This window comes from Podarcis pityusensis, assembly GCF_964106645.2.
Source record: "Podarcis pityusensis genome assembly, chromosome: 2".
Lineage (NCBI taxonomy): Eukaryota > Metazoa > Chordata > Lepidosauria > Squamata > Lacertidae > Podarcis > Podarcis pityusensis.
Window position 1 is genome coordinate 57,373,094 of NC_138029.1, and position 114,466 is coordinate 57,487,559.

General features: G+C 41.9%; 2 protein-coding genes and 2 long non-coding RNA genes across 37 annotated transcripts; 2 read left to right on the top strand and 2 right to left on the bottom strand.

The window, feature by feature from the left end:
* Positions 1-288: 288 nt before the first annotated feature.
* On the top strand, positions 289-76,948 carry ACSL6 (acyl-CoA synthetase long chain family member 6). 12 transcript variants are annotated; one of them, XM_080997146.1, is made up of 22 exons: positions 3,545-3,646; positions 5,633-5,782; positions 41,891-42,111; positions 44,492-44,606; positions 45,536-45,600; positions 47,237-47,338; positions 47,435-47,534; positions 49,084-49,262; positions 49,856-49,888; positions 51,272-51,323; positions 55,329-55,402; positions 58,316-58,393; positions 60,469-60,603; positions 62,700-62,834; positions 64,939-65,034; positions 66,427-66,499; positions 67,622-67,710; positions 69,391-69,507; positions 70,511-70,654; positions 71,431-71,532; positions 73,902-73,973; positions 76,108-76,948. In XM_080997146.1, the coding sequence occupies exons 3-22, from the start codon at positions 41,917-41,919 to the stop codon at positions 76,246-76,248; spliced, it is 2,097 nt and encodes a 698-aa protein (XP_080853272.1). In that variant the 5' UTR covers positions 3,545-3,646; positions 5,633-5,782; positions 41,891-41,916; the 3' UTR covers positions 76,249-76,948. The 12 variants fall into 12 exon arrangements, with proteins under 12 accessions (XP_080853266.1, XP_080853271.1, XP_080853262.1 ...); XM_080997140.1 differs by lacking the exons at positions 3,545-3,646; positions 5,633-5,782 and adding an exon at positions 289-511 and having other exon boundaries at positions 58,316-58,534; XM_080997145.1 differs by lacking the exons at positions 3,545-3,646; positions 5,633-5,782 and adding an exon at positions 291-511.
* On the bottom strand, positions 15,818-21,459 carry LOC308472421. 7 transcript variants are annotated; one of them, XR_013983492.1, is made up of 4 exons: positions 21,400-21,459; positions 19,973-20,229; positions 19,152-19,266; positions 15,818-16,446 (listed from the first exon to the last, which is right to left on the bottom strand). It is a non-coding gene; the product is annotated as an uncharacterized lncRNA (long non-coding RNA). The 7 variants fall into 7 exon arrangements; XR_013983493.1 differs by having other exon boundaries at positions 19,152-19,409; XR_013983494.1 differs by having other exon boundaries at positions 19,973-20,075; positions 21,400-21,453.
* LOC308472408 lies at positions 67,717-95,972 on the bottom strand. Of its 17 annotated transcripts, none has more exons than XR_013983441.1 (4): positions 77,151-86,890; positions 76,347-76,533; positions 74,271-74,371; positions 67,717-69,426 (listed from the first exon to the last, which is right to left on the bottom strand). It is a non-coding gene; the product is annotated as an uncharacterized lncRNA (long non-coding RNA). The 17 variants fall into 17 exon arrangements; XR_013983442.1 differs by lacking the exon at positions 74,271-74,371 and having other exon boundaries at positions 67,717-68,000; positions 69,358-69,426; positions 77,151-86,889; XR_013983443.1 differs by lacking the exon at positions 74,271-74,371 and having other exon boundaries at positions 67,717-68,058; positions 69,358-69,426; positions 77,151-86,889.
* Positions 90,224-107,124, top strand: MEIKIN (meiotic kinetochore factor; the record flags this gene model as incomplete). The annotated part of the gene is made up of 13 exons (XM_080997248.1): positions 90,224-90,407; positions 94,298-94,388; positions 94,812-94,890; positions 95,885-95,945; positions 97,497-97,637; positions 98,443-98,559; positions 99,193-99,229; positions 100,126-100,181; positions 100,944-101,038; positions 102,730-102,876; positions 105,023-105,148; positions 106,340-106,463; positions 107,081-107,124. The coding sequence occupies 13 exons, from the start codon at positions 90,224-90,226 to the stop codon at positions 107,104-107,106; spliced, it is 1,284 nt and encodes a 427-aa protein (XP_080853374.1). The 3' UTR covers positions 107,107-107,124.
* Between the last annotated feature and the right edge of the window lie 7,342 nt (positions 107,125-114,466).

Here is a 114,466-nt window from a genome sequence, read left to right on the forward strand (position 1 = left end):
ACTACCGGCGCCTTCTTGGGCCTCCCGCTGCCTGCCTCCTGCGCCTCAGCCGGACTCCCCAAAGGGGGCGGCGGGCAAAGGCGAGGACGGGGGAGAGAAATGAGGGCCGAGAGCTGAGCGTCGAGGTCTGCCGCCTTGTACGCATGCACCGCGGCGGCAGCACGCGCGAGCCTGGCATCCTCTTAGCGCCGCCAAGCCGGGACGCGGCCTCACCTTCTCCGAGAGGAGCCGGTGCAAAGAAGGGCGGCGGGCGCGCGGCTAAAAATAACCTCCTCTGCTGCTGCTACTGCTGCGGGCGGGCGGGCGGGCTTGCGCCTGGGAGCAGCGAGAGCCAGCCAGTCCCCGTCGCCGCTGCCTCTACTGCTGCTGCTCCCTCAGTCACTGCAGTGAGTTTGCTGCAGTCCCCCCCTCAAGCTGCGCTCTCGCTTCAGGCCGCCCATGCTGCAGCCGGCTCCAGCAGGCATGCTCACCTTCTTCCTAGTGTCTGGTGGCTCCATCTGGCTCTTCGTGGGTAAGTCAGCCTCGGCGCTCGCTCGCTCGCTCCCCTCCCCGCCATCCCGCGCCTTCGCCTTCCTACGGTTTCTCTCTCTCCCCCCTCCCCACCTATCACGGGCGCCGCTTCCCATGCCCCTCGCCGCCAGGGAAAACGGAACAAAAGCGGAAAGAGACGGAGGGTGTGCGCGGGGAGGCTCCTTTTTGGAAATGACCTCAATCCAACCCTGCACACCTCTCCCGGCCTCCATGGAAGCCGCTCGTCTGCGCGTCCCGCTGCTGCTTTGAGCTGCTTCTCTCGGATCTCCTGGACATGAGCGCCGTCGTTGGGATGTGTTTTCCCCCAGACCCTCCGGAAGGACCAGGGCAGGAGAAGAGGAAGGCTGCGAGGGATGCTGCTGCCTTTGATGTCATCCTTCTGCGGTATTGGGCCCTATTGTGTGGAGGAATTTGGAAAGCTCAGCAATGCTGGGCGAGCCTGAAAAAAAGGGAAGAGATTACATAAGTTATCTGCTGTGATTTCGCTGCCTGCACCGGGGTCAAGATGCTCTCTTTTAAGGGTATAGGATGATGCATATGGGTGTGTGTATGGGTGCAAAAAGGAATCTGCCGTTGTGTGTGGCTGCTGCATGCAGTATTAATGATGGGTCAATGTTTTAAAGATGATGGGATCAGACAAAGAGGATTAGCGGGACCCCGGAATAGCTGCGATCCTCTTCAGCGCCTGACAGATTCAGTTTTAAATGGTGTAATCTGCTGCAATGATTTGAAATAGAACACTCTGGAGGTGAGGGAGAAGGGCAGCATTTAGGAATCTGTAACTCCTTGTCATTTGTAGGTGATGGATTGAGATCAACTTCTTTTTGGTGCAGAGATCTTTGCTGTGTCGAGTGGGTGTTGCTGCTGTGAAGGGAGAACCGTAGTTCACATGGGCTGAATTTTCTGGTGCTAAAATAAATGCATGGGAATTAATGCTAGGCTCCTGCCTCCCCTCCATCCGTGTAGGAGGCAACTCCCCTTTACAGCACTGAGGACACTCTGTTTCTCTCCAGGGCATGCAAAGCCACAGAAAGGCACTTAGATGTGCCAATATTTCCTCTTGTTGGCCTAAGTTGGGGTGTGGGAGGCATCATCCAAATGGCTAGCAAATTCTTTTCAGCATAGTGGAAATCTAGTGGCGCTATAATAATATTGTAGGATGGGGGAAGGAGGAAAAAAAGATTTTGTTGCCACGTCTCATGTCTTAAAAAATATAAATTTAGGAACTCATGCCAGCAATTGTTTGAAGACTTGCTTTTTTATTCTCAATATGTATGAAACACTTTGCATGTGCTCAGAGGCTTATTTCTTTGCTGTTACTCTACACATTGCCATGCCCCCCCCGCAGCCTTGCTGGTGAAATCTATGGCTTGAAGCCATGACAACAGAGTCCTCTTGCAGAGGTGGGGGGAAAGGACCAATATGTATGAACTGTTGAGGTTGAGGCAACAGAAGGCAAAATTCGCTCATTTAGCAGCTCCAGCCGAGAGAGTCCCTGCCCCAGCCTATGCACCAGCTGGACCAGAGCTCTTTCACTTTGTCTGCTTGTACTGGTCATGTCAGCTGGCTGCAGAAGCAAAGGCTTGAGCGTGGGGCCTAATGCCAATGGGGTAAGGCAGGATAGCTTTAAGAAGGAGAAGAGTATTTCAAATGAATCTTGTTGCTGTTTTATGTAGCATTTCTCAGGGAATAAAGCATTCGTTCCCTCTTTAACTCTCATAACATCTCATAATGCTCCGGGAAGTCTTATTCTGTAATCTTACATGGGTGGGGCTAACAGTGATACCCTTAGCGGTTGAAGCACTTTGCATGTGCTCAGAGGCATATTTCCTTGCTGTTGCTTTACTGCTTACATTACATCTGATCCCGCACAATGGGTGACACTTGAGATATATGGCTGGGAATGTGATCTCTGCTTCGTGGCCATGTGATGAGGCGACAGCACAGCAAGGAGATAAATTACAACCTCCAGATCAACTAATTATTGCAAGGCCTGGGGGCTGTTTCTGTGATAAGTTAATGCTGGTACCCCAAAGAATTCTGCTTCTATTCATTGCAAGCAAACACTAAAAGATCTAAAACTGGTACTTGGAAGCTAAATGTTTGCCCAGTCATACTATGCCATATTCTCTTTTGGGAAAGCCTAGCCAGGCCTCTGAGTCATGCAGGCATGGAATCAATAATTGATCATTTGTAGTTAAGTATAGAGCTGCCCTTAGGGCCCCACCCCTTTTATATAAACTTTTTCTTTTAGTGTACATGCTGAGGCCCTGAAATGTAATGGAATTGTTGTTTTTAAAAATGTGTGCTGCATCTGCCAATGACCTATCCTTTAACATTATCTCTTCTAGTTTTAGGTGCTTAGTCCTAGGTGGTTAGAATTTATTGTGTCTTGTTTTGAGGGGATGGGTTTGGGGACTCCCCTGAATAATTTTTTTTTGGGGGGGAGAGCTCATGGGGGCAGAAGAGGAAACAGAAGTGCAACTGTGCCAACAGAACTCTGCTTTGAATACAAGCCTAAGAGTTTTAATAATTTCTGTATTTATTAAACTTCTATACTGCCCTCTGTCCTGAAGATCTAGGGAGGTTTACAGACACCCCAACACACAATTAAAATGATGATATTATCAAACCCACCAACTTAAAATGACATACAGCATCAGATATATTACTCCCATAGCTGTGCTGTTTGTTTTAAAATGGAAAGGCAGGGCAAAATTGCTTTTTATTGGAGCAACTCTGATGAAAAGTTACACGGCTCAGGTACGTCCAACAAGGCTGCATGTTGAAACATTCAAAAGGAATGTTGAAAGGCTTAGTTAAACTGTGAAATTTTCTGGCCACTGGTTTGGATGGCTTTAAAAGAAGATTAGACAAATTAATGTAAAAGCTACTAGCTGTGATGGCTATGATCTGCCTCTACATTGCTGGGAATTGCAAGTGGTGACATCCTCAGTCACAAAGAGCTGTAGCCAAGGAGAGAGAGTGTAACAATGAGCCATAGATGATGCACTAAGCCAAGCCTTGCTTTAGCTCAGGGTAGCACAGGAGTAAAAAGTGTGGGGAAGAGCAAAGCAGCTGTGAGCCTCTCTCCAGAAGCCCACAAATGGTGCTGGTAAGCCAAAGTTTGAGGTTGTATAAACCATGTCATAACCATGTTTTCAACACCCACCCCAGGAACAGCCCAAGTTTTGGAAAACAGCTAATACCAATGTACCAAAATAGCCAGTGTAGTGTCCTCTATATGTTGTTGGACTACAGCTCCCACCAACCCTAACCATTAGCCATGCTGGCTGGGGCTGATGGGAGATGAAGTCCAACCAGTAGCAGTAGGTGGGGCTGCATTGCTGCTGTTGGTTACCAAGAGGGGGAAGAGGCAAGTGAGCAGGGAGTTCAGGTTCTGTGTTGGGAGCATTGGATTGGCTCCGGTGCTGCACCAACACTGTACTGCACTCCTCACTGTCCGCCCTCTTGACAACCGGCAGTCTTACGCAGTGTTGGGAAGCCAGGCCAGCAGTACAGCCCCATCTGCATCCTCATGCTGGCTGTTTCTGAGTCCAAAGGTTAGGAAACTACTAGATGTTTTGAATGAGCAGCTCGTTGTTTATTGTAAACCATCATTCTGCTCACAAATATGGCAAAGCTGCTTATAATTCCTCAGTGGTGAAGGGAAAGCACTGCAGATGGTGAGCGTTTCTCTCATCTTTCCTATTATTTTATAAATTCCAGCCCCAGAAAACAGATTGTTTGAAAGAACCTGGTTTAAATGAAGCCCAAGAGTTTAGCCAGTACTACTAACTTGGTTGGACTTTTATAGTATGTGAAACCGGGGGTGGAGATGCTGCAGGATTAATTGATGCAATCCTTTATCACAGGGGCAGGGAACCTTTGGATTTACAGATGTTATTAGACTACAGTTGCCATCAGCCCAGACCAGCACAGACAGTGCTCAGGGGTGATGAGAACTGTAGTCCAACAACATCTGATGGGACACAAATTCCCCAACCCTGCTCTAAGACTTGGAGCATGTTCACATTCCCACCTTATGGCACAGTGAAGCTGTTTTCTATGCATTTCACAGCTCCCCCCCCATCTGTTCACATAAGCATGGTTTCAATTCAGTTGTTTGTGTATGCACCAGGGAATGCTGAGGACACAGATGTTGTTACCCTAAGCAGAGGTGTTCACACCTTGGCTGGAGTCTAAGGACTCCAGGCAGTATGATGCTTGTTTGACATAGAACAGTAGTAGCTCACAAGAAAGTACAGGATACTTAAGCATTTTGGACAAGGTCATGTAAATCCAGCACTGGAAGCAAAGCCAGTGCATAGTAAATGGGAATGTGAACACAGCCTAAGTTTTATTGGTTTCTTCTCCCTCCCTTCTCCTTTTATCATATAGCTTTAGTTCTGTTAAATGCTCCAAGGTTGAAGAACTAAATGCCCTTGAAAAGGATGATACAGTTTCAGTGTTCCTCTACAGCTGCTATAATGAAAGGGAAGCTTAAACTGGAGATTTGTAGTATTCATGTCACACATATTTGTTAACATGGGTGAACTAATTAAAAACATTGGCAAAGGTTAAGCACTGATCCATGCTTATACTGCAGTCCTATAGCTTACCAGAGAACACTGCCTTCACCCATGGCACTCCTGCTGTTTTTTTGTTATTTAATAAATTTTTGTTCACTGAATAATCAAGATACAGGCGATATAGAGCTTTATAGCTCAATTCTTGAATTAGCTGTGAAAGAGATGTGAAGCAGTTCAGATGTTTCAACTGGTGTAATATGACCATGCTAACCCATCTCTGTTAACAGTTGGGCAGCAGCCGTCTGCACTAGCTGACGTTTCTATGTGGACATCTCTGCATAAAACACATCACAGTAATCTGATCTAGAAGTAACTGAAGCATGAATGACAGAAGCCAGTCTCTGTCTTCCAGCAGTGTCCGCAGTGGGTGTCTCAACAGAAACTAATCAAAGGCATTATAGGTCACAGGGATTCTGGGTGTAATGTCAAGTACAGAAGTTTGCCTAAGCTTCAAAGTGAATCTTTAGGAACAGTACGATTCTAACCAAAGCAATTTAACCTGCCCACAGGTGTCTCACTCCCCAAATGTTGCCAACTCTGTCTAATCTGGATTGACTGTGTTCACTTTCATCCAGTCCATCACTGATCCTAGATGCTAATTCAGGGCACCACGGTCTTTGTGGGAGTTGCTAGAAGGGTGAGATAAAGGTGTGGGGCAGGTAAGGACCTGTAAGGTAAGGACAATTGGGAGCTTGCTGATTAGACAGTGATCCCCACAGGGATTGGCAACACTAAGAGGTTCCCCACTGGTAACTCCCTAGTAGAGTTGAGAAGGCTCATTGTCCACAAGCTCCTTTGAAGATGAGCTTTCATTGGCAATCTGCCTTCATATAGCCATGCTCTCTCTGCTTGCAGCAGGTGTGGTTTGGATGCAAACCGTGGGTGCAAATGGACTTCAAATGTCCTCACAGTGACCACAATTATAGTAAGACCCTTTTGAAGTCTGACAGGTGGCCAGGTCTGCGTACCTGTCAGTCATGTGATATCCTTATGACATGTGATTGACAGCCACCCACCAAAGTGGATTTGAGGCTGTTTCTCTCTTGTGCCACAAACCCACTTCTGAACAAAAAGGAGATATTTAAATGTTTGCAGTAAGGAAAGCGATGGGGAAATGCACTGGTAAGTGTGGGATAACAATTGACTTGATGCAACATCATTTAACCCTCTGCAAACAAATGAAAATGAATGCTTCTGAAGGCAACCCTGTTTAAGGAAGTTTTAAATGTTTGATGTTTTATTGTGTTTTTAATATTCTGTTGGGAGCTGCCCAGAGTGGCTGGGGAAATCCAGCCAGATGGGCGGGGTATAAATAATATATTTTATTATTTTTATTATTATTACTATTACTTGCCAGAAGGAAGAGGAACAAGGTGGTGGTGCAAACACACCAGAAGGAGCTCTGCTGATGCCTTTGCACTGCACCAACCTCCCTGCTGCCTCCTCCGCTCCCTCCCAGTAAGCAACTGTGATCCATTTGCTGGGAAGCTGGTGTAGCTGCTCCACCCCACCCAGCAAGCCACTTCTAATTGGGTCGCTTATTAGTTTAATGCTGTATATGTTTTAACTGATTACATCAGATATGGTAAGCTGCCTTGGGGGAAATATAGCATTTTGAAAGGTGGCTCAGAAATTTCTTAAATAAATAAGAAACTCCAGGGGACCTTTCTCACTGCAATTCTAAAAGCTACAACCATTTCAAAATTTGAAATCAGCCTTTCTGTCTCTTTATTCAAATAAATATTTATATGCTAATATATGGATAGTATAAAAAGTAATAATGTCCACTGTGTGGTAATCATTGATGATCCCAATAGTTTCTCATTCACATATGAATAACAGGAATCTTCTGTATTTCTGATAATAGCTTAAAGTTGGACTTTGATTATCCTTTCTTTCCACTAGGGGGAAGTGCGTTCTGCAACTTGGATTGGTGCAAGCTCTCTTGAGTTTTCCACAGTAATCTTTTGCAGACTTTACCCAACTGCCCCATCAGTTTCCCTAGACACTGGTTGACGGACCCGGCCCAGCTGAGCAGGTTCCTAATACTGAGTTTTAATTAAAAAGCAGCTACAGGGATTAATCGCCAAAAAAGTTTTCGTAGCACCACAGTCCCTTAGTTGGAGTCTTAAGCTATTGCCATAATTATTATTTGCCCCCTGTTTCTTATTGTTCTCATTATTAACTTGTGATGTACATTGAGATTCTCAAGGAAGATTGGGATTAAAGTATAATAACAACAACAGTATTAGTAATAATCATAGTAACGCCTTCAAATCCTTGTTATGGGCAGGACAACTTTTATTATTGTCTCTCTCCTCTCTCCAAACACATATGAACAGGGACGCACACAAAAAGTATTTGCATAAGTTGAGCTGCTAAAGCCTAAAACTGTTTTTGTTGAATTAGTAAACATTCATGTTTTTAGATGCCCTTTATAAGAAATTACAATTGGAACAGTGTTTTTGTGTGTTTTGGTAAAAGGTTTACAGAGAATATTGTTCCTTACATGACTCAGTGTCCTCTTTATAAGGATCTTTGTGAAAAGTATTTGTTTGAATTTAGTTCTACAACATTCTTTCTTAAAGCTATTGCATTTATATGGTTTTTGATGTTGAGAATGAAAACTATGTTACTTAGCGTGTTTCCTTTTGGGCGGGCCAGGAAATTAAGAGCCAGATTTGTTGCTTCAAGTCTGAATGCTCCTTTTGTTTTTGTTATGGCTTACAGCTAAACAATAAGCTTGTTACTACTTCTTACTTGAGAGTAAGTCTCAGTGAATTCTGTGGGACTTACTTCTTCTGAAGGATGTATAGGACAGCACTGTTAATGGCTTACTACTTGGTCTACAATGACAGGATGTTACTGGAACCTCCACACCTGGTACTGCTGTGGATTTTATTTATTTAATAGTTTTTATATCATCTTTCAGAATACATTTCTGAAGCAGCATATATGATATAAAACTACTACCATTAAAATATATAATAAAAGAAATAAAAATGATAAATGCAAAGTAAAAAAAAAATCAACAGTAGAGGAGTGGAAAAAAGGAGTGTTAGCAGATTCAGGTTTTGAAAGCACAACAGAAAAAAAATTCTGATGGTTGTGCAAAGGGAGCAAAACATTGTTAGCCCCTGCTACACACCCACACCCACCTAGAAAACATCAGAAAGAGAACCCATTGAAAATTCATTTTAAGCCAGTGTCGGCGGGGGTGGGTGGATGACTGCTCCGAAAATACATGGGCATCAATTAGTGGTTCTGGCAACATGAGGCCTGAGGATTGTGTCAAAACGGCACATTATATTTTCTATTAGTGGTGTTACTGCCAGAAACAATGAGGTGTCAAGGGATGGCTGGTTTGGGAGCTGTAGATAGAGGGCAGGATTTAATAGGATTTTGTGCTCATTGTGGTGGTGCTTAGTAGTGCTAACATCCTGAGGAGATAATCTTGAAGTTGTGAAGGAAATATCTCCCAAGGTTTCCAGCTAACAGACAAGCAACAAGCCCAAATTCATATTTTTCCAGATACCAAAATTTCCCTATTAAGAAGGTTATTTGGAAGACCAAATGCAAAGTGTGCTTCTGCTTAACACACACACACACACACACACCCTATCCCTAACATGAATTTATATTCATAATGCCAGGGATTCCTTATAAAGGGTATTTTAATATAGTACTCAGTGATGCAGTCATCAGAATTAAGTGTGGGTAAAGTCCCACCTCAGTTCTGTGGGATTTGGGGAGCATGTGTCTTTGGCTCTACAGCAAAAGAAGGCAGGTGGTTTAGTAGTTTGGATTGTGGCCACTTCCCTCCTCATCTGAAATAAAACATTCCTTTAAAACCAGATCTGTGCATGTTCAGGGGTACTGTATACCTTGATATGATTGGAGGCGACACCATTTGGTGTTCTGTTTTGGGCAACAGGAACATAGGACACTCCCTTTAATTCATCCGGTTCAGTATTGCCTGCACTGACTGGAAGCAGCTATCCAAGGTTTCAGACTCCTTCTCCAGACTCCTTCTTCATAGACAGCTTCATGTGTGTGGGACTCATGGAAATACATTTTCTAAACCACATGCTTGCCCTTCTCTCTCTGCGCCCTCCCCCCCCACCCCAAGCTAGGCTTGAATAATGAAAATAGAGGCCCAGCTTAGGAGACAGATGGCAAAACTGAATTAACTGAATATCCACGGAAAGAGTAACTGATTTGAACTCATGCCAAAGGCAAGGAATTCAACTATGTTGCAGTGGAATGGGAACAACATACATTATATCACTGTGTTGTTGCTTCAGCCACAAAACAGGTGGAATTTGCTGCTGCAAGTTCCCTTGTATGCACATTCCTGAGTGGCTATGCAAAGTTTGTGATTAAATTTAATTGAATTTCAACAGTAATATAATGCAGAACAGAAGTGAAAGTTGCTGACTTTCAATGCATTCACATTTTTACTGTTTGAGTTGGTTTAAATTAATCTGAGTCCAGAATGAGGTAGGTTAGGCTGAGACACAGTGAATGGCCCGGGAGTCACCCAGTGAGCTTCACGGCCAAGTGAGGATTTGAACCCTGGTCTCCCAGGTGCTAGTCTGACTTGCTCTTGTTACGTAAAGCATGATGTTGGAGAGTGGTTTTATGTAGTGACAAAGTTTGCATCTTTTAAGATGAAATGTAGGGTGGTACATATTAGCATTCTCTATCTTGTATGCAAACACATACACCCACAAAAAAGCAAGTAGTAAGCCAGCCATTAATCTATTTCTACAGCAGAAGTTTAGAATAAAGCTGATTACTTTTAAGTTCCTGGCTGGCGTCTGGTTCCATGATGACGGCATCTCCACCAGCACCTTGAGAGATCTAACAATAATAGTTGTTGCTGTTGCGAGACTGAAGCTACAAGAGCCAACCATTGCTTGCAATCTGCACCTGCTCTTGTTTCAACAGCACTGCTGAATTTGTGCTGATCATGCCAAAACCCAGAAAAAACTTAAAAAGCACCTTCTATTACTGTCAGTATAAGGGATGGCAGGGTCGCTTGAGGTTAGGGGCTCACACTTCTCTTCGTAGCATTTGGGATGTTTTGTTCCTCCACTTATTTAAAAGAGGAGGCTTTGTGGAAATTTCTTGTTACACAGGTCTCCAGTTCACTGGTCTGTTGACCTCCAGATATGCACACTGCTATGGTTTTCCTCATTGTAGATGTCTTTTACACATGCAGGACTGTACAGTGGTACCTCAGGTTACATACGCTTCAGGTTACAGACTCTGCTAACCCAGAAGTATTACCTCGGGTTAAGAACTTTGCTTCAGGATGAGAACAGAAATCGTGCCCCGGCGGCACAGCAGCAGCAGGAGGAGGCCCCATTAGCTAAAGTGGTGCTTCAGTTTAAGAACAGTTTCAGGTTAAGAACAGACCTCCAGAACGAATTAAATTCTTAACCCACAGTACCACTGTACACACTAACGTTGATGATTTGGGGGACAGTATGAAAATGTGTAATATTGTTTTTCCTACGCTCAGTAGGCAACATATTTCCTTAGTGTGAGGCTACCACTGGGTTGTCTAGCCCTATGTAATAAGAGACAAAACTTCCACAAAATGCACCCTTGCCACAAAGCACCTTGAAAACAAATATGCTTGCTAAAGAGGCATGTTCAGATGATCAAGTATTTTTGCCACACTGGATTTAGGCCCAAGTATTTAAAAGACCTTGTTTAGCCTCCTGTATGGATTTGCAACATTTTTGAGTAATTCCTTCCATTGCTGAAACCCAATAAGTCATGTTCGTTCCCTCCCTCCTTTCTCTTCTCTTGTGTGGGCCAGTAGGTTCTGCTTGACACTGCTTGATGCACTATGTTCCTTCACAAAGAACACAGTAAGGCAGGCAAATACAATCCAACTCAGTTTGCTTTTCTGAGAGCTGATCTTTATCATATATTCTCTAGACCAGGGCCTCCCAAGCTTTCCATGGTATATGGAATATATAGATTTTTTTAGATTTGCCTTGAGACAGACTTTAAACCTCTTTTGTTGACCACCAGCATTATGCTTTCCATTTTTAAGTTTGGAATAGAGTAGTTGCTTTGGAAGATGATAATCAAAGTCCATGTCATGGACTTTGAAGATACTCAAACTCAGAATGCAAGGGAGAAATGTGCTAAGAGGAAGGCACGCTTGGCAAATCCATACTGTGATCAACTCCCGCCCAGGAACCAATGTCCCCACAGTGGAATGACATGTGGGTCCAGAATTGGCCACTTGTTAAAACCATGTTTATGGAAGACAATCTTACTCATCTACAAGTTATCACCAAAGAAGAAGAAGAAGATAGCACCCTGAACACAAATCTGGTTTCAGGGCAGTTTACAAAACTAGTTTACTAGATTAGTAGTAAACTAGTAAAACAGTTTTTTTTAGTAGACTCTGTCTTTCCAAAATTATTTTGCAGATTTCAGGTTATCTAGGTGTTTGTTTTAATGTATGTCTAGGTAGGAAACATAAATTATTTGCTGCATTTGTGAAGGCATTTAGTTTCATAATTGGCCTTCCTAGTATACTTGTTGACAAAACAGAGGCGAAAGAAGATCTTGTTACAACCTTGAAACAAACACACACACATTCTCTCTCTCTCTCTCTCTCTCTCTCTCTCTCTCTCTCTCTCACACACACACACACACACACACTTAAAACTATGAACCTCCGGATTGAGTGAACGAAAATAACCTCTTCGCTGCACTTGAGTGTAATGCTTAAGCCCTAATTTTATTTTCTTCTGAAAGGATTTTTTGTTGTCCATTGACAGCAGCTTTATTCTGGCAGGATTTTTTCAGCCAACTATCTGAATAATAATAATGTTTAAAAAAATCCTTTCAGTTCACAGGCTGCTGAGGGTGGTGTGATACTGTGATCTGCCAACACCGATTCAGGCTTGTGTTTCATTCAGAGAAGCTATTTGCATATCCTCTGTTCCCCCTGTTTGCTCAAACACGTCTGAAAAAGCAAAGTTCTCAGCCATTGAGGTTGAAGAATGAGCCGTCTGGTAACTTAGCTGAGCTTTAATACTTCCCATACTTGTTACTTGTTTTACCATAGAGGGGAGTTCTGAGGTATCAGTTAAATTCATAACAACTCTCAAGAAATTATTTTCCAAAAGGAGAAAGAAAAGCAGCATTCAACAGATGGGAAAAGAGAGGGATGTACCTCTGTCAAGTCTAAAGGCCAGCTAATTGGCAATCCATTTGCACAAACTAAAAATTTGTAAAAAAAATAATACTGTTTGTACCATATTAGAATTAGTCTGCAAAGTGAAAATGATTGTTGGTTCTAGGGTCAGGATGGATCAACAAAAGGAAATGCTTTTTCACACAATGCAGAATAAACGTATGGAATTCCCTACCATAGCATGTGGTGGTTTTAGACAAATTTGTGGATAAAGCTATGACCATGAACAGTTAAGTAGAATCTCCATGCTTAGCGTAATATTCCACTGACATAGAGGTGCACCCAATGTTTTCCTGTGAACATTTTAGGCACAAAAAGGTGGTAGGGAGGAGTCCAATTCATTTCCTGAAATACCCTCCAAAGGTTTCATGCAACCAATCAGATTTGACTGTGTGATGACATCACTGAGGGCAAACAAAGCCAATTCAGAGTGAGAGCAGTACTTCCTGAATGTGTCTTGTTTCTTATTCAAGAAATTGAATGCAAAATTGGAAATGTTTTTGAATCTTGAGCAGATTTCAGGTGAATCTTGTGAATATTCATTTCATTGATGGACTGCCCCGTCCAGGTGTTTTCTTGGTCAGTTGCAGTATGAACATAACTACTTGTTATTAACATAGAGGGGGGATAGGTTTTACTGGCTCTGTGTATAGTGTTGGGGGCTTTTTTTAGGTGAGCCCCGCCTCCATCAAGATTCTCCTCCACCTCTTTTTGTGCCGTGTAGCATTCTTTTGTGTGGTTTTTGTATGCCTGATCAGACAAATCATAGAATTTTATTGCTGGAAGGGAACCAAAGGATCATCTAGTCCAGGTCAACCTAATAATACTGGCCCACATGACTGCTCTATCTCAACATCTTGCAGCACCCAGCAGAGCCACAGAAAGAAGCCCCTGAATCTGGTGCTGCGTGGTTATATGCCGGGGCAGCTGATGATAGAACTGAGCTGTTCAAAGACTCATGGAATAAGCTTCTTCCCCTTCAAAACATTTAATTTGCATATGAGGCTGCTATTATCTGATTCCAAGCCTGTTTGTGCTGTCTGTAGGGTCAATGTAGTTCTTTAGGGACCCTGACATATTTCATGGTGGGCTGGAATACTGTTGTGATTGTTCACCTTTAGCCATGCCTTTTTGATACTATTTCTCCCTTGATTTGCTTCCATTTGAGCTCTGTTTCCCCTCCCCCTTGTTTCATTCAAAGGATTATGCACATCTTTTCTCCTTCATTGAGTGATCTCAGCTGCACACGTACAGAAATACTGGTGTGCATGCCCCAAATGGCAAAAGAGTCATGGGTGGGACAAAAACACATGGCCCAGGTACATTCTGGAAAGCAGCAGAATAGCAATGGATGGCTCATTTGCTATGTAAGGCCCTGAATCTGGAAGCACCCTGTGTGTCTGTCAAGTGGTGCAAGTAAACAGTAAGGGGTCAGAATATAAACAGTGGTGCACAATACTTGTTGCCTTGCAAGCCAAGTATGGTAAAGGTAAAGGACCCCTGACAATTAAGTCCAGTCATGAACAACTCGGGGGATGCGGCTCTCATCTCGCTTTACTGGCTGAGGGAGCTGACGTTTGTCCGCACAGTTTTTCTGGGTCATGTGGCCAGCATGACTAAGCTGCTTCTGGTGAAACCAGAGCAGCGCACAGAAACACCGTTTACCTTCCCACCAGAGTGGTACCTATTTATCTACTTGCACTTTGATGTGCTTTTGAACTGCTAGGTTGGCAGGAGCTGGGACCGAGCAACAGGAACTCACCCCGTCGCGGGGATCCGATCAGCAAGCCGTAGGTTCAGTGATTTAGACCAAAGGACCACCTGCGTCCTTTTGCAAGCCAAGTATATGATGTCAATTCAGGTGTACCAATTCAGATGGACCAGGCTTCCGGTAAACAGATTCCTTTTGTAATATAATTTTACAACATGAAAAATGAAGTATTGTTCAGAGATGTATACTCAGCAATTGCAATTGCTTTGCCAACAGATTTTACAGTACTTAACAGTACTATAAGGGGCTATCAGCAGAGGCAGTTGTAACTCTATGTGCTAATTTATGTGTTTTTTACACTGGGAAGACATATTAGAGTATGAGCACTAAACTCCAATTCACATTCAGCCAGTAATCTATTTTTAAAACACTGTTTTTGATAGAAGTTGTTACCCTCTTGATATCACATTTTCATATTGTTCCTAACACTAGTGTTATCATATCCAAGCACCTCTGCTGTTAGTGTTGCCGCCTTTTTCCTGTGACTTTTACATTGCCTTTCTTTATTATTTATGTCCCATACCATGAGTGGGAATGCTTTCAGTGCAGCTGACAGCTGGTACCCCCCCCCAAAAAAAAATCAATGGAAAAGAATAATAACCAATTCTATATATAAAAAATTAGTTTAAAATAGTTCCAGTACTTACTTTTGCAGACTGGGATAAGGATATCCATTTTAAAAATGTGATAGAGAAAGTCTTCAGCAGGCGCTGACAAGACAATAGAGGGAGGCATGAAGGGTGGGTGCCACCACACTAAGGCTCCATTCAGACATGGTGCAGAACAGATCTCCTGATAAGATGGTGTCTGCAAGAGGGCCCTATCCTGCAGAACACAGTGAGCTCAATGCAAAACTAAACTAAATGCATAAAGGTAAATTGACCCAAACCTTTTGTAATAAGGAGGTAAGAAAAATGGTTGTAATGACTACTTTGTTTATAGATTACAAATATTTACTAAGTATATTTTTTAAAAGAGAAGAAAAATTTCTCACCTTTTCTACTCCATGCAAAGAAAAGCTTCACCGCCTTTGCCTGTGAAGTTACTGTTAAAGGTCCAGAAGCAGGTCTTATTGGCTACCCTAGAGAGCCATTTTGGTGTAGTGGCTACAATGTCAGACTAGGAATGGAGAGACCAAGCGTTCAAATCCCACCCCCCCACCGGTAGCCATAAAGCTCACTGGGTGACCTTGGGCTACTGACCTTCCAGGGTTTGTCCAGCAAAACAACCAGCAATTTTCATTTGCCCCTGGGGTGGAGGGCTGGGTACACCTGATCTGAATGATGGCTTACTTACTGTGACAGTGACAGACAGTGACTTACTGTGGATGAGCAGCCTGGTAGGGCATGCCGCTCAAGTAGCCCTTGCCGTGCTCCTACCTTTGTCAAACAGTTTCTAAAAGCAGCTACTGAAAGCTAGGACTAAATTTAAAGTGCTGAAGCTAACCCATCAAATAAAATATAAATTCTTCCTTCCTTATTCAGCTCCACTGGTTACCATTAATAGCCTAATGAATGCATTTTATTTCTCTCACGTCCTAGCTGCTTTGCATCTGTGTTCTCTTCCTGCTGCAATTACCTTCTATTTGCATTTTTTTTGTTTTTGTTTTGCTGGTAATAGCTGTCCTGTTATCTCATCCGGTTATTTCATGCAGTGAGTAAGGAAGTATGAGAAATGCTTAAATCAGAACAAGCCTTTCAAGCCTCACCAACCTTTAGAATTCTTTGAGTGCTACATACATATGTAGATAGGGGTGATCTGCTAGCCATTACAGTATATAGTTGGACTTCCAAATGGCTTTCAGCAAAGTTCCTTCCCAGCTGCTGAGTAAACTTAGCAGCCAGGTGCTTTTATGGATTTGGAACTGGTTAAATAACTGGTAGCAAATGATTTCCATAATGGAGTAAAGAAGGCAGTGGAGTCCCCCAAAGAGCTGGACTAGGACTGGTGGTCTTTTAACGTTCACGAATAACCTGGAGTCAGGGATGAGAACCAAATTAGCTAAGTTTAAGGTTACATCAATATGAAGAGCTCCAGAAGGATCTCACAATACTGGCCTTGCTTACATGTCACAGTAAGTCGTGAACATGCAGATGATTCCCTCTTTGCTTCTCCCCAGCAGTCAAAACAAGCCACAATCCTTAGTGCTTGGTGTTAAGTGGGAACTGTGGATTGTAGAGAACCCAAGGTTTGGCTTTGGCTTTCCAGTTGTGGTTTGTTTGAGCAGTTTGTTGACCAGGTGCTGCTGACTGTTGATGGGCGACTTCAAGACTTCTCTGTACAGTTCCTAGTCTTGGACTGGACAGCCCTCTAACAGGGGACACCTTCGAAGAGACAATAGTTTTCTGAGAGCCCCTCCAAACAGAGGATTGTAAAGTGTGATGCATGGCCACTCTGAGCAGGAGCATAGGAGCCAAAGAAGAACCTGGCTGGATCAGGCCAAACAGGTCCAACATCCTGTTCTCACAGTGGTCAACCAGATGCTCATGGGAAGTTGGCAAGCAAGACCTGAGTGCAATGGCAGTCTGCTGTTGTATGGCATTAACTGGCCCAATGCGTGAATGAGCAAGACAAAATATGTGCAATTCAACATAAGGAATTGCAAAACTATGGCAAAAGGAAGAGAAAAGACCATTCTATTATATTTACACTAGTGGAGTTTAAACTGGTTGTGAGTATGCAGAAAGAGAGCTATTTCTTACATCGGGGATGGGGATATCGCTGTTGTACCAGATCCTTATAACCCCAGCCTCATGTAGGCCAAGTTTGAAAGGCAGGAGGCTGCCTACCTGTCAATCACCTGACATCACAATGGGATTGGTTGACCACAGTTTGAAATTGAACCACATAAGGAAAATCACAGCACTCTGTAAGCTCTGACAATCAGCTGATCATTGGTAGCCGAAAGTCCCTTTTTAGCCCAGCTGCATCTTTACCTGCCCCATACCTGGCATAGAGAACAGGTCAGGTAGGGAGAGCTAGTGGGCATAACTAGGCCCATGGACTGGAAGTCCCCCCATCTGTTCCATCTGAAAATGTTATTGTATGTTTGTATCACAGTCAGTGTGAATCTATGGGCTGCTTTCTTTGTACAGTGGTATCTCGGGTTAAGTACTTAATTCGTTCTGGAGGTCTGTACTTAACCTGAAACTGTTCTTAACTGAAGAACCACTTTAGCTAATGGGGCCTCCTGCTTCAGCGTATGTAACCTGAAGCGTATGTAACCCGAGGTACCACTGTACTGCATTTCTGTCTTTAACAACAGTCTGTTACTCAGAAGAAAACCCTAAATTTCTGGCTGGATAGTTTATATATATACAGTGGTACCTCGGGTTACATACGCTTCAGGTTACAGACTCTGCTAACCCAGAAATAGTACCTCGGGTTAAGAACTTTGCTTCAGGATGAGAACAGAAATCGTGCTCCAGCGGCGCGGCGGCCTCATTAACTAAAGTGATGATTCAGGTTAAGAACAGTTTCAGGTTAAGAACAGACCTCCGGAACGAATTAAGTACTTAACCCGAGGTACCACTGTATAAAGTAGCAAACCCAGCAACATTTGCAAGCAGCCACTTTAGGCCTGCTTTATGATGTGTGGACATTAAGAGGTGGTAATATTTCTTTCCATTCTGTGAAAATGTTTCAGATGCGTTCTACTTTGCAAAATAGAGATAACAGGAAACTACTGCATTAGTTCAGCACCCCCCCTTGCTCTTTGTTTTTTAATACATATGGAGCAGCCATTACCCCCTCTCTAGCGTTAGGCTTGCAGACTTGTAGCGTGTGGCTTCTTTCAAAATGCAATGGAGGTAATTTAACATCTTTGAGGGTTATTTGAAGCTACAGTGGTGCCTCACAAGATGAAATTAATTCGTTCCGCGAGTTTTGTCGTCTTGCGATTTTTTTCGTCTTGCGAAGCACGGTGTCGGGAAAGTTTTGGAAAAGCTTCAAAAATCACCAAAGTCTTTAAAAACCTCAAAAAAGGCTACCACACCGCGTTCTATAAGTTGCTCCTCGAAGTCAAGTCGCAACTGTATTAACGGTGTTAAGAAAAAGGAAACAAACTTGCAAGACGTTTCCGTCTTGCGAAGCAAGCCCATAGGGAAAATCGTCTTGCGAAGCAGCTCAAAAAACAAAAAACCCTTTCGTCTAGCGAGTTTTTTGTCTTGCGAGGCATTCGTCTTGCGAGGTACCACTGTAATTCTATTTTAACTGTCTGGAGGTGAAGTTATTAGTTTATTTGGAGTAAAATGCACTCTAGATAAAGTAGCAGTGGTCCTGGAGTCCCAGAAGTATTGGAGATGCATGTAGATAGTTGAGGTGGCTGTTCCAATTGGAAACACTACCCTTTGGGGGGTTTTGGGGAGTGGGATGGGGGTGGGGAAGAGAGCTGCCTTTTTTCATGTGAGAGGTGTTTATAAACTGACTAGTGTAAAACTAAGACATAAGATGCCATTTCTTCATTAACTGAAACACTAGGAATGTGGGCCAATTCTGTTATTAAAGAATGTTGCTGTCTTTTTAATTAACTGGGACTTGTCAGGTAGGCAGAAAAGTATCTTTAAAAAAAACCACAGTCATTCTCCTTTCTTGTTTGTTCAGATAGATAGTAATGGCACTGTAAACCTTTTTAGTATGTTTAAAAACTATAGGGCATAACTGTTGCTGCTTTTATGCTGAAGTTGATGGAGACTTTTGTGTAATGTGGAAGTTTGTATATTCCTTTACCAGTAGAATGTATGCATAAAAGAATCCCCACCTTAAGGCTTCTGATTCTTAAAAAGTAATGTACTGTAATCAGAAGACATTCACCAGGTACAACTTCTCTAAGCATGTAGATTATGACTTACTATGTATTCAGATGAAGCAATTGTTAAAGTCATGCAAGCAGGAACCAATTTTAAAAAAAGAGCAACTGTACATATGTGACAACAGCATTTCCTAAATACAAACTACTAAACTGTCCTTGAAACACTTGCTCTTTAAATTTATGTAAAGTAAACCAAATGGGATAGCAAGGGCTACCTACCAAATGCTGGTGTTAAAATATTCCCTAATCACGTTAGCAATGAGTAAGCATTCTTAGTAAATACCTGGCCATATTCTCGGAACATAGGTTCTCAGCTCCAAACTGATTAGGCCAGCTGCAAAAGACCCATAAAAAAAGAAGAGAGGCAGAAAACTTGTTCATTTCAGAAGTGTAAGGCAGTTGCACCCATTTATCTTCAACATGCATTTGGTGTGGGGAGGAGGACTTATCTGCTGGCTCCTGTTCCCATTTGTGCTCCTGTGTTGAGAATATTCCAAGGATGTTTGAAGAAGGGACTTTAGTTATTTTGCAAAGAGAATAATATTTCAGCACATGGCTGACAATGCAGTCTCAGAAGCAGCAGGGTTCCTAAGCCACTGCACAAAGGTAAGGACATGAATTTAACCATTTTTTTAGGTTAGAGACAGTAAATAAGAAGCTGGAACTCGAACAGAGCCACAGAAGCACTACAATATCATTTAAAAGTATTTCCTACGGAGAACAATAACAGAGAAGCTGCTATATATATTTTCTCTTATCATATGAATAATTCCAGGCTTTGTTTGAGCTAGGGTTCAGCAGCCTCTTCTCCAGAACCTATTTACACTGCTAGGGTTTAGCCCTGAAATGTGCAGTAGAAAGTGCCTTTGAGAATATGCAGAGTCCTTTTCTTTTGTCACCTAATGCCCACCAGCAGTCCTTCTCTGTGTTTATGGATACAGGCATAAGTCAGGCAGCTTAACTCCAGGAACTCTTGTGTTGGAAATTAGCACCAAAGAAGCCTTATCATATGAACTCAGTAGACTTAAAAGCAACAATACCTCACCACCTGTTGCTATAGAAAGGTTGAATTTCTTTAAGTAGTAATTCCCCAGGTGGCTAGTTGTGTGTGAATAGATTGAGCACAAAAGGCAATGTGTTCACCTGCAGAAACAATGAATACTTCATCAAACCCAAAGCATTTGCTCTTCAGCGGTGACTTTGGCTAGTTGTAATTTTAATATCCTGCTGCATTAAACAACACTTGACAGTCGGGATTGCATGCACTCACAACAGTCTTTTTTTCTCAGTGGGGGATCTGAATAACACAACAGGAAGCTAGTTAGCCCTTGAATGTTTGATTTCTCCTAAAGAAGCCTGCCAATTCACACACACCCCATCTAGCAAAACATCGTAATAAAAAACAACAACCATTGAATTTCATGGAGGCAGAAAGTCCAACAGGGCTTACAACCAAGCAAATCTACATAGGATTGCAGCCAGAAGTAGTATTAAAAGCATCCTGCATGTGGTTTTCCCCAGGACAATTGATTATTAATAATTCTCATTGCATACCCTCTAACATTTCTCTGATAAAAATAGGGACATCCTATTCAATAATAATGTTTATTATTTATATCCCACCCATCTGACTGGGTTGCCCCAGCCACTCTAGGCAGCTTCCAACATATATAAAAACACAACAAAACATTAAACATTAAAAAAAAACCTTCCTTATGCAGGTGTCTCTATCAGATGTCTTCTAAAGGTTGTATAGTTACTTATCTCCTTGTCTCAGGGGTCGCATAACTCTATACCCTCTGATGACAATAGGGATCTCCTACCATGTCCTGCAACATTTCTCCAATTAAAAGAGGGACGTCCTAAGGAAAAGTGGGGCATTCTGGGATCAAATCAGAAATTGGGACGTCTTCTGTAAATCTGGGACTGTCGCTGGAAAATAGGGACACTTGGAGCATCTGTTTTACAGTGCCAGTTAATAAACTTGGAAGTATGAGGCACTTTCCAGTGATGGAACAGTGTCGTGTGCATATCTCAGATTTAGCAAGTTTTCAGCAATTGACCCAAAATACATTTGCCTCCTCAAGCGCATCTTCCAGTTCTCTTCCCCACCTATATCCTTAGCAATAAATTTAAACCTTTGGATTGAATAGGGTATGAATAGAAGAATAATTGCTCTCGGGCCTATTAAGGTAGCATTGGCCTTATTCAATGTAAACAAAACCAGAAAAACAGGGGTACAAATAATTCAACAAGCTCTACCTCATAATGCCAGCTTTTGAGACCTGAAATGTATCTACAGCTTGTGGTACCCTATCTACAGTGGAACTGTGGAATGCTTTGGATGGTGGGATCTCTCAGCCAGTGGTTTCCCTGTCCTCTTTCTAGCTAGGGCTGGTGGGGGTTGTAGTTCAACAAAATCTGACAATCCAAAGGTACCCCATACATATCGGCTATAGATGCTTACCTGGGAGCAAGTCCCACTGAATTCAGCAGGACTTCCTTGTTCATACATAGAATGGATTACACTGGGAAAGAACTATAACTTAAGTCAACTGATTGTGATGTAATAATGGAACGGTTGAGCTGACCAGTGTCAGTAAAACTTGCTAATGAGAGCATATTTCTGTCACCCTAAAATTGCCCACTTTTACAGCCTGTTTTAACGTTGCTCAAGTAGTGAGGGCTACTACAGAACTGTTCTTTGCTGCTAGGGGCGTGCAACTCAACACCTGCGTGGGATTCCTTGTTGCCTTCTGTGGCCAGGTGAATTGTTAAATGCAAGGTTGTATGAGACTCTCCTTAAGTTGTGTTATGACCCATAAGGGACAAACTATGCCCAGTTGTTTGCATGCAGAAGCTCACAGGCTCAATCTCTGGCATCTTCAGTTAAAAGGATCAGGTAGTAGGTAATGGGGGGAAATTCTGCTTGAGACTCTGGATAGCTGCTGCCAGTCCGAGTAGTCAGTATTGGCTTAGAATGAAGGAAGATCACTATTTTTGTAGCAAAGCATGTTTCAAAGCCTGTACTATATCTTGATAGCAACATAGTCAGTAGGAAAGGCACCTGAAATGTACTGTGACAAATAGGTCACTTGTTTGCTAATTATACTTGCTGTCACACTGGCTGCAATTAAAAAGATACAATTAGTCGTACTGGATCATTATGCATGTATTATTACTGAATCCTCCATTTGTTCTGTTGGATTATGGATACAGAGTTAGTTACCACTTATAGTAAGGCAGTTGCTGTTTTTTCAGATTTTTTGGCATGCTGCCACACAACTAAGTCATTATTCAGCTAGTATTCCAGAATAATGTACTCAAAAAAGCCCACTTTTTCTTCTACCACAAAAATTTGACTTATGTGAAGGTTGCAGAATGGATCCTCAAGTTTTTCATTTGTGTGGCGTGTGTACAGTCATCATCCTGGTTTCTGTGTGGAAGGGGATGGGAGCTCTTTTGTGTCTCCCTGCTTACTATACGTCTGGTTTCCCACAGGCATCTGGCTGGCCACTGTGAGAACAGAGTATTGGTCTTGAAGGGCCATTGACCTGTTGCAGCAGGCTCCTCTTATGTTCTTATCTGATAGTGGAGGGGCACACAGCAGAGTTTTCCCCAGGGATCTGAATGATAGGAATATGCTCATCTGAAGGGCAACCTTCACTAGCCTTAAGGTCGACTGATGAGAGTGATTCCAGGGACTGGGTGGCTCCCCTCTTATGGAATACCCTCTCCAGGGATTTGCATGAAGCCCCCTCCTGAGAGTTTTTAGAAGAGCCCTAAGAACGTTTGTATTCTAATCTGATTTAGGTTAATTGATTTTATGGCACTGTGGATTGATGATGAGGGCTTAAATAACTCCCTGTTATTTTAATGAGATTTAATGTTGTTGTTGGTTGTTTTGTTGTTGTTGTTGTTTAGTCGTTTAGTCGTGTCCGACTCTTCGTGACCCCATGGACCAGAGCACGCCAGGCACTTCTGTCTTCCACTGTCTCCCGCAGTTTGGTCAGACTCATGTTTGTAGCTTCGAGAACACTGTCCAACCATCTCGTCCTCTGTCGTCCCCTTCTCCTTGTGCCCTCAATCTTTCCCAGCATCAGGGTCTTTTCCAGGGAGTCTTCTCTTCTCATGAGGTGGCCAAAGTATTGGAGCCTCAGCTTCACAATCTGTCCTTCCAGTGAGCACTCAGGGCTAATTTCCTTAAGAATGGATGCGTTTGATCTTCTTGCAGTCCATGGGACTCTCAAGAGTCTCCTCCAGCACCATAATTCAAAAGCATCAATTATTCGGCGATCAGCCTTCTTTATAGTCCAGCTCTCACTTCCATACATCACTACTGGGAAAACCATGGCTTTAACTATATGGACCTTTGTTGGCAGGGTGATGTCTCTGCTTTTTAAGATGCTGTCTAGGTTTGCCATCGCCTTTCTCCCAAGAAGCAGGCGTCTTTTAATTTTGTGACTGCTGTCACCATCTGCAGCGATCATGGAGCCCAAGAAAGTAAAATCTCTCACTGCCTCCATTTCTTCCCCTTCTATTTGCCAGGAGGTGATGGGCCCAGTGGCCATGATCTTCTTCTTTTTTATGTTGAGCTTCAGACCATATTTTGCGCTCTCCTCTTTCACCCTCATTAAAAGGTTCTTTAATTCCTCCTCACTTTCTTCCATCAAGGTTGTGTCATCTGCATATCTGAGGTTGTTGATATTTCTTCCGGCGATTTTAATTCCTGCTTGGGATTCATCCAGCCCAGCCTTTCGCATGATGAGTTCTGCATATAAGTTAAATAAGCTTGGAGACAATATACAGCCTTGCCGTACACCTTTCCCAATTTTGAACCAATCAGTTGTTCCATATCCAGTTCTAACTGTAGCTTCTTGTCCCACATAGAGATTTCTCAGGAGACAGATGAGGTGATCAGGCACTCCCATTTCTTTAAGAACTTGCCATCGTTTGCTGTGGTCAACACAGTCAAAGGCTTTTGCATAGTCAATGAAGCAGAAGTAGATGTCTTTCTGGAACTCTCTAGCTTTCTCCATAATCCAGCGCATGTTTGCAATTTGGTCTCTGGTTCCTCTGCCTCTTCTAAATCCAGCTTGCACTTCTGGGAGTTCTCGGTCCACATACTGCTTGAGCCTTCCTTGTAGAATTTTAAGCATAACCTTGCTAGCGTGTGAAATGAGTGCAATTGTGCGGTAGTTGGAGCATTCTTTGGCACTGCCCTTCTTTGGGATTGGGATGTAGACTGATCTACTCCAATCCTCTGGCCACTGCTGAGTTTTCCAAACTTGCTGGCATATTGAGTGTAGCACCTTAACAGCATCATCTTTTAAAATTTTAAGTAGTTCAGCTGGAATACCATCACTTCCACTGGCCTTGTTATTTGCAGTGCTTTCTAAGGCCCATTTGACTTCACTCTCCAGGATGTCTGGCTCAGGGTCAGCAACCACACTACCTGGGGCGTACGAGACATCCATCTCTTTCTGGTATAATTCCTCTGTGTGTTTTTGCCACCTCTTCTTGATGTCTTCTGCTTCTGTTAGGTCCTTACCACTTTGTCCTTTATTATGGTAATCTTTGTACGAAATGTCCCTTTCATATCTCCAATTTTCTTGAACAGATCTCTGGTTCTTCCCATTCTGTTGTTTTCCTCTATTTCTTTGCATTGCTCGTTTAAGAAGGCCTTCTTGTCTCTCCTTGCTATTTTTTGGAAATCTGCATTCAATTTCCTGTATCTTTCACTATCTCCCTCGCATTTTGCTTGCCTTCTCTCCTCCACTATTTGTAAGGCCTCGTTGGACAGCCACTTTGCTTTCTTGCATTTCCTTTTCATTGGGATGGTTTTCGATGCTGCCTCCTGTATAATGTTACGAGCCTCCATCCATAGTTCTTCAGGCACTCTGTCCACCAAATCTAAATCCTTAAACCTGTTCCTCACTTCCACTGTGTATTCATAGGGGATTGTTGGTTGTTTTAGTGTTTTGTAATTTTACTGTGCTATTTTGTTGTAAACCAGGGGGCAAGCCTTGGTTACAGTTCTTGGTTTGTCTGGAGAGAGGGCCAAGTTCAACAGCAGAGGAGGAGCAAAGCAGCCACCACCTCTTCTCTGGGAGCTCACATGTTTGCTTGTTTGTGCCAAACCATCGTTTCCTAGTTTGCGCTAAACCATAGTTTTACATGTCAATCAGGTTTCTTGGGAAGTTAAGGATTCTCATTGGAGATGAGAGGAGAGGAGGAGAGAGCATGGCACCCAATATTACATCTCATGATTATTGAGAGCTTCTGGCACATAATATTATGTTTGCACCAGGCATGTGAAGGGTAAAGATAAACAAGTTTCCTTTCTCCTCAAGAGGCTTATCATAGAATTTTAGAGTTATAAGGGAGCCCAAGGACCATCTAGTCCAGCCCCCTGCAATGCAGGAATTATCTGGATTGCAGTCAGTGATGAGGACAGAATAGTTTAAAATTCCCAAAGATCTCATATGTAACAAAGTTGTTTTCTGTTTTAATCTCCTTTTTCAAATTACAGCAGCTCTTGTTTAGTCATTTTGACCTGTTGATAACTAGTTTCCATAGTTACTTTTTAATAAAGTTATACAATATGAGTGATGCTGCAAGATGTAGAAGAGGTGTTTCTGTGGTTACACTGAACATTAATTTACACCACATCTCCCCACCTGCTTTAACTAAGTGTATCTAAAGAAAAGAAAAGAAAAGAAAAAAGAGTAAGTGCTTGCTTACAATGCAATAAAGGGAGATTCCAGACAACGATTGGAGGGTGAAACTTTTGGATGTTTTACAAGAGTTTTACTTCCTGAGTTCCAAACATTCAGTTGAAGATTTGTTCAACTGGCAGCAAGTACAGCAGATACAAAAGAAAATCAGGCTTGCATCATACTGTTGAAACCTCTTTCTGACCTAATCTCTAGGCCTGTGGCCTGTGTAATACACAGGGCACTTTGGGTTTTCTAAATTGTGTATGTTTGCATTTGTATTTGTCAAGTGCCTGACATTCCTACTCCCTGTTTTTGCATGCCCCCACAAACAGACATTGAATTGAATGGTTTGCTCAGTTACTATATGTAGGTTTCTGATTCAACTCTGGCTTGAAAGAGCTTCCAACTAGGAAGGACTTATACTTTGCACGCTGAAGCTCCCAGTTTCAATTCCTAGCATATTCGGTTAAAAGGATTGGGAGCAGGACTAGGAAAGACCTCTAGTGTGGATCCTGTGGCTTTTCGACTCCAACTCCCATTAGTCCCAGCCACCAAGGCCAATGATCAGGGATGATGGGAGTTGTAGTCCAAGAATTCCTGAAGGTCCACGAGTCTCCTCTGTGCTGCCTTAAGGCTTTGCAGGATCACAGCCAGAGGAGACAGTCATATGGGGCAACTGTTTGATTTGGTGGCAGCTTCTTAAGTTCATTCAGCTTGTTGTGTCAGGCTTGCCCTAACACAGTGCCTTCTCATGGAAGAAAACCTTGTCTGAAATCTTGGAGAGCTGTGGCCAGTCATTGTAGACAATGTGTGAGATGGCCAATGGCCTGACTCTGTATAAGGCGTATTTGTTGGTTCCTATGATATTCTGACAGGGCTTTTGCTTACATTGCTTTGCAGCCTAAGGCAGGGATAGGGGAGCTTGGCATGCAAGCAATTATTATTGTTGTTGTTTCCACAACTTTATCATTTCCCCTCTTATTAGTTGAAGAGGTGTTTTCCTATTGGCATCCTAGTTCTAAACAAATTCATTTTAGTGGAATTTGTCTCCAAGCAAGCAATTTTAGGGCCACACCCCACTTTCCTTAGGTAGGCAGATAATTCATGTTCCAATCCTATGGAGCCAAAAGGGCAGCCTTTTTAGCTCTGTGTTGCAGGATTTGCCCTTGGTTGGTGTGCAGGGATTCACAGTATGGTGGCTTTTCCAGACGGGAGCAGTGATTTCAGGACATCTGTCCCAAGGGAGAACTGGGTGTAGGAAAGAGGCACTCATGCCCAGCCTTTCAGGGACTTGGAGAGGGTGGAGCTTCCATTGTTCTTTTGAATCTTAGTAAGAGTGGAGTGATGTTGGCTGGCTCCTCAGAACTGCATCTCCCATGCTGTTGCTATTGGTGCTTTGTTAGGGAATGAGGAAGAGGTAGCTCTGAGTCAAAGGATATGTTGGTGTGTGGGAACCTTGAAAGCCCTGTTTGGACCAAGTAAGTAGCTTCATTTTATTTCGTTCATGGTGTTGCGGAGATGTGCGGGTTGCGAAGAGGAACTTGCTGCACATGAATGCCAAACCCTCTGCACTGCAAGAATTTTTTAAAAAATCTAATCTCAGTTGCAAAAGAAGGAGGGGAATAACATAAAAAAGGGGAAGAGGGCAAAGTCCTTTTAGTTTTCCCCTTGGAGGATAAAACTTTTGATCTCTGAAACATTGTTAATCCCTTCTTGGAGTTGCTGGTACAAAAATCTTACCTCAAAAAGCGCTCTGTGTTAGTATTTAGCACTGTGTGCCAAGGACGCACTTTGAAACAAACACTTGGGAGGATGGGAATCTTTCTATTGGGCGATATTTAGTGCAGAAAACCCTGAAAGCCTGTTGAAGTGCTATGATATGTCACACATTGGCTGCTCAGTGTTTCTTTGTAAGGAAGAGGATGTAGTCTATACATGAAGATCCTAAGATCTGCAAGTATGAAAAGTAAGTGGTGTGTATATACGTTTTACTAATTTAACAGGATGCAAATAGATTGCCTGGTGCATTTGACCCTGTTTTGGAAATTTTGGGGTTGATCAAGTGAGAAATAACTCTGAATGTCATGTTAACGACATCTCTGTTTCCCGGCAACATGCCAGGAGAGCTGTACGTATATAAAGGAGAGACGCTGAGAGCAAACCCAAATTATAACAATAGAGTGGAGCAAATAACTGAATGAGCAATCCTAGCAGCAGCAGCAGAGTACTTTTACTATAATAGCTTTTCGGATTTAAAAAAATCAAATTAGCATAACTGTCTACATGTGTTTTGTGTATCTATGTTTGTGCTCCTATGTATTTGTCATCTTTCCAACGATGAAGAGATTATGTTAAGATAGTGGCATTGGTGTTACCAGTAACGCAAGATTTTGCTAATTGGATATCTGCTCTTTACTCAGCAAAGTGGCATCAGACTGCAGCTTCTAAGTATTTGAAAAGCTTATGTTGCAGATGAACATTTCAGCAAACAGAGGGCTTTTGGCCCTGACCCCTTAGCCTTAGATATTTTGGAGGCAATAAACACTTTGTTTCCTAAGCTCTAATCAACTGAAACATGAATGAACAAACGACACTGCAGACTGAGACAGCTTTTTCATGCTTCTGCAGCTATGTGGACTTTGACTTATTGTGCACCACAAAAAAGCACTGAAGCTTGAGTTGGAAATATGTGGCAGTATTTTTAAAAAATGCTAGTTAAATTTGCCAGTTCCACATTGCCCTGAAAAGCACCAGTTTGCAATGGTAAATGTTGGAGTCAGTGCATTTTTTTCTTCAGGTGGCTGCAAAGGGAAATTGAGACTGAGATGCAAAGTTGGAAGTTCATGTGGTGTAAAAATCCAACTTCAGTTTCATTACCCCTTTAGAGTGGCAGTGGATACTGCCAGTCAGAGGAAGACATTTTTTGAAAGGATACCTTCCTACTGATGGTTTTTATTTCATCATAATTTAGCAGCGTGTAAAGGAAAGATCATGAGACTTGCTGATTCTTTTTGCAGTTGTTTCCCATCTCTTTTGGCTTCTGCTCAATGCAGTGAGAAGATGGGTGCATTTATATGTCAAACTGCTGTTCCCAGGGTTCCCAAGAGCATATTATGAGACAGGATGGCAGGCTGCACTGTTAGATAAACTGCTTCCCAATCATTGCCTCCTTCACTTGACTTTGAATTATAGGCTGCTTTGGGAGCCAACGATATAGCGAACCCCCCCCACCCCCCCCAAAGTAGATTTTATTTAACTTCATATATCCTGCCTGCTTTTAATAGGTGTGGGAACCATCTGGTGGTGTTAGTAGGTTGTTGCATATCACAATTATATGAGCAGTCTTATTTTAGGTCCCATTTATTTTAGCGGTAGAGGCCTGAACACATGCTTACTTCTCCCATTAAAATAAATGAGATTTAAGAGTGTGCTTGAGGTTGGAAGTAACATTTACTTGGATGGAATGTCCACCAAGTCAATGAAACACTTGGGATATGTTTAGAATTGTGATGCAAGTTAATAGTGACATTCCATGTGAGGTTTTCAATATCTGCAATGTTCTCTTGTGCAGCCCAGTGCAACATTTGCTTGAAGGTAACGTGCATGGATTTCAGTTGGAAATTGCTTTGGATATATACGTTTAGGCTTGCATTCTTCATTATAACCATAAATGTATTTTGGATTGTAGTAGGAAATATAGGATTGCAGAGGAGCCATAGGAAGACCCACATGGCAATATGCTACATGGCATCATCAGCATATAGGCCACAGGTGATGAACCTTCTTCAGCCAGAGGACCACATTGCCTTGTGGGAAGCCTTCTGAAGGTTGGATGCCAGGGGTGGCTGGAGTCAGAGGCAAAATGAGTGGAGCAATGGGTGTGGCTCTTACAGTAGGCTGCACTCCAGTCGCACATGAGTTGGAAGGTGGCCGCTGTGATAACTGGGTACTAGGCTAGATGGACCATTGGCCTGGACCATTGGTTCACACATTCTTTCTCTCTCATGCACACCCACCTCTCTATTATTACATTTCAGCCAGGCAAAAGCACTCAAGGAAGAGATGAAGCCGGGCCAATGAGAAGTGTTTTAGACTAGGAGAGTCCTGACAACTGGATAGAGAGCCCTGGAGGGTTGCATTCAGCCTCCAGGGCTGAGGTTCCCCACCCTGATACAGGGAATTTAATTATGCATTAATGTTTACAGGAACACAAATTCCACAAGTTAATGGAGCCATCTTTTGAACTTGTATGCACTATAACAAGCCCATAGATGGCACTGTGAAGAATTGTAATGGCCTGATCTCACTTGGTATTCAGTCCGAGTGCGGGAAGTCCTCAGATGTACTGTTGCACACTCTGCATTTGTGGTGTTGTGTGGGAAAGTGTGATTCCCATTTCTAGAAGATAAATGTAAAAAAAACCCACATGGGCAGTTGTCCAATGCAATATATTTTTATTTGGATGAGAATATAGAGGGGAAGTTTATCAGATTTGCGGGTGACACAAAGCTGGGAGGGATGTCTAACACTATAGAAGACAAAAATCAAGATTCAGAATTACACAGCTGGGCTGGAGCTGGGGGCTAAAGCAAAAATGTTTACATTCAGGATAAAAAAAATTAGGCCCTGCATTTGGGTAAAAATTAAACAAAAAAAGCAATGTCACAAATGTAGAATGGGGAGACTTGGCTTGAAAACAGAATTGTGAAAGAGATCTGGACATCTTAGGGCCCATCCACACTTGTGTTCTCATGATTTCAAGTTACCGGTTGGCTCAGAGGGTGCCCTCCCTACTTTCCCAAGGAAAACCTGCTGTTTTCTGCTGAATTGGAAGAAACGTCAGTTGGGTTTTCTGCAGATTGATGTTTGTTCTGATTCAGCAGCAAACAGTGGGTTTTCCCAAGGAAAGTGGTGAGACAAAACAACAACCCCACCTTTCGGACCCTTGGCTTGAAATCACAGGACAAAGAATGTGTGGATGGACCCTTAGTGGATGTAGCTGAGCAAGAGCTGGCAGTGAGATATAGCTGCTAAGAAGCATACAGCTGCTGCTGCTGCTGCTGCTGCTGCTGCTACCACCACCCAGGAGGACTCCCCTGCTCAGTGCCTGAGGGCCCTAGTCCTGCCACTCACCACCTGGCCTAGGGCAGGGCCTGATGGGCTCTATAAAGGACTACTGCTGCCACTGCTGCTTGCTGCTGGGCAGAGAGGGCTCCATTTTGTTTGCTTTTTGTTTAAATTGCTGTTATTTTTTACCTATGCCATTTTAAACTGTGATATTAATGTTGTATTCTTAGTTTTAGATTTTGATTTATGTGGAAATTGTTTTCCATTTGGTTGTGTATTTTTTTGATGTGGTTTATTTATTGTTTATGACATTTGTAATTATGTAAATCTTGTCATGTTGTAAGCCGCCTTGAGCATTGTTTTTAACTGTGGAAAGGCGGCATACAAATAAAAAACGATGATGGTGATGATACTGCAATCTTAGGCCACTTTGGCAGGAGCACAGTGTTCACATCATGAGAAGTAATAACTTTGCAGTATTCTGCCTTGGTTAATCCATGCCTTCAGAACTGTGTTCAGGGGTGCCGCATTTTAAGAATGGTCATAGACCATTTGGAGCATGTCCAGAGGAGAGAAACAAGGGTGCTAATGGGCTAAAAATCTGTGAAGAACAGTTGAAAGGTCTGGGTGCATTCAGCCTGGAGTAGAGTGGAGACATTACATTGGCCTTCAAATATCTGAAGGTCTGTCATGCAGAAGACAGAGCAGACTTTTTCTCTGTTGTTCTGGAGGACTGGATTAGAACCAATGGGTGGAAACAGCAGGGAAGCAAATTTGCCTATGTGTTAAGAGAAACATCATAACAGTATTTGACAGTGGAACAGACTGCTTTGAAAAGTGATGAGCTCTTCTTAGCTGGAGCTTGCTGCTGTGCTGCTGTCCAGCTTGAAGGCTTCCCACAGGCATCTGGTTGCAAGAACACAATGCTGGACTAGGAGGGCCACTGGCCTGGTCCACCTTGCTCACCATTTGTTCTTATGTTCAGAGGCCAGACAGCCATCTGTCAGTTGCATCTGCATTAAAGTAGGGAAGGGATGGGGGAACTCCGTTCCAGGCATTGTTGTCACCTGGTGTCATTACGATTATGACTAGGTGATTGACAGGTAGGCTGCCTCATCCACCTGCCCAATTTGGGCCTTAGGGAGATAGGATCTTGGCCCAGCAGTCTGAAAATATTTCCCAACCCTGTTGTATGCAGTAGCGTATAGAATACACACCAGATTCTGACCGAGTGTGCTGTTTGTGTTTGTATGTGGAAAATGGGACCTGCGAGTCTTGCAAAGTTGCCTTACCTCTACTAAGAGTAGAAGATTACATCCAGGGTAGGCAACCTAAGGCCCATGGGCCAGATGTGGGCCAACCACCTACTCAATCCGCCCCATGGATGGTCCGGGAATCAACGGGTTTTTACATGAGTAGAATGTGTCCTTTTATTTAAAATGCATCTCTGGGTTATATGTGGGGCATAGGAATTTGTTCATTTTTTTTTCTTTTCAAAATATAGTCCGGCCCCCCCACTGAGGGACGGTGGACTGGCCCATGGCTGAAAAAGGTTGCTGATCCCTGGATTATATAATGGCAGCATATCATCTAATTTTTGAGGGTGGAAAAGAGGCTGAAATTTTCCAGTGGCAATTCTGTTCCAGTTCTATCTGTCAGAATTGGCTGCACCTACCCCATTCACTAAAGCAAACCTGTAATGAAACCCCCCCCCCACTTTCTTGCCTATTTTAAAAGGGCATTTTACTCAGTGTCCTGGGTACAGTATTCACTGAGGAAAAAAGTTCCATTAATTAGTTTCACCTTGCCAGCTATGGGTGTCCGGTGCAAGACAGTATCACGGTCGCTACGACTGTGCAGAAAGTGAGTAGCTGCATGGTCAGCAGGCATGCACAGTCTCTTGTGCTGTGAAGTAAGCCTCTGGGCCCTAAGAGGCCAAACAATACCTGTGTTCCTTTATCCAAGTGTCTGGTGGCCCCCATTTTGATGAAGATTGTGGACTACAATACCTATGTGTGCCTGGATGCAGCTTGCTAGTTTGGTGGGGGTGTCTGACTCTTAAAGGTTAGCGTTAGGGTGAGGCATGTTAGCTTTGTTATTTTCTGTTCTGTACTTGAATTCCCAAAAGTATCCTTCCTTACACTGTTAGTCCTTTAATTATCTTTTTACTGGTAATCGGTTCTTATGCTTATGCTTCTAACCTCCTTAATAAAGTATTGCATTTATCCTGGTGTGGTTTCTTGAAGTAAGCCTGGCTCTAAATCTGGTACCTGGCTGCTTGGTGCTCCTGAATAATTTGTTTGTTTGGGGCTCAAGAGATAGAGAGTGAGTAGACGGTTTGGCGCTTGTCTCTGTGAATCTCAAGGATGTCCAGAAACAGCCTGAGGGCACTAACAGGGATGATGGCTGTACTATCTGGCAGGGTTGGTTTTCACCCTGGTTATTCAGTATCCCATTACAACTCAGGAGATTGGCATCCAGGGTTTGGGTAGAACATTCCTTGGGGGTGGGAGCATTAGCAGATTTGAGTATTCATTCTCCCCATTTCTACAAAACCTAATTTCTCCTATCTCACCTGTTGGATGCTGCTGCTCTCTGCTAGCTTGACTCAGATGGAGTTATTTTTGTGTTGTAAGTATTGGGCCATGTCCCAACATGGGGCTGCAGACTCCAGGCCGACTCAGGACAGGGTCATTGTCAAGCTGCTCTTAGACAGAAAAAATCAAGATTAACCTTTCAATGTGTTGTCCTAGTCAGAATATCTGTGAGCCACAGAAATGAAGAAATCAGATTTGAATTAAAGAGAATAGCAGTATAAGTAGTTTAGAAGTATTGATTTTAAAAATATATTCCAAAGGTGGGAAGAGAGAATTCCAGGTTTGTTTGCTTTTAATATAAACATTTGTTTTTATTCTATACCTAATCTCCTCGGTTTATTGACAGCATTCCACTACAGGGTTTTCTCCTTTTACTTTCTTGTGTGCACAGCTCCCTTTATTTATTAAATTCTGGTCAAAATATGTCTTTATATGGCTCCATGTATGAATCTATTAGCCCATGCAATTGATCAACCTTGGCTTCATTTGCCAAGTTCATTACTGACTCATCAGAATGAAAAAGATGGGAGATAGTCATAGGTGCTGAACTATTCAAAGCTTCAAATGGGGGAAAAAGAATCCGAATTCTTATTTAATTCAGTGGCAGATACACCTAGGATGTTTGCTTTTCTCCCCTCCCAACTGGCACTACACTAGAATATTTCCTCCCTCCCCAACAATTTTAAGGAGTGTGTGGTAAACTAACAGTTCTCGAGGTTAAGCACGTAAGGAGAGCCCTGCTGAATTGGACCAAAGGCTAATCTAGTTCAGCATCCTGTTTCCCACAGAGGCCAACAGGATGCCTATGGGAAGCCAGGACAGCAACATAATAGCCCTCTCCTCTTGTATCCTAGCAACTGTTATTCAGAGGCACATTGCCTCTGCCCCTGGAGGTAGTGGCTTAGTAGCCACCCTTTTCGACCAGGGACGTGCCAGCAAGAGATAGTTACCAAGAAGGTACCACCTCAGGGGGATGTTGGATACTAAACTGTAAAATGTAAGCTTTGCTGAATTAATTAAGCAGAGTCTACAGTAAAAAACTAGCACAGCAAAATAGAAATTTAATATTGAGCAGCGTAATAGTCACTTTTGTTGCAAAAGAAAGGAAGAGTTAAACTTGCTGCTGCTTGGGAGAGGAAGTGCTTAGCATTACACGCATAATAATACTGCAATAATATCAGTCATGAAGAGATGATGGTTTGTGTGCCTGCCCATCAGTTCTATTTTTGAAGCTAATCTCTTTAAGGTACCTACTAACAGTAGCACCTGTGTGTCTCCTGGCACCAAATTGAATAGGAAACAGAAAGCAATTGCTTAAACTGTAATTTAGGCAGTGTGATGATGTTCATGACTAAGTAATTGTTGATCACTGAACATACTGATATAGTGCTATTGATTGTACACATGGCAATTTACGAAGAACAGGTCTGACAGGTCCCTTACCCAACAATCTGCAAAAGAGAAAGCCACAACAAGAAGAAAAAACTGTGGAAGTGGGGACAGATAGAGGCAGAGGTAAACAGAATAAGAATAATGGGCTTACATACTTATGGTAGATAATTGGGGCAAGGATGTTGTTCTAAATGCTTCATGAAACAGAGGAGGATCTGAGGAGTGATTTGATGGAGGTGAGGAGGAAGGTATCTCAGAAGTCATTCTGAGAGGCATAACAATCAGCAAGTGAGAAAGGGCAGAGTCATTTTAGGAAACAGGAGGGTGGTGGAATACAGTATTAATGTTTTGATATACTCTTCCTTATTATTTCAGGTGTGAATGGGATGGTTGGTAACCTACTCCTTACTATACATTGTGAACTTGGTTTCTGATCTCAAGGTACTAAATAGGATGCCTATGTGTTTCCCCTTCAAAACACTTGGAAGTAGCAACTGGAAAAGGATTGCTGCATCTTCATGTATTTGGGAAGAAGCTGCTGTGTGTGTGTGTGTGTGTGTGTGTGTGTGTGTGTGTGTGTGTAACCTTGTAGCCAACATGTATCATCCTTTTGAATTCTTTTATACTCAGAGATTTCTCATTCTTCCTCTTCTAAATGTGGCTTTAAACCCTTTTAGTTCATCACCATACTCATCCATACTCCATACTCAAGGAAATACTCATCCACAGACTGTGCTTGGCAATCCTGAACAAGTTGATTCAGATTTCGGCCATTAGTTCCTAGTTTAGGATTCCACCAGCACCGGATTTAGTGACCTCCTCATTATTCTGCTGCATATTCGGCATGAAATAAATATCGCAGTTGTGCATTTGAAACAGATTTCAAAGCCACAAAATGAGGGGGAAAGAAGATGGATGCACAGCCCAATTGCCACTGGATTTGGGGTGCATTTTCCCCACTATCAAACTGCATGTTTGAACTATCAAAACCCATGTTATCTGAGGAACCTGGCCAATTCACATTTCAGAATGCTTTGCTGTTGTTTGCAAGCAAACTTCTTATTGTCACAGTTGTAACAGATATCTTCAAGTGTGGTTACAGGATGTATCCTAAACAGTTCATCTCAAAAGCATCGCTGCGGGTGTCTCTGAATACAAGGCGATGCTGTCATGGCAACAGGGTGTTACTTAGCAAGCATTCCACTTGTTCAGGCAACAGGGGAAGGGTTTTGAATTTAGAAGAGAGTTACACACACTCACACAGTTGAAGCTGCCAGAGAGTACATGGCTGCAAATGGGGAGGCATTGAAAGGGATCTGATTTTGGAATCTGTTAGAGAAGGAGATATGAAAGGAACCTTGCATTAGGCAGCAGTGATGAGAGGGAGCTATGAGGGGAAAACCTCGCAGGGGGACAGAAAGTAAGAGACAAAGAGGCTGAGGACAGCACAGACACATGAAAAGCAATGAAGTGGATGCAAAGATCGTTGTGTGAAGTTGATACAAAGGGAAGCAGTAGAAGTCGAAGAATGTAAGAAGATATGGTGGGAAGCAGGGTTGGGGGAGAAATTTGATTCAGTATGCATTGAAAGCTGAATCTATCAAGTTCACACATTCTAAAATAATACGTGAACTGAAACACAGGGCTCCTTTGAAATGTGCATTTATCTGAATTTTGCAATACAGTTCTCCAATCCAACAATGTTTGTATGTCTTAGGGGGGAAGTGAATAAAAATGAATGCAAAACATGCATTATATCAGGGGAAATTGCTTGAAAAAATATGTACATTGGTCAAAACTGCATATAAAAATGTGTTTATCGTGAGAAATTTGCAGTAAAATCCTGGTGAATTTTCAATTGCTAATTGCTTCAAAATGTGGAGAACTGAATTTGAATGTGGAAAAATAAGAACCAAAATTGGCAGATCCTTCCATCCTTGGCTGGAAGACTAGAGGGCTTATTTGGGCTCATTAAGGTGTTGACATTTGTATGACACACTAGGTTAAAGGCCATGCTGAATCTCTAAAAGGTGCAACTTCACCAAACCTTTCCTCACACACTAGGTTCCTCAAATATGCCAGGCTTATTAGAGCAAACAGCTAGGAAAGACCTTTAATAGTGCAAAACAAAATTATATTTTAAAGCTGCTAGGGGATTCTTTAAAAACACTGCCACTATCACCACCAACATCAACAGGTCACAGAATTTGTCAGTATCCAAGATAAGGTCATATTCATGCTGTGCAACCTTTTGGTTTTCATTGTAGAGTGTTTCCAGCACGAGAAACATCTCCTTTCAGTAAAAGAGCAAACAAACTTTCCATCAACACTCTTCTGCCCTGTGTAGTCATTCTCTTCCCACTGGATGCAGTTTCCACACCTACTAAAGCAGAATTGGGGAAAGAGAGCCATCACAGTAGGTAGGAGGGAAATTGTTACTCACACTGGATAAATCTTGTACGTGCAGAGTAGCTAGAAATATTTAGAGAAGTGCCTCACCCTCCCTTGTTCTGATCTTTCTCTGTAACAGTCAAAACAAAATGCTTGTTTCTCCTACCCATGATCATATACCCAGAGCTGCATGTAGTAGTGGGAGACTGAAAGTTCTGTTTTGGATGCTGCAGAAAAGCATGAGGGACTGACAGTATAAGCCACTCAGATTCACTATTCTTGTAAAACAAAGGCCTTACAAAATGTAGTGACCTCTCTGGAGTAATTTGTGGCAGCTTTATCTTGTGACCCACTGCCTCTGGCCAATGCCATTCCTCTGCAAGCCATGGCCCTGATTCTAATTGCCTCCCTGACACATCTGCTTTTTGGGGAAACGGAGCATCCAAAATGCCAGTCATGGCACGCCATTTATCAGGTAGTTTGGTCTGATCATCAGTAGGCTATTTCCTCTCTTTGTCCAAGGACTGCTCCCAATCTACCAGAAGTTACCAGTGCAACCAAAGAAGACTGTTTTCTGACTTCAGGTCTAGGTCTAGGAGTTGCTGGGTCCATGGTAGGGAGGGGCTTGAATAAGGTTGTGTCCTTATTCTTTTAAAGAACTCTGTGAAGTAAATGGTACTGGATATCTTGTTTCACACCCTAATGTGCATCCTAGAAGACTTCCACATTCTCCTTAAAATTCAGGGAAGTTTTTAGTGTTTGATGTCTTATTGTGTTTTAATTTGTTGGAAACCACTCATAGTGGCTGGGGTAACCCAGACAGATTATTATTAAGGGCTTGAGAAATTTGTGGCACTTCTTGAACAGATATCACACTCATTGATTGTTGAGTGGACTCCTTAGATAGTGAAATAGCTTCTCCTGCTCCTCACCTGAGATCTCGCATCTCCACACTTCACTCAGCGGTCCTGTTGAAGTATGAAAATGAATGCATTGTGGGGAGGAGCCAGTAGCTGGTCTCACCCTTGGTTGTTTGTGCAGAGGCCTGCACCTGAACAATATTGGCAGGGTAAGTTGTGCATAGGGAGCCTACAGGCATTTGGTTTCATCCACATGAGTTGTATGCGAAGGAGTGCCATCGAATCAGGAGTAGCCATAGTTTAATAGTAGAACGCGTGCTGTGTGTACAGAATGCCCCAGGTTCAATTCAGGACATATACAGTTTAAAAAGGATGAAGTAGCCTTTTGATGGGAAAAGGCCCTTTAGAGCTGCTGCATCACATTATATTGGGTTAGATTACCAAGGATCTGACTCTGTGTCAGGCCGGTTCATATATACCACGTTCACACACTGTTTTCCATGTCGAGTAAACACCTGCACATGGCTAAAGCATAGGAGCTGTAAGGTCAGACCACACTTGAGCCATCATTACATCAATGTAGGAGGGTTTATAGCACCCTCTCTTGCTTGCTGAATGTAATATTTTCTGTTTTGTATAGATGTTGCAGTGCTTATTCAGTGGGAGCTGTTGGCTCTAGAGATCCAGTAGTGATGTTAATGAAAGGCCTGGATGTAGAACAAAATAAGCTGATAGGTGACAAGTAAAGTTCAGGAAAGGATTATTTATCACACACTCTTAGGGCTTTATTTTATTTTATTTATTTATTGAATTTATATACCGCCACAGGTCTCAGGGTGGGTCACAGAATAAATGCACATCCCTGAAGCAACCAATAACTAATTGTGTGGTTTACGGTGTGATAGCTCAGTCAATAGAGCATGAGACTGTTAATCTCAAGGTTGTGCGTTCGAGTCCTCTGGTGGGCGAGAGATTCCTGCATTTCACGGGGTTGGACCTTGTGGTCCATTCCAACTCTACAATTCTATGATTCTATATGGTGATAAATCTGTGGCAATGAAAATTAAATGCTTTACCAGAGCGATAATAACAATGCATAGAATTTACTTTAACCCAAATCTACTTAGAGAAAATAGGAATCATAATTGTCTGAATCTGTGCTGCCAAATGGTACTGAGTCACTGCTTCAAAGGAGGCAAATTGCACAAATATTGGCCTGGATCCTAAAATATGTGGACATAATGAAATTTAAGGAAGGAAAGTCTCCAGTTTCTTCCTACCCTTTGCAGTGGTTACACCCACAACTCATGTTGACTGTCTATTCTCCTTTCCTTGTTCCATTCAGCTTCTGGGTCTTTCATGTCAGCTGTAAGCTAGGTGAGCTGCATGGTGTTTTATCACTGTTATATGCTCTACTATTTTTGCAAATCCCGTAAATTCCAGCCCTGCCACTATTGCCAGCCCAAACCTATAGAGAAATTATTATCACTTATAATATTAACAACCTGGATTATGAAGGTTATTGTTTACAAAGCCCTCTCACCTTTTAATAAACGTGTTATGACTATTGTGTCTCAGCACAGTCTGCCATCATGCCAGGGTGCTCTGCTCTGGGTCCAATGGCTGGCAGGGATCATCATAGCTGCCTCTGCAAGCCATTGAGTTTTAATTGAGCCTGCCCACAAACTTTTTACATCAGCAGTGGACTTACTGGGCCTGGGTATGCAAGTTTAAACCTCCTCCTCCTCCTCCTCCTCCTCCTCCTCCTTCTATTAAATTTGTATACTGCCCTATACTCGCAGGTCTCAGAGCAGTTCACAGGATAAAATCACAATATAAAAACAAAAAAATACATAATCAAAATAAAAACAGGTTCCTTAAAGGAACCTGAGCCTAGTTTTACAAAAAGCAGGTGTGATACAACCCTGCTTCTGGCTTGTACCACTTTAGATACAAGCTATTTTGCTGTTTGTCATTTTGTTTTGTTTTTGTAAAGATGCCTTGAATTGCCTTTAGTGAGAGAAGGCATCTAATAAATTTAATTAGTTATTATTAATAATAATAGCTAGCTAGTGAGTGTGCACATGCCTGAATATTTCCTGAATAGAAAAAGATAACACATTAACATGGAAAACTAGTACATCAGAAAAAAGACAATGGTAGGTTTTTCCGTGTGCAGATATTCCTGCCCCCTCCCATGAAATAGCATTCAGGCATGAGAGTTCCCACAGGCAGCCTGAAAGTATGCAACTCAGAAACTGGGTTGCTACCACACATGTTGTGAGAACATAATCTGCAGTTCCCATACTTCCCCAACTCCTCTAATAGCTTCCCATCTTGTACTTCAGAATGCTATGCTCAAAGCTAGAATGAATTCCTGACTTCTACGCTTGATTATTTACAAACCATTACACAGAGGGATAAAGCCAAAGAGCTTGGAAAATTTCCAAACAAACAAAACGGAACATTGTGAGCTTAATGAGAGAGAGAGAGCGAGCAACAGACAGACAGACAGAGAGACATAGCTACACCCTCTCTTCAAAGATATTCAGAACTCTCCTTGTGGCTGGCAATGCCGTTGGATAATTATCTCTGTTCCATCACTGAACATGAAACCAATGACCCACTGGAGCGATTTGTCATTTCTGAAACTGTCTTTCTGGGAGTTGGCCTTGCCTTCGCTGAAGGGACAAGCGTAGGTGAGCTTGTGGTTGCTGCAGGATGAACTAGTGGGTTTATGTTGGGTGCATTTTAATTGTGTGTCCTCTCAGCAAAGTAGTACTATGGCAAAGTACTACTGTGAAATAGATTTGCTGCGGCAGTAGCAGCCCTGTGTCCTGTAGCTCTCTGGAAAGCTATTGTAGTCTATTGTACCTGAAGTGATGGCTGTAGTTTGCCTAATGCCACCTGAGTTTTGCTATATACCAGCATATCACTCACTGCACCAAACAAAACAATAAGCACCTATGTTATGATGTCTGTTGGCAGGAAATTAAGCTACAGCTTTATGTTAAAAAAATGGTTTCTTGTAAATTCTTCAAGGGTGCTCAAAGTGGAGGCAAGTAAACAAGCAGGCTTTAAGCATTCTCAAAGATGTACACTGAAAGTGTTATGGCTTTAGTTCTGGTCTAAATTTTCTGTTAAGGGTTTTCATAACTGAGGGATTTGCTGCTTCTCACAGAAGCAACACTTGCTTTTGTTTTCAACATGCTGTGATGCTATGTCATCATGAGGTTGTTACTGAGGCTTAATGATATTTGAAATGAAATCTGTAAGTAAGCACAAGCCCTTCTCTTGCTGGAAGCAGCTTTTGTGGGGGCATTTTCAGTTGTTGTTTTCTTAATAAGACTATAGTTATAGGAGAGGCGTAGCAACCACGAGTTGGTTGATATTTTACTTTGGCCACAGAAAGTGGCACACTAGTTGCAAGTGTCCCATTTCATCCCCCCCACCCCGGAAATAGTATGAAGCAAAATGCACTGTGGGTGGGTGTCAAGGCCCAATCTGAGTCAGTGCTGGCTGGGGCTGGCACAAGACCCTTGGCTGCTGAGGTAAAGGAGAAGATGGTCCTTGACATCTGAAGGGAAGGCGTTCCACATGGAGGGCATCACTACCAAGAAGGCCTTCTGCCTGGTTCCCTGTAACTTCATTTCTCGCTGTGAGGGAATCAGCAGAAGACCCTTGGCACTGGACCTCCATGTCTGGGCTAAACGATAGAGGTGGAGATGCTCCTTCAGGTTTACTGGGCCGAGGCCGTTTAGGGCTTCAAAGGTCAGCACCAACACTTTGAATTGTTCTTGGAAATGTACTGGGAGCCTGGGAAGATCCTTTAAGATCGGTGTTGTATGGTCCTAAAAAACCCCACCTTTGGGGTCCTCTGTCTTTTGACCCTGCTGTGAACTAATTCATTGTTTCTCCATTGGGTTCTGCAGAAGTTGCCATTTCAATCTTTGAAAAGATGCAAGCGCAAGAGATCCTCAGGAACCTGCGGCTTCCAGAGTTTGAAGACTTCAGTCAGTTTTTCCGAAGTTTGCCGGCTGCTACCTTGGTTGGCATTGGTGCCTTTGCAGCTGTTGTTGCTTACTGGTTGGCCAGCCGGCCAAAAGCAGTGAAACCACCATGTGACCTCCTGATGCAATCAGAAGAAGTTGAGGTGAGTCTTTATGCTCTTTACAAAAAACAAGAGTTAGACTTTATGAAAAGTTGTTGCTGTGTTTTTGCTGCGCTTTTTTCATTAGTAGGCAGCATGGCTCTTACTTCATTGATTTTTTACAATATTCATAGGCAGCAATCTTAAACATTGTGACAGTACAATTGATTTTAACAGAATGGCTTGTCCAAAGTGGTTTTTGAGTTTTCCTCTGGATACTAATATATCAGAACAAACTTAGTATGGCCTGCTTGTCTGCCGATTACTGCCATGTGCGCCTCTCAACCACATATTTGTTTTTGCAGCAAAAATGCCTTAATCCAAATAATTACTGAATATTTCATTAGCTTGGTATTACTTTGATATCTTATTTTTTAAAATATGTTTGTTTGTGATGAACAAGCGCTTTCAAGAAAGCACTTGCTGGACTGAATTCCAGTTCTGTGGAGCAAAGTGTTTTTTTGTGCTGACCACTGAAAATGATAAAACATGGGATATCTAGCTGCCTAAATATTAATGAAATATTTACATGTTTGTTTTCTGAAAAATGAATGATGCAATACAGTTCCCTTGCCATTGTTCTTGTTTGTAACATGCTTTTAATCCTTGGAGACATATTTGTAAAAGCCTAGACAAAGCAAGGTAATTATACTATTGAGATTCCTATTATGATACTCAAAAACCCCTCATTATTATTTTATTTTTAAAGTCCATACAAAAACTTACCTATGGTGATTGTGAACTCTAATCCTTTATGCTTTTGGGGTTACTTAGTGTTATCCAAATATATAATTTTGAGACAGCTGAAAACAAACTACTTGGGCATGGTGGGTGTTGAAGTGGTTTTATCACATGGGCTTATGAGGGATTGTTGAGGCAAATGGACTGCTCAACCAGTGATACATGAAGCTTTTCCCCCTACTCTGAGAAATCACCAAGCAACCATGCAGTAAGCCTAGAAAGACCAATCGGAGAAAGGAATTAAGAATGAACATACTGAAGGGGCAGAAGTTAACACAGAGGAATAATTAAGAATACATTGTCTCTGAACTGTAATGATGAGATCTAGTTTTTTTTCAAGTCCACTAATCACAAGGATCAGCCATACCTAAACCTGGTATTTTCTTCAACCGATCTGGAGAAGGACGATCATATAATAATAATAATAATAATAATAATAATAATAATAATAATATCCAGGCTGATCAGTGGATTTGTTCATTTTATTTGAAATAGGAAAGTTCAGGAAAATTTTGATTGAAACTTTAGGCTACTCTTTGATGTATAAAATAAGGAGACCATTAAAATGTTCCCACTACATTAGAAATGAGATAGTAGGCCACAAAATTCACGTCGTGCCAATGTTCAACTTCATGAAGAGACACTGTCAAAGGTGAGTAGGGGAAAAGCAGCTGTTTTGAAGGTTGAGGCACACAGCTGTGCATAGAACAGTATTCCCCCCCTCCAATTGACTTCTTTGTGAGTAACATGAATGATGCAGCAAGACTCATGAAATATACATTTAATTCCATGCAAGTGTCCACAGGGAGCATTTCTGCAGCCAGCGGTAAGAGTATTTTGAAAGCACATTGTACAAAACAAGAATTCAGAAAAATCAATACAGCAAAATTGCAGGTTTGGAATGTTCTGTAATGTTATGCATAAACGAAGCATAAATAGAAACTTTTAGCAAGCAATTATGTTTTCACTGCACCGTAACATGTAGCTTTGAAGGTAACGCAGATTGATATATCCATCCACATGCTCTCCTACAGCTGAGGCTCCTGCAAGCGCATGCTTGTATGCTATTTGGCCTTTGAGCGATCATGCTGACACTATTTATTCTGTAGCACAATCCAAGCATCCGCATGTGTAAGCAGTTGCACAATCTGGGTTTTAGATCAAGCAGGCGGCCTGCGTGAGAGGAGGAAGCTCTGTGCTACAGACTTTTGCAACTCTTGGAAGAGTTGTTCGTAGAGCAGAGATGACATGCTGGAGAGGAGGGGCTTAGCAGTGTCCTCCCCACTCCACATTGTGTGATTGCTTACACATGAGCACAGCTAAATGCCCAAATAGTGCTACTGTAAATTGACAAAAGGGATGTCATGTCAACCCTCACATTTTTTAGGATCTTGACAGTCTTGCCGGAAAGACGTGAAAAGGTGGAGAAGGCAGGGACAAGAAGGGATCAATGTGAGCAAATGAAGCTATGTGTAGGTGTAGGCTGCATGTCTGTTTGCATTGGGGATTAAGGAGTGTTTAGCATAGTTTTCTTTATACTGTCTCAGAGTCTGTACTGGCTTTAAGAACTTTGTCTGAGTTACTGGAATGTGACTAAGGGCCAAACTCCTGATCTCCCGTTGTCTGTGTTGTTTCACTGTAGGGCTGGGATGGTGCACGGAGATCTGTAATAGGTGACAGCTCCCAACTGCTAACCCACTACTATGATGACGCAAGGACCATGTATGAGGTTTTTAGAAGGGGTTTTAATATATCTGGTAAGTATTTGGAAGTGTTAATGTGGACTTGTAGATCATAATGTTCATCTTCTCGCCTAAACTTCCTACTAGACCCGCAGGGGGGCTGTTGGCTCACTTTCTGTAAGAGGCCAGTTGTGAACTGAACTTTGATGTTGTCCAAGATTGGAAACTGCAATGGGCTGGAAGCAGTTTGGGATCTAGAAAACGAGGTGGTGGTCCAAATTGTTCACTGCAATTGATATTGCAACCCTTGCACATTGGTTCAAACAGCTTCAGCATCTAGCAGTATTAACTGTGTGTGCGCTCATTCTGGCAGCCCCTCTTTGGGTGAACAGTAATCAGAGTATAAATTACTCTGTTCTGAAGCAAAAGAGATAATATCGCTCATTCCAGGAGGAGCTAAAATCATGCTATAACAATTCTACCAACCTTTAGGATAAATCTGATGTTATAATCACACCTCACATAGCCCTCCCTTCCATCCCTCCTGAAAAATATGCAGTATTTTGTTCTTGTTAGATGGAGGTTTTTCTTATTTTCCCTTCTGCCAAAGCAAACTGAACCAATGGGAGGTGACATTTAGAATGGAAGTATCAATCAGATAATGATGATGCAGCCCTCTAGAGTCTAGATATATTAATAAGGCAGTGGAGGTGCTTAATGTCACAGTCACCTTCTCATTTCTAAATGAGAACACTGAATGGTCCTTGAGGGAACTTACAGAATGCTATTCCATTAGGCAAGATAGCTTCCGTTTGCATTTGATGGTTCTCTGTATGAACTCCTGGATTGCTGACATACACCCTGACCTTGATAATAACAATGGTTTATTTTTAGGCATGCTGTCCTGCTGAGGAGCACTCAGGCTGCCAGGAAGTGCATTATTAACCATCTTTTTTGGGAAAGAATTATGGTTCTTATAGCTCATTTCATCTGTTTTTCTTTAGAAAATGGCCCCTGCTTAGGATTCAGGAAACCAAAACAGCCTTACCAGTGGTTGACCTATAAAGAGGTGAGGTTCATGTTATATTTTTCTTAATAGAGCAACAACATTAGAAGAGGGTTTTTGAATTATTGCTCTTGTGGAATATGTGTTCCTTCCACACAGCAGTTTGTTGTGAACTTAGTAATGCTCACATATGGAAGGTTTCTATAGTGTCCATATGATGTTGTCTTCATTAAGATGAAATCCCATATCTCCTTTCCAATTTTATCTGGTGTTACGTGTGTCTGCCGGTGTGGTTGCTCGAGAGCGAATAGGCAAGATTCCCAATGGTCTTTTCAAGGCTTTATTATCTGTACAAAACATTTACAGTGCAGAGCATCTCAAGTCCATGTCTGCTCACTCGCTAGCAGAATCTGGGAATGGGCGGTCCTTAAACTTTCCCCAGCATAGGAGTCTTTTAACCCCCATCCTACGCCTCCCCTCTCTGCGCGTAAACCGACTGTGCAGAGAGGGCGTGGGCAAAGGGGACCTGCCTCCCCCCCACTTTGCTCAGGCCCGGTGTTGCAGCTCTCTTTAGCATCTTCCGAGCCCTACATCCCTTCCCCACTGGAGGCGGGGCTTCCCTCCTCGCCAGAGGAAGAGCTGCTTCACACGATCTTCGGAGGCTCCCTGTAACCCAATTGCCCTTCCACCTCTCGCCTCTGAGCTGATGGCAGTTCCCTGACATCTGGATTTACTATTTCTGAAGGGAGGGAGGTTAAAATCAAATTATTTAATGGGAAAACAATATGGGACAGCATTTTGATGAATATGATGTTGTGTGGATGCTGCTCAAAACTTCCATGCATGAGAACCACCAAATTCACAGTAAACAACTCATATATATATATATATATATATATATATATATATATATTCATTTTAATATCATAAATCCCTGAATATTTTACAAAAACTATACCAATCAGTATTCCATTATTGCATCCATCAAAAGTTATTTACACTGCTTAATTTATCTTAATGCTGCCAGTGTTTTCAGCTGTACACAATTATTTCCCATATATTCAATAAATGTTTTCCAATCTTCTTTAAATGTATGTTCTTCTTGTTCTCGGATTCTATATGTTAAGTCTGCAAGTTGTGCATATTCTGTCAACTTAAGTTGCCATTCTTCTTTGGTTCACAGTAAACAACTCTTTATGAGACGCGGGTGGTGCTGTGGGTTAAACCACAGAGCCTAGGGCTTGCTGATCAGAAGGTCAGCGGTTCAAATCCCTGCGACGGGGTGAGCTCCCGTTGTTTGGTCCCTGCTCCTGGCAACCTAGCAGTTCGAAAGCACGAAGTGCAAGTAGATAAATAGGTACCGCTCTGGCGGGAAGGTAAATGGCGTTTCCGTGCACTGCTCTGGTTTCGCCAGAAGCGGCTTAGTCATGCTGGCCACATGACCTGGAAGCCGTATGCCGGCTCCCTCGGCCCGTAAAGCAAGATGAGCGCCGCAACCCCAGAGTCATCTGCGACTGGACCTAATGGTCAGGGGTCCCTTTACCTTTACCTAAACAACTCTTTGGAAGTGCCCATACACTATAAGAGCTGTTTGTGAACAAGCACAAAATCCCTGTTAAGAATATCGTTGGATTTGCCTAATGCAATGTGCAAGATGATCCTCTGTTAATTCTCCTTAAGTGTTTTCTTTTACTTTCAGGTTGCCGAAAGAGCAGAAGCATTGGGATCAGGTTTACTCCAAAAGGGGTGCAAACCATCAGCAAGTCAGTTTATTGGGGTTTTTGCACAAAACCGGCCAGAGGTGAGCTTCAAGAAAACCAGAGCCTTATCTCCAACTTCACATTTTATTCATATTTATTGCAAACTGTAACTTATACCTTTCATAATCTCCTTCCAGTGGATCATTTCTGAGCTGGCTTGCTATACCTATTCCATGGTTGTGGTTCCCCTGTATGATACGTTAGGCCCTGGAGCCATTCGTTATATTATCAACACAGGTAAAAAGAAATGTAGATTCATTGTGAGTAAATAGCTTCATAGAAAGCTATTTTTGCTATGTAAAACAGCAACAGCTTTGGCTTTGGGAGCATTATTTCACCAATAAGAATCGCTTCACTTCTGAATCCTCACTTTCTAGTGAAATGTTAGAAGAGGAAAACAGAAGGTCTTGCACACACACAAAAGACTGACTGGGAGGTTACAGGTGGTTGTTTTATCACACGACTGATATATAATGGTACTCCTTGGCAGGATGATATAGCCAACCAAGCTACCCTAGGGCAGTTTGGTTGACTGTGTGTTTTATTGTGTAGGTTGTCAAGCCAATATCAACATCGTGATATTTAATAGGTACTTTTAGTGTTAATATTCAGATACTGTATCTTTTTAAGATCCTTTACCAAGTCCTCATTCCCTACAAAAAAAAAGCTATTAAAATTTCAGCAGGGCAACCTAACCTGTCAAATTCATACCTTTGAATACACTTCAGAAGATACCCAAGGTGGAATTTGAACATTAAGCACTAGTATCAACAGAGTCTAGTTGTGGTTCTGTAATGGTTTCCTTTTTGAAGTTCCAGGGTAACACTAGTTCATTTCAGCAGTCATCCACTGGCAATATGGTACCAGAACACCTGCACTTTCATTTTGCGTTTTGGCTTTTTTTCTGGCAACAATCATTTCCCATCAGAAAAGATTGATCTCTCTGCTCCCTTTCTTTATAAATACTAAAGCAATTGAAGGTGTATACCAGTATTTCCAAAGGAAAACTGTCATAAAGTGTGTGTGAGAGTGTGTTATTTTGTATCCTGCTTTTTGCCCAAAGACCCCAAAGTGGCTCATGACATTTATAAAGTAGGGCACGATCAGCCATGGGGAGAGTCAGGCCAGAAGATGAAGAACAAGTTGAAAACTAGAACAAGTTGAAAACTAAAATTTTAAAATATTGAAATCAAGATACACAGAAGAAAGCAAGTGTGGTTGATGAGCCTGGAAAAGCAAGAGCTGTTAAATTAAGGAATTGGTGTATTTGTTTATTTGAGCTATTCCGCGGTATTGACCCGGGTGAAGTACAAAACATAGGCTGATATCTGGTGCTGGTCTTACTCCAAAAAAATCCATCCACTTAAGACTATTGATTTCAGTGCTCTATTCTGAATATGACTCAGTTGGACATCACCAATTAAATAAAAGCCAGCCAACCAAATAATAAAATAAGCAACATACTGAAATGCACCAATGAACAAAAAAGTCAGTTAAACACCAGAGTAGGTGAATCAACATAAAGCACTTAAAATGCATTGGCAAATGAATAAACCTTAAGCTGTGCATTGAAATGATAACAATGTTGGTCCTGCTTCTTCCTGTAAAGGGTGGGAGGGTTTTTCACAGATGGGAGGCCACCACAGAAAAGGCTCCTCTGCATTCCTATATCTCTTTGTATAACGGTCAGTGACAAATTTCAATGGAGGGCGGATTATGATTTTTTAAAAATAGAAATGTGTTGACACTGCACTACAATTTTCTGTTTGTTTCTTTTTGTGTTTAGCTGATATTTCTATAGTAGTTTGTGATAAGCCCGAAAAAGCCAGAGTCCTCTTAGAAAATGTAGAGAAAAAACAAACTCCGGGCTTGAAATTCATTATTTTGATGGACCCTTTTGAGAAGGATCTTAAAGAAAGAGGGCAAAAGTGTGGAGTTCAAATCCAGGCTATGCAGGAAGTAGAGGTAAGGTTCTTATGCACTGTTTAACTGATCTCACGTTACACTGTTCATGCAGTTAAGCAGCAGTTCCACAGAATTATAACAAATTAAAGTTATGTGATATGCCATCATAGTGTGTGTGTGTGTGTGTGTGTGTGTGTGTGTGTGAAGACTTGTCAAGACTAGCCCAAGTATAAAATGCACTGATGGACAATCAAAGATGGGCAAAGTAATAATAATAAGAGGTGATTATTTTTTATGTCTATGCTTTTCATTGTGCAAACAGTTTTTCCTCTTATTTGTCGCCATCTGATATTACAACATGACACAAGCAAATGAGAGGCATACTGCAGAAAGGCATCTGCAGAAAGCGTAGCCCTGGTGACTCAAGAAAGTGGGCCAATCCACAGGCTATAGCATGGGTGGTTAACCTCTGGCCTTCCAGATGTTGTTGGGACTCAAACTTCCATCACCCCCAGCCAGCAAGGCCAATGGTCAAGGATGATATTCCAGCAACATCTAAAGGGCACCAGGTTAGACACCTTCCTGCTGCAGGGAAAGGCCTTTGGCCAATCCACATATATTAAATTGCTCTCCTTTTTATTAAATCCTTTCAGGACTGTGGTCGAGAAAGTTGGCGTGCCCCTGTAGTGAGTATAATCCCTTTTATTCCACACTGAACATTTCCTCATAAACAATGAGCACAATTTACCATAAACATCTCCGGTGCAAGCATAACTGAAATGAATGAAAGCTGCAGAACAGCCTGTCTCCGTCCTTGTGCATGGCCCATTTGTTTTAATGAAAGCTGGTGCAGGGGTCTTTGTAGATGATTCTCATATTTAAGTACCATGTGGTTTTTAATGGAATCCAAGTTACTTGTGAAAAGCACAATTGGCCACGTTTCTTGCTGTGTATTAGAAGTTGTGCCCCTGGGTCCCTTTTTTCAGAATATTTCAGCTTAATGGACAAGGCATGAGATAAGTAAAATGGGAGTAAGATGGGGAAGGGAAATTTGCTTTGGAGAAGGAGGTAAGACACTTGGTAAATATAGTCTAGTACAGATAGGTGCCTAGCCAAATGACATGCTAGAGGTGGCCTCCGAAACAGTTATTACAAAGGCCCCTTCTTCATTACAAAGCACCCTGGGTAAACAAATGGATTGCTTCAACATTCAATATGATCAGAGACTACAAAGTGATCCACTGTGGGGCAGAAATTAAAAATTCTGAATTTTTCTCACATGAAGTATCAGCTGAGAAAAAATAAAGCAGTGAACTCTGAGGAAATGACTGTGCTGGGCACCTACTACCTAACTACCTTAGTTCAGACAGCATCACCAGAGCTGCTAGAAGGCTGGGAATCACTTTAACTAATAGTACAAACAGGATCGGCTTGTTAATTAGCCTCGCTGAGGCCGTAGGCTGGCAGCAGATCCTTCACATAACTTTGCTGCTCCTCCTCCGGCTGCAGATAGGAGTTACTGCCATCCCAGTTGCCCCTGGGGGCAAAGGTCCCTCTGCCACTGCCTGCTCCTCTCCAGACTCTATTTTTCCCTCCCTTGACACCTTCAATGTGCTGGGGGTTCCCTGCACCACTTCCAGTCGCCTCAGGTGACAGAGGAGGAGGGAGCCGAGGGCACCAATTTATGATTTCCTCAAGTGGCTAAATATCATGGGCCAGCCCTGAGTACAATCTCTTACTCAGAGGTAAGTCCCATTGCATCCAGTGGGACTTAGTCTCAGCTAAGTGTGCATATGATTGCCGCCCAGCACTCCTGCATGGCAAGTTATTCAAAGAAAGTCATCTGCTTCGTATGCTTGGAACAAAATACTTTGGCCGGAGGGACAAAGAATTCACACAGTGGGAAAGCATAATAATTTGTCTCAAACCTGCACTGTAAGGTTAAAAATGGATAAGCAATGTACAAGGAGCTCCCTGCTCTCCTTGGGACGGAAGGCTGGGGTGTAAATCATATAAATAAGTAAAATAAATGAACTAAGACATTTCTTTTTCTTCCATGACTTTTCTAGCCTCCTCGACCAGAAGATCTATCAATAGTCTGTTTTACTAGTGGCACTACAGGTAAACTTTACCAGTTTTGCAACAGTTTTCCTTGGGCCTTAATAATGGTGACATTGTACAGAAAAGCATTTTGATTCCATTAAAATAATATGTAAATAGATATCAGATGTATGTAAATTTAAGTTATGTGTATATTTTAAAACATATTTCATATATACCAGAAAGGATATGAAAATATACTACTATACAAATTGTAGAACACTGGCAGATGATAAACAGACAGACTGCTGCTTTGTAAGTTACTTAAATTCATTCATTGCATTTTGAAAAATAATAGAAACATGTATGCAGAATTCTCTGAGGATATCACTAGTTTTAGCTTAACATTGCTTATTAAGTTTACTATTAAAAAATAAATAAAAGTCAGCCTAGCTGAACCATTACAGCTAATGAGCCAAAGTTTCTTATCACTTGAAATGTTCACTAATGTAAAAATATATATAACAACTCCTGTTTGCGGCTTCTGATTATTTTAACCATGCAGCCAATCCCACCTCATTTTCGAGCAGGGCAGAATGAGAACTACAAACAGATCACTGCCAATATCCATGGGCTTTATCCTGAGTAACTTAGTCAGGATCCAATGTTACCCAGCAGCAAAGTAAAAAAAAAAAAGCACTAGAAAACTAAAGATAACAGAAACAATGAAATGCTGCCGCCCTGGAAAAAAAAATCTCTGCTTGTATCTTTCTCCTTAAGCCTTTCCAGCCAGAGGATGCAGGCATATTGTCCACCACCATGACCTTAGGAACTAGCCCCTCATAGGAATTGACTTTGATAGAAAACAAAGAGGGCAAAGAGCATTGTATGATGATTGTGACAGTTCTTTCAAAACTGTGCCAAATGTCCCTTCTGAAAACCTGCCATAACTGAATGGTTGCATCCAAGTGATCCAAGAAGCTATCTACTAATTTTTATGACATTAATTCCAGTAAGATGACAAATGATAAATTGATACTGTATTCTATAGTGGCAAGACTTAAGAGTTGAGGTTGGACACAGCCACCCCCAAAGAAAAAAAGTTATGAATTGCCATGACTGAAGAAGCTGAGTTTTTCTTGTTTGAGGCAAGGCATAAAATATAACACAAATAAGCTTTACATTTATTCTCCTTTCTCAGAAATTCACTTTTACTATTATTATTATTATTATTATTATTATTATTATTATTATTATTTATACCCCGCCCATCTGGCTGGGTTTCCCCAGCCACTCTGGGTGGCTTCCAACAAAACACTAAAATACAATAACCTATTAAACATTAAAAGCTTCCCTAAACAGGGCTGCCTTCAGATGTCTTCTAAAAGTTTGGTAGTTATTTTTCTCTTTGACATCTGGTGGGAGGGCATTCCACAGGGCGGGTGCCACTACCGAGAAGACCCTCTGCCTGGTTCTCTGTAACTTGGCTTCTCACAGTGAGGGAACCACCAGAAGGCCCTCGGTGCTGGACCTCAGTGTCCGGGCAAAACGATGGAGGTGGAGATGCTCCTTCAGGTATACTGGACCAAGGCCATTTAGGGCTTTAAAGGTCAGCACCAACACTTTGAATTGTGCTCGGAAACGTACTGGGATATTAATCTGTGAGCCTAACAGTTATTTTTTTTTAAAAAAAACAACAAAACCTTCTTGATTGAGTCTTAGCTACTTCCAAAGATGCTGAAACAGTCACTAGTGGTAATGAAGATAAATTATTTTATTAGTTATTAACTGTAGGACAAAATCTCTTTTAACAAGAACTCTGTTTGTTTTGCATATTAAGTTTTTGGAATTTAAAATGCTCCTAGTGTGTGTTAGGCTAAGGGTGTACAGACTCTGGCGCCGTTTCCTGACCCAATTGAATGGCCACTGAGCAATGGAATTTTTCCCTAGGCATTTGGATTGTGTGCTGGTTTTGATCTGGATCTGATGCAAGGGCTCCAGGTGTCTGGGTGCTGCTGCTTGCATTGCACCTTTACATTTAACAATCTCAGTGTGATGTTTTCCGTAGCATGCTCTTGCTCTTGTATGAGTTGTGCAATACACCGGTCTAGTTCAGACATAATGCTACACCATAGCAATTAAGCACAGCTTTCCAGATTGTCCAAACAAAGACATTCTGTGGTTAATCTTAAATGTAGTTAGCAAAAGGAAGCCAGCTTCAGGGCATAGTTTAGCTTCCTGGTCTGAGGGCAAATCATGTACCACCTTGCTGAAGCTAAGCAAGTCCAGCTCTGGTCAGTGCCTGGCTGGGTGATCACTTCAGAGCCACATGTACACTGGCTTGGGTTCCATGATGAAAGAAAGGTAGGCTGTAAATGTAGAAAAATAAACAAACATAATGAATAGTTTATGAAGCTGGTTTGTTTTTACCTGCCATGGTGAAGACAGAGCACAGTTTTAGGGTTCAGTATTAAATGCTAAACCACAATTAATCTAAAGGGAAAGTGGAATCTGCTGATCTAGTTGTGGCTGTGTGAGAGGAGAGAGAATGAATGAGTGAACAAGCCTGTGGCAGCGGGAGGGCTAGGTCCCTTCTCCTAACAGGAAACCATTTTTGCCTTCAACATGACTTCTTTTCCTGCTTCCTGCCATGTTGAGGTGGCAACACTAGAAATTGCAGCCTAAATATGCTTGGGACCTTCCAGGACAGCAGGAGGGAGGGTGCAATGGCTGTAGGAGAAAAGGGAAATTTGTGAACATCGCTCCTGTTCATTGAAGCCTTCAGTGGATCAAAGAGCCTTCTGTGAATGGAAGTACGCCATACAAAATAGCCCTAAATGTTTTAAATATAATGATCATTGCTAGTCTAAACATCAGTCAGGGACTATCTAGGGTGTGAGACACAGTCCAAATCAGAGACTCGGAACCAAACCCTGTTCTTTACCTTGGGGTACATTCTTCCCATATACACACATACACTTCTGACTTGCCCTATAGGTGTTGGGCCAAGCTACGCAGTTTTAGTTCACACGGTTATTGTATTAACACAATTAATGATAGATCCATTGCTGCTAATTTAGATGTCACTTGTGGACAAAATTCTGGCCAAAAACATACTGCTGTCTGAGGCAAGGGGCAAGATGGTGCTGCCTCCCATATTCCTCACACAAAAACCAAATGGATTGCTTTGGAGAAATCCCGGTGGGCGTCTTAAGCAATACTGAAGTAATGGTTTGAGATATATAAAGCTATAACACACAAACCTTTGAAAGCATTAAAAAGCTGCTTGCTTTTCAAGGTAGTCCAGGAACAAGCATGTTCATTTTAATGATACTTTAAATACTTCAAAATGAGATCACTTGGAGGAAAAGCTTATTGTGCCCTCTTTCAATACCAGATAGAAAAGTATTCCTCAGGGAATGGAAAAGGTCCACTGCTGGTGGTCCCTGGAGGTTCGTTTTGTGGTTACACATGGGGCTTTTTACACCTCCCTTCCATGAGTGTGCTTTCTTTAAAACTAGTGCAATTAAAGCATCTTAAATTGTTAAAGTGCTCAACAAATCAGCTGAGAATGTGCATCCTATTATGGCTCACTGTATACTAAATAATCCAGAGGCAGTTTCCTGAGAGAGTCCAGTGGTGCTGGTTGTCTCTGCTATATACCAACTATAATCTTCCCTTCAGTCTTTCCATGACAGACTTGTTTATGACAATAGTGTTCACAGAAGTCTAATTTCATCTGCATGATAGGCATAACGGAAGGGAATCCTGATTTAACTACAGCTTTGCTGGGATTTCAAATGTAGGCACAGGGCTCAGTTTGGGTCACTGAGGTGATTCTGCTTTATCAGTGGTGGAGAACCTGTGGTGCTTCAGGTTTTGCTGGACTCCTCCCATCATCCCTGACCATCGGTCCTGTTGGCTGGGGCTGATGGAAGGCGAGAGTCCAGAAACATCTGCCCTGCTGCAGGTTCCTCATCTCCGTATTATGCTTTGGTCCAGATAAAGGAACGGGAATTCCCTTTAATTCAACTTTGGAAACTCTTAAGTGTTCCTTTGATGTATTTTTCTTCTTCCATTCTCCAGGTAACCCTAAAGGTGCTATGCTGACTCATGGGAATGTGGTTGCTGATTTTTCAGGTTTTTTGAAAGTGACAGAGGTGAATATTCTATCTATTTATGTTGCAAAAAAATTTCAGCAGAATGTATAACATGCGGTGAATCGGTTACTTTGATGTGGAAACAGCTACCGGATGTGAAACTGTCTTTTTGAGAGGTCCTCCTTGCCTTGGTGCATCTGGTGATACTTTTTCAAACAGAGCTGGGTTGAGTGTTTTTTTTGCAGGATGCTGAAATCTCCAGATCCATCAAAATAATTCAAGTATCAGTTAAGATACTAGCCTACAATGATCAGTGAGTCTTTTTCTGCCTAGAAAAGGTTTCAGAATTTTGTTCAAGTCTTTAAACACTTTTGTATGAGGATAACATCCCAACTTGAGGATAAAGTTAGAAATATTTTGGAAAGAGGGAAGCAAATCAGGGCTGGAGCAGTGTGTCCTCAGCTTCAAAATGAGATAGCAGTCCGTGTTACCTAAAATGGGTCACAGAACTTTGAACGCTTCTTCTCCTTGTGCTCTGGAAGAATTGCCAATAGGAATGTCCTTTCCCATCATTCTCTGTCTGTCTCTCTCTCTCTCTCTGTACTCCAGATTGGAGTATATACCATAAATGTGTTTCCTACAGTAAAGCTTCATCTGCATTGCTGAAAAACCTCAGTCTCGTGCAGTGCCTTATTAGATACACTGATAGTCCTTCCCATTGTATTTACCAACTCTTCTAACTGGTTGACTTTTGCTTTCTTAAAGCATGGGTCCTACAATTAATGCAGTAGCAGGAAGCATGGTGGGGCTGTGCCACTCATCTGACCTCCCTCCAACTGAATCACTACTGCATACCATGATGATGAGGGTCAGTGGCAAGGCAGTACAGTGCAAATGCACCAGCAGGAGCACTCTATTAGTTCTGCAGGCACGTTAGCACTGTGCTGACCTTAATGGCATCTTGCTCCTTCTCCTCTCCATCCTGGTATGCAGCAGCGACTCAGTCAGAGGAACTTCAGCTGAGTGGCAGAGGCCTACCACGCTGTCAGCTTCTGTATTTATGTAAGTCATAATTCATCGGGGCTTACATGGATATAATCTCCTGTAAGACTGTGAGAAGTTGTCACTGTAATATGAGAAGGAAATATAATTGTAAAATGTAGCCACAGGTGATTCCTTCTGTGCATTGCTCTTCTTAGTTTGAATGTGAAATAATGTAATGTCTTTGTAGGTTAAATGAGAACCTAGAATCAATGATGGGTTGTAAAAATAGGATCAATTTATCCTACATCAAAGCATTGTTACATCAAAGGATTTGTCCAGCCTTAGCAAGAATGTGTTGGACTGTTCATGAAAGTTTAGTACAATCGAGGAACATGTGCCATCAGTCTCTCTGTTCCTGGATGAATGCATCCAGAAGAAAGTTACTTTATATAGTCCTGTTCTTAGACTCATTAAGCAGGATTAGAAACACCACTCCACATTTTAGATGTGTGATTTATGATCACTGTCATTTCAGTTAGTTTGCCATGATTTCCATAGCCAAAATAAATAAATAGTAGCTTAAAGGTTGGTAGCTTAATTCTTTTTGCCATTCGTGAGCATGTTTAGTGTTATGGGCTGGGCTTACAATTCTGTAGCAGTTTAATTCCACGTTAATTACGCTTCAAGTGTCCTTATGGATAATGTGGATCAAACTCACTTTCCTTTTAAAAAAAATTGAACAAAAGAGAGGAAGATAAAAAGATAGCCTCTTCCACTGAGAAAACATTGTGATCATGGTAGCAAAAACCTGCTGGGTATTAACTAATGTTACATTGTCATTTAAAGTTGATATCCAAGTGCCGATTTAAGCCATAGCAGGCGTCTAATACTTTAAGTCTGCAAGATTAGTTCATAAGGTTGCCTTCTTTTTCTCTCCCTAGTAGGATTTCTGTGCCAAGCTGCCTGGTAGGAAAAATCTAATCTATTAAATTTTGGTTATCAAATCGCCTTTGTATCCCCGCAAAGTGTCACCTGCTACATTTCTATTGAAGAACATAGGAAGCTGTCTTATAAAATGAGTCCGACCATTGGTCTGTCTGTCTCAGTATCTAACACTGACTGGCAGCAGCTCTCCAGAATTTCAAACAGGAATCTTTTCCAGCCCTACCTGGAAATACCAGGGATTGGAACTGGAACTTTTTGCAAGCAAAGCACATAGGTTCTAGCACCGAGCCACAGTCCTGCTTACCAGGTAGCTTATTAGTGGCAAAAGAATCCTGCCAGGGAGAGGTGAGGATCCTGTCAACCTTATGATCCAATCTTCTGGTCTTGAGCTGTACTAATGCTCAAATGGGTATTTGGAAATAAAGTTTAAATCATTTGCCATACAAGGTGTGCAAAAAAGATCTGCTGTAGCCGAGTGGTGCAGGACACACTTTGCATGCAAAAGGTCCTCGGTTCAGTCCCCAGCATCTGCCCTCAGGGCTGTGGAGGACTTCTGCCTGACAGTCTGGAAATCTGCATCCAGTCAGTGCAGAGCAATAGACTGTGGCTTCCCATGCTCCCAATTCAGGTGAATGTTGGCACTCGGCTTTGTTGTTTAGCAACCGGACACCTTTGCAGGAAACCTCTTAGGAGAAAAGAGCTATGCCTTACCTTGGAATATCACAGGGCAACAGAAGTGTCAAGGACAGAGGACATTGGTCGAAGGGCATGCTCGCCACCCAGCTCTCCGCACATGCTCTGCGCAGCGGAGAGCGCTCTCTGCATACGTCCCTGTGTTCTTCATCACTCCTGCTAACATAGTTCCATTGGTGTTGTGGCCTAACGCATTACTTCAAACACTGTTCTCTTTTTTCTCGCTTAATAATCTTTACCCCTTTTGCTCCTCTTGGTGCCATTTTTCTTTTTTATTGTTTTATGACTTTCTTGTTGTGTCTTCCTGTCAGTGTTTCTTTCCTTTCTGTCTCCCATGCCCTTCATCTGCAGAAAGTGATCTTTCCGAGACAGGACGATGTGCTCATCTCCTTCCTGCCTTTGGCTCACATGTTTGAAAGAGTGATCCAGGTAAGAAACCTGTCTAGACTGACCCGGGCCTTGCGGGGCTCCTTGTTTTTGTTTTTTTTCCAGAGTCAGTGGTCTCCTACATTTGAGGATGCACACATTTCCTATTTGCCTTTAGCACACATGTTTGAGAGAATGGTACAGGTAAGGTCTTAGTGTCAGTGGAAGTCCACTAATTCCCCTTGATCAATGAGTCTGCTAATGGTCACATTTGTATGCCACACTAAACTGTAGTTTAGCATGATGCGCATAAGCTGCACAGAGCTGCAGTGTCAGGCTTACACACTCCTCCTCCTCTGCATGTCTGAGAAAAGGAGTGATTTCAACATGGTCAGTTTCCACAAGCCCAGTTCAAAGCATAGTTTCTGAAGCTGTATTGTTTAAACTAACCGCGGTTAACATTAAGAACAGCTCTAGGTTTAGGCAACATGGGAAACAGCGCGTAACCAAAAGTGAAGGCTTTTGAACTCCTTCTCATGGCTGCATGGAAGTAAGAGAGTGGAGGAGAGGGAAGAGCCTGAGGAAGGCATAGGCAAACTCGGCCCTCCAGATGTTCTGGGACTACAACTCCCATCATTCCTAGCTAAAAGGGCCAATGGTCAGGGATGATGGGAGTTGTAGTCCCAAAACATCTGGAGGGCTGAGTTTGCCTGTGTCTGGCCTGAGGCTTAATGCTGCCTGTGCACATCCATGGTTTAGTCATGGTTTGGGTTTTACCGTGGATTCAGTGGCTGCAATGTGGTTTGCGACTACGGCCTGTCTACTGTAAAAGTAAAAACACTTACACTCCAGAAATGCCATGGGCTATTTGACAGGGGGAATTTTCAAGCCCCAGTTCTTTGCCACCTCCCCACCCCAGACTATGTCTCCCAACTTCCAGCTGCTGCAGAGCCTGTCTGCCGCAGCATAACGGGATTCTGACTGCTCCAAAACTAGTGTTGAAATTTCTAGTGGACTTATACATGACTGAATGAGCATTCTTTTATTCCACTGACTTAAAGCTGGGTCTGAAGAAGACTGTTCCCAACAGAGCCTGAATCACAGCACCAAGTGTGGTTTTCCTTTAGCAAGGAAACAAATCTCAACAAATAAAGGTCTCTTTTGAAGAAACTTTTATATAAATTTGAGATTTATCCAGTTACCATGCAAAAGAACGGAAAGGCCCAGAGGTTAAATAATAACAACATACTATTTTCTGAGAGAGGCTAGACATTGCACAACTCTTGATAACAGATTTGGGGGTGGGGAGGAGAAAAATGCCTCCCTATCCCGTTCTGCTGAGATATTCCTTCTGTCAATGGACAGGCAGCATTGAGTACTCCCCTACAGAAATTAACAACCGGAGAGGCAGTTTTCACAAGCACCATAATGATAGTAGCTGCTGCCAGTTCATAAATCATCTGGTTCACAGATTACATTGTCTATGCTAACATATACTGGGAAAAGTACAAGACCCTTTGCATGTAGGTGTCCTGGCTCCCACCCAACACACAGAAACCCTAATGTGTGAGTAAGAAGAGATGCGTATTCAGGCAAGTAATGGTACAAGGTCAGCAGAAGACAAAGAGTTCAGGAATCAGGGAATACTTTCAGAACTGGATGGAAGCAACAAAGATGTCCCAACAGGTTTCATGCCCCACCCACTAACCTTTTAAAGGCATGGCATGCTCACTCACAAGAGTCACTCACTTTGTAGGAATGTCAGAATTGCAACCACGTGCTCCTTCAGGGTGGGTGGGTCTGCTCCCTTCTGCGAAGGTGGCAGCTGCTTCTAGGCAACAATACTGCACCCTAGGCTCCAGATTCCCTGTCTAGCAACGCCTGATCTCACCATTCAGGTCTCCTTTCAGTTTCCTCCTCCGATGTTGGGGCCCGCCAATCCAAACCCGATCCCAATCACACAGCTGAGATCTTAACATTATGACCAAATGACCCATACTAAATGACCCAGATCAAGGAGAGCTATTCATAAACATCCATATAATGCTTAAGAAAGCATTGTTTAAATGAGCAGGAAGAATAGTCACTATTTATGTGATTAAACTAAAATTTATTTTTTTCTGCCTTTCCCATCACAGTCTGTAGTGTATTGCCATGGCGGGCGAATTGGGTTCTTCCAAGGGGACATTCGCCTACTGTCTGATGATATGAAAGCACTGCGTCCCACCATATTTCCTGTTGTGCCAAGACTGCTGAACAGGATGTATGACAAGGTAAGCCTAACATATGTTTTAGGGATTAAAACAATCAGTGATGGTCTACAGTCTACAGTGATGGTCTACCCAATGAAGTGGACCTACTGAATACTTCTTTTTTGCATCTTGAATTCTTTGGCTGCTTTGTTTTCCACTTTGCTGTAAACCAGCAGTAACAAACTTTCTCAGAGTTATCACATTTGAAAAGTGAAATGAACTCCCAAGTTATACCTAGTTTTGTGCATTGCTGTTTATTACATGTAGTCAGTATAACTTGCACATCTTCAGTATGAGTCTCCCTTCTGTCTGATGTTGTAGCTTAGCAGATAGGATACTGACCAGAAGAAACTTGTGCCTCTAGTTCCACCACCTATGCTTTTCTATGCCTAAAGATTATTATTGCTAGCAGGATGCCCAGAAGGTGAGCTTTGACTTGTGAAGGCATGGTCTGTTAATCAAAGCTGTTTCGCTTACTAAATTAATGTATTGGTTCACACAACAGAAAGTCTTAAAGTGATTTCAAGAAAAGCAAAGCACAAAATTACATTATAAAAATATTCATACAAACGATGCAGCACCCAGTCTGCTTTATCAGAGAAGCTCCCTTTCCAACGACTTGCAAAAAGCAAGTGTTAAGGTGTCATGTGCAATGTTATCAGGGCTGTTTGTGAGCGGGGAATTAGCATCCCAGTCATACTTAAAAACCTTTCTCCTGAGCAGCCTCAAGTTTCTAAATGCAAGCCTCCTCACTACTGGGACATGGGAAGTTTCTGACAGGGAGCCACTGTAGACTCTTTCCAGCACTCTGTTTGTGCCTTGTTTGTAGGCAGGGAATGTGTACTAGGGCAAGGTGATGTCATCAATACGTTCCCAGCTGTCACCATGGACTGATTGGTGCTTTACATGCATGGGGTGCTGCTAAGCTGTGAAAGATACACAACAGCAAATTTTCCAGAGATGCTTCAGGAGTGTCTGTTAAGAGTTGACCTACTTTCTTTTTTCTAATGATGTTATGACTGCACAATGCTTGATTTACCCATCATACCCGGGAAACTATGAATGTGATACACATTTATTATTGGTACCCAGTTCTTGTCTAGGTTTTCTGTATCCACCCCCCTAGATACAAAACAGACTTCTAGATACAATTTATATATTTTTTGTTTGGAAATTGATTCAACGTTCTTTATTTTTCTTTAATGAAATCTGATGTGGAAGGCAAGCATGTGTACATCATATTGCAACATTTGCCAGTAAAATACTTCGGGGTGGTGGTGGTGGGGCTGACTTCTGGTGAAATCTCGTCTATCTGGATAGACAATAGAGAAGGGTGTCTGGTAGAAACCAGCCAATGATAACATTTATATTTATTGCTCTGCCCACTTCCACCTGTGGCCCCACCCAATCCTGGAATGTGGCCCTCAGCAAGGACTGTGTCCCGTGGGCTGCCGAAGCCTGTACATTTCTTTGCTTTTTCACATCTTTGCTGTGTACCAGCATTGTATACCTGAGAATGGATTTGCAAGCAGGAAAAGGAGCTTGTGAATCAACATACTTGAAGTTGTAACGGCAACGTGAAAGAAGTCTGACTTCCACTCCCTAACATTTTTGCATGTGAGGCTGTTTATAAAATGATTTCTGATGAATCTTAGGTTGGTTTGACATGGAGATTTGCCATAATTGCCACTTCATAAAACATTAATAAAAATAACAGCCAGCCACAATTAGCTCATTAACAGACTGGGAACTGCTCTGCAGCAGCCAGATGTTTCTATTCTGTTGTTACAATATCCCCAATAATTCTATATAGCTGTGCCAAGCTAATTTCACAATGGAAGCCCTTGGGATACCTTAATCTCTATACATACTTTTCAGTGATTTTGTTTTCCCTTAGAAGAGAACAGAAAGCATAATTCAGAGTGAATTGCAGCAGAAGAGCTTTATTGTTAACTTTTAGCAGTGGTATAGTTATGATTAATTCAAACAATTAATTATACTGCTGGCATCTGTGGAGCCCTGTCTGCTTATGCCAGTGATAAATTTGGTCCCGCTTCTCTTTTAAGCTGTGCAATCTTTTCTCTCTCCCCACGCCCTGCCATTCTGCATTCTCTTAGATCTTCAGTCAAGCAGACACCCCACTGAAACGCTGGCTTCTGGAATTTGCTGCCAAGCGTAAAAAGGCAGAAGTTCAAAGTGGAATAATCAGAAATGACAGCCTGTGGGATAGACTATTCTTTAATAAAATACAGGTAAGGATCTGGAAAAAATGGGCACTTGTGCAAGGAACCCTTTACGAAAATGAAATTGTACATGAAACTAGAAAAATTACTAATGGGGGGGGGAGGGGACAACCTTTCCCAGGGAGCCTTCTTGCCCTGTAAAGGATTGGGTTTTGGCCCCAGCAGCAATTTTTATGGGTTAGGCCTTTGAATGGCATTGTTATTCAAATGAATGGAGACAAGCCTTGGCCTGAGTGGGTCCCAGTCACTGAATGGGTGTTTGCCCCCTAGGAACAGTTTTACTGTCCTTCAAAGGAGCAGTAAACCAGGAAGTCTCTTTCAGTCTGGATTTTAATCAAAACTGGAGAATCTGGATGCTCCCTGACTTAATTTTCAGGCATGAGCCACGGCACTGCCCTGTCTTTGCAACAGACAGAAGCAACTTGTTTAAGAGTCAACTAATCTTTCACTCTCTTATAGGCCGTTTAGTTTTATGCAAGTTCACAAGTACCTAAACTGTGAAAATCACAGGAAATGTTGCTATCAAAGTGACTAATTCAGGATTGCTGGAGTAAACAAAGAGACCCCAAATAGGCGCCATTCTTCTTATAGAATCCCGATCCTCTTACTGTGAAAATTCGCAGACCAAAAGTGAAATTTAATGTAGCTTTAAGGAGATTGTTCATCAGTGCAAAGATTTCTGCTTACCTGATAGAACAATCTCATTCCTGCTCCCCTGTGTGCTGTTCTGGGGTTACTTTCAACCCCCCAGAGCACATCTGGGAGCAAGGCATGAGGCAAGAAATGAAGCCATTACTAGAAACACAAAAGGAAAGCTTGGACCAGTAAGAAGTAAGATCATATTCAGAGTCTATCAGAAGGTCTCAAATACATTAGAGTTTTACTCAACAGTACTTGCTTCAACCAATTGTGTGCTCCTCCAAAAAAATGGTAATGATAAAAAATTAAAAGCGAGACACTAAAATACAAGGTTGTAGCTAGCTATGGCTTTGCAGTAGTAGAAAATGCTTATGATTGTGTATGGTGGGGCATCCAATTTTCACCCATTGTTCCTCCCTGCTGCACCTCTGTACCTTATCCCATGCTTTTTGGAACAGCTTTGTAGGGACTGCAGTGGGTAGGGAAGGAATCCATGAAAATTGGATGTCATGGTTTGCATGAGGATACACTTTCTGCTAGTGCAAAACCATCACTGGATACAGACAATCCAGTTTTATTTGACATGAAAACAGAATACTCTACAGCCCATATTATGCATTCAGAACTACGCTCCCTCCCCACCCCATATAACATCATTCACCTAGGTTGAGGTGTGTGTGTGTTATGTGTGGCGAGGTCAGGAATGTAGCTGTTTGTGTGGCGAGGCCCTGGGCCCCGCAGTTCCATTAGATAATAAACACACGGACACAAATGTTTAGGTTAATGGGATAAAACAGGCCACAACTTTATTGGTTACAGATGTGAGCAGCTTGGCTTAGGCATTGGGTGAAACCGGACTATATCCTGACTCCTGCACATCTGCAGGGAGTCTCATAAGGGTAAACCACTGGTAGGGGGAGCCCTATGATATACATCGATTAAGAGCACCCCCAGGGTCCCCAATGGGGTCGTGGCATGGCTTTGGACAGGATCCACACACCCAGGTCCCTTTAACAGGATACCCTTAACGTGGAGGGGCAGGCGGAGGCAACAACCTCCCCTCCCATAAACAAGGCTTACCCAATGCCTAACCGCCACTCGAGCCCTAAAGGCTCACCGCCAACTTAAATGTCTAGTGGCCATGCCCCCGGCCAACCTGATTGGCCAGCCGGGGGGCGTGATGCGGCCGGGAGTCCCTATGACTTGGGCGGCATCCCTCTACCCACAGCTGGGTTACTTGGAGGTCCTGGATGCACTCCTGCAACACTGTCCCCCCCGGGAAGGGGAGCGGACTTCCAGCATGCAGTGTGATCTTCATAAATGTGGGAGATGAAAGAGGTTTGGAAATATAGGCATAAACTATTCGACTAGATCTAACGGGTAGACTGATCTTTGTTGTCCCTGAAAGCCCAAATATGTACAATAACTTCTTTATGCTACATGCTGTTTTTTCAAAGTTCTCTTTGCCCAACAGGCAAGCCTGGGTGGCTGTGTTAGGATGATTGTAACAGGAGCTGCTCCTGCTTCTCCCACTGTTCTGGGCTTCCTTCGAGCAGCCCTGGGATGTCAGGTATGTTGCACCTGTACATTTATCCAGTTGCACTTTTTATTTCCTAGCTAGAAGTTCTGCTACCATTAGGGGAAAGCTAGATTGTTAAAAATGAGCTGTGGTATTAACTAATAACACTGTGGGAACTAAACACATCCATAATGGAAATAGGGAGAGTTAAGTATTAGGACCATATAAAGAGCCATGTTTACGTACAGCAAGTCCCTTGCAAAAGTAATAAGCTAATGGTAAAGATCTGGTCAGAACTTGTGTCTAGATTTTAATTTACAGCTCAGATCAGGTGGGGGAGGTACTATAGACGGATTGGGGCCAGATTTGTCTGCCTTCCAGTTCTGTCTAAGGGGAATCCCCCTCCTTGGATGCCCCTGTGTTTCCTAGATACCACTGAAGATCTCCCGTTTTAAGAAACAAGTTTGATGCACCCACCCTTCTTAAATGGGTGTTCAAGGTGGCAGGGATGCTGAGTAAGACAAACCCAGCTTGCAGTGTCTTTCCTTTTTCTTTAGCAGCAACCACCGACGGGCCTTTTAAGGTGTGGGCAGAGGCCTGTAGCACTAAACTTGACCAATAATTGGCTCATGCCATTCTCAGCCAGGTACTAGCTTGGAACTAGCTTGCAGTACAAGTTCCAAAGTGCATCCTCTTCAGCTGCTCCCAGAGTTCCTACAAAGGAGAGATTTCTCCTCCATCTTTAATGTCTTTCTCCATCTCTAAATTCAGCAATCAGAAGCTATTATTGTACACAATTGTAATTTAGATTGTGTTCTTCCGGAATCCCAACACTGGAGAGAAAAGTACCATATTTTTTGCCCCATAGGACGCACTTTTTCCCCTCCAAAAATGAAGGGGAAATGTGTGTGCGTCCTGTGGGGCGAATGCAGGCATTCGCTGAAGCCTGGAGAGCGAGAGGGGTCGGTGCACACCGACCCCTCTCGCTCTCCAGGCTTCGCACCGGGCTCCCGCGGCTTGCGGAGAGTTGCCTGTTCTGGGGGCTGGGGTCGGGGGAAGCTCGGGCTTCCCCCGCCCCAGCCCCACGCCTGGGGGGGAAATACATTTCCCCCCCCTTTATTTCCCCCCAAAAAACTAGGTGCGCCTTATGGGATGGTGCATCCTATAGGGCGAAAAATACAGTATATATTACTTATTTATTTATTTTTGGCCTTCAAATAAAATGGTGAAATTAGCATCATCTTGTTTAAATGATGCAGGCCTCTGAATACCTGTTCTGCCTCTGAATACCAGTTGCTGAGGATCGCAGGTGGGAGAATTCGGCTGTCCACTTGTCCTGCTTGAAGGCTTCCAATAGGCATCTGATTGGATGGACCTTTGACTAGATGGACCTTTGGTCTGACCCAGTAAAGTTGTTCTTATTTTCCTACATACTTTTGACAGGTCTATGAAGGCTATGGTCAAACAGAATGCACAGCTGGCTGTACCTTCACTACTCCAGGGGACTGGACATCAGGTAATAAACCAGGCAGGGTACTGAATCATCAATTAATCAATTGCCTTTTTATGCATTGTGAAATAATTCACAGATAAATAATAAAAACAGATAAGAATAATTGTAAAAACAATACATAAACCAAATAAAGTTAGCTGTGAAAACAATACAAAATGAACATCAAAGGCAGGGACCTTTTCATCCAGCTGGAAAAGCTTGTTGAAACAAATATGTCTACCATTACCCCACCAGAAACTACAGATAGTGGGCACCTTTCATATCCCAACAGAGATAAATATTCCACAAAACAGGAGCAGCTGCACTGAAAACTCTGCTTTGAAATACTGTGGCTTCTGATATTTCAGAGATTTTAAGGATAAACTCCTGTAGAATGAAGTGACCTGCTAGGTATATGAGGAATAAGGCAGTCCCTCAAGAAATTCTGTTTTAGAATGCAAGTTTAATTAGCTTATTTAAGCTTGAAAACAATTAGGTCAGAATCCTAAAATGCCATGTATGTGTGTGCAGGAGGATGACGTGTAATCATGATATACTTTGCAGCTTTGGGCTCAGCATTTTTCACTGCCAAAAAGGCAAGCAGCTTTAAAAACCAATCAGTGGTTTGTCCCTTTTCTCACTGAAACAACAGCTGTGCTCAGCCTAAACAAATGCTACTTATCAGTATGCGTATATCATTTCTTTAGATCCCAGCTTCTGTGACTTACGATAATCTGTGGCCCTGTTTGGATTTTGTTTCCTCCTTTGGATTGTCCTTAGAAAGAGATGAGCTCTGGGTTATATGTGCTCTTTCCCCTCACTCCTAATTACAATTATTATTTTTCACTAGACTAGCAATAAAACTGCATCTTCAGCAATGTTCAGATACTTTTATGATAATAATCTGCTGTAGTCATTTTACTTTTGTTTTACTTTAATTTTTTTAAAAAGACGAATGTCTCCTTGGCAAGAAGCCAGTGACTCAATTGCAGAGCAGTCTCCTTCACCAGAGAGCACTGTGAACTGCACTGTCACTTTCATAAATCTATATCGAGGGATTAGATCCTGCACTGGGCAGATTGTTGGCCTAGATGACCTCTATGGTGCCTTGCAACTTAAAAACTATCATTTCTCTGTGATTTGCAGGTCATGTTGGAGCACCTTTGCCCTGTAATTTAATCAAGCTGGTGGATGTTGAAGAACTAAATTACTTTTCTTCTAAAGGAGAAGGAGAGGTAACATGCACTCTTCCTGAACTCTTCGCTGTCTCACTTGTAGTTTAAAAAAGCCAATGAACCATTTTCCAGAGGCAAGATCTGTCACTCCTTTACAGGAGATAGGAGGGTGCAAAGATACATATATTTCTCAAGGACATGACCAACAAGCTCAGGTGCAGGAGGAGTTTGCTCTGGTGCTCAGAAAGGCAAGCGAGCAAGTCGGGCATTGGCTCTCATTCTTTCATTTCAGTACTGATGATACAAACTTCATGCAGGGTAGTGGCAAGAATTCCTGGAACTGACAGGAGCTGGGAAGGGATAAGGTTCATGACATAACTCCTTAGAAGCCTAGTTTAGGATGAGCAGCTAAAGGAAAACAGGCACAATGAAATATACACAGCATCCTTGGAGTGAGATGGTGGCAGTGGAGTAGACATTCCTCTTGTCCTGCTGGCCAGGATTAGTATTGTGGTGAGACTGCTTTCTGATTACTGTGAACAGGACTATTATTGTGGATTTGCCTTGAAGGAATGCAGGAGCACAGTTTGGTTTTGAACAAAAAAACGGTTCATCATTAAAAGATGGTTTCTTGGTTCTCTCTGGAATAATTTGAAAGGGGGGGGCAAAGAAGAGTGGCACCTGAAAGTCCAACAAATAAGTTATAGCATAAACTTTCATAGTCTTAGGGCATAAGTTATTGTGGACTATGAAAGCTTATGCCATGAGGCATTTCTTAAGTCTTCTACAAAACTCTTTCTGCTGCAACAGTCTGATATGGCAACACACATTTCACACCCAGCTGAGGATGGTGTAAGCAAAATATGTGCATTTGAGAAAGAAACAGAAGAGCAACTGGAGTTTTGGAGACAGAGAAAGCTTGGAGCTGTAAGCTAACAGCAGCTGAGGAGGAAGAAAGGTGTCTTTCTCTGGCAATCTGGTGTGGGAACAATGGACTGGCTTTGTTGAATGTTAAGCTGTCTGCCTCCACCTATGCTTGACTTGCATATATTTATTTAATACATAATTTTATTTTGCAAACTGCAGTACAATAAACAACAACAACAAAGCAAAAAGTTGCAGATTTCTCATGCATCATTGTTACAGGATATAATTGAGGGGGATAAGAATTAAAAAATAATAATTAAAATAACTATCTGATATAGCATCTCCAAAATACAGCCCAGGTAGTTGGATAAATTTGTAAATCAACCCAAATATTACAAAACATCCTAAGTTGCGAACAATGCTTCTATCATGCCTGTTGTGCATCTAACAGTATGTTGTGTTGGCTCAGGCTGGTCTTTGCTCAGATAGAACAGAAAACCTTCACTCAGGAAGCATTACACATGTTCCAATCTACTCATTGTTAGCACAGAGTCCTCATAGGCAAACAGCTGTGCTTCTAGAACTCACAGGTCCAGCTTCCTGAAAGTCTCCCACCTTGTATCAGTGGTGCCAACCGTATATTTGTGTGGTTGGCCCTCCCCTCCCCAGAAAAGGGTTGTGTCAGTATTCAGTGGCATGTGATTATAAAATAAGAGTTCCTTGTGTGGCTCAGTCTAACCCATAGGCTGAGGTTCTTGAAGACTTTTTGCCTATATATTCATCATTTGTGTGAAGTTATAACAATTGGCCTAAGTCTCTCTTTTCAAAAAAGATGTCTACCTTGCAGTGTACCAGCAGATCTATCTCTTGCAGATTTGTGTGAAAGGTCCAAACGTTTTCAAGGGCTACCTGAAAGATAGAGAGAAAACCACGGAAGCTTTAGACAAGGATGGATGGCTTCATACTGGGGATGTCGGGAAGTGGTTGCACGTATGTACTGAAATGCTAACTTTGCACACTAAGATTACAGGTTTACAAGCCCCTCTGACCAAAGGAATAAGTGAATTAGACATTGATGTGTATGTCAGATCATGAGTATAGTGGTGGATAAAAATTACTACAGTGTGATGTGAGTATATGCCAGACCTACATCAGGGTTCAGCTCCAACATTGGTTCCCTTCAGATTCCAACCCTCCCCCGGCCTTATTTTATGGGTTTATGGGCTACCTCATAGCAATTGTCACATCTTACTGGTGGATAGGGCATTGGGTTGGATCCTCAGTCTATGTGGGTGGGGGTGGAGGCCCCTCCCCTGCTCCATGGTCACAGGGTATCCCCTTAATGGGAGCCTGGGGGAGGTACTTCTTGTTCTGATACCTAGCTTGGGAGCTAATGGGCTATAGCACCCCAAATGGTGATTTGGGGGTTTGCCCAGATATGATACATATTGTGATATGTATCTGTCGCTGTGGGGTGACCCATAACCTTGATCAACCCTGCCAATCATCCACCTGCAGTTGGGCTGGTTGAGTTCAGGATACCTACCCAATGCCTACCCCAAAACCTGCTGACACCAATAGTTGTAGCCTGTTTAAATCCCAACACTGCTGTTCTTTGTGTTGTTGTGATTAATGTTATACCTAACCCCCTCCCCGCCCATGGCTCCACTATGCCTGGGCCTGCCACTTTCTGTTAGGTTTCATAGATATTTGACCTTAGCTTCTTTGGCCAGTCTGAGAAATTTGAAATCTGTTTGAATTCTGCTGCTCAGAAGGGACCCAGTAGACTGGAGCTGAGTTGCAGGCAAGGCGATCTCACTTTTCCCTATCTCTACGTGATTACTTGCTGCTGTATAAGCGTGTCCCCACTTGCAGGCTTCCCTTCGGCATCTGATTGGCCCCTATGGGAGATAGGATGCTGGACTGAATTGGCCTAAGGCCTGAACCAGCAGACAGACTCTTCTTACATTCTTATGTTATTTTTTACTCACAGAATGGTACACTTAAAATAATTGATCGAAAAAAGCATATATTTAAGCTGGCTCAGGGAGAATACATTGCACCAGAGAAAATTGAGAATATCTACATTCGCAGCGAGCCTGTTGCCCAGATATATGTGCATGGAGATAGTTTACAGGTAATGCTATCCATTTTCTAAACATTCCTTGAAATTTGGTCATGCCTTTTATACCATTTTGTATTGTTTCCTGGGTTGGGGAGGGTTGCATTTAGGAACAGGCAAGGTGTCATATTTATTCCATTTAATAATGTTCAAAATGGATACAAGATGTTGGTTCTGTTACCTGCTGAGCAGGTAAGTTCAGCAGCTAGATACATAGTTTAATGAGAGGAGCACAGCATTTGCTCACTTATGTCCCAGGCATAAGGCATTCTGGGACATGTAGCAAACTTTCTGGCGCAGTGGTCATTGATTGACCTGCATACTCTATAAAGTCTGTATAGATCAATAGGGAAACAACTGCATAAGCAGAGTCAAGCAACACACCCACATGCAGATTTTGTAACATTTGGGGCCAACCTCCTAATGGAACTGGAAGTGCTGAAGGACTGTGGAGGAGAAGTGGGAGTAACCTTACTGAAGAACTATTTACTGTATATGGAAGCCATTTTCAAAAGTTAAGAGATCAGAGCTCTGCTCTGAACCTCCTCTGCTGAGAACACACACACACACACACACACACACACACACACACACACACACAGAGTGCTCTGACTCTTGTGATAAGCAGAAGCTGCTGTATCATTGTTTGAGGAATGGGGGCAAAGGGCAAAGAACTTGACAAGCACTCTTATTTAGGAAGCACAGATAAGAGAGCACAGCAAAATTCAAGGGATCAAGATGGGTTTGCTGTGTCACAAATACAGTCCCCAATTTTATCTGTATCGTTGCAGGCTTTCCTGGTGGGGGTTGTTGTACCTGATGCTGAAATCATGCCAGCCTGGGCCAAGAAAAGAGGTTTTGATGGAACTTTTGAAGAGCTCTGTAAAAATGTGGTAAATTGCTTATGTACATGTTCCTGTGCATTATTAACATGCAATTCAGTGCCAATTTGGGCTGTGTGTGTGTCTGTGTGTGTGAACACAGACAAACATAGATTATAATTATAATTGGTAGATCAGAATTTGCCAGTGCACTGAAAGAGCCTTATGGCGAATGATGCAATATGATAAGCTGAAAGGCCAACTTCAATGTTACATTAAAAGCAGCCTTCCATATCCTGTTGTCCCCAAGATGTTTTGGACTCCCAACCCCCAGCAGCTCTAGCCAGCATGGCCAATGGTCAGGGATGATGGGAACTGTAATCCAGAATATCAGGAGAGCACCAAGATGGGAATGGCTGAATTAAAACAGTTCAGCTAATGTGTTTGGATCTGACTGTGACTTTTTCTTTAGAAAAAAAGCAGCTATAGGGGGCTCTGATCTGGATCAGATCCAAAGCACAGAAGGAGGGAGCTTAACTATGCCCTGTTTTCCTGCTAATAATAATGCCCCCAAATAACATATTTACTGCTTTGGATAGTTTTCAGGCAAAAAGGGAAAAGGAGTTTTAATCCTGGTCAGGATCCCCCACAGCTTCTTTTCATAAAGAAAGGCACCACCAAGTCCAAAGCACAGTAGTTAAAACTGCTTTTAACATAATGTGTAATTCCGGCTCTAAGTAGCTAGGTGATTACTGTGTTAAGAGACTGGGACATCTGTTAGAAAGATTCCATTAGATAAGCAAAGCTCTGTCCTATAACAGGAGCTAGTATAACATCTTGGGTTTTTTCCACTTTCTTTATCAGTACTGTTCCATTGCTACAAGATGACATCTATTTTTTTGCACAGTGAGATATGCTTTTGTTTCATTTTGTTTTTTGGAGGCTTGGAATGTCTGAGCCAGCGCCAAATCATGTGATTTCTCTGCTGTTGCCTAGACTAGATAAAGATTGCAGTAATGTTCCAGAAAGAAGACAGCAAAGCTACTAAAGAGCAGGTTTTATTTCTTCTGTGGGTGTTCCAGCACATTTACCTTTGGTGGAAGCCATAAGCAAAGGACCATAGCTCAGTGGTGGACATATGTGCTACCTGCAAAAAGGGGTCAAGATTCTCAACGCTGCCTGGATGTTCCAGGAATTGAAAGACCCCATGTCTGAAACCCTACAGAAATGCTATGAGTCAGTGTAGGCTATCCTGAACTAGATAGACAAATAGCCCAACTCATTATAAAGCAGTTCCTACGCTCCTATGTATCTGAATAATTAATTAATTCCCCACTCCTGTGTGACAAAGCCAGGTGGGCTACTACCACTTGAGTAAGGGGGTGGAAATATGTAGAGCAGCTAGGAGTCAGCAGTAGCAAAAGTAAATCCTGGCAACATTCTTGGGATGTTCTAGAAATAAGGTTGTACTCCTATCCCTCCTTACCTGGGAGTAAGTTCCATTGAACTCAGTAGGACTTACTTCTGAGTAGATGCCTACACTATAATCCAGGGACTTGGTTATTAGAACACTAAGGAAGTAGACTGTAAGCACTTTCTCTTTAGATTGCCAGCTGATCAAGGCTGGGACCTGGCCTCTGTGAAAAATGCAATTCATATTGATGGCATTAGATAAATAACATTGAAAAGGGCATCAGTGTAAGGTGTAGGGATGTTGCAGCTACTGTTTACCATGGAATGGAATCTACTGTTTTGGAACCGGCGTTATAAGATACAGTTTCAGTCACTGAACTCCTTCGTACTTTAATTTTAAATGCAAAGAGGAAAGTGAGAGCTCCGAGCTCTAAGAACAAGTTCCAAGACAACATGCCAGAATAAGAATTTAAGTCTTTGCCCTGCAAACATATGTTCATGCTTGGGAAATTTAAATCAAAGAGGTATTTCAGACACTTCTGCATGAAGACTACAGGATCAGAATTCCTTAAGGATGGGCAATGCTTTTCAAGCTGAGAGCCACATAACCTTCTGATCAATCTTGCAAGGGCCAAAATGGGTGGAGTAACAAATGTAATTTTTACCTTTTGTACAATAAGCTATTTTGTACTAGCACTCAAGCACCCTGCCTCTATCCTCCCCATAACAGAGTTCAAAGACACGTTCCAGATGGGCGTATTTGGAGTGCAAAGCTTGGCATGTGAAGGGTATGACCTGAGGAGAATTCCAAAGGCCAGACAAAGAGGTCTGGGGGGCGGGGGGACACAATTCATCCCTCTGCCTGATATTTCCCATCCTTGTCCTACATAGTATAATCACATTTCATCCTCTGCTTCTTTGAAAAGTTAATTGTCAATAGAGAGCCAAATAAATAATTATTTAAATATTGGAACATGTATTTGAACAGGACTTCCTGGCTGTAAATGTTCTCATATGTTCTTACTTAGGAGCTCAAAAAAGCAATAATGGAAGATATGGTGCAGTTAGGGAAAGAGAGTGGACTTCATTCATTTGAACAGGTAAATACTAAATACTGATGATAGCTTTTGATTACTAGATGCAGATGAGCTGCTTCTTTGTGATTGAATAGCAGGGATTTTAGCATGCATTATGTAAAAGCCCCAATGCCTCGCTTATGCTTTGTGGTTTAGTACTCAAATGTGTATTTTTCTATGAAATAAAACTATCCTTGTCTGTTTATGAATGCATGAAAGGTAATGTTAAAGAAGGTCTCTCTATGATAGATAACATGATAAAATATTTGAAACACCATTCCATTCAAGCCAAGAGCAGTATTGGAAAGTCAGCTTAATTACCATTCTTGTAGCTGACCTGGAAAATACAGCTGTTCTGTTTGTCCCCCATCCATGGACTAATCTCCTCCTGACGTAGGTATTTTTGCGGCAGACCTACAAACCTCCAATAAGGGAAGTTCAAAAATGGACATTATGTACTCCTCTCTCTCCCCCCCCCTCTCTCTCTCACACATCTTTTAAGAAGTGTGATCTAAAACAAGGTCATGTTGTGATTCTATTATTTTTAAAAACACAAATGTAACAGCTGTAACATTCGTATAATGACATAAATTCCTAAGCGTGCCTGCATTTGTGCACTAGATTTGGCAACAGCACAATAAATGCACTTGCAGTGTCATAATGCATGCACTAAACAAGAATAGAGACTATAGAAACTAATTCCACATAAAGCTTTCCTGCTTTTTCAAAAACTGGTCTATAAAAAAATGTTGAGAACTGACTGTCTCTTAAAATTGCTTTTTCTCCCATGCTGTAAACCTCCCTGTGATGAAATATACTAATCTATCAATTCATCTAATATAATATTTGGGGGTATGGGGGGCACATATGCCTGTGTTCTCTGCAGCATTTCAGCACTGTGTAGTGAGGTGGGCGGGGGGAGCCCTCCTAAATGAATTCTTAAAATCACAAGCAGGAAACATGGGTACAAAGAAGATATTAAGGGCAAAGCCTTTTCCTCTATAGTCACTGCCAGCTGCCTGGGTAATGATTTTGGGTGTTCTTAGCTCAGGGAGGCAACAAAGAATCAAAAATATGCAAGTTGCATTGCACCCAGTACCTCTTATAATGAGCTCCTGACACTTAAATGAACAAATGCACATTTAAACATCATAGTTTCCTATGAGGTCTATATTCAGGATTAACACATGATTTAACACTGCTTTCTGCAACATAGAAGATGGATGGCTAATGTGTTACTCTTTAATTATAAAAATGCAAATAAAACATAAATGATCCTTAAGTTGCTTCCAGAATTAATGCTTAGCACCAACACATTTTTAACAGCAGCAGCAAAGATTTTGCCAACATGAAACTTTGAAGTGTGCAGTGCAGTTCATTTTCAGTGCTAAAGGTAGTCAAGTGTTTTAAAAGTTAAAATTTAATTTTCCCTAGTGCCAGTTATTTCTGCAGAAGGTGGAGAGAACTCAGCATGTCCTCATTGCGTCTCAATCCTAGAATCAAGCCTTTTAAGATTGTTTTTGATGTAGAAATGTATTTTTAAAAGTCTGTTGATAAAATATACCTTGTGTCTGCCATTAAATGCCAAGTGATAACAACAACAGCCAAATTTAGAATTTCTGTTCCAATGTCTCTGGGAGATATATACTAAAGCAACAGGGACAGAACCTCATCCATGCAGCAAGCTACCTCATTCTCAAATAAGCATGCACAGGATTGCACACTAAATTTGTTCACCTTTCAATAACAAGCCACGCAAATAAAAAGCGACAAAACTTCTAAATATCTAAATAGTCTGGGTTGTATTAAGGAGCCAGATAAACAAAAATACAGAGTGACTGCTTACTATAATTTATGCTGTAAAAGTCACATGCTTTGCCCTATGGGGGGGGGACCTTTTGTTCAAAAAGCCAGTGTATTGGGCAAAGCTAGGGACATTATTGATGAATTGCTGCAACTAAAAGGCCGAATTTAAAAGTAGGCAGGTGTTAGCACTGAGCTATTACATCCTACATAGGAGTGGGTGTGCAGAATAATACTTGGCAGAGTGACCAATGTGATATGTCTGGAACACAGCTATCAAATCAGCCGTTTCCTTTTATTCAACGTTACAGTATATTTTTATAAACATGTTGACTTGTTTCCCCCCCCCCCATAGGTTAAAGCTGTTTACATCTACCCCGAAATGTTCTCTGTACAAAATGGTTTGTTGACACCTACGTTAAAAGCTAGGAGACCGGAGCTGAGAGAATTTTTCAAGAAACAGATAGAAGAGCTTTATTCAAGCATCTCCATCTGACACCAGGGGAAAGTTCTTCAGAATAATGGACTCTGTAGCAACATTAGGATAATACTGAAACGTGAAAAGGGCGCAGTTGAAACGAATAAGCATCTGACCTTCCACACGAGCCTTCTGTTGTCGGAAGACATCATCACTGAGTAATTCTTTTACCATCTAGTTCTAGTTCCTCTTGTTGTAATGGATGCTCTTGAAGATTGCTTAAAAACATACTGGACAACCGTTAAGCTACTTTCAATCCCACTCCTTCTGAAAGCCTTTTACAGACACCTTTGTTATTAATACCTGCAAAAACATAAACAAAGATCCCTTAGCAAACAGGAAAGAAAAGCAGACTGGACCTGCCCATTTTGTATGACACTCCTCTAAGCTCCTGGATGATTCAATAATGTGATAGGGTTTCCAGATGTCTCTCTGTATGGGTACCATTAAGAACTCTTTAGAAGCAAGCAGTTCCCAGGTTGCACATCATGCACACACCTTCCTTAGCATGGTACGGCACCTTCCTTCGTGTGGTGTAGCTTCACCCTTGGCTGCTACTGCGTGCATATGTGGCCAAGAACTCCTCACTGCAACTGAGCTCTTAAAAGTACCAGGGTCCCACTCAGCGAGATATCTGACAAAGACTAGTGGTCTACCTCAATGTTCTTGGATGCTCAAAGCCAGAAATAAATCTGTTACCCTGATGTAGAACTTAAAACTGGAATTGTTTAATCGTTCTTTAAGTGGTAGCACTTATGCTTTCCCTGCAAGACATAAATTGAATTCACCTTGTGCGAGCCATTCACGAAAAGAACAGAAGGGAGGAAGAGTTTGGATTTCATATGTATGGAAGTAGGAAGAGCTTTGGATTTCATGCCTACTTAATACAGTGTAGTGGCACATGCTGGGTAAATACTAACCTGTAATTGCCAGAAATGTCAGAAATGTTACAGGCCCTGGAATTTTTTGTATTTCTTGTGTCTTGGATGTTTCTGAAATTAGCAAGGGATCTCTGTGGGCTGCTCCTTTTAAAGAACTGACTGCCTTGTGTTGTGGCAGCTACCTGACAGCAACTTGCAAAACAGAAGGGTAGTTGGTATAAACATGCTGCCTAATTTTGCAGCTTCCACTCCCCACCACCCCAGTGGATTCCAAATAGAATAGGATTTTGAGTCAGAGCTTTCCCTTTGCAGCACTTTATAGCAGTGCACTTCAGGAGAACTGAGCTGGCTTTAAATAATTTAAAGAGGATGCAGAGTCTTAACAAACAGCTGTTTGGCCACATCATCTGACTTTAAAGCAGCTTCTTCCAGCTTCTTCTTCCACCAGGCTAGCTTCTACTCCAAGTCCCCACCTCTTATTCTCATGCATTCCGAAAGCAAGCACTTCTAAGCAAATAGCAGTAAAGGCTTCACTCCCTTGACAATGGCCTTGAGAGGGATTCACTTGACTGAATAATAAAAATAAATGTAGAAAAAGAGCCTGTTCCCATATTTTTTTAGGCCAACACCTTAGAAATTTCCCTAAACAAATAAATGTTTCAGTGGAGAAACTAACGCTTGCTCTGGAGAACCTGCACAAGCCTTCTTATGATGCCCAGGAATTGCAAGTAGATCAGGGATGAGAACAAGCCAGGTGGTGCTGGACACCCAATGCCCCATCCACCAGCACATCCAGTAGTCAGAGCTGATAGGACTTGCTGAAGTTCCCTCTCTCTTATGCAACTACTAAAGGTGCAGGGGCCATGTCCCCTTCTGCATCTGACTACCTTAAATATAGTTTTCTGCTCTGAAGTAGTCATTTGATTCAAGGGTTGGGTAACCTGCTGCTGGGCTTAAACTCCATTCACACCTGACAGCTGACCATGCTGGGTGAGGCTGATGGGACTCAGGAGTTCAACACCATCTGGAGGGCAACAGGTTCCCTACCCTGGCATAGTTAGTACTAGTACCTGCATACAGGAGGACACAAGAAGATCTCTGCTGGATCAAACCTAAACCCAGTCTACTCCACCATTCTGTTTCTACAGTGGCCTGCCAGGTGTTCATGGGAATCCTGCAACATGAGTGTAGCAGCACCATTCCTACTTGTATTCCTAACACTGGCAGTAGATCATATCTATCAATATAAGTAGCCATTGAAAGCTTTACCCTCCATGAATTTGTCTCTCTTTTAAAGCCATCCAAGCTGGTGGCCATCAATATCTTGCGGTAGTGAATTCCACAATTTAACTATGCACAAAAATAGTATTTCCTGAAACTTCCAACATTCAACTTCATCGAAGTTCTATATATACTTTCTGCACATCATGCATAATTTCATACACCTCTGTTATGGATGCATGTTTGCCAATTCCCCAAACTAGAAAGCCCTAAATATTGGGATCTTTCCTTATAAGGGAGTGTATTGTTTTGGTTGGCCCTTCCTGCACAACTGTTCCTCAGTGGTGGCTGTGGCAGGGTTAGGTGAATGTCTGAGTTCAAATGCCATAGCTATATGAACACAGCCATAGAACCAAATCCAGTGCTAACAGATTACGTGGCTTTCTTGAAACTGTCTCCCCAGACGTAGTTCAGATTTTCTAAAGTTGTCAACACACAGCACCTAGCATGGAGAAAGAAGCTTGTGACCATATTAATACAGGAGCTGCTTCTGATGTAGATCAGCATGAGTGGAAAAGCTGAAAGGTGGTGAATAGGATGGCAAGGTTCAAAAGAAGGCTTTCTGTATAGAAGAGGGAATTTTAGCATCTGCAGTCTGCATGACACCTGCTGAATTTCCCCATATATATCACTATTCAAGGAGCGGTAACTTGTCTTTTTTGCACCTGGAGCTCCCTAATGTTACTTTTTCCATGAGGAAACCTGGGAGGTTTTAGGACATCTGAACTATCCATGAGACATCAAGAAGTCTTGGGCTTGTTTGAGTTGAAGTAGACCTACTATCTCCATATCATCTTACCAATAACTATGGTGTTAAATGATTTATCCACATGGAGCTGCTAAATCAGTCAAGTTGAAGGGTGACCAAAGTGAACTTAAGATTGCAAGATTTTTTTTTACAAATTAGAGAGACGGCGAATTAATGAGCAATTATGCTGAGCCTGGTTAATTAATGTCTGTTCTGAACAAACTGTTAAGATTTCAAAAGTGACTGCACTTTTGAAGTAGTACTTCCAGTACAAAAAGTACTTCTTTTGTAGTTTTCAAATGCCTGTTCTGATTTCTTGATAGCCCAGCTACAAAGGTTTCACTTTATGCTTAAACTTACCTGATTATCCAGGTTCTATCAGTGCAAAAGCAGAATTAAAGCCAGTAATTTAGGCTTCACTGTCTGGGCATAAGTCTCACTGAACTCAATGGGACTAACTTCTAGTAGCTATGTATAGACTGCACTGTTAGATCCACACTTGAATACTAGGCTGCAATTTTACAGCAGATAATGACACCACGTACTTTTCATATTCATTGGAGGAGGAAGGTACACAAGTTTGTTGTGTGTGTTCTTTTCATTTAGGTTAAGGCATTGCTTGGGAATGATTTTCTAAATGCTTACTTCCCTGAGCTGTAAACACTGGAGAAAACTGGCCCACAGATTAAAAGCAGGTCTATATGAAAATGAGGATTTGTAGTTGGCACTGGCTCTAAAATTCTCTCATGGCCCCAATTTACAATCTACAAAGGTTACTTAGATATTTATTGAACTTTTACTTGAAGCAGTACATAGGAACATATTGGGCAGGATCCAGCCAAAGCCCCTTGGGTATGATCCAGCCACCATTCTCTTTGATTTCAGTTAGACAAGCATTTTCTTAAATCTTAGATATTTTCTAGTGAAACCAAGAGTTCTTAAAATGATTAACACTGGTTGGCTCTAGCATATTTTTCTTAAAGAAAAAAATTCAATTGTGCATTTCCCTTCATTGAGGAATTGCAATTCCTTAAACCATCATAAGGAAAATCCCAGTAATCACAATTGCTCACTCTAGTGCCTAAGTTGTGAATGTTGTTCAATATACACAAACCCACACAAGTTTGCTGCAGAAAAAGGAGCCAAGCTACGGCTTGGCCCTATATGCTTGCTAAACATTGCAAGATGTATTACACCGCAGTTAGGCAAATAGGACAAACACTATGGCCTAGGGACAGATTGCTATCTGCCTGTCGTTTGCAATGGATATCTGTCTCTGGATTCAAAGACTACTAGGGAGTATGCATCCTTGAACTTTAGGTGCCCTTTATATGATATGACGGTAGCATGAGAGCCACTTACTCCTGGCTTTATGCCACATTCATGTTGCAACATTTAAGAGCCTGGCAGCACTTGAGTTAAGCATCATACAGGTCCTTCCCACCCAATCATCACCCTTTTACCTCACCTATGAAACAAGTACATTAGAAGAACCCATTGCTGCTGTGCTGGTTGCCCACATGGCCATGTGCTTTTAAAAGTTATAAAGGCAAAATATAGTGCCATAATTGTAATGAATGAATGTGGTTCCTACATTGTACCCAGAATACAAGAAGGACACCTTACCAAGTAAACATGCATACCCTGAGCTGTCAGTACTTAAAGAAAAACATATAAAAGCATAAATCAGAAAACGAACTAGGTTTAAATAAATTGTAAGTTTTCCTATATCAGCAAATGTGCATATGCCAGTTTAGGATATGCACTATTACACCAGTACTATTACACTATTACACTGTTCCCGCACCAAAGGCTATTGCTTGTGGTGTGGGAATATTATTTCCTATCAGAGTTTTTTGTACTAGCACTAGTACCTGATCCTAAAAAGATAATGTAATATATGGGAGGTAGACAAAGTGCTGCCCTACAGGTATTGATGTATTATGAGCTCCATCATCTCTGATCACTGGTTGTGCTTGCTGGTACTCAAGTGGAGGTGCATCAATGTCTGGAGGGCAACAGATTGGCACAATGACACCTGCATGATGTTACGCCAGCAGGAAAGATCAACACCCCAGCCAGTTAAAATCAGAGTTCATGGCCATCATGACATGCTAGTCAAAACAGAGTCAACAAGATTTGGCCAGCCAATCCAGGATTTTGTATATACTCTGAATCGGATTGCAAACTACAGTGAAATTAATAGGTCAATTTATCATCAAAAGCACTAGAATTAAACCAAGACAAGTTCAGAATACATAATAATGGGATTTATCTATTTGTTACACACCCATTCTATGAGCCCATTCTGCTGCTGACAGTCTTGGGTGATACTGATGATATAGATCTTGCTTCAGTCAAACACCAAGACGGCCTTGGCTGCTGATTTATGCTGAGAAAAGGGACAGGGGATTGTGACCCAGGATCTCTTGGTGGATTTTGCAACCATCTGGAATCCAGTATCCAACTGGACAGGCTCTCTCCACTGGAGGTTGGATGCACTGTACTATACTTCACTCCTACTTTGATGATCAGTTCCAGAAGGTGGCATTTGCATTATGGGGCCCTGTGGTATTTACACAATGGGGTCCCCATGTTTCCATCTTGTCCTCTATTTTCCTAAATACATACATGAACATAGCAACACCATTCAGGGATTTAAGAGTGAGGTGCTGCCAGCAAACTGATGTCATAGAGCTCCACTTCCAGACGAAGCAATGGAGGTGCTGAATTGGTATGGATCATTCACTGGCTCCAGACAAGAAAGAGGTGAATGGTTTGTCTGAGCACAGAAGTGCTGTTGAACCAGTTCTGGGTGGAGTTTCATTCCCTCTAAGGAATCACGTTCATAGTTTGGAAGCAATCATCCAACACTATCTCTGGAAGCCTCAGTGTCACCTGTGGCATACAGTGTTCCCAGCTAAGGATGATGTGCTAGTTGCAACTCCTCAACAGAGGTAGCACGGCCACATTTATGCCCTAGTAACCTCCAGTTTATACTACTACAGTGCATTACAAAGGCTTCTGAAGATTTCTCAAAAATTTCAGCTAGTTCAAAATTCAGTTGCTTCAGTACTTACTGGGATTGGCCTTATGGAACATATCACTTCTCTTAACTGCCTCTGCTTTGGACACAATTCAAACTGCTGATGGCCACCTTTAAACCCTTTGATGGCCAATGATCCTGGGTCCATAAAGGGTCACCTTTTCCCACAAAAGTCTGCCCAAAGTTTATTACCACTAGAGATCATTTTAAGAGATCCTCCCTGTGTCACTTAAGTTAGGTGTGAGCAGAGAGAGGGCTTTCTTTCTTGTGGCACTACATATGTCGAATGTCCTCCCCAGACTGATGTATTCTGCTACCTGTTGAATACCGTTTTTATTATTTTAATACATGTCCAGTGTAGATTGCTTTAAGTGACATATTATTGGTTCTACTGGTTATTAATATGCACTATTATACTTCTGTTGATTTGATTTTCTGATTTTTTAAAACTGAGTTTTATTGTATTAGGTATTTTCTTCCGGCTCTTTTTACCTGAAGGCTAGTTTATAAATATTTTTAATTAAAATAAAGAAATTTGAGGGCAAGGAAACAAAAATGGTGATCCTCTCCAGTTATCACTCTGCAAGGCAAGACCATCCAAAGACCAGGTGTTTAGGTGGACAAAGGAAGACTTCCTCAAGCTAGTGCCCTACAGATGTTTTGGATTACAATTTCCATCAACCCCAGCCAGCATAGTCAGTGGTCAGGGATGAGGGGAGCTCTAGTCTAAAATGTCTGGAGGGCACCAGGTTGGGGAAGCCTGATCTAGCTCAGCTCAGGTTCTGGTAGGAGGGATGGGAATACTGGTAATGCCCCATGACCCTGAGCAGATAAGATGAAGCAAGCTGGTTCTGCATTCCTAGAACTTAACTAAGGAATGCACAGTATTTAAAGATGAGTTGTGTTCTTAGTTATTAGAGGGAATCTCTGTGTTAGCTGGTTCATACATGCATGTTCATCACTTGATGACTTGTGGTTATTGTGTGAACTGTGTCCACCAGAAAAGCATGGCATTTGATACGAGGTGAAGTAAGACAATATGGAGGTTTTGTTCCTGGTCAGTGACATCTATTTTCCACACACGTCATCTCTTCATTTTGGAACCTCATCAAAGTGATAAACTTGCATGTGTAAATCTGCGATGGGCTGAACCAGGGCCTAAGTAAGTTATACAAGAAAATTCGGTCATTACTGCAGGTTTAAAATAATATTACATAGTTTTGTATTATGAATACCTGTTGTTAAAGTCTTCCCCATAAAATATCAAAGAGCCAAAAAGCATATACAAGTGAAATAAAAAGCACTATTAGGACCTATTTATTTGACAAATCACTCTGCAGTCAAATGAGGATTTTCAGCGTATCCTGCATGAAAAGAAGCTGCAATTCCTTTACAAACATTTTTGCAGCACATGACTGGTAATGACAGTAAAATCTTGTATCTTGTCAATATCTTGGATTTGATTATTATCGCATATATCAAAAAAGCAGCTTCTATATTTTAACACGTTTCTTTTTTTTAATGAAACAGATTAACTTGAACATTATAAACTATTGTTTTCCATCTGTGAAAAGCACAAACTGGTGATCTATATGTAAATAAACTATGACATGAATGTAAACTTTAAAAGTAATAATACTATTTTTGCATGAAATCTGACAAAGAGATGTACTGGTTCTCACAGAAAACTATGGAAATATTTCATCTAGGGATTATTAGTACAATAGACGGAACATTGTTTTCTTTTAAAGTAAACAAGCTTTTGCTAAAACAGAATTTTTCTTGCTTTGTAGAATTTACCAAAATGAAAGCTGGAAGCTTGGATGCTTTAGAACTAATGCTACCCATGCACTAGTGAGATTCAATCTGCAATCTTATATACGTTTGCCTGGGAGTAAGCCCTGCTGAAAATAAGTGGAGCAGTTTTATGTAGAATTACAAATTTGGCCTGATAATGGCCCAAATGAGGTCTGCACGCAATGAATCAGGATTAGATATGTTAGGAAAAATCCCCCCTCCCACCACTGAACTAGAATGCCTACTCTTTCTGCTGCTACTGGGGAGTTATTCCTGACTACTGTTTTCCCCATAAGAGTTTCTATGCCACAGAAGTATTTATGTGAAATCTGTCTCTTTGTCCTTAAGAGTACACTGATTAACAGGGACAAAGGAATGAATGTCTTATGAATTTAATTTTTTTGCCCATCAAAGCCTCCCCACGCCCTTAATACCACTATGGCAGGAGGTGTTGTAAGTTATATGATTGAGCTCTATTTTCAAACCAAAATGAGGTCAAATTGCCAACTGCCTTGTTCATTTCATCTCCTTTGGCTTGAATGTGTAGCAGAATTGGCTGGTGTTTTAACTCCAAAAATGCCAGAGGAAAGAGGCATTATAGAGGCATATGTAGTAGGCATGGTGGTAGGGTGGCCAGGTAATGGTGACTGGTGGGGTTACACACTACTACAACACTCATTCCACTTTAGACAAGGCACTACATCCATGAACTTTGATTTTAAAAGGACTGCACTAACTACAATGAAAGCTCCCAAAATAGCTACAGCCACTTTTTTAAAAAGCAAAAGAAAAGCGGGACAGCAGTTAGAAAAAGATGGAAGTAAATGGCTGGGGAGATTTACCTGAAATCTTGCAAATACTGTAAAGTGAGTAAGCAAATGGCTTTTACTATAGAGAAAATGACTAGTGTGGAAGCATGTACTTATTATTATCACTGCAGGTTAATGAGAACCACCACCTCCATACCACCAAAGTACTAGTATTGATAGCTTGATGAACTGAAATGGAGAGGCAGCATTGCTGAGTGGGGCGCTGAGCATATTCATTCTGCTTTCCTATTTATAGCAGCATCCCTAAGTTCTGCAGAAGTAGTCGATGCTTTTTTTATTTTAAAAAAATGAAGTTCTGATACTTACATTGATAAAAAGTGCTGTGGGTGGCAGCACAAAATGGCTGCCATGGACAACCAAAAAAGAGGTGATGGTACTCTGTACCAGAGAGTACAGAGAGAGAGTACAAAATTATTGCAAGTAGTGAAACTAAGTAGACCAATAGCAGCTCCTGCCAAAATCCTATCTTAAGTTCCAAAAGTTATCCTGGTGTGGGGGGAGCAGATAATCACTGAAGGTTGATCCCATATGCAATAACACTAAATTAGCCAGAAAGCGCTGTACTAAATGCAAATTCACTAAGATGGCAGTCTCTGTAAGCAAAAGGTGGCTGCATGTTTAGGCATCAGCAGTCACTAGGAAAGTCAAGACTAAGTACCTGAACTCAAGTATGCAATTCTTCTGCTTTGTGTGTGTGAGCGCGTGTATGTGTTTTAAGGCCAACAGCTTCAATAACTTGCAAAAAGCCAATTTGGACCTCTGTAGTAAGATGTACATATTTATTTCAATGGGATTTGCTTACAAGTAGGTTTTGGGCTTCTTAAAAAGTAGGGGCAGGGGGAGGTTAATTAGCATTACTTAGGTTGCAATCCTGTGCACTTACCTGGAAGTATTCCATAGGATTGCACAGTTAAGACTGTGAACCTGATAGATGATGAAGTTAAGCAATAAATAGTCTGTTTTCAGGGTGTCCAGTTGTAAGGGATAACAAAATTCTTGTAACTTTAGCACTTTTGGGAAAAAAGAGAGAAAGACAGTAATTTAAGCAAGTGCAGCTTTCCTTGATGCTGCATGATGAGTTGCATCTGCCAAAAATGTAAATCCCAGCAGCCATGGGGAATCGGTAGCTGTCCAGATGTTAGCTTATGCCATCCCTGACCATTGGTTGCGCTTGTTGGGTCTTATGGGAGTTGGGAGACAAACAAACTATGGAGGGCCTACATTTTCCCCATCCCTGTGTTAAAATGTGCAGGAGCTCAGCACTCTTTCACATTTGGTCACACTAAAGGACTTGCAGCAAAAGCAGTTCATGATCAGGGAAGAAAACAAAGAAACAAAAAAGACCCCAACAAACACCAGCCACAATTGTTCCCAATTAGGATTTTTCTGTGAGACAACAGCACTTCTATAAAAAACCTTACCCTATCTATCATACCGCAATAGAACAACATGCCTGCATTCAAATAAGAGTAAAACATTGCAAGTCAAACAGCCATTTCCCCTAAATATACTGCTTATTCTATTTTCAACTAAAGAAAAATGAAGAGATTAAAATGCAAGGACTTATTTGTTTAAGAACAATTGTAATTAAATATTCTATCCTCCCTAGTTTTGGTATATCCGCATGTATACTTAAAAAACAAAGAAGCAAATGTGGGATTTTTGTTTTGTAAAGAACTGAAAGACTGTCAGGTTTCTCAAATTTGTTAATATTCCTCTTGGCTGACAAATAAAATATTTTATACAAAAAATTGTTTTATTCTAGTATTTTGTCTGTGTGGTCAGTAACTAGTCATTCAGAAATGAGTGCCCATACCTATACTATATTATGCTTCTTTTCTTTTCTTTTTTTTAACCACCAAAGAAATACTGCATTCTGAGGTCCATTTCAGAAATCTATGCTTTCTGACTTCAATGTCTTTGCAGATAAAGAGGAACCTGTCTGCAATCGCTTGAATTTATTCTCGTTATAAAACTGGCAGTAACAACAGAAGAAAATGTATGAGCTTGTTTAACATGAATGGATGGGAATGTATAGTATTTTTTCAGACCATGTGTTTAAAAGAATAAAGTCAATAGAATTATTCAGCTTATTTTCCCACTCTGTGTATTAATGTAGTCTTCAACTGATCCCCTTTTTATATATTTCCCCCCTCATGGTTTAACACAAATGGACAAGAGGCTCACAATTTTCAGTTGTTCAAAGTCAAAGCAGCCTCGTATGCTGTAACTTTAGCAGAGCAAGAGAAACAGATGCCCAAACAGGTGTGGGGGCACTCAAGGACTCAGAGAGGAAAATTCACGCAAAATCTATCACCGCTATATATAATTCAATTTTATTAGGTGTGCTTTATGCTGGTGGATCCTGTTCCATAAATTGAGAGTTAAGTTTGGAACTCTCACATTGCACTGCTCTTCTAGGGCTTCCCCATCTTAGAAAACGGGTAGCGAATTGCATGTTTGAACACTTCCTCTGTAACAACAAACAACAACAACTGTCTGTGGGATGCCCTGATTTGCACAAGAACCGGGGGGGGGGGCAGGAGATGGGGGAGAATTTCAACATGCAATAGCTCACATGGATTCTGAAGTAGTACCATTCCAACAGCTTGGGACCTCATGACTCATAATCATAGAGACAAGGAAATACCGTACATCTAATAATACCATTGGTCTGTTTAGCTGAGAATTGTCTATAACTGGCAATGGGTCTCCATGGTTTCAGATAAGGGTCTTTCTAAGCCCCACCTGAAGTGGCTAAGGATGGAGTCTGTGACCTTCTGTATGCAACATAAATGCTCCATCTATTTAGCTACAGCATCTTCCCCTGAAGGAATTCATTTAAGAACAATTGTATGCCAGCCCTAGTATCTTTAGAGTCACTAGTTTAAATACTGGAAAGATGTCATTTCCTCATCATGTCAGGATTACCAAATTTGAAACACAGAGAAATTATTGTCAACACCAGTTCACAGTGCCACCTACTGAACAACAACATTGCTGTGCATATACATATGTGTGTGTGCACGCGCGCGCGCACACACACACACGTACACCCCCAGCTTAATTCAACATACAATTCACATTTCACATTTTAATTATTGTTCACGTTTTCCCCTTAAAATTCAGCTTAGTATTTCATGCCAGTTTGGTGTTTGCAAATAGCAAACATACTGCTTTCATCAACACCTATTCACATAGCATTTGATAGACTGTATGTACTCAAAAACACTATGCCTCTATTAAAAACCTCATTACAATTTCCACTTCAATTAATCCGTCAGCAAAATCACAATAAAAAGTAAAGGTTTGCCCATGTTGTTCCAAATTGATCAGCACTACTAATCAAGACTATGCTATTATATTACTCCCTTAATCACACTCCCTTAATCATATGAGAATTTCTGCGCAGACTAGCTTGATATTGGGGGTGTACTGCTGCCAGTCTGAGGTTCTTTTGCCAGTGCAATACCATATTTACTCGAGTCTAATGTGCCATCAAATCTAATGTGCACCTTAATTTTCAGACCCTTGAAACCAAAAAAAGTATTTGCTGGCAAATGTAAAGGTGCCATCAAATCTAACTTTAATTTTCACAGCGTAATTTAGCCAAAAAAAGGTGAGCATTAGATTTGAGTAGCTACAGTATTTGATATTTGGTGGGATGGGCATGTATGTTGCCATGGGCAACCTCCAAGGACACTGACCCTTCCTGGTTCTTTTATTTGCATGGGACTAATCCTTATTTCTTGGTCCCAACAAATGCCCTTGTGAAGAAACTACTCCTAGGCAAACAGCACCCCCTCTTCCCAAAACAAGCAAAACAAACTCAGAGAAAACCATACACATCAAACCACACACAGTAGGCCAAGCACAATGCCTGTCCAATAATCTAAAACATAAAGGAAAGGACACACAACCTTACCATGCAGTGACAGTTTTCTTTCTTACCAGACAGTGACAGTTCTCTCTCTCTTAAAAATTATATTTTTCTTCTTTTCAGTGTTTTTCTCTTTTCTATCCCAAAGCTAACTCTTGGCCTCCACCTGCCCCACCCTCTTCCTTTCCTAATAAATTTGGGAGTCCTCCTAGAGGTATTCTGGGAAGAAAGGAAAATGGCCAAACGGTTGAAAATTCCTCCTACAGGTAAAAATAGAAGGGGCTCGAGGCCTGCAGGGGACCCCTGACTTAAAGTATTTATCAACACAGGTGCAGGTATGGATCAGGTCCTGTAACCTGCGTTTTGGTTTGACTCCTTTATTTCTGCCACGCCAGAAGCCTCAGGATCTTCTGGCTCTTTGTTGCTGCCATTTGTGTTCTCTCAGAATGGGGCTGAATTTGAAACCTGAGGCAGTTCTCAGTAGGGGAAGGGGAATAAACTGAGGCGATACAGCTGCCTCCTCTCAGTTGCTCAGGCAGTATTTGTATTCTTTAATCCTAATGTTTCATTTTCTTTTCGCTTGGTTGCATGATCTTTTGCCCATAGCACTGCAGGCAGTTCCAGTTAAAGGCATATCCACGCTGAAACAAAAAGTGGGTTTGGACGTGGCTTGCAGCCTGAGGAACCTTGGGAAGTGTAGTTCTGTGAGGGAAGCAGGGCTGCCTGCCTGACAGAAAATAGTCGGCACCTTCAAAAAGTTATAATTCATAGAGTGGGCAAAGAACAGTAGCAACAGTTGACAGTGATTTTTAGGTATGTATTGCAGAAAGGTTATACGTGTGGCGCAAAGGAGGTGGTAACATTCAGCAACAAAATCCTATCATAACTAGATTTAAACCAGCTTAATAGTCATCCCATATCCCCATAGAACTTTGGGAAGCAGAAACAATAGTTTGAGGGATGGAAATGCTTGGGATCTTTAACCAATAACTCAGTCTTGTTTACTAATCTGCAGCTCCCAGGATTGTTTGTGGATTCATGTGAGAGAAAACTGCCAAAGGTTTATATAGTAATTTGAGTGTAGGGCATTTGGCTGTTGAAATTATATTCTAGCTAATGTTTGTTTTTTGAAGTGTGTATGTGTGGTGTATGCATGTTTAATTTGGTGAGGGGATCTTTATGATATTTGGGTTTAGAATTGAACGTACTCTCTGGCACACCTAGCTCCAGTGAAAGCATTTCTGTTCTGTGGGGCTGACGACCCCTTTATACAGTGAGTTAATATAGAGTAATATGGGGGTAAATATGGATTTGTTTAATCCTTCAGGGAGTAAACCACAGGAGCTTAAACAAGTTTCAATAAAGCCAGCAATCCACCAATAAGACTCTTCCCTTCCCTAAAGGTCATGGTTTTGGTTTTTCCTGGCATCTGTGCTTGGATTATATTTTACTTTTCAGAACCTCTTTTCTTAGTATTGCCTCTTACCGCTTTGTAGGCAGCATTGCTGTGAGGAAAAGCAAATAAAGAGGATGGACTGGGTGAAATTGCGTTCCTATTCCCGGAAGAGGCGGGCTCAACAGAATGTCCATTGTGCATCTCCTATCCCAGCTGCGGCAGCATCTGCTGCTGTAGGTAAAAGGAATGCTAAAGCCAAAGGGAGTCGGCTGCGCCTAGATCTGCTTTCTGGACCTCGGCAGGAATCTCATGTCAGAAGTAATTGTTCATGCAACTACCTTGTCCTTCCCCATCACATCCCTGTTTGTCTGGATTAATTACAATATTTATTGTGTCTTTGCGTAGTGGCACAAAGGCCCTAACTACTCTACTGTGTACTGTCTAAAACTGTGTAGGGGTGAGAATGTACTCTTAATGTAGTCACTTTATGTACTCTTAATGTAGTCACTCTTAATGGAAACACTTTATTGGTGAAATTGGTAGTGGGGAAGAGGGTGAGGTGTTTGTGAATGTGTTGGGGGCTTATCTCACCTGCTATGTCTTGATGAGTATTGTAGAAAGCCGCTTGGCCTGCTAAATGCATTACATGGGACACAGAGATGGGGCTCATTGCTTTCCTTAGTTTGGTTTGTATTCATAGTTTTTGTCACAGTTGCTCAGACCCTGACAACACTGAGCTCATTACTCCAGTATGTGCTCCTTCTGCAACACTGAATGTCAACAGTGAACTCGGTCCTGATGTCAGTCTTTACCATCCCAGCTAAAAATCACCAGCTGCAAATACAAATCAACTGTCCCCAGGGCACACAAGGATGAATCCTACCCTTTGAGCCACCTCACAGTGGAATCCGGTCTTAGGATGCAAGCACCATTGAACCTAGTGAAACTTCTCGGTAAACAGGCATAAGATTGGGTCTTGAGCCAGTTGCTGTTTTGCTTTTTCCAAGGTTCTCACTATTTTTGAAAGCAACACTCCTGTCACCTGATGTTTTTCCAAGCTGTTGAATCCCCACCCTCTCAGGCCACTTTCTAAATTTATGGTGCTTTCTGGGGCTCCTCTGCTCAGCGCCATTCTCTTACAGTGGGCAAAGACTCCTGTACGCAATTGTGTGTTCACATATGGTCTGCTGCTGCATGCTAGGATTTGTGGGGTGATGTAGTGTGCCCCAAACTGACATTAGAAGTCTAGTGGAGCAGTCCTATGTCATCTCAGGAGTAGGTTTGTAGTATTGTAGTGCTGAAACACCTGCATTGGCTGCCCATATGCTCCCAGACCAGGTCCAGCGTTCTCTTATACAAAGCCCTGATCAACGTGAGTCCAGGATACCATAATGCTTGCCTTAACCCTTATATACCAGCTCACTCACTGAGATAATTTGGAGAAGTACTGCTGGTTGTCCCCCATATTTCAGAAGCCTGATTGACTTCAACGAGAATTTAGGCATTTAGGATACCTGGTTCCATTCTGTGAACTCTTCCAGCCTAGATTATTCAGGCATTCTCACAGTTAATTTTCAGGCATCTCTTGAAGATCTTTTTATGCCAGAAGGCCTATGCAGCTGCTTAAACTTTTGAAGATGAGCCACCCATTTTGTGATTATTTTATATTTTTATGGTATATGTTTTATTGTACATGCATATTTTGTTGATACTTTATGTGAGGGAGTTTTCTATAAATATTATACATAGCATGCATGCATACATACATACCGTACATACGGACTTTATGCAAACAGAACACTGATGTTGCCATTCAAGAGTGGTGGTTCATCCAAGTCTCCTCTTTTGGAAATTTTTGATGGTGTTCACAATTATTTCCCCCACACCTGCAGTGGTTAGAAACAGCCATTTTTATAAATTGTGTGTGGGTGCCACTGACAACAACACCTGTTCTCATCTGTCGCCAAAATAATTTGCCCCTCTTGAAATGCAAAGAGCAGGTGGTAAATCTGAATATAGTTATGCACACTTAAGTCAGTGGTGGACTTTGGTCTTTCAGATTTCAGTGTCGCCTTGTGGGCAGCCAAAATTCAGCACCCCCCTTCCTCTCACCACCTGTTTGGCTCAATTCAGTACATCATAGTTGTGGTTCCCCCTATTGCGGTAGAACCAGTCATGCTGCCCTAAATCCACCTCTGCTTAAATCCTGTTGTTCCTAGAGGGATTTGCAGATTATTCTCAAATATTTTTGAAGTAAAGTGTTGCTTCATTGTGACATATCCCTCAGTCACATGACAAAAAGATCCTTGTTAGGGGGAGGAAGATAAAGACTAAGTATGGCTGCAGTCTTACCATATGGAGTATTTACCTGTGTGAAGAATAGGTGGAAATGTAACCTGTTGATGATTATTCTACCCAGTGCTTTTTTCTTGGGGGACGCAGGGGTACGCATACTCCTAAACATTTTGTGAATCTAGGTTTAGCCTCATTGAGGGGCAGTATTTCAATATGAGTAGGAAAATGAGAGCACCCCTAAACTTTTTTTTAAAGAAAAAAAGTACTGATTCTACCTAAACAGCTCTTAAAACTGCGCAGCAAAAGCCTTTGAACCAGATAGGCTTGGTTTACCAAGTGCATTAAATTGGACTGTCAGTAGGGGGAGCTTTTTGCCTTCTGATATTGTACTAAGTCTTGGGAGTATCAAGACTTGCCTTAATTTCTTTTTTAAAGAAACTGATAGCAAAACCTGATGAAAATTAAAAGGTGCAAAGGAGTTGTTCTTGCAAATCTCTGGAGACTGAGAGCTTAACAGGTGTCTTGATTTCACAGTTGTACTAGGACCTTCCTTTTGAGAGCAGAAATTCCATTATAGTGCAACTCTGAGGTTTTCTTTTGCTCATTCTTTGTTGACTTGCTAGAGTTGTGTTGTCCGTAGCCGATACACAAACGAAACAAATGTGGAGTAATCTACTGACCTTGAAGAGAATCTGTTCAGGGTGGGTTAACATGCTTTTTAATGCACCCAACTGTATGTGCACATGTCTTTGCTTTGTTTGCATGCCAAACTATGGTGTATCAGGGCTATGCAGACTCCTGAAGAGGATCTCACAGCTGCTTTACTTCCCCCAAGTCATTTTACTCCTGTACTGCGATGAGTTTGGGTTGGCTTAGCTTGTTGTACAAACCTAGGCTCATGGTTAAGCTCTTTCCAAGTAACCATGTAGTTACTGTGACATATGAACTAGTCTTGCATATATTCCCATACATACCTAGGCAGCCACACCAATTGCAGAGTGAGGAATGGCAGGCCAGCCTAGGCAAACTGTTTAATGGAGCATTCCAATAAATGATCCCGCAGTGAGGTTTAACAGAAGGGTAAGTAGGCCATTCACCCAGTGTTTAGCAATCTGCTAGGTGACGTGTTTGCCACCCTCCATTAAATGCAATTGCAGCAGGGAAGGGTGTTTCACCAAGCAGTTTAGCAAGCTGCACTTTGAAGGCCCTCTCCATTAAACCTCTCTTCAGCCATGTTTGGTAATCTGATGGGTAGATGGGAGCTTGCATCCAACACACCATATCCTTCAACCCTTGCCCCCGAGGTTTGAAAGCCCCATGGGTCACTTGAAGTCCCAACAATCAGGGCTTTAAAGGGAAACATTGCCTGGTGTCACTATGATGTCAGGTGGGCAGCATGGAGGGCGGGGACGGACTATGGGGTTTATGGGTGAAGTTTAAAGAATGGGGAGTTAACCCAGGGGGTTGGTGAGCAGGGGCAGAACCCCTTGTGTGTGTAAGTGTGTGTGTGTGCGTCTATGGAAATGTAAGTTGAGTGGCTAATATACACTCAAAGAAAATGTGCACATAATCCATGAAGAAGAAACTGTGTACATTCCCTGTTCAATATAAATAATCTCAAACAGTCATGGAGGAATGTGCATATCTCGGTTTGAATTTTGCACATACTCGGGGCACCAGAAATAATTACATTGAAGCCCTTCACTCAGCACCTGTATACAAGTTGGGTGAATGCCAAACAACTGTGACGTCTTAACACAAAGAGATGATTCTTACTCTCTCTTTACAACAGAGCAAATCCTTTGGGTAAATGTAGGACTTTAGGTTACTATCAATTTATACAGTTTATACAATTTGTTCTGTTGGATCATAATCCTGTGTTTGGCTAAACATTCACTTTTTTCTCCCTGTAGGACAAATTGGAAATGCCTTTAAAAAGGCATTGCCCAAAATTCAAGAAGCCTCTGGGGTGACCCAGATGGACTGTCTTTCAGTGGAACAAAGGTATAGATTCCAGTTATTCTATTATTGGATCTGGGGGAAGGTCTTGAGTACTTGAGGCCCCATAGATGTTGTTGGACTACAAATCCCATCAACTCTGACAATTGGCTATGCTGATGGCTTGGAGTCCAACAACTTTTGGAAAGCACCAAGTTCCACACCACCAGTCTAGAAACTGTCAATATGATGATGCAATTCAGCTTTAATTGTATTTATAGGCGTTATGGCCAGGACAGGAAGGACTTGCCTTGTTTTGAGCAACATCCCCAGAGCAATAATAATGCCAATTTCTGTTGTCAGTGTGTTGGTTTAAATTCAAATTAAAAGAAATCATTCTTCTCAGAAATTCCAGATATCAGAGTTGGTTTGAAATTGCCTATGAAAAATACACACCCATATTTGTGCTGTATTCCCCCCCCCCCATAGCACTGAATTAAATGAAAATGAAAACAGAAGCATGGAGGTGAATAAAAGTATCAATAAAATGGGCACTGCTGTATTAAAGGTATGTATTTAATTGTTAAACCTCTTAAATCCCAACAAATCTATGTACTACTAGTAGGGTAAAAACGAAAGACTGCTGCACCTTCAGAGTCCAGCCAATCAAAATACATATACAGTATTTTGTATGCAGCCAGTGGTGTGTCATGGAGCTGGTTTGCATATCACACTAAGCCAAAATCACAATTAAGCCATGCTAGCTCCTAGGCAGCATGGTAAGTGGTCAGGGATGATGGGAGTTATAATTCAAAATATATGGAAAGCACCAGGTTGTTTCTGTATGTATTCTGTGGTTCTGACTTTAAAGTGGGGGCAAATCCATCTCTCTGAGGTACGTGGAAATATCCAGGTTTGCAGTAGTCACCAGCATAATTAGTGTACCAGCCTCTCTGATTGCTGGGAGAATTTTAGTGTGGAGGAATATTAGAAGTCATACTGTTTCAAGTGGTTGGTGTGGAACAGATGAATTGTCATAAAGACCTATGAATATTGTCCAGGCAAGTTCATGGTTATGCTCTATTCACATTGACTTGGATAGTGGCTGGAAATGTGCATCAATCACAATGAAATTTATACAAGTTGACAATACCACTATAGAGGTTCAATGCCCAGGAAATAACCACCATATGTGTTCAGCTTTAAATTATTCTCTCTGTCATGTTAGTCTCCACACAGTACCTCTGATCTTAACAGAGACTGTGCTTAGAAGAAATTCTGGGGCTTTGTGGTGAATGAGAAATTCTCCCATTCTGCTTGATGACCTTCTGCAGATGAACAATTTACATAATTTAAAATTGCTTCCATGTGGCCACTGATAATACATTTCAAATCCAAGAGTTGCTCTGATCAATGTTAAGGAATATTTTGTTAATGACAAAACTGTGCAGAACTATTTCTTTCTGAGAAATTATTTTCATGAATTTTGTATGGTCATAAGGGAAATCACAGTTTTATCTACGTCATACCTTGTCATCTGCATCTTTCACTGTTGTTCTTAGGATTCTTTGCATTTAAGCTCTGCAAGTAAAGAGAGTGTGAGATATAGTGAAACTACATCAGGTGAGTATGCTTAAGCATACTGGATCAGGAACTGTATTCTTCTAAATATTATTCCAAGTTCCCTAATGTGACTAGTCCTCATGTTAATATTTTAGTTCCCCCAACCCAATTTTAATTCCCCCAACCCAGCTCTGTGGCCAGTGCTGAAGCTTTCCTCAGGAGCAATTCATATCACTAGTGTTTCTTGTTCAGCCTTCTACATAAGAAGAAGAAGGGCAGGAAAAAAAATGAATTATTGGGTGAACAGGAGTGAATAACCTTTGGCCCTTCAGATGTTGCTGAATTACAACTCCCATAATCCCATAATCCCTGAGCACTTGGACTGCTGGAAGTTGTAGTTCAGCAACCTCTGGAGGGCCACAGTTTCTTCACCTCTGATCTAGAAATACCAGTGGGTGTTCTAGATAGCTTTGCTGAATGCTTGGGCTTCAAGTTGGTGCTAGCAGCATTGGTTTAGGTCATGTACTTGGTTATGTATTATAACTAGAGATTTGCAGACCTTTAAAAAAAACACAGAAAAACGTTTTTCCAGTTTTTTCCTATTTCCGAAAAATTGGAGGAAAGGTTCTTCCCCCCACTATTTTTTCTTGGGGGGGGGGGAGCAATTCCAGGCCTTCACATCACTAATTATAACAGACTTCTAAAAATTCAAGTAGATTTTGAGCACCAGTCTGTAGACCAGGATATAACTTTTAATGCCTTGCGGATCTGTATAGCCCAAATATGTGGATAATAACTTAATATTCATTCCCATCAACAATCCTTTTAATTGACTACTCACAGTGGCTGATGGCACCTAAGTCCTAGTCTTATTTCCACCCTAATCATATTGTGCACTTTGGGTCATTTGGTCCACTGCCCATCTGATGAAGAAAAGGGATCGCCAGTTACTTTGTTGAAATCCTCAATATTCTTATGAAAAATTGTTAATATATTATAAACCTGTTCTGTTCAGTTTAATTAACCATTTTAAACCATGGCACTACATAGAAGTGGTGCTGTTTATCATTTCCAGGATACCTACAGAATTTCTTTTATATAGAATAAATATATTACTGTTATGATGGAAGCTGAACATTGCATGTATACTGAAACAAGTGCAGAGGTTTGAGTATTGGACTAGGAGACTATGGTTCAAATGCGCTTTCAGCCATGAAACTCACTGGGTTACTTTGGCCCAGTTGCCATCTTTCAATCAAACCTCCCTCACAGGGTTATTGTGAGGGTAAAAGAGGGATGGAAAGAACCATGTGGATGTATGTCACCTGGAGCTCCTTGGAGGAAATTTAGGACATGTAACGTAATAATAAATGAAAACTAATCCAATTGAACCTATTACTGTTGCTGTTCTCCATCCTTCTCTCATGTGGCCTGCCTTCTGTTCACAGGACTATATTGTATAACCTATTGCAACATACAGTCTTTTTATTTCAAACTGAAACCCAGATCTTAACATTTGTATGCATTTATAGGTGCCCAGCATATCAGGGTACCTGAATGAGCACTTTAAGACTGAGCAGTGTCCTGATCTCATTTTCCCTTTATTTCCAGGAATGACTTTACCCACAGGTGTTTCACATTTTCTGCTGCAGTGTTTGGATGAAGAGTCTTCTCTGTGCTCTAATACAGAATCTAGTGATGGAGCAAGTACTTATTCATCACCTGAGATATTCAGAGATGAAAACACATTAGGTATGCATGCTTATGCTCTACATGTGGGAGTGACCGTTTGAGAAAAGCATGTGTGCTCTCATCTATATTTTTTAGTTGCAGAATGTATGGCAGAAATTGGGAACCTGTGGCCCTCCAGATGTTGCTTTCTTTTCAGCCCCAGCAAGCATGGCCAATAGTCAGGGATCATAGTATCTTAGAATTTGTAGAGTTTGAAGGGATCACGAGGGTCATCTAGTCCAACCCCCTGTAATGCAGGAATATTTTGCCCAACATGGGGCTCAAACCCATGACCCTGAAATCAGGGTCTAGTAGACTCATGGTCTACTGACTCAGCTGTCCCAGAGAGGAAAAACATTTGGAGAGCAGTTGACTCCACATCCCTGCTGTAAGGCCTGACTACATTGCATTTTTATTTGCTTAATCAAGCCCATCACATAGTCAAGTGGGGAAAACTTTGCTAATTGATTGTTGCCAAATGCCTCTTAATTTGGTCAGAGAATGACCATTTAATCCAAGGCTAGAGTTCAGAGTGTCCTTGGCAATTCTTGACCTATACTACATTTTTTTGATTGGCTTAACCCCAGCACTGGGCAATCAACCATGCATCGATTGCTGAACAAGTGCTTCAAATTACATTCTCAATTATTGTTTGTAGGGAGGGGATCTAAAGTCTTTACACTTTATGCCATAATAAGCCAACTGAAATCTGTGGAGGTTCTTCAAGAGTGATCAGCTTACAAATGCAATGTTAGCAAACTTAGCATTGTAGAACTTCAAGCATTTTAGAAAGACGGTAGCAACCATATTGTGTTATGTGTTTTAGAAAAAAGCACTGGTCCAGAAGAATGCCTTGGGCACAGGAATTCAACCCTCTTGGATACCAGCAAAGCCATCAACATAGACAAGATGCCACATGTGCCAAATCTTTCACAGATATTGGGTAACCTTGAACATGTTACATAAATGTTTGGTTGCCAGCTTGAGTTTAAACCTTTCTTTGATGCAAAGGGCAGCAAATGTGGGTGTCGGGAACTTGAGTTGGTGCTTCCACACTCCAAGTGGCAGAGTTGGATGTCTGGAGATAAAGCAGCTTGATGATGAGACCATGGGAAGACTAAAATGGTTTGAAAAGGAAAGATTAAGCATCCTAGACACGATTGGTCAAGCTACAGGGTGGGGCAAATTCGTATATCCTTTTCTTCAGTCCGTCTCCTGTGTCAGACCAGCATCTATTCAGGGCTCCCCCAGCTGCCCAGCGACTTACTATGACAACTTCATGGTTAGCTCCAGCACCTATTTTTCTTGGGGAAGAAGCACTCGGAACAAATGTCAATTTGTTTTTCTGTGAATTGACATTTGTTCCAGTTCAGGGCTAAACAGCTGATTTTCCCGGGGAAAGCAAGGGGCAAGCAAAAATCCTCTTGGACCCATGCCTTGAAAGCACAGGACAAGCAGAAGAGCTCAGACCTGTGCTTTCTGGGCATGGGGCAAGCAGAGGTGTGGATGAGCCCTATGTTGTGCTGTATTGCTCTAGCTTACCTTGATCACACTCTTCACATTTGATCTCTTCTAGAAACCACTTTAGGAAAAAAAGACCAGAGCATTACAAGGTAATACCTAAGCAAAATATTGTTACATGCCACCCCAGTCTCTGAGCGGTGTGAGATTCCAGGGGTTCCAGGTGCTTGCCCAGGGATTGTGTTTCTAAAGAAATGAGCCACAGCGGAGACTGTGATGTCTTTAGGGTATACGGTTTATTTACACATACTGTATATACAACCTGAGTCTACGATGGAGGGGTTCAAAGCATTAACACTCCAAAAGGTTCTTGCCCCTCCCATGGCCATAGTCTTGGATGCCTGCAGAAATCAGCCATCACCCTCTGGTCAGCTTGCTATGTTTAACAGACTGCCACTTTTCTCTCGGGCTTGTTGACACAGCCAACAACTATTTTTTCTCCAACCGACGTCATCCCCAACTGCAATCCTAAAAACAACTGCTCTCCTTCCAGTTCTAAAACTCTACTTCAGAGGCTTTTGTCTTTCTAGCCAATTATGAGTTGAGAGAGGGGGTCGAGTATCTGACACCCAGGAATTATAAGCAGGGTCCAGGAATTAGAAAGGGAATTCAGGCACCCCACAAACGCATAACAATATTTTTTTGTGACTGCTCTCTTTTTTAGAGACAGTATATATGCAACTGCTTGGAGTAATGACTCTGATTGTGGCAGCTACATAAAGCACTGCCTTCGCCATGGCCATTAAGAAGCAACAGCTGTAGCCAGGGAAATGCCCTCTCACAAAGAGAACACATTGGTGGAGCATCCCATTATGGCAGAATTGAAGATATTAATTGGTTGACTCATTAGCCAGTGTATTTTCACTAGATTTGAAGTGATATTAGCCAGTTAGGAAAGAAATCACTTGGATCTTAATGGAAATTTTGTGAGCAGCTAAGCATATAACTACTTTCTTACTTTCGCCTTTTTATTTTCTTACTGTGGCAGGCTATCAAAGCAGAAATCACGTTCTGAATTGACAGATGTTTCTGCTGTAGTTGCAGGTAAATAATGTTATTTAAAACAAACAAGTTGCAAGTTATGTGACACGACTAGCAGATTTGTTTTTGCTGTGTGCTTTTAAAATAACAAGTTCAGGCCACAGGGCCTGTGTATAATGATGATCCTGAAAGGTTGCCCCTCTTTGCCTGGCTTGGTGGCCCTCCTGGCATTGAAATTCCTTTAACTCAAACAGCTGCAGAGCCGAAGAAGAGGTGAACATGGAAGCCAGCACTAAAGCAGAATGAGGGAAGTAAACATGCCATTGCCTCTTCCTCAGTCAGGCAATTAGAACACTGCAAGGCATGGCAGGAACACTGACTGCAAACAGGGAAAATGCTGGCGGTTATTGAAAACAAAACGGCAAAATACAGTGGCTCCTCCTGGCTGCAGACTGCACCCCAGTCCTTCCTGGTTACCATGGCAACTGTGTTTGTGGACTCTTGAAAAGTGATTCATCCAGAGTAGCTCACCCCCACCCCATTTTCATACTTGCAGACACACATACTGTACCATTTAAGAATCTCATTCCACTAAAAAAAAGGGAAAGAAAGAGAAAATTGAGTGAAAAGGACAAGCCACATAGTGTTAAGGGGTGGTTAAAAGCTCAGAAATTGAGGCCGAATGAATGGCTCTGCAGATCAGCCAGTAAATGACTGCAGAACAGCCCATGACCCCCCAACTGCAGCACAAAATTGAGACAGAGAAGTAGCTGGGCCAATTTGCACAGTCAAATTGAAGAATTATTTTTCTTCCTGTTTTCTCAGGGAAACAAGTGTGCAAAATTTTGCCTGCAAAGGAAAAGACACCTGAATTGCAATCTTTTGGAGCCTCCTTATTGCCTCAAAAACAAACAAAAAAGGTGACGAGTTTAATGTTCATAGGTTGCTATGTGTGAATTGGGATAGTGGTGTGGTGGACAACTAACTGTAGTGACACAACCATGGAAAGATAGCTCGGTAGAGTATGAGACACTTAATCTCAGAGATGCCTGCATTGTAGGGGGTTGGACTACATGACCCACATGGTCCCATCCAACTCTACAATTCTATAATTTTATCCATCCTACCTATAGATGAATCTGGATAATAATCTCCAGTGTGATAATAATCTCCAGTTGACTGTAGTCCTTTCATTCATTTTTTTAAAAATCCAGTAAGGGATCATCATGGGTTTACTGGGGATGGGGCTGTAGTCCTGGCACACTTCCTGGCCCCATCTTTAGATGAGCATTCTGTTACCCTGGATCAGTCACCCTGCCCAAGGGGCAGGGGCAAGAGCTCAAGCAGTAATCACATGACGGCAGCTTAGTGCCAGTGATGAGTGAAGGGGGCTACACTTGATGTTACAACTTCAGAATAGGTCATGCTATGGTGGCGCAGTGGGATTGTTAACCCTTCCCCTGCTTGCTGACTCTGCTCTCACAATTCTTCCTTGGTCCTCGCCATGCACTTTATGGGTCAGCTTTCTGTGTTCCATTGTAAATTGAATTATTTGGGTGGATAATGATTAAGCACCTCTTGTTTTCTTTCTTTTGAAGTTGGATTTCAAGTTGACCTTGTGGAAATCATGGAACATCCAATTATAAAATAGCAGAATTAAGGTTGTCCCTTCAACCTGTCTTAAATAGCCACCCAAATAAAAGTGTTCTGGTAACTTAGGCTCTAAATTTGGTAAACCTTTGGAGAAGGAAGCTGCTATACCTGAGGCATCTGCAAAAGAAACTCACTGGGCCCTAGTGGTACAAATTCAGTTTTTTCATATATTATAGAAAGGTGCTCCCAGCTTATCTTTCAACTAAGCTTTTTACATAATATGAAACCACTTCCCATCTAGAATCACTAGTCAATGGCTATTACTTGTTCTTCTAAGTGGGTGTGGCTATCTTTTCTTCTGTGTAACTCCTTAAATAGTTGACAGTGTGAGTTCAGTGAAAAGGCCAAAGTAGAGGGGAAACCACTCCCTTGCAGAATTTTCCTTTTACAAATATGTTTGTGTGTGTGTGGTCTTGATCAAAATAAAGGGTGGCTTCTGTTCATGATGAAAAGAAAGCTATTTGTTAAAAGAAAAAACTGTGCAAAGACAAGCTTCATAACAGATATCTAGATTGCTCCTCACATTGCCCTTTTGGCCTCACACTGAGATTTTGGAATTGGGAATTGTTAGTGTTCTGTGCTGAGATCATTTGGAACGAATCTCATGTTTTTAGTGAACATAAAATGAGTCAAGCACTCTATTGGCTGGCCGTCTTCCAGGGACTGTCATGTGATCCTAGTCCTAATGAAGTATAGTGCAGCGACTAAAACCTTGATTTAAATCTCATCTCTCCTCTGCCATGAGATTACAAGTTGGCCTTCAGCAAGCTGCTATCTCTTTCTCCCTCCCCTGCAACATGAGGATAATAAGTGAGAATTTCATCATGCTATTGTTCATAAGAATTACTGAGATGTATACAAAGCGCTTCAATTGCTCAAAATGCTGTCTAAAACACTTTTAAGTACATCCCTTACAAGTGTTGATGATACTACTATACAATTCTTCATGTTTCTGTAGACTAAAGATCAGCAACCCAGGAAAATGAAGTGCACAAAAAGAGTACTGTTTTCCTCATCCTCATCCTCTCCTTATGTATTGGGTCCAGCCAAGTTTTGCGGAATCGCAGCTGAAACCTTAGGCTCTGCACAGCCAGGTACTGGCATGGTAAGTTGTTTTCAACTGCTAAGCTTTAAGTGAATGGGGAGTGCTGCACTTGGGGGTTAGAGAGCTGCTGTAAGGCTAAGAGATGCAGAAACAATACTGAATGGTGCTATGGGAAATTACAACACAAAAGCTGGCAAAAGACAAAAGTGGCACTAGTTAAACTAGGTGTCTGGAGACCTGAGGTCTTTGGGATGTTGTTAGACCCCAGCTCCCATCGTCTCTAACTATTGGACACACTGGCTAGGGCTGATGGGAGGTTGGGTCATGTTAAATAATATGGATGAGCCTTTTGTGGTCTATGGGTTGAATTGGACCCATAAACCCTCTTCAAAATTGGGAGTCTCTCTTCCCTTTGGCATGGTTCCACTGATAGGTGTACTTAGTGTTCAGGAAACAGGAAGTAGTGCTTCAGGTGGCTTTTCCATACTTATCTTTTGCCCCCTGCTTTCTAGGTGCAGGTCTGGGCTTTAAAGCTCAGTGTCTGAGCACTCCCCCACCCACCCACCCACCCGCCCACGCTTTCCCCAGGAAAACTCTCTCTTTAATGCAGAATCAAAACAAATGGCAATTCAGGTTTGGGGCAAATTGCCATTCGCTCTGATTCAGTGATAAAGAGTAGGGCTTTGCAGGAAAAGAACTGGCGCAAAAATAAAAGTGCTTGGATGGGGAGCATTAAAGCACAGACCTATGTCTAGAAACACAGTACAAAAGGAAGTCTGGATGAGCCCAGAGTCTTCTCAGACATGTTCACTTGACATTTGCTTTCAGAATGAATTCAGAGTATCCTGCGATACAACCAAAGCAGTCTGTTTACAGGAAAATCTGGTTATCTGTTTAAAATGGATTTCTCTCTTATAAAGGAATTCAATTTGGAAACTGGATGGGCTGCAGGTGGATGTTTTATATGAAGGAAATTAAATATTTTAAAATTAACAGCAGAACAGATTGCTCTTGCTATTTGCTTCTGATAAACTTTTATGTCTGTATCGGAGAGCAGTTCCAGAGTAGTGAACATAAGAAACAATAAAGCGCTGTTAACAAGTGCAGCACTTCTACAGACAGAAGATTTAGAGTTTAGCAAAATAAGCTCAAAACAAATGTAACCATTTGCATTTATTTCCAAGTGAATGATACAATGCAATGAAATGTGTTTATATTTAAAACATCAGGGTCTTGGTGTTGTTGTTTGTATCAGTTTCAGACGGCCATTTTCAAACCAGTTTTGTGGGCCAAAAGCTATATCTCATTTATCTGCAAAATTTCCTGGCTTTTGAAATGTTTCTCAGTACTGTATGTGCTAGTAGCTGTTTTGAAATCTGGGGGCCACTTTAGGCAATACCTTTCCTGTGTAGAAAATAATCATCATGCAGGAAGAAAAGTACTTGCATTCATATAAAAATTGCACATATATAACCGTTGCGGTTTCCAAATATGTGGCAAAATAGATGTCGGTACTGGTGGCCAGAGTGTAGGGAAAAAGCTGTACATCTCCACTTACCTGTTGTTCAAATCACAAACTAATTTCTTTTCTTGCTTTTTACTATTTCATTAGTATTATTATTATTATTATTATTATTTATTAAACATGCATCTCTTAAGATACACAAAAGGCTTAAAAGAGATAGGGATTGGCTTCGTGGTAGTGTGTGGATTTCACTCTCAGTCTACTCTGTTCAATGTGCCACACTAGCTTTTTTTAAAAGGAAAGGAAAGAAAAGAAGCACAAACAAACTGTAAGATTGCCTTCATTTGCCTTATCAGTAGTTTAGGTCATCCTGAAGACAGGTAAGTATATATTCAGAGATTCTCAAGTATTACACTAAATGTTCCGCTCAGTTCAGAAAAGCAGTATGCATGTGTCCTTTTGTCTTCCTTCTGACAAACAACTGCAGTTACCGGTACCCCCTAGGGCTATAGTAGTGTGCTGGGAGAAAGAAGCTGAGTGACCTGTGACAGTCTGACAGTCACGTACTGAAAAAAAGAAGGCTAATTGTCATTCTTCCTCATGACTCAGACAGGCTGTATATGCAAAGTATAGGATGCCAGGAGGGGACTCATTTGAAAACTTGCTTGAACTTTTATTTGAAGGATCTTAGATCCGTATTAATGAGAGTGCTGTACATTTTTTTGTTTTGTTTTGATATAGTTGGACTCTTCATCAATGCATAAAGTCTCACTCGGTGAAGCTTCCTTGCCAAGCACAGGTCGTTCAAATGTAAATTCAAAAGAAGTCATTCCTGCTTCCCTGTCTCCAGAAAGTGTTATTCATCAGGTTATATCTCTATTATATTTTTCCCTTTGCGGCAGTGCTAACCAAACATACTTAGGAGTGTGTGTGTGTGTGTGTGTGTGTGTGTGTACATACTTTTAAATAGACAGGGCAGGAGAACATGTCAAATGATTCCAAAACTCAAAATTGCCTATCTATGGTAGGTGAGGACGGGATATTTAAATAGAAGTCATGTTGTGAGGCCTGTCCCAAACCTGTTTGATTATACAAGCAGCTGCCACGAAGAAAGTCCAATGTGAGCTGCATTTAAAAAATAAAAAAGCACAAGCAAGAATACGCAGTACTTGGCCACATCTTACTTATTTTAAACTTTAAGACAATGCACTTTTGCTGAAAAAATAGCAGAACCAGGGTTTTTTTCCACCCAGAGCCTGTAGGGGGTGAAAAGAGTATGTTTGTAGTGAACACATTTAGGGCACCTTCCTGTTGGCGGAATGTCCTACATAACATGGCTTTTTCCAGATATTAAAATTAGAACCATAGTTTAGTGTTATCGTTAATGAGCAGCACCAAGCCTTGAGCTTGTGAACTCCCTTCTCCTTTTCCTTTGGTACAGCCTAAAGGGGACTGGATGAGGGGATGTGGGTGGCACTTTGCTTTTAAACCAACCATAATTCCTCATTATGTTCAAACTCAAGAGTTCTCTGACTAGCATAAATGATGCTTTGTCAGGATCATAGAATCACAGAGTTGGAAGAGACCACAAGGGCCATCGAGTCCAACCCCCTGCCAAGCAGGAAACACCATCAGAGCACTCCTGACATATGGTTGTCAAGCCTCTGCTTAAAGACCTCCAAAGAAGGAGACTCCACCACACTCCTTGGCAGCAAATTCCACTGTCGAACAGCTCTTACTGTCAGGAAGTTCTTCCTAATGTTCAGGTGGAATCTTCTTTCTTGTAATAGAAAGAAGGATCAAATATGATTTACAATCCTGACTTTCTGTCTAACTGTTTTTGAACTCTTGAGTTTCCTGAGTTAAGATGCAAACAAAGGAACTCTGCTTTGCTTAAGTGGAAGCAAATGCTTCCAGGTTCTTCCTCATGGCCACTCTGGAGGAGAAAAGGGGAGAGGGAGCATGGGAGCCCAAAGCTATTGGTTCATAATTCAGTGCTGCATCAAAGCCCAGTCTATGCCTCGTAGGACGGCCTAAGTTTTGTTCCATTTCTTTCAGTGTCTACGTAACCCTCCAGAAATCTGCTGTATCATTAAAGCTTCACCAGGATCTAGACCACTGAAAGTTCTCCAACGCCCACTGAAAAGAAAAAGAGTGTTTCCCCCACCAGGAGCAACTGAAGGTAAAGCAGGACAGGGGATACAGAATATGTATTTATTGTGAGAACCCCTTACACAAGGAAGAGATTTGGGGTGGTTGTTGTTTGTTGTTGTAAACTGTTGAAGCTCCTGTTTTTGACTGAAGGAATCCTTACTTGTAAGTATAGGTTGTGCCACAAAACTTCCCTTCAGTTTGAATCTACAAAACAAATTGCTGGGGATATGAAGGACATTGGGCTTGGACTTGGGTTCAAAGCCCAGCTCAGCCCAGAACCTGCCAGGTCACTGGGCAAAATATGATTACTCAAACATTGTGAGAGATGTAGCTGAATGGTAGAGCATCTGCTTTGTATGCAAAAGGTTCCAGGGTTCAACCCCTGGCTTGCCCAGGTAGAGCTGGAAATGTCTCTAGTCTGAAACTCTAGAGAACCACTGCCAGTGTAGATGAGATGCTTTCATGCAGAAAGAAGATCCCAGGTTCTGTCTGGCACCTCCAGGCCAGGTTGTAGATATGATGGTGGGTCTCCTGGGTGGCAGAATCAGGGAGATTGGATAGCTCTGTAAGTCAATTAAAGTGATATGTTTTCTTCAAAAAGTGAAATTGAAGTTAATTCCCAATGCAAATTGATTTCTTTTTCAGATATTATTACCAGTTCAAAATACTAGATCTACAGGAACAATAGGTAAGTACTGCTGCATGTAATGTGGGGTAGGGGAGAGAAAGAGAGGGTAGCACCTTCTAGAAACCTCAGCAGCATCCTTCTTAACCTGGGGCCCTCCAGGTGTTGTTGGACTCCCTCCCAGTTCCCATCATCCCAGGTAGCATGGAGGAAACTAGGTTGGGGAAGAAGCCTGCCCTGCAGCTGTATTATATGGGCAGTGAGTTCAGTAAAAAAGAAAAAAGAAATGGACACCTAAGTCCTATCTGAACGAATGGGACTGATGTTCTTTATATTATGTTGATGCCCCAGTGATTTCAGTAGTTATTTTCTTTCTAACTTTTCAAAACATTTTGTTTGTCAGTGGTACATGATCTTCTAAACTGCAGCTTTATTGTCACAGAGTATTTAAAACACCTGAAAATATAGTGTGGGGGCCTTTATTGTTACCTTGAGGGAAAGTATTTTGTTTCTTTATGGACTGTTCTCTAAGGGTACAACATTTCCTTTACTTGTTAAAGGAGAAAAAAACAGGAAATTGAGAACATGGAATGGTAGGAAGAAGCTGAGCTGCACGTTTGGATTTCGTTAAGTTTGAAAGTTAATGACACCAAAAAAGATCCTGAAAATACTTACAGTTCTGGAAATCTATATTCTGGTAGGTAAAAATAAGATCAGGAATTATAAAAGTTAGTACAAGTGTTTACCTCATGTTTTGTATATACCGCTGTCCTGTATTGCAAAGCACTTCTTTATTGTAAAATGTGTGCTGAATATACTTCTGGTAGCTCTCAGCCTGATTTCTAAAACTTAACTTTAAGTGCTTCGGTTTAAGCCAGTTTAGGATAACAGCATCTACTTGTAAATCTTAATATTTCACATCAACTGGTCTTGTGAAACTGACTTGTGTGTGAATATGGATATGGATTTGAAACATTAAGCTAAGATGTGTATATGTAGAAAAATGAGGTGCATTTTGTTAGAGTCAAAGTACTTGCATCTGAATTCAGAATGAAGTTCTAACCTTTAACATTTGGCATAAGAAATGCTCTGTTCCTACCTACTTATTTTATTTTGTGCAAGTAGACTCTGGTCTGCCCACTTAGGACAAAAAGTGTACCCTATGAAGTTTTGTCGGTAGCGTGATATTGACTGTACATTTCTATGTGTAACTGCTTAACCTATTTTAAAAAAAAAAATGTAGAGTGGTGTGCAGAAACCTGCCCAACTTCTGTACTGAATACAAAATCTGCACCACTACATAAGCATACATAAAAGGAAAGTTCAAAGGAAACATTTTGAGTCTTCATTTGTTTAAAGTGGAAAACCATTTCCACCTGCATGCACCCTCCCTACCATGAGTCACAGAGTGTAGGAGGAAGACTGGATTGTCTAACGCTAATTACTAACTTTCACTTATAATATAAAGGGAAAGAGTAGTCAGGAGACCCAAATCATGCAAACTGCCTGAATTTCAGTCTTGATTCCAGCCTGAACTGCTGGTATCTGCCTCTGCTTCCTGTCACTTATTTTCAGCTGCCATTCTGGAAGCCTAAGCCAGCCCCTGTAGCTGTGTTTTTACAGTGCATCTTGACGCATAAATATTAGCAGATCATATGTTGTCTCTATGCTGCAAAACTTTTTACCTGTTCATTTCTTTACATCTAGTTGCAGTTAAAGACAGAAGAGTAAGTGGAGCCATTGGGTTGTATCCAAGAAAGTTGTCCTGCCTACACAACAGGGCTTCCACTTCCTCTCTTCTCCCCCCACACCACCTCCCTGTTTCCTCTGGAGGGTTGGGAAAACCCCAGAACTGATTGGGAGAGGGGTGTGCAGGGAGAGCAGATGCTGTTGCATAGAGGGGTGGTAACCACTTTTTAGGTCCTCCCAGAAAGGCACTGAGGCTGGGAATCTTTTTCCGATAGCTCAAGCTAGCAGCATTCTCTCTTTCATCCAACATTCTACTCTTCAAGATGGGGATAATACAGAGCTGATGTAAGGTTTACAGTGTGTGAATTTGCCATTGTTCAGCTCTTTCCATCCTTGGAATATGAGGTCTCCTCAGTGGAGAAACAGGGACATCAGAATTCCCCAGCAGATCTCTACACCACCAGTGATCCTGAAGAGATTTTTGTATCCCTATTCCAGGTCACCATACCAGCTGACTGGGTTCCAGGCCATCTCTTCGTGTCCCACCCCTTGTCTCCCAACACCACAGGAGCCAAGATGGGGAGCCTAGCAGAAGCTTCAGAGCTACCACCAAAGTGCTCAGCTACCTGCACAGGAGGCTACTTGGGAGAAGGGGGAAGTATATGGAAGCACCTATGAAGATCAGCACAGGATGGAACCTCTGTCTCTTAGTGCTCATCCACACTTCCACTAGCCTCATGCCTAGAAAGCACCATGATGCCTGTCAAAACTGCTGATCACATAAGGTTCTGTGGACATCCTTATGAATGTAAGGAGAAAGATTTCAGCTAGCTTTATTTTGAAGACCTAAGATACATGCAAAAATAAATACATTTAGAATGACAATGAACGTTGGTGTCTCAAGCGGGTAAAAATGTAAACAAAATCTGGAGAACGATTCTTCTAGAATGGTGTATGGGTTATAGTGAAATGGTTGTCTACAGGTAACTGTTCAACCTCACAGTTTCTGTCTTCAGAATATCATACCTTGTCACACTTGTTATTGATAGTGTACTAGAACTTGGATTTGGAGACAGCAGCATTAACCAAATTAGTCTGAAAGAATAATTTATTGCATTTGCTCCACGTCCTCGTGAAGACAAAGCTGACCTAGAAGTTATCTGTGCATTTGAAGAAAATATCCACTATGCTACATGTTCCTGTGCAAATAACAGCAGTGGCGGAGGCGTTTTAAGATTGTTTCAAAAGGTGCATTTGATGAAAATACCAGATTTGATTAATATTTTAGCATGAAGATGTGGTCATGCTAATTTAGGCCAAAGTACTTTTATGGACTTCAATCAGCCTTACGTACGTTAAGAGTGTCTCCTTGATTATATTTGTATGCATGGGGCTTCCACGTTACAGTATGCAGCTGCTGGTCTGCAGTGTGTGCTACCTGTCACTAAACTATAGGGTACTCCACATACATTTACTTAGTGGTACTTTGTTGCAGTTGTGCCACTAGTGTATATATAATTGTTGAAAACCACTTTTTGGAATCAGATTCTTAAAGCTCAGTAAGTACTGGGGGGATGAGTTTCTCTTGTCTGACTAAGGATGAATTTGGTAAGATATTATTTCTGGAAGAGTAATCAAGAAGGTGAAGATAATCCTCACTGATTGACGGTTTGCTACTTTTTAAACAACTTTATTTAGACTGTGGAGCTTAGTCTCTGCACGGTTTCCTTGATGCTATTTTCCAAAACATCAAACAGGACAAGGTCACCACACTAGGAAGATTCACCTCTGATGGAGGCCTTCAGTGCTGTTGACACAAACACAGCAACGTACTTTGAATGACAACAAGTTTCTGATTCCAGCCGGGAACCATCTGCATGAGGTAGCTGTGCAGGGTGTCAATTTAAACTTCATCTTGCATAATATAAGCCTGGTGGAGGTGAAGAGAGACAGAATCTGTTCCTAACAAAAGCCCTTGCTTATACAGAAGGGGACCCTCCAACCATACTCTAGTCCAAGACTGGCTGAAAATAACAATACTTACTCCTTGATAAACATGTCAACAAGCATCAAATTGATTTATGCAAGTCCTATCAGTTGATGACTGCACTTCAAGTAGTAACTTGCGTATGTGAATGACGTCTTGAATTAAAGACCACCAACAGAAATTCTATCTCGCAAGAAACATGAGACTTTTCAATGGAGTAGCCAGACTAGATATCTCACCCTTCCTGCATTGTGCCACCAGTGGGTGGAAGCCAGCTGGGTTCCTGGAGAGACAGAGTGACATCTTTTGGTTGGCTGGTAGGAGCCAATCACAGGCTCCATCTAGCATGAGATGGGTATGTGTGGAGATAACCAGAACGAGGAGTCTCCTCCAGTCTGCCTCACATGTATACTAAAGGTGAAAGCCAATGTCGATGTAACTTGTGTGAGATTTGGGTTGCTACTGAATTCCTGTAAAGCAAACATGAATTCCTTGTATTGACAAAGAGGTTTTTTAGCCAGGTAGGCAAGATTGCAATCCTCACCCTCATGGGCCATCTTAGGTGCAAGGAACAACTCACCTGTCGACCACCTGACAAATGCCAGAGGATTATCCCACCCACCTATCAAAGTACCTTGCATGGCATGTGGGAACCACAGCACAAGGTGATCTGCCAGTTCTCTGCTTGGCAAAGTGCCAAATATAGGGTTGGCGATACTGGCTTTCTGCAGGATTGGGCTGTGTGATCAGGATTCCCAGCTGATCTGCTTTAAATTGTCCGTGCTTTAAACCATTCTTCCCTATTAAGTTATGAATGAAGCTACTGACTACACAGTCCTGTAATTTATTAAAATGCCATGAACAAGGCATCTTTGCTATGCTGTGTTTTTCTACTCTGCCCTTCCCCTGCCCAGTTAAATTGGACTGGAAACAGAACATGATTTTGTAGTATCCTATTGGACACTTAAAGGTTGCGAGACACAATCATAGTACTCATAGAAGTAGCTGCTATTCCCTAAAGTCATTGGAACTGCTCCTTGAGAAACAAGGGCTGAAAATAATCCTTTGAGGGATTTTAATGACATCATCTCAGATGAGTCACATTCCTAACTTGTGGGAAATGTGCAGTGCAGATTTGACGCCTGATCATTTTATGGCATATAATGGGATTTATATGCTGTGCCTGCTGCTCATGGGTAAGTATTTGCAGAATTGGAGCCCCTCTAGACATGGCATTTTAAAGTGCAGCAGCAGAAATAATTGAGAGTGGAATTAGCAAATGTGTGATGTCTGCTGCTGCTTTCACCACCAGGAAAAAGGAAAGTGAGGGAATGCTTTCCTTCTTTCTATTCAGAGCACTGTAGGTTTGTGTAATAACACTTCTAGAGCATGCCAATGGACTTCTTTCACTTCATGGTTACAGTTTGCTGAGCCCTGGGAAGAGGAAGCGGGGAGAGGAACCTGAATCTCACAGAAACCTATGAAAGGTAATGAATGGAGCTCTGCTTAGGAAGAGATACCTAAGCTTGCTTTTACATTTCTCTGTCACAGCCCACATGCATCACTATATACATTTGCACTGTCTGATCAGCAAAGTAGTGTGTGGCAAAGAGTCGTAGCTCAGTGGCAGGGCATCTGCCTTGCAAGTGAAAGATCCTAGGTTCAATCCCTGACATTTCCAGAAAAGACTGTGGATGAAATCCTGGAAAACCGCTGCTAGTACTGGGCTAGATGGACCAAAGGCCTGACTCTGTATAAGGCAGCTTCCTAGGTTGATTGTTCTGGTAATGCAACTGTACTTTAAGGGTAGCTGATGGGTCTCAGGCCCTTGATGAGTTAGGGACTTCCCTGCATGCAAAGACAGGATCTGGAGGATTGAGTGGATGAGACCAATAGTCAAGAAGGTGGTTTCTGCACATGCAAGTGAGGGCAGATAGAGCTCCTCAACCTGGAAATGGAGCCCATCTAGGAAAAAGAAAACTGATACTAAACTTCTGCCTTGTGGTATATCTTTGGGAGAAGAAAGGCTAAGAAGTAACCCTATACAAATCCGGAGTGGAGTCCCTAAGACAGTCAGATGGTGCCTTGTATGCCTTTCTGGCAACTTCTGCAGCCAAGCTGGTGCCAGATGTATTACTCTGCTTTCTTTTGGACCACATCAGCGAGGCTGAGAGGCGGTTCTGTCATCTGGGCAGCCCAGGACCCCCATGCACACTGCCCATGCTTGCGCCCAGGGAGGTCACTTCAGTGCTGCTAATGCTGCGGTTTGACTACACCCCTGGAGGCATACTCCATTGTCTTTTGATGGATCTCAGCAACAAAATTAAGTGAGCAGTGTTCAAAAAGGTTTCAGCCTGATCTGGGCCTTTGCAGGTGTGTTTCAGAATCATTTTGTATAATACTTCCAGGGTATTACATACAGAACAAGTTACACTAATGCCAATTCTTTGGGCTCAGTGGGCACTTACAGCTAGTGATGAAAGTGAGTAGAAGCTCTCAGTAGTGTTTTCTATGTGTTAGTTGGACATACCAAGGAGGATCAGGATGGTAATACAATATACACACCTGTTATTAGTCTGAAAGGGCCTGCCACATGACTGGGAACCCTGATTGCCCCAGAGTTCCTAAACATGGGGAGCAGCCCTTCCAAATAAACACTGGATATTGGTGGGGGCAGGCCCCATTAGACAGGCATGGACTATTGTCCTTTCACATGCTCAGGGATTGCATGGGGGAGAACAACTAACACCTGTCAAGAACCCCTTTCCCTGCTTCCTTCAGCACTGTGGCTGCTGCCTAGTCACTCATCTTCCCTATGTCAGTGACCTGTCTTGGACTTGGAGCAACATAAAAGTCTGCATGTTCTGCTGCTTCAAGATTCAATGAAGCACTACCTGAGGGTGTGTGTGTGAGAGAGAGCAAGTAGGAATACTTAAGCAGATCCACACATTTCAATCATAATCTGCATTTAGAGCACATAAAATAATATTGGGGACTGTAGCTTGGGGTGCAGGGAAAGGTAGCTTTGTCAGGGGGGACTACAGTTTGCAAGATCCTTGTGCCGGGTTCATGTGCTTTAAATGTGTGTTGAATGAAATTTAATTGTACAGCTCGGGATTGCAGAGAAAAGGGGAAATTGTGGCTGCTGCAGTTGGAAGACTTCGTGGCCGTCCCAAGGTGAGCCTCGTTCATGGAAATTCGTTTAGTTTTAAACTGGGCCTTACTAAATTACTCCGAGAACCACACATGTTCTTAATTAAAAGTTCAGAATTTTTGGTGCTGATAAATCCAGGGTTGCAGGTTCTGCTGTTTCTGCATTGCTGGGGGTTGGACCAGATCAGCGCTTTCCTGTTAGTGTGTGGGGTGCAGTGTGTACTGTGTGTCACGTGACTGTTCCTGCGCTGTTCCTGGGTCTGTTAAGGGGTTAGTTTTGATTGTAAAACTGAATTACTGTGTCACGAAATGTTGCATGTCTAAAAAGTGTGTCACCAACATGAAAAGTTTGGAAAGCTCTGGACCAGGTGATCCTCATGGTCCCTTCCAATTCTACAATTTTATTCTAATTCTGGGGAAGCAGAACCAAAGCAAAAACACGGGGGAGGGGCGCTAATAAGTCAAGAGTTTAACTGCGATCGTGACAAAATACAAATGGGGCAAGCTTTTATTTTTTTGCCTTCTTGCATCCCTGTTATTGACCCTTGTTGGGTTTGGGAGGGGGTGCAGATTCAAA

Excerpts from the sequence above, each read along its gene's own strand:
- ACSL6 (XM_080997140.1), top strand. The coding sequence starts at position 439 with ATGCTGCAGCCGGCTCCAGCAGGCATGCTCACCTTCTTCCTAGTGTCT. Across the intron at positions 47,535-49,083 it reads TCGTTATATTATCAACACAG|CTGATATTTCTATAGTAGTT; the intron begins GTAAAAAGAAAT and ends TTTTGTGTTTAG. Across the intron at positions 71,533-73,901 it reads AAGAGCTCTGTAAAAATGTG|GAGCTCAAAAAAGCAATAAT; the intron begins GTAAATTGCTTA and ends GTTCTTACTTAG.